This window comes from Pseudorca crassidens, chromosome 2 (assembly GCF_039906515.1).
Source record: "Pseudorca crassidens isolate mPseCra1 chromosome 2, mPseCra1.hap1, whole genome shotgun sequence".
NCBI classification, from domain to species: Eukaryota; Metazoa; Chordata; class Mammalia; order Artiodactyla; family Delphinidae; genus Pseudorca; species Pseudorca crassidens.
Window position 1 is genome coordinate 121,500,785 of NC_090297.1, and position 144,179 is coordinate 121,644,963.

A 144,179-nucleotide genomic window follows, 5' to 3' on the forward strand; every position below is an offset into this window, starting at 1 on the left:
TCTCATAGCACTGAGCCTTTTAGCCTATGGGGTCTGTGCTATATCTGGGTAGTTAGTATCAGAATTCATTTGAATTGTAGGACACCTCATTGGTTTTAGAAAATTGATGTTGGAAAGTGCAACCCTATCCAGATTCACATTAGGGGACATAGACTCCCACCTTTTGATAAGACGAGTATGAATACTCCTCATATGTTTTTCCAGCTTTATTGACAAATTGTATTACAATTTATAAAGTGTACAATGTGATAATTTGATATACGTATATATTGTAAAAGAATTCCTACCATCACATTAATTAACACATCTATCACCTCACATATTTATTCACTTTTTTTTTCTTTTGGTGAGAACACTTAAGTTCCACTCTCTTAGCAAATTTCAGTTATACAACACTGTGTTATCAACTCTAATCACAATGTTATACATTAGGTCCTCAGATCTTATTCATTTTATAACTGAAAGTTTGTACCCTTTTACCACCTATCCCTCTTTCTCCTATTCCCCATCTCCTGGCAACCACCATTCTACTCTCTGTTTTTATGAGTTCAACTTTTTTTTTTCCAGGTTCTACACATACGTGATACCATGCAGTGTTCATTTTTCTGTTATGGGTTATTTCATTTAGCATAATGACCTTCAGATTCATCCAAATGGCAGGATTCCCTTCTTTTTCAAGGCTGAAGAGTATTCCTCTGTGTGTGTGTGTGTGTGTGTGTGTGTGTGTGTGTGTGTGTGTATCAGTCACTTTTTCTGTATCCACTGATCTGCTGACAAACTTATGTTGTTTCCATACCTTGGCTATTGTGAGTAATGCTGCAATGAACATTGGAGTACAACTCTCTCTTCAAGATAGTAATTTTGTTTCCTTTGGATATATATCGGGGAGTGGGATTGCTGGATCATGTGGTAGTTTTATTTTTAATTTGAGGAACCTTTATACTGTTTTCCATAGTGGCTATACCAGTTTATATTTCCATCAACAGTGTACAAGCGTTCCCTTTTCTCTACATTCTCACCATGATTTCTCTCTTGTGTTTTTGATGACAGCCATCCTAAGAGGTATGAGGTGATACCATTTGTGGCTTTGATTTGCATTTCCCTGATATTAGTGATGTTGAGCACCTTTTTGTAGCTGTTGGTCATGTTCATGTCTTCCTTGGAAAAATGTCTATTCAGGTCCTTTGCCCATTTTTAAATTAGGTTATTTGTTTTTTCTTGCTGTCAGTTCCAGGTATATTTTGGATATTAACTGCTTATCAGATATGTGGTTTGCAATTTTTTATCCCATTTCATAGGTTGCTTTTTCATTTTGTTGATAATTTCCTTTGCTGTGCAGAAGCTTTTTAGTTTGTTGTAGTCTCACTTGTTTATTTTTGCTTTTGTTGCCTTTGCTTTTAATGTCAAATCAAAATCATTGCTAAGACTAGTATCAAGGAGTATACCCACATGTTTTCTTCTAGTAGTTTTATGGTTTCAGGTCTTATGTTCAAGTCTAATACATTTTGAGTTGGTTTCTGTATATGGTGTGAGACAGGAGTCCAGTTTCATTCTTTTGTATGTGGCTATCTAGTTTTCTCAACACTGTTTATTGCAGAGACTATCCTTTCCCCATTGTACATTCTTGGCTCCTTTGTTGTAGATTAACTGACCATATGTCCATGGTTTATTTCTGGGCTGTCTATTCTGTTCTATTGATCTATGTGTCTGTTTTAATGCCAATACCATACTGTTTTGATTACTATCGCTCTATAATATAGTTTGAAATCACAAAGCATGATAACCCCAGCTTTGTTCTTCTTTTCAAGGTTGCTTTGGCTATTTGGAGTCTTTTGTGGTTCCATACAAATTTTAGGAATGTTAGCTCTATTTCTGTGAAAAATGTCATTAAGAATTTGTTAGGGATTTCATTGCATCTGTAGATTGTTTTGGGTAGTATGGACATTTTAACAATATTAATTCTTCCAGTCCATGAGCATGGGATATCTTTCTACTTATTTGTGTCTTCTTCAGTTTCTTTCATCAGTGTCTTATAGTTTCCAGTGTACAGATCTTTTACCTCCTTGGTTAAATTTATTCCTAGGTCCTTTATTTATTTGATTGTAAATGTCATTTATTTCTGTAGAATATCTTTTCTATCCTTATTTACCTGGTTAATGGAGGACAAGGACTATGTCATCCCTCTTTATACTCCCAATAAAATTTAATAAGAGGCAAAAGTCAGTCATAATTTAGTTTATATAGTTTGATATTTAGGACTTTGTGATTCAAATGCTGCAAATATCTCTAAGACATGTTAGCCGAGATATCATAACTATATGGTATGCAAGTAACTACTGTCCCCTCCTCTGTCTGTGTAGATATTGTTAACCAATCAGAACACTCTACCCACTTAGGTCCTAACTTGACCTCAGAATATTTTTCAACACAAATTTCAAAAAGATTTTCCCAACTTCTTTCCTCTTTTTAATCAGAAAATAATTTAAATTTTCTTAATGATTTGACTTTTATATCAGTTGATGTACTGCTCTTAAATGTGGTATTGGAGGAAATAGAATTGGTAGGCAAAACAAAGAAGGAAACCATAACTGATTGGATATTAATTACATGCTACACCATTTACCTGCATCATCTTAAATTCTATCAACGGGTTTTTAACGTAAGTTTTGTCCCCATTATACAAATGAGGCGACTGGAATTCAGAGGATCAGAATCATTTGCCCAAAGTCACACAGCTGGCAAATATGATACAGGATTTAAACATGAGCAATTCTGTTTCAAGGGTTCCTCCATTTGTCTTTCTTTGGAACACCACCCTACTCAATCACTGTGCCTCTGAATAAAACAACTATCTCCCCTGCTTCTCACATGACTGCTGGGCACTGGTGCCTTCCTCAGGGTGCATTAGTGACAGTGAGGTTATTAAGAAGCATGTGGTTCCTTTTCTACCCATCTAACTTCCTCCTCTGACTTAGTCCGAGTAAGGACTAATTTTCTAATTTTCACAGAGGCAAAAGTAGAAGTAAGTGGAGCTAAGCTTTAATGCCATCTCCTGTCCTTTTCCTCTTCAGATCTCAATAAGTTAAGAGATGTAGGAATTTAATGGTTACTTTCTCATCCCTTCAGGTAATGGCTAGCAAGGAACTGTCGTATCAGTAGCAGCATTGACCAAGTCCAGGCTCTGTTGCTTTAGGATTCTCCAAAGAGAGAGAAGGTCATTGGGCTTTTGCTTCATGAAGTTCCCTGGATGTTATCCTGACTCTTGTTGGAAGTGCCAGGAAGCAATGACTAAGCTTCCTTACTATATTAAACGTAATTAGAGATTTAGGAGCTGCACCACTCAGGCACAAATCCTTTAAAAATTATGTATTTAAATAAATATGTTTATATATTTTATATTGGCTAAGCTAACCCTCCCATTTCAAAAACAGTACTGTCACCTCAGCTCGCATTGCTCTATTATGATCAGTGGCACTGAGCAGCTTTATATTCAAGGCTCACGAGTTTCAATTACTTCAGGAGACAATGTGGTAACTGAAGATAGAAAGTCTCACTTCAGAGTGGCATTCACTAAGAATTTCATTCCATGGGGGATAGTCCAGAGGAATCTTACCAATATACTTTCCTTCTCCAAAATATGGGGTGCACATATAGTTAGTGTGTGTGCTTGTGTGTCTGTGTGTGTGTTTAGTGACTAAATATTAAAAAGTGCAGGCATTGTACATTTAGACACTCTCTGCTGTGATCATAGAGCATCTTATACAAATATCTATCAGAGCACTTAACTGACTGAGTTGTTACTCCCTATGTATCTAGTCATTTTCTAGATCTTAAGCTTTTAGAGCATTTTTGAAGTAGTAGTATTAGTATTAGTAATAATAAGAACAACAACTTATTGAGAATGGATCATGTGCCAGATACTACCCCATCTATACCTATTCATATATTTTGTCCTTACAACTGACCCTTTGATGTAGATACTATAAGATCCCAGCCATTGAGGAAACTATGAGGATAGTGGTAATTCTAATGGACAGAAACTGGGATGGGCATAGAGGAGTATGCCTATGGGAGATTGATTACCCTCCAGTTAAAAACACTCAGACCTAATTAGCTGTATATATAAGCCAAGGACTCAGGTGGCCAGGTCTAGAGCCGAGGTGTAAATAAAGAAGTAGCGTGTATATCTGAAAGAGTATGATCATTTGGGTCAGGCAAATCTGGTTTTAAGTTTTGTTTTGAAGGCTAGGAATAAAACCAATGTGTAAAAGTGGCAAATATTAGAAGCAACTTGTAGAATTGTTGCAAGAATTAGGATACGTGCCATTACTAGTTGATGCTAATTATTAGCGGAATAAGAATTTTTTAAAGTTTCTAGGAATGAAGGTATAAGGGAACATGAGGCCAAGGACTCAGTTGTGTTATGGGGCTCTCCATGTGTGGAATAGTAGGAAGAAGAAGAGATGCCGATGGGGACAAAAGAGTATAGAGGCAGAAAGAAAAGCAGAACAGGAATTTGTTCTGGGAATCTAATTCTTTGGTCAGGATTATCAAGATTGAGGAATATGCAAACCAAGGTCATTGTGAAGAATGAAGTCACCTCTGAGAGGGAGGACCATTCTGATATAATTGGGACCACAAATACAAACTCAGAAATATTCTGATTTTTCCACAGACCCAATAAAATAAAGACCAGGATTCCTAGGAACCAGGGCTCAGCAAAGTTAACTGAAATATGAAGTTACATAAGGAGTAAATGGCAAAGAGAGAGCTCGGGCCTAGGTTTGTCTGGATTCACGTCCATAAGAATGGGGACTTCCAAAGCAAAAACCCACTAGTGAGAGATGTGAAAATGATGATTTTTTTCCCCCTTTTCTTTAGAAGTCATGCCCAGCCATTGAGGCCAGCAGCTATTATGGAACTAACATTTTGGTAAACCCCTAGTTAGATTCTTCTGCATCTTTAAAAAGCCATAGATTAAACAAGGAAGAGATGCTATAGATCAGTAAATTTACACGTTTTATAATTCCTGGGTCCTGCTCAGCTGCAGTGTTCAGTGAATGCAAGTGCAGTAAATACTTGGTCACAGATCCCATTTACATAACTATAGCCTGACAATGCAGGGAGTAAGAAAGTATCATTTTCTGTATCCTTTAGAATTACATGGAAATCAACAAGATCTTTGTTTCTTTTTTTTATAAATTTGTTTATATATTTATTTATTTATTTTATTTTTGGCTACATTGGGTCTTCATTGCTGTGCGTGGACTCTCTCTAGTTGCATTGAACTGGGGCTTCTCTTGTTGCAGAGCATGGGCTGAAGGCACGTGGTCTTTGGTAGTTGTAGCACGTGGGCTCAGTAGTTGTGGCTCGTGGGTTCTAGAGCACAGGCTCAGTAGTTGTGCCGCACAGGCTTAGTTGCTTCACGGCATGTGGGATCTTCCCAGATGAGGGCTTGAACCCGTGTCCCCTGCATTGGCAGGCAGACTCCTAACCACTGCACCACGAGTGAAGTCCCAGCAAGCTTTTCTTTTTTCCTCAACAGTGGTTATGTAAAACAAATATTTGTGATAATTTTAAAAAGCTTGTTTCAGTGCAAATATAAAGCAATTTATAAGACAAAGGAGACAAATAGCTAAATTAAGACAGTTGAATGATTATTACAATGTACACACACATGAGCTCAAAAAGTGTGGTTAAATTGCACACTGAAATCACAATAAAAGATAATTTTATTGCCAAATAATTAAATCTCTTTTTAAGTGTACTTTTTTTTCTATACAAGCAAATTTAAAATCTTAGTAAATCTTTTTTTTCCTCAGAAAAATATTTGCCAGATTAAGTCTTTATCCTCAGCATGCAGAGTTTTCATAATTGTTTGGCTATTTTTGTTTATAAAAATGTCCAGTAGAGGCCATGCCTAATTTTGCAGATCTATCATTTATATGCTGTGGGCAGGCAGGTAAAAGAGTGAAGTCATGAACTTCTGCCGCTTACTGAGTAAGAGTCATAGTTAACATTTACTGAGCATGTACTAAGTGTCAGGGACTCTGTGAATGCTTTAAGTGGATTGTCTACTTCAGTTAACTCAATGAATTAAATATGAGAGAACTGAAATGTAGAGAGACTAATCTAATTTCCCAGAATCAAATAATAAGGAAGTGGGTAGGCTGAGATTCAAAGCAGCTATAGAGTCTGTACTCCTAATCAAGGGGTTACATTCTTCATTTTCTTATCAAATTGAAGACAAATTGTCAGTCCAGGCCTTCACACCCACTGGTTGCTAGGCTAATGTAAACTTAACATTGAAAAAAATCTGGTAGCTCTTAAATTGACATCTATGACATTTCTCCCTGATATATTTGGTTTTTCTAACAGTGGAAGATATTTGTTAACGAACTTATATTGTCAGTAACTGACAGCTTTGTAACAAGATGGTTTATTATTATTAACCATCATGGCAACAACAACAACATTAAAGAACAAGGTAGTAACACCTAATATGTACTGAGTATTTACAATATGCCAAGAGTGATATTTAAAGAACATCTGTGGTTTCTGCGTTTTCTTTGGGCATTTGCTACTCCAACCAGTCCATATTTAAAATGCCGGGAGGAGCTTCAAGTGGCGGAAGAGTAAGACACAGAGATCACGTGATCTTCCTCCCCACAAATACATCAGAAATACATCTACATGTGGAACAACTCCTACAGAACACCTACTGAGCACTGGCAGAAGACCTCAGACTGTGACCAGTCTGGCATAGAACCTTCTTTTCTTCCTCCTCAACGTCTTCCATTCCATGTCCTCTAACCCACTGAGCAAACGTGGAGCTCTGTGGCTCCTGATGTCACCTCTAGAGGTGGTCAAACAATTCCATTTCGAAAAGTCATTTCCAGAAGACATTTCTTTTCTACGGTTTTTTTAAAGAAACAAATGGGCATTTACAAGACATGTGACTTTAACTATCATATGTCGGTAACCTCTTCACATCTAGAAGGCCTATATGTAGCGAAAAGTTTTCGAAAGGTTGGGGGGAAAGTTGAGAGCAGCTTTTTCATATTATATACACAGGCCTTCTATAAACGGCCAGTAAATCTTCCCAAAGGGTGGCGGGCACTTCCTATTGGCCACATGTGGTACGTGATTCTACCATTTCTATCTTCCAACATCTAGGTCTTGGTAGAACGAAGACCAACCGCCCGATGACCCGCTAATGTTCCACCCGTCGTCGACCGCGGCTCCGCTTACCTTCCGGGCCCGTTAAGGCCTTTGTCTGTCGTTGTCCGGACGAGGTGAGGTCTTGTCCAGCTGGGACAGAGAGGTCACCTCAGGTCCCAGATCGCGAGGGCTCCAAGGCCTAAGGGTGGCTGAGCTGGCGTACACGTAGACCCCCCCTTCCCGGGCCCTCGAGGCTCTAACGTTCCTCCGCAGCGTTCCAGTGGCCGCCATTCTTCTCGCCCTGCCACGCCCGACGCCCAAGAGTGCCACGTTCTCGGTGGCCTGCCGGAGGCTTCGCCTAACCCCTGCAGCGTGAGGTCAAGAGACCCGGCGGTAGGTGGGAACTGGGCTCCGAGGGGCCGCCGCCATTAAGTCGCGGAGGTGGGGGTGGGGGAGCAGTTCGTTCCTGCTTCCGGGCTCGGGCACTGCCAGTGGGCAACTGAGGCGAGGGCTCTGGGGCTCGGCAAGACACAGCCTGAGCCTGTCCCGGGGGCTCCCCAGTCACCCGCCGACCGGAGGCCGGAGGGCCTGGAGGGCCCCGGGCTAGAAGGCAGCGATCCCCTTCTCACCACGTTCTTTGCCAGAACTGTGGCACAACTTTTTTGAGGGCAATTAAAATTTTATATCTAAATAGTCTTCACCCCAACAATCCCATTTCTAAATAACTATTCTATAGAAATTAATGACCAGGCTCACAAAAATGCATGTACAAGGATACTCATTGCAGCAATGCAAGTAACAAGAAAACTGGACATAATCTAAACATCCTTCAATAGGGTCATTATTAAACTGTGATACATTCATACTATGGAATATTATGCAGGAGTTTAAATGAATGGGGTAACCCTCTATGTACTGGGAAGGAAAGAAATCTAAGACATATCATGAAATGAAGGGATCAAGTTGCAAGGATGTTACTTATGTAAAAAGAAGATAGGAAAAAGCACACAAACCTATTTGGCTATCTGTAAATATGTATGTACTCAAACGTATGGAAAAGAATCTGGAAGGATTAATACTAAACTCAAAGTAGTAGGTGGGGGATTAGGGCACAAGGAGGGTTTTCACTATACCTGTAATTTCATTGTTAAATATTGAGAATATAATCATGTATTACTTGTATAATAGAAAATAAGTTTAAATTGTCTCTTACTGGTTTTAAAGAGGTCCTGCCAAACTTGATTTTTAAAATAAACACAGAATTTCAATCATTATCTTGCTTTGGGATATGGAAGGGGAAATACCTTTTCTCACAGGTATTGACCTCAAAATTCTGAACCAAGAAGGATCTTATAATGCAGTTAGCTTTTTTTTTTAACATCTTTATTGGAGTATAATTGCTTTACAATGGTGTGTTAGTTTCTGCTTTATAACAAAGTGAATCAGTTATACATATACATATGTTCCCATATCTTTTCCCTCTTGTGTCTCCCTCCCTCCCACCTTCCCTATCCCACCCCTCTAGGTGGTCACAAACCACGGAGCTGATCTCCCTGTGCTACGTGGCTGCTTCCCGCTAGCTATCTATTTTACATTTGGTAGTGTATATATGTCCATGCCACTCTGTCACTTTGTCACAGCTTACCCTTCCCCCTCCCCATATCCTCAAGTCCATTCTCTAGTAGGTCTGTGCCTTTATTCCCATCTTACCCCTAGGTTCTTCATGACTTTTTTTTTTCTTGGATTCCATATATATGTGTTAGCATACAGTATTTCTTTTTCTCTTTCTGACTTACTTCACTCTGTATGACAGACTCTAGGTCCATCCACCTCACTACAAATAGCTCAATTTCGTTTCTTTTTATGGCTGAGTAATATTCCATTGTATATATTTGCCACATCTTCTTTATCCGTTCATCTGTCAATGGACACTTCGATTGCTTCCATGTCCTGGCTATTGTAAATAGAGCTGCAATGAATATATTGGTACATGACTCTTTATGAATTATGGTTTGCTCAGGTTATATGCCCAGTAGTGGGATTGCTGGGTTGTATCGTAGCTTTATTTGTAGTTTTTTATTTTTTGCGGTACGCGGCCCTCTCACTGTTGTGGCCTCTCCCGTTGCAGAGCACAGGCTCCGGAGGCACAGGCTCAGCGGCCATGGCTCACGGGCCTAGCCGCTCCGTGGCATGTGGGATTTTCCCAGACCGGGGCACGAACCCGTGTCCCCTGCATCAGCAGGCAGACTCTCAACCACCGCGCCACCAGGGAAGCCCCCCTATCTGTAGTTTGTGAAGGAACCTCCATACTGTTCTCCATAGTGGCTGTATCAACTTACATTCACACCAACAATGCAAGAGTGTTCCCTTTTCTCCACACCCTCTCCAGCATTTATTGTTTCTAGATTTTTTGATGATGGCCATTCTGACCGGTGTGAGGTGATATCTCATTGTACTTTTGATTTGCATTTCTCTAATGATTAATGATGTTGAGCATTCTTTCATGTGTTTGTTGGCAATCTGTATATCTTCTTTGGAGAAGTGTCTCTTTAGGTCTTCTGCCCATTTTTGGATTGGGTTGTTTGTTTTTTTGTTATTGAGCTGCATGAACTGCTTGTAAATTTTGGAGATTCATCCTTTGTCAGTTGCTCCATTTGCAAATATTTTCTGCCATTCTGAGGGTTGTCTTTTGGTCTTGTTTATGGTTTCCTTTGCTGTGCAAAAGCGGTTAGTTTCATGAGGTCCCATTTGTTTATTTTTGTTTTTATTTCCATTTCTCTAGGAAGTAGGTCAAAAAGGATCTTGCTGTGATTTATGTCATAGAGTGTTCTGCCTACACATTGCAGTATAAAAACCATGTGATCATCTCAATAGGTGCAGAGAAAACTTTCAACAAAATTCAACACCCATTTATGATAAAAACCCTGCAGAAAGTAGGCATAGAGGGAACTATCCTCAACATAATAAAGGCCATATATGACAAACCCACAGCCAACATTGTCCTCAATGGTGAAAAACTGAAACCATTTCCTCTAAGATAAGGAACAAGACAAGGTTGCCTACTCACACCACTATTACATGCTAGAGTTACAGGCCCAAGAATGAAACAGCACAAGTATCCCAGTTCTCAGGGAATTTACAAATATATGGAAATAAGTATGTAAGTATAATAAATAGATATAATTTCAAGCATTGCTAAGTACTTTGGAGAGAAAGAAAGCAGGGAAAGGAGAGTAAATCAGTCCCAGAAAGGCCTATTGTTTGCATTATATATATAGTTAAATCAATAAAACAAACAAACAAACCAACCCTGAGCCCTCTCAATTTCCTAGAAGTTACAGAGGTTGAGAGAAGGATAATTGTCAATAATACAGAATCAGGAATGAATGTGAAATTCAGAAGATTGCCTTAGACCAGAACCCTGGTCAGAAGTTAGACATGGATCATTCTTAAATGTTCATTCACGCCTGGTTTTGATATTTTCATGGTGTGAGAAAGTTTTAGATCTGGCTTTAACTCTGATTCCCCATATTTTTAAAATTTTTTCTTCAGTCAAAATGGATATTTGGAGTTCTACAGATTAATGTATTTTATTTCAGTTACTCAGTTATTGCTTATTTGAAGCTCCTTTTTGGGTAATTTTCTGGTGACTGACTCATTCTCAGTCTAAACTTTACTTCTAGGCTGAACTTACCGTTGTTATTTTTAACATTTCTACTATCCTGTCATCCAAACAACTTCACAGAAAGAAACCCTATTAATTTGAAATACATACTGTTTGGTTATGCCCTGTCCTAGCATGATATTCAAACTCCAACCAGTCTGATATGGGCATCAGCCAATCAGAGAAGACAGTGCCATATAGAGTTGAGGATCAGCCCCATCTCTTTGCTGTACTTACTGAATCCTTGTCAGCGTTCAAAGTTATAGTTAGTATATGTGAGTTCCACTTTTGTGTAGCTTTTTTCATATACCATCATTTCCTGTGACGTTTGTATATCATTTATGGTATATACATACAGTTTTGTTATGCCATATGGGGAGGTAGAGTTTTTTCCTACCTTGGAAGGTATGAAAAGGATTAGCATACATGTCGTTGGACATATTGATTTGTTTTTTTTCTTTTTGGATCATTTGCATGGAAATATGAAACCAGTACTTAGAGGTGAGAAAACAGTCTTAGCACCATCTGTTGACCATTCCCCCTAACATGTATTCTGACAATCACTGGGATTCCTTCTAAAATGGTGAATTTCAAATTGAGGTCAGGGTCTTTGAAGCATGCTCAGGGCTCCAAGAGTTCTTTGTGGGAATTGAAGTCTTTTGTGTTTTTGTTTTAGTGATCTTATACAAATGTGTGTGACTATATTCTGTATAATATGAACCACCTTAATAACTGAGTTGCAGAGTTTCCAGGTAGTAATATTTTAATTCTCATAAGCTATGAGTAAAGAATTAATTTATGAGCTGGAAATAAGCTATGAGATGGAACTAATATAAATATGTGACCAAGAGACACTGTGAGTGAAAAGCAGAACGTTTAAATGCAGAACTCAGTGGAAATAGCTTCACAAGGCAACATAGCCTGTGCTCAGATCCCCAAGGCTTCTGAAGGATGTACCACTGTTAATATCACGTGCAAGGAAGGGGATACTTCCAGGCAAGAGAAACCAACCTTTGACATCTTATAGAGTTTCTTCTGTACTGGCTCTCTCTACCACTCCCTCACTCCACTCTTGGGTCACTGGCTATGTGCCTTCCTGCTTATCAGATTTAAGAAACTGGTGCAAAACACCACCCCCTCCTCCCTGCAGTATGTTCCTAGTCTTTATTGTGAGACCACTTGAAGCAAAGGGGTTAACATTCCTCGGGCAGACCCAGGGGTCAGGCTTGACTGTGAATCGTTTCTGCTCCCTTCATTCTGCATTCTGGAGAAGTATTTGGCTGGATCTCTCAGTTTCCTAATTTATTCTTTAACTGTCATTTCTGCTGCTCATATACTGAGTTTTTTAAATTATTGCTAACACTTTTCATTCATATATTCTTGATTAATGGATGCACTATCTGCCTACATCTGTCTGAGGGTAATAATTGTGCTATCCTAAGATCCTCTTGTGCTTTGTTAACTCTGATTCATTGGCTATAAGCTCTTATGTTTGTTTTTGATTTCTGTCCTTAATGGAGTTGGCTTTATCACATTGTTTGGTCATTCCTGAGTGTAATTCACCTTTGTAGTTGAGATTCTACTGCGTTTGTTTCCCAGCTTTAGGGGACAAGTGAAATGAGCTGTTGGGGCTTATTACTCCCAATGGGTTCCCCTGAGAATAAGGCAGAGGTGGGAGGTGCCTTCTTGTGGCTAGTCAGGGAGTGCATACCTTTCTTTCAGGGTTCTGGGACCTTGCCCCCTTTCTAACACCAATTGCTCCTGCCTAGAGGAAGACACCTTTTGCTGCCTTGATCAAGGAGGGAAGATGTGGGGTTGATGTGTGCTGTCGGCTGCTCCTACCGAACTATTCCAACTGATCACCCTGTAGGCAGCTCCGGGACGTTTCTGGTAGGGGAGGTGCTCCCACACATTGAGCTAAGGTTGTGATTTTTAAGTTATATCTTTTCTATCATTCTTAGGGATTTTGGTGGAAGTTGAAGGGGTGGAGACTTGACATGTTTCAATCTGCCAACTTGAAATAGCACAACTTCTTAGGAAACAATTTTGTATCCCTATTACATCCTAGACAAACTCAGGCAAATATGTATCAGGATACAAATATAAGAATGTTCAAAGCAGTATTGTTTTTAATAAATGAAAACTAGAAAAAATCTCAGTATACACCAACTGTTGAATAAATAAAGTGTGATATAATCATAATTAGAAGTCATAGACTTCATCAGAAACATAATGCAAGCCACATAAGTAATCTTAAATTTTCTGGTAGCCACTTAAAAATAAAAGTAAAATGAAACAGATGAAATAAATGTTAATATCTTTTACTTAACCCTTATATCCCAAATATCATTTTAACATGTAATCATTATATACATTATTAATAAGATATTCTATGTTTTTTTCATACTAAGGATTTAAAAATATCCGAAGTATTATCATATTTACATTTAATCAATATAAAAATTAATGAGAGAATCTACATTTTTTTTTCCATACTAACTCTTTGAAATCACAATTTGGTTGCTAAATTTTATTACAAATACTTGATCAATATTTAGATTGCATAAAATTTACAGTTGAAAAAGTAGTATCACATATGCAGATTGTTGCTAACATAAACATTTTCCGATAATTACATTGCGTATCTGTTTTTTAAATTTTAAAATAATTGAAATTAATTAAATTAAAAATTCAACTCCTTAGTGTCATTAGCCACTTTCAAATACTCAGAAGCCTCATGTAGTTGGACATGCAACACTACATACTACAGGCAAAACTAAAATAATTTTACAAAATAATGTTGAATGAAAGAAGCAATGTGGAAAACAATACATATAATATGATTCCACTTATATAAAGTTCAAGAAGAAGGAAGACTAAACTATGTTGTTTATGGCTGATAGAGAAAAGGCAAAAGTAAATTTAAAAAGCAAGGCAATTATTCTTAAAGTCAGGATAGTGGTCCCCTCTAGGAAGTCAGAGAGAGGGTTGTGATTGGAAAAGGGCACATGGGGGGCTTCTGGGATGCTGGCAGGATTCTTTCTTGACATGAATGGTGTTACGTGGGGATCTGTATTGTAATTATTAAACAGTTGAACAGTTGTTCAATTTAATTATTGAACAGTTATGTATATTTTATTCGCATTTTAGTTTTCAAAAATTTGTTATGGGGATAAAACCAGATGGCTTCCTTTGCCCTGATACAGTTGTGTGGGGGACTTCCCAATAAGGTTTGGGGAAAGAGAGGAGGGAAGAGCAGCTCTGCAACGTTGGTGCCACCCAGAGCTGGGTTCTAACAGAGACTTCGTGGTCTAGAGAGTAGGCTTTAACTATATGATTTGGTGGGAAGAGTGGGTGGTGTGTGTGTGTGTGTGTGTGTGTGTGTGTGTGTGAGACGTGAAAAGAAGGTTTAAATGGAAACAGAGCAGAAATCACCATCCCTAAATCAAATAAGAATTAGTTTGTTTAGGTGGCACCATTACCCAGCTTTCCTCCACATATAGGAGTTAGTCCTATGTAGTATATAGTTGTAGTTATTTTGCATTTTGATCCAGAAATAACCTTTTCATTTTTCAGAATTCTCAGTGAAAATGATTTGACTGAATTACATAAGGACTCATTTGAAGGCTTGCTATCCCTCCGATATTTGTAAGTTAATCATATTTATTTATGAGTTCTTACCTATAAAGTAGATTATCTATAAAGTAATTAAGGGGTTCAAGTTAGATAATCTCTTCAATTTTTTCTAGCAATACAATTCTACAATCCTGTGAGTCTGTGTAGGGCCCCAGCCCAACACTGGCACTAAATATCTCCTATTCATTTTTAATTTTTTAATTATACAGACAAGGTATAGATAGAAAAATACACTTTAGTTGTAGAGGAAAAGTGGTAATGATGTCTGAGCAATTATAGGCTCCCATATGAACCTTGTTATATAAGTGTTCATATAGTCTCCATCTGTATTTACATTTTGTTTATGACCTGTGGATCAAATCTGGCCCACAGTCTGTTTTTATACAGCCCATATGTTAAAACTGATTTTTAAAGGGCTGTAAATGAGAAAAAAAAAGAAACAAAGAAAAATATGTGACAGAGACTGTATGTGGCCTGCAAAGCCTAAAATATTTACTTATCTGGCCTTTACAGAAAAGGTTTAAAAAGTTGGTTTAGTGAAATGAGAGGAATTAAAGTTAACCTCAAATTGTCACCTACAAGACAAGAAAATATACAACAGTTAGATTAATATGAATGCCATTAACTCCTAACTTTGATAATTTAATCTAAATTAAATTAACATTTAAGTATTAAATATTTAAGCAGATGAATTATGTAAACTGTATTGCCAAGGGACTTTCCTGGTGGTGTAGTGGTTAAGACTTTGCCTTCCAATGCAGGGGGTGTGGGTTCGATCCCTGGTCAGGGAGCTAAGATTCCACATGCCTCATGGCCAAAAATGAAAACATAAAAATAAAGAAGCAATATTGTAATAAATTCAATAAAGACTTTAAAAATGGTCCACATCAAAAAAAAATCTCTTAAAAAAATCAGTATTGTCAAGAACACATTAAGTTACCAAAATAACAAACACTTGTTAAGGATTTTAATGCAGGAAGTGAGATATTAATATTAAGAATGTTTAAGGTGATGGTTAAGTGGTATATTTAGAAATGCTCACACTAAATAAGCATCTCAGAAATGCCCCTAAAAAAACTCTCCAGCCTTTTTATTTCTGTTTTTTGTGTTTGTTTGTTTTGTTTTTTGGGCACGCCACACAACTTGTGGGGTCTCATTTCCCTGACCAGGCATTGAACCCAGATCCCCAGCAGTGGAAGCGCCGAGTCCTAACCTCTGGATCACCAGGGAATTCCCTCTCCAGCTTCCTTATCAAAGAGGAAATGCTTGCCTAGTATTTCTTTTAATTTAGGGATAAACAGATAACTGTGTTTTTTGCTATAAAACCTCAGTTTTTGTCCTTTGTCCATGGCATCCAAAGTTGTGTATGTCATTAATCTTTATTAAGCGAATGAATGATCCTCTTTAGCAAATAGATTCTTCTTGCAAATATAAAAGGCTTAAGGGAAATGGGTATAAAGAGCCCCACATGACCCTAAAAATAGTTCGTTTAATTATCAAGGCTTCCAAGCCTTAAGGGACAATCACCTTTATATTAGTCTCTTCTCTGCCATCTGGGCTCCAAACCTTAGAAACACAGTTTGGAGAAGAACAAATAAAATAACTGCTCAGTGGGCTAAGCCCTTCATTACTTCTACTATGAAATACTTTATAATCTGATTATTTCATGTTAGCATAAGTATTCTCATTCTTAAAAAAAATGCCAATCAATAAAAAAGCGAAGAAAGAATATGCTAATACGCACTATGCCTAGTGTTGTAAACATGAAAATGGGTAAGACAGGATTCCTTTTAGCAACTCATGATCTCACAGGGAAAAAAACATATAATAAGCTCAAACCATAATCACAAAATGCTATGGAGGCACAATGAAGTAATAAAACTACATTTATTTTAAAACAGTCATTTCCTCCTTCTCTCCACTCCCCAGCTATTCGTTGATTTTATAAATATTTGAGTTTGCTTTATGTCCACGTGTTGGCTTTAAATATGATAGACGATGCACATAAGCAGGATCTAGTCCATACTTTGAAGGAGTTTATGCTCAGAGGAAATGGGTTGCAAAAATAGCTATATTTAAAGAAAGAAATGAATATGTGCAATGAGTACTATAAGTTGGTACTGGAGCACAAAATAGGGAAAAAATACTTCAAATTGGATCAGGGAATATATTACTAGAGCAATGCTGTTTAAACGGGACCTCGAAGGGCCATTTGGTATCAATGACAGACATCTTGGGAAGAATAAGCTTGCAAAAGGAAAGTGGGAGAAAGACAAAGCACAGGAGAAATACTCTTGAGTACCTGTAGAGTACAAGTGGGAAGAGTAGAAGATTAGAGCCAGATCATCTAGAGTTTTGGAGGCCAAGCCAAGGATAACATGCCAAGCTAGCATGTTACCACAGCAGTGCTTTAGGACAACCTTTAGCCTGCAACAGAACCAGCCACTTGGAGGGCTTGTGAAAACACAAGCTCCACCCCCGTAGTTACTGATTCAAGAGGTCCAGAGTAGGGCTGAGTATTTGTATCTTCAATAATTCACAAGTGATGCTGGTATTTGAGAACCACTTACAGAGTGTTAATCTGGCGATCACATGTAGGATGGCTTAGAAAGGGAGAGGGTAGAGATGGAAATATCAGTCAGAAGACAGTTATACCCATCCAGGTGAAGTGAGCGACGAAGCTGGAATCAATGGAAATAAGATAGTCAGCTATAGTCAAGAGTAGGTATTTTCGAATAAAAGTCCATATGATAGAAAGTGTAATACGGAATTAAATTTACATATTAATCATAGGAGTAACTTCCTTTCAAGTTGTGTGAAAGGGTATCTTTTATTTCTTTTGGTAATGAATTGGCCTAGAAAAACAGAACTATACTGGGAAGTGTGTAAATATAAGAATATTCCTTTTAATATTAGAAATTATAATGATATATAGAGATAAAATCTTTGAGCTCATAATCTAGAATTTGATCAGACCACAAAAGGTGGAATCTAATCAATGCTTCTGCTCTCAGGAAAGGTTACCTCCAAAATTTATTGATCTATAGTTGTATTTTTAATTTATGAACATCCTGAAGGTGAGACACTTAAGAGAGGTGAAGGCAGGGTTAGGGGCTCTGGAAGATTCAAATAGTAATTCCTAAGGTTTGGAGTTTAGACCAAAGCTTCTTATTTATTATTATCATTCTAACCTCTACTAGTTATTCCTACTAATTAGATATCTAATAGCTAATTGAGGCAATATTTTCCTTTTACATTTCCTAGAAATTTTTCCTGCAATAAAATACCGTCTACTGTACAACGTACATTTGAACCACTACCTTTTTTGCAGTTTATGTAAGTTACAAATATAACTTCATTATATTTGAAATTTTTATAAAGCTTAATTATTTATAAAATTAATTTATTACTCATTTTGATTAAAATTGCTGCTAAAATTTTGTAGCAAATCCTTTTTCTCTCTAGCAAAGATTAATGTGAGAAATATTACACAGGTCAGATGAATAATCATAGAGCAGTGGTTCTCAACCAGGGTGATTTGGCACGTAGGTGACATTTGGTAGTGTCTGGAGACATTTTTGCTTGTCAGAACTGTATATGCTACTGGCATCTAGTGGACAGAGGCCAGAGATACTACAAACATCCAACAGTGTACAGGAAAGCCTCTGACAGCAAAGAATTATCCAGCCCAAAATGTTAATAGTGCTGCCTTTCTAGAGATATAAGGATCACTTAACACAAGTATTTAATGAGCATTTACTAGTTTGTATCTAATGCACCCCATATATAATCATGAAAGTATAAATCATAATATCTTCCACAGTGAGATTACTTTAGTGTATGGAGGGAGTACTGATGTTATGTTTCATCATATATAAATTAGAATATTTGCCAAAGGATAAATGTTCTGAAAGAATACATATTTTTCTTCTTCTTTTGCTGGTGTCTTTTTTGGTAGAAATCTTGGTTGCAATTTACTCACAGAACTTAGATTTGGAAAGTTTCAGGCCTGGCATGGAATACAGGTATTATACAAGTTGTAAGTGAAATAGAAGATGAATGCATGTAAAAAACACTGTAAAAAAATCATGCAGTTATTGGTTAGCTGGTATAAGCTCAGTGTGAATTCTGGAAAATATGTCTTGAGAGCAATTTATTTTCCTTTAAAATTAGGAAACTAAGGTACAAAGAGGCCAAGAGACTTGTTTAACTCATATATATGAAACACCCTGCTTTCCATAGTACTGATCTTTGGTACAGGCAATAAAAGGCACCGAGCAAAAACACTCAAATTAGCATTGTCATGGAATCCAACTGATGCCTCTCCAATATGCGAATGGTCCATGAGGTTCCACTTTTGAATTTAACTTTGATTCCTGCTCATGTGCAAAGTTCCTAACTGCTTAAAATGTATGCAACACAGAGCTGCAAAGAACTAACTATTAGCACCGAATTCTTCAGGGAGCAAAAGATGAGGGTGCTTCTCCAACCATTATTAGCTCTTTTAAATGATAAAGCAGAAAGAATTCCTGAACACCCACCACAGGCTCTCCCCAGCCATCCAGAACATTATTTTTCAAAAAGCATATATCTCTGAAGTGAATTATCTGTGGTCAATAGGAACGTTTGTAGTATGGGAAAAGACATTGTTTGTGTTCAGCTATAGTGTGAAAAATACGAAGAAAATACATTGCTGTAGCCTAATTCAATATACTTTCTTTGCTGACTACTCTTCAATAAGAAGTGTGGGTTTTACACCCCTTCATTTCAAAAATTCTGTGATTTCTCTTGACACAGGGAAATGATAGTGGGTACTTTCAATGGCCTGAAGTTGATTTTAGACTCAAGGAAAAGAGCTCTTCTACACCTGACTTTGGAAAAGACTCTCTTAACCTGTCTTGTGAACAGTTTCACACAGTTCACACATTTTGGGTTAATGAAGGTGTTGAGGCGTGTCTGGAGCTGGATTAGCAATTCCTGCAGATGCCTATCTTTAGCTCCCTCCTTCCTTTCCCTTGTTAGTTTGCTGATGCCTACCTTGGGGAGAGAGTACCAAGGGTCAGTTTTTCTTTTGCCAGCACACAGGGGAGCAGGTTGATGAGGTCCCTTCACCAGGAGGTTTTAGTAGCGTCAATATAACGTCATAACCTCACCACCTTTCCTAAACATCCTATAACATCAAGACTTCCTTATAAGAATCAGAGTTTCACTATAGTTATGTAGGCAACACGGGAAAATACATTGTGGAAATAAAAAAATAATCAATCACAGTTTAAAAATTAATGAATTCATTCAGAAAACATTCACTGAGTGCCATGCCCACTGTGTGTCAGCACTGTCCTAAGTGCTGCGGATACAAACATGCATACGCCAGGGACTTTGTCCCCAAGAAGCTTTCATACTGGGAGGAGAAAGACGGATGTTGATGGGAAGACATATATGAGAGCCATTCTAGCATCTATGCAGCGGGGTAACAAGGTGAGGGAGGGGGTTGATGAAGTAGAAAATGGGTGGTAGGTTAGAAAAGATTTGTAATGGAAGAGGCAGGAACTTGTTCCTTTTGAATTTGTGTTCCTCTTAAATGACAGAAAAAGTTAGTGAAAGAATCAGAACTGTCTGGTGTTGGAAATAAATTAGTACTGTACTCCTAAAACTCGTTCACAGTTACTTTAAAAAGATTGTCACAGTATAGTAGTCTTTGTTTTGGGCTAAGTCTTTCTAATAGACAAAGGTAATTTGCTTCAGGAAATATTTGCCATAGTCATATAAACTTTATTGCATCTCTTTCCAAAGGCAAGCCACCAAAGGAAGATGCCACCCTCGAGTTAAGTCATTTTACTACCTACTATGACATATTACTGGGGTGTTTATAAGTTGCCTGTATTAAATAAGTTTGAAAAAGGGCCCCAGATGAGGTGGATTTATCATGCATACAATGAGGCTTAGGCTTCAGGGCTCCTCACTTGCATAGGTTCCTTCCAAGATATTGAGCGGGGTCCTAGCAATTTTTGTATTCATAACTTTGCATGTTTTTATTAGATAGAATTTCCCGAAGTACATGAGGTACAGGCCCCACAAAACCTTGATTCATCACCAGTTTTCAGGTAATTATAAGTCTGTAGGTTTCTAGAATCAAGCATCTATGATATTGACAAACATCAGGTGAAGTAGTTAGCAGTGTGGTAGTCTATTTTAAATCCGAAATCTACCTCAAAGATGAGCCAAGAGCTTATTAATTAATAAAGTACCACTTTTTGAATGGTGGTAGTAATCATATCTCTTTCCAATAAAATCAGGAATGAAATATATTATGGAAAACCAGCAGTCGTTGATAATCCTAAATGTTAACTTTACTTTTTTTTCTGACTATAAATTGTTTCTCCTTCATTCACCTATGCAGGTCCCGACTGATGACTTATTTTTAAAAATTCTTTTAGTCACTTCATTGGTTCTAACAATACAAGCTCCATGATTTTAGAAACTGAAGGACTCTACAATGTAGAAAGGCTATATAACTTAACCAGACAGAGCACATTCACATGCTTCCTTTTCTGTGGTACATCAATATTGTACCTAGAACATAAGCACTAAGGGAGAATAAGAGGAAGATCAAAGCCTTATCCCTATTAAATTATTTACCCCGTTGTTGAGAATATCAGTGAGGGAGGTGTGGCCACACTATGAAGGCAAATTGAGCTGCGGTCACAGAGCCGCCGTAATGCTCCCCCCGACAACTAGTATTGGTTTCCTTTAGATAGCTATGTACACACAAAAGCTTACACACTTCAGTGTGCTGTCATCACTTTTTGCTATGTACTAGTATCCTGGCAGCTTCTCAGATTTAGAAAGGCATAAACATTAAAAACAAAAATAACTTGGGTCTGCCCTTCGGGGTGATTCAGGGTGGCTGTTTTATTTGTAATAGTTCAAAATTTTGAGATTGTCACACCTAGAAACTACCATACTTTTCTTCTCCCAACTGCATCTTATTCTTCCCACCTGTAGTATTTTCTCCCATTCTATATGTTTATTCACTTTCCTGATAGTGTCCTTTGAAGGACAAACTTTTTAATTTTTATAAAATCCCATTTATCTATATTTCCTTTGGTTGTTTGTGCTTTTGGTATCATATCTAAGAAACTATTGTGTAATGCAAGGTCATAAAGATTTAGCCCTCTGTTTTCTTCTAAGAGTTTTATAGCTTTAGATCTTACATTTGGATATTTGATCCATTTTCAGTTGATTTTCATGTATGGTGTGAAGTGTAGGAATCCAGCTTCATTATTTTGTGTGTGGATGTACTGTTGTCCCAGCATTATTTGAAAAGACTGTTCTTTCCACATTGAACTGTTTCGGCACGCTTGTTGAAAATCAATAGACCATACATATGAGAGTTTATTTCTATACTGCCAATTGTGTTCCATTGATTTACATGTCTGTTCTTATTCCAGTACCACACTGTGATTGCAGTCGTTTTGAACTGAGTTTTGAAACCAGGATGTGTGAGTCCTCCCACTTGTTCTTTACCAACATTGTTTTGGTTATTCTGTTTCCTTGAATTGCCATATGAATTTTAGAATTAGCTTGGCAGTTTCTGTAAAGAAGTCAGCTGGGATTTTGATAGGAATTGCAATGGAACCATAGGTCGATTTGGGAAAGAGTGACATTTTAATAAGATAATCTTCCAGTCCATGAATCCAGTATGCCTTTATATTTATTTAGATCTTCTTCAATTTCTTTCAACAGTTTTGTACATTTCAGAGTGAATCTTGCCCTTACTTGGTTAAATTTTACCCTAAGTATTTTACTTGTTTTGATGCTGTTACACATAGAATTGTTTTCTTAATTTCATTTTTGGATTACTCATTGCTGGTGTGTAGAAATAATATTGATCTTATATCCTACAACCTTGATGAATTCTTTTATTAATGCTAACAGTTATTTTCCTAGTTTCCCAGGAATATGTCTTGTGGTCTTCCAGTTTCCCAGGAATACATTGGAACATTTCAAAGTCTCCATGGACATCTCATTCCTCAGCTTTTCTCTTTAAGCTTCTCGGTTGGGCTGTTTATTGCCCCAAACTGTTATCCATTGCCTCATGCAACCGCCATGTTAAAATATTTGCTTGAAAATGTTTTCCAGAAATGCCACCTGAGGAGCGGCTCTTCTCACCAGACAGCTCTCGGTCAGGTCAAAGGAAAGCCTTGCAAGTGAGGTCTTCCAGGGGACCACCAGACATGTAAAACAATGACAGTTCTTTGGGAATGAGGCTTTGAAGGCCCTCCCAGTCCATGCTGCTCCTTCTGGTACCAGGGATGTGGGCTGTTTTTCCAAGGCTACCACTGGTATGGAGAGCAAAGGTCAAGAACAAGTTAAAGCAACACAAATCTCATTGTTTTTACCGAAATTAATTTGTTTTCCTTGAAGAAATTGCTCCCCCATGTGCTGCAAGCCTGTTGGTTAAATTTCCAGAGTTCAGAAGAAGTTGATTCTGATTTTTGCCAGTTTTGTTGTTGTTTTTGTTGTTATTGGTATTGTGGCTTCTATGGAGGGATGAATTTTCCGATATCTTTCCTCCATCATTTTTACTGATTTTAGTGCAATATTTTTAAAAATCTCTAAAGTCTCAATGACCATAGGCTAATTAAATATTTATGATGGGAGATGATTAAGGAAAAAATAAATTAAAGGAGAAATAATAAATAAAAAGAGAAAATATAATTATCATAGAGGCTTTCCCAGATGGGTAGATGAAGTTTGAAATGGTATTTATATATTTAGTGCTCTCAAAGTTAAGGTTCAAGTAACAGATGTATTAACACCCGCCCCTTTTTTTTTCATTCAGGTTAAACACAGGCTTTAGCGTCAGAACTGAGTTCAAATTCCAGCTCTGCTTCTTACTAGCTTTATGACTTAGGACAAGTTATGTAACTTCGCTGGACCTCAGTTTCCTCATTTGTTCAATGGGGTAATATATCTATCACATAAGGTTACTGTGAGGATTAACTGTTAAATGCTGATCACAGATGCCTGGCAACCCAAAATATATTAGTTTTGATAATTATCTTTATAATATTGTGCACAAATATGCTAATAATTCTTGAGTAGTGTTAACCTAAAGTCAGATATTCTTTTCTTTCTTCCTGTTTCTGTTTTCTTTCCCCCCCGTATTTGTTGTAAAGAACTACGAAGAAAAAAAAAAGAAAGAAAGAACTAAGAAGAAAATGTATTCCAGCATTTTGGAATACAATTTTGTTCCCCACGATTAATTTGTTTATTTTATTGATATATAAACAAAATGTTATTTATTTATTCAGCAAACATTTATTAAATACCTGGTAAATATTAGCCACTATGTCAGGCACAGGAATAATAATGAGAATAATGTGTGGTCCCTGCTTTCAAGTTGCTGACAATCTAGGAGACTGACAAGTAAACAGGTGATTACATACACAGTAATAAAGGGTATGACAAGGATACACGTGGAACTATGTGATGGGAGTATGGCTTTTACCAGTTCCTCTTGGATTTATCTCTGCTTCTTTGGCTCCAGAACCAAGGAATTAGTCCTATTTTTGTCTTTAACTGGGTAGTTTAAATCATGAAATTTTAAAAAATTTGTAGAGATGAAAGAAAAACCCCTTGAATTATGGAGGACACTAGAAATAGTACTTTTTACAGAGCAAGAGCTTCCTACCAGCATAGTCACTTCGAGGGTTTTGAACCTGAAATGTTCTTTGGCATATTTTTTCTTTGCTAGCCATGTTTTTTCTAATTTTTGTTTGTTTGTTTGTTTCTCTTTTCCACTTTATCATCTGGAGACCTGGGTCCTTCCCAATGAAAGAGTGTTTTACAGATTCTAAGGGTGATTTATAGGTAAAGACAGAAAATGATTTTTTTTTTAACCTTCAAGTTCCATACCAAAAAAAATGAATATAAGCTTTCATGGAAGTAAATGAAAATGCAGATCATTTTAATTCCATTCCATTTTTCAGAATTCTCAATTGTAATCCTTTGACAACAGTTGAAGATTCTTATCTTTTTAAATTGCCAGCATTAAAATATTTGTAAGTATTGCAACAGTTTCATGGCTCATGAAATAATTTCTGCTCTTTTTTGCTTTCGTCAAAGACTGAGTACTTTGGCTGAAATGTCATAATTTAGATTTTAACTGGGTTATTGAAAATAAGAGTTATTGGCAAAGAAAAGGATTAAGAAAGACTATATATGAGTAAGACAGCCAGCAGAGAATGAGAACAGTGTTGAAGAACACATATAGTTATGGAAGATGTAGGTGCATGTAGGAATATTATTTATCCCAGAAAGCAAAAAGGAATAAGGGGTACATTATTTTTTAAAAAGAGTGATCAAAGAGGTAGATGCAATTGAAAATGAGAAGTTCGGATAAAAAAAATTATTCTGCTGTTCAGCACCAAGGTCATTAATTTGATGATGCAAATTTAAATTTCTTGAATACGAGCTCTTTGGAATTATCATCTATGGCAAGTCAGAAGCCAGAATTGAAGTAATCACATGTTAAGTATCTTTTTAAGTTTAGAATTTTTGTCTTTGGGTTTTATATCAAGCATGTTTGGGCTTCTCCTTCGGAGACATGGGAACAACACAAGTGTCACTTACAACAATTGAAGGCATCCTCATGATGACCCTTGAATTGGAAAAACTGTAAGTTGATTTTTCTGACATTTATTTTCACTCAATTATTTTTTTTTAGTTTTCTTTTATTATTTTCTTAAGTCAGATTTATTTATAATTTTCATTTAACAAAATTCACTATTTTTAAATGTACAGTGTGATGTGTTTTGACAAACGTATAGTTCTGTAGCCACCACCTCATTTGAGGTAAAGAAAACTTCTGCACTCTCAAAAGACCCCTTATCTCCCTTTCTAGTCAATCCATCCTCCTCCCACTACCACCCCTTGGCAACCACCAATCTGATTTTTGTCTGTATAATGTTGCCTTTTCCAGAATATCTAATAAATGAAATCATGTGGAATGTAGCTTTTTGTTTTTGGCTTTGTTCACTTAGCCAGTCTCTTTGGAAATTCATCTGGTTTGTTGCACCTGTCAGTATTTCATTCCTTTTTATTGCTGAGTAGTATTCTAGTTGTGTGGATACACATTTGTTTATGCATTCATTATTTGATGAACATTTGAGTTGTTTCTAGTTTTTTGGCTATTATAAACAAAGCCTCTGAAAACACTCACATGTGTGTGTGAACATATGTTTTCATTTCTTTGGGGTAAAATACATAAGTGTGGGATTGCTTCACTGTATGCTAAGTGCATATTTAAGTTTTTAAGAAACTGCTAAACTTTTTTCTAAAGTGCCTGTGCCATTTTGCTTTCCCACTAGCAGTCTATGAGAGTTGCAGTTTCTCCACTTTGTCACCTGATCATTATATTTGTTTTTTAAAAAAATTTAGCCTTTCTAGTAGGTTATAGTTCCATCTCGTGGTTTGTGCCACATTTTGCATTTCTGTAATAGCTGATGATGTTGAGTGTCTATTCATGTGCAAACATCTTTTTAAATGAAGTGTCTGTTAAAATACATTTTTTAATTGGATATTTATATTGAGTTTTAAGAGTGCTTTATATAGAAAGGAATGGAAAAAGTCCTTTCTCTCAGATGTGTTTAGTAAATATCTTCTCCCAGATTATGACTTATCTTCATTGTATTAAAATGTTTCTGCAGACTAGAAGTTTTAAATGTTTGATGAATTGTAATTTAGCAATTTTTTTTCATATTTATTTAATTTATTTATTTGGTTGTGCTGGGTCTTAGTTGCAGCAGATGGACTCCTTAGTTGCGGCTCATGGGCTTCTTAGCTGTGGCATGCGAACTCTTAGTTGCAGCATGCATGTGGGATCTAGTTCCCTGACCAGGGATCGAACCCGGGCTCCCTGCTTTGGGAACTTGGAGTCTTAACCACGAGGGAAGTCCCTTAGCAATTTTTCTTGGATGGTTTGTGCTTTTTTGTGTCTTATCTAAGAAATCTTTTTCTGAGACCCCATTGTGTAACCCAAAATCACAAAGATTTTCTCCTATGTTTTCTTCCGGAAGTTGTATAGTTCCATTTAGGTCTATGATTCATTTTGAGTTAATTTTCATATATGTTTTGAGGGAAGGGTCAAGTTTCTTTTTTTTGCCATTTAAAAAAAATTATTTATGTAGAACCATATTGTGATAGTTTATTACACAACTTACTGCACCTTAAATTGTGCCATCCCCCCTCCAATATGGCAAGCTATTAGAAAGTTTCTGTTATGCCAAGGCTAGGTGAGGGGATTGCATGAGATTAGTATGCGGAAAGAACCCTGCATTTAGCAGTCTGTTCCAACCGTCTTTGTCAGGTCAGCTGACAAATGACTGTCTTCACCACGCCATCACACATTGGTCACTGCTCTAGCCTCATCTTCTTCAGCCTCCAACAGCATCTGCCACAACTGTGATCCCTCTCTTGTCACCTGGATGTCCTCCTCTCTGGATATTAAAAATTATTTCCCGGGGCTTCCCTGGTGGCGCAGTGGTTGAGAGTCCACCTGCTGATGCAGGAGACGTGGGTTCGTGCCCCGTTCCGGGAAGATCCCACATGCCGTGGAATGGCTGGGCCCGTGAATCATGGCCGCTGGGCCTGCGCGTCTGGAACCTGTGCTCTGCAACGGGAGAGGCCACAACAGTGAGAGGCCTGTGTACCGCAAAAAAAATAAAAAATAAAAAGATAATTTCCCTATGTAACTACAATACTGTTAACACACAGTATTGAAGAAATTAAATTCCTGCACAATAATATTACCTAATAAAGAGTTGCTGTTCAATTTTCCCCAAGTGTCTCTCTCATATAATATCATGTCTTTTAACAGCTTTTTGAGGTATAATTGACATACAGTAATCTGTGTTCACACACACACATACATACACACCATGAAGACATCACCAAAATCAAAATGTTCATCACCTCAGAAAGTTTCTTAATGTTTCTTTGTAATTATTGCTTCCCATCGTTCCTTGCCCTTTCCAATCGCCATGCAACCATTGATGTGCTTTCTGTTTTAATTTTCTAGAATTTTATGTAAATGAAATCATGCAGTGTATACTTTTTTCTAACTGGCTTCTAACTCAGCATGATTATTTTAATCTTCATCCATATTTTTGTATTTATCAGTAATTCATTTCTGTTTGTTGTTGAATATTATTCCATTATACGGATGTACCCCAATTTATCTATTCACCATTAATGGACATGTGAGTTGTTTCAGTCTTTGTCTATCACAGGTAAAGTTGCTATGAATATTTGTGTACAAGTCTTTGTATGGATGTATACTTCCATTTCTCTTGGGTAAATACTTGCAAGTAGAATGGCTGGATCATTGGTAAGTGTATGTTTAAGTTTTTAAAAAATACCTATTTTCCATAGTGGTTTGATCATTTTACATCTCTTACCAGCAGTGTATGAGAGTTGCATCTCTTCATGTTGCAGCCAACACTTGCTATGCTCAGTATTTTTAATTTTAGATAGTTTAATAGGTTTGTAACTTTTTCTCACTCTAGCATCCCTAATGATTAATCTTGTCAAACATCTTTTCATATGCTTATTTTCCATATGTATATCTTTGAGTCTTTTATCTATATTTTTCTGGAGTTTTGAGAGTTCTTTATATATTCTTGAAATTAGTCCTTTATCCAATGTGTAAGTTGCTAAGTATTTTCTCCCATTCTGGGACTCATCTTTTCATTCTCTCCGTAGTGTCTTTTGCAGGGCAGAAATTCTTAATTTTGATGGTGGCTAATTTATCTATTTTTTTCTTTTATGGATTATGTTTTTGGTGTTGTATCTAAGAAATCATGCGTAAGTCAAGGACATAAAATTTTTCACTTGTTTTGCTCTAGAAGTTTTATGTTTTACATTTAGATCTTTGAACCAATTTCAGTTCATTTCTGTATATGGTTTGGATGGAAGTTCTTTTTTTTTGCACCTGGATATTCAATTGTTCCAGCATCATTTGGTGAAAAGACTATCGTTTCTCCTCTCAAATGCCTTTGAACGTGAAAGTCAGTTGTCCACATCTCTGTACTTCTGAACTTTCTATTCTGTTCCTTTGATTTTTTGTCTATCTTTACGCTACTATCACAATGTCTTGAAAGTGCAGCTTCATAAGCCTTGAAATCAGTTACTGTTAGTTCTTCAACTTTGTTCTTTTTCAGCGTTGTTTTAGTTATTCTAAATTTTATTTCCATATAAAATTTAGAATTAGCTTGTCTATTTCTATAGAAAAGCCTACTGGGATTTTGATCTATAAATCAATTTGGGGAGAATTGATATCGTATCAATATTGAATCTTCAGATCCATGAATACATTATATCTCTCCATTTATTTAGGTCTTCCTTAATTTCCCCCAGCAATATTTTACAGTTTTCACTGTGCAAGTCTTTTACATATTTTATCAGATTTATTTTAAGTATTTTATATGTTTGATTCTATTATAAGTAGTATTTTAAAACTTTGATCTCTGATTGTTTGTTGAGATAAATTAATCTTTTTGAATGTTCGTCTTGTACCCTGCAAACTTGATAAACTCATTTATTAGTTCCAGTAGCAATTTTGTAGATTCTATCAGGTTTTCTACATAATCATGTTATCTGCAATTAAAGATCATTTTACTTCTCCCTTTCCATTCTGAGTATCTCTTTTTTTTTGTTTCCCTATTGCACTGGCTAGAACCTTCAGTGCAATGTCAAATAGAAGTAATGAGAGCAGACATCCTTGCTTTTGTCGTGATTCTGGAGAGAAAGTACTTTGTCCTTCAGCATTAAATATGATGTTAAGTTTTTTGTAAAAATCATTTATCAAGTTGAGGAAGTCTCCTTCCATTCCTAGTGTACTGAGGGCTGTTATTTTCTTTAATCAGGAATGAATGTTAGATTATTTCATTTTTTTCCTGCATCTATTGCAATGATTATGTGATTTTTCCCTTCTTTTTTTTCTTAATTTGTTTATTTATTTTTGGCTGCTTTGGGTCTTCATTGCTGCACGCAGGCTTTCTCTAGTTGTGGTGAGCAGGGACTAAACTTCGTTGCAGTATGCAGGCTTCTCATTGCGGTGGCTTCTCTTGTTGCAGGGCACAGTCTCTAGGTGAATGAGCTTCACTAGTTGTGGCACATGGGCTCAGTAGTTGTGGCTCACAGGCTCTAGAGCGCAGGTTCATTAGTTGTGGTGCACGGGCTTAGTTGCTCCGTGGCATGTGGGATCTTCCTGGACCAGGGCTGAAACCCATGTCCCCTGCACTGGCAGGTGGATTCTTAACCACTGCCCCACCAGAGAAGTCCTGATTTTTCTTTTTTAGTGTACTAAGTTGGGTAAATTGATTTTCAAATATTAAACCAACCTTTCATTCTTGAGATAAACCCAGTTGGTCATGATGTATCATCTTTTTATACAATACTGGATTTGATATGTTAAAACTTTTTGCCTCTGTGTTCATGTGAGATATTGGTCTATAGTTTTCTTGTAATGTTATTGTCTATTTTTGATACGGTGAAAGTTGGCCTTATAAATAAGTTGGGAAATATTCCCTTCTCTTCAACTTTCTGGTAGTGTTTGTGTAGAATTGACATTATTTTATTCCTTAAATGTTCAGTAGAATTTATCAGTTAAGCCACCTGGATTTGAAGCTTTCTTTGTTGGAAGGTTTTAAACTGTACGTCCAATTTCTTTAATAGCTGTATTCTTTTTTTTTTTTTTTTTTTTTTGCGGGCCTCTCACTGTAGTGGCCTCTCCCGTTGCAGAGCACAGGCTCCAGACGCGCAGGCTCATCGGCCATGGCTCACGGGCCTAGCCACTGTGTGGCATGTGGAATCTTCACAGACCGGAGCACGAACCCGTGTCCCCTGCATTGGCAGGTGGACTCTCAAACACTGTGCCACCAGGGAAGCCCTAATATTTATATTCTTGAATAAACTTTAGTAGTGCTTGTCTTTCAAGGAATTTGTCCATTTCATCTTGAATTTATTGGTTTATTCTATATATTCTCTTATTATCCTTTTAATATCTATAGTATTTTTCTGTTATCCATTTTATTTATTTCTACTTTGATCTTTATTGTGTTCTTTCTTCTCTTACTCTGTGTTTAATTTGCTCTCGTTTTCCCAGATTAAGGTGGAAGTTGAGGAAGCTGAGTACAGATTTAGCAATATCCCACATGTTGACATATTATGTTTTCAGTTTCAGTGAGTTCAAAATAGTTTCTGATTTCCCTTTTGATTTCTTCTTTGACCACAATTTACTCAGAAGTGTGTTGTTTAGTTTCCAAATATTTGGAGCTTTTTCAGATTTGTTAATTTCTAGTTTATTTCCATTGTGTTCAGAGACATATATTGAATGACTAAAATCCTTTTAAAAAATTTTTAAGTATTTCTTTAATTTATTTTTTTGCTGCGTTGGGTCTTTTTTGCTTCGCCGGGGCTTTCTCCAGTTGCAGTGAGCAGGGCCTACTCTTCGTTGCAGTGCACTGGCTTCTCACTGGATGTCTTCTCTTGTTGCAGAGCACAGACTCTAGGTGCATGGGCTTCAGTAATTGTGGCACACAGGCTCTAGAGTGCAGGCTCAGTACTTGTGACGTACAGGTTTAGTTGCTCCACCGCATGTGGGATATTCCCGGAACAGGGATTGAACCCTTGACCCCTGCATTGGAAGGCAGATTTTTAAACACTGAACAACCAGGGAAGTCCCTATTCCAGTATTCTTAATCTTTTGTGTAGATCCATATTCCAATCTGGTGTCATTTTCCTTCTGCTTGAAAATACTTCTTTTAACATTTCTTAAAGTGAAAGTCTACTAGTAATGAATTCTTTCAGCTTTTGTATGTCTGAGATAGTCTTTATTTTGCTTTTGTTTTGACAGATTTGGGTATACAATTCTAGCTTGATAGAATTCAATTCACTACTTTAAAGATGTTATTTCACTGTGTTCTCATTTACATTGTTTCCAACAAAAATTCTGCTGTCATTGATATCTTTGTTCCTCTGTATGTAGTGTATAGTTTTTTCCTCTGGCTGCTTTTAAATTTTTCTCTTTATTGTTGGTTTTGAGCAATTTGATTATTTTTTGTGCCTTGGTGTAGTTTTGTCCATGTTTTTTATACTTAAATTTCATTGATCTTCTTGACTTTGAGGCTTTATAGTGTTTACCAATTTGGAAAAATTTTGGCTATTATTTCTTCAAATTTTTGCATTTCTCCTCTCCTTCATGGACTCTAAGTACACATGTACTAGGCCACTTGAAGTTGTTGCACAGCTCACTGATGCTCTATTCAGTTTTGTTGTTGTTTAGTTTTGTTACTCTTTTTGTTTCATTTTGGATAGTTTCTATTACTATGCCTTAATGTTCAGTGACCCTTTCTTCTGCAGTGTCTAATCAGCCATCAACCTCGTTCAATATATTTTTAATTTAGACATTGTTTTTAATCGCTAGAAGCTCAATTTTGGTATCTTTTACCTTTTCCATGCCTGTACTTATTTAACATTTTCAGTTTTTAGTCTACGTTTTTTAACATATGAAATACAGTTATAATAACTTTACTGCAGGTATAATAACATTTTAAATGTTCTTTTCTGCCAGTTCTAACATCTGTATAGATTATGGGTTAGTTTTGATTGATTGCCTTTTCTCCTCACTATGGGGCATATTTTCCTACTTCTTTGCATGGTTGGCAATTTTTCATATGATCCCGGATATTGTGAGTTTTAGTTTATTGTGTGCTATATATATTTACATTCCTGTAAAGTGCTTGGGATTTGTTTTAGGTGAAATTAAGTTACTCAAAACAATTTTATTCTTTTAGGTCTAGCTTTTAAGATTCGTTGGGTAGGAGTCCAAGTACCCTTTAGTCTGGAGCTCATTATTTGCAACTACTGAGACAAGTCCTTTCTGAGTATCATGAGGTTTTCCAGTCTGACTTGTAAGAACAGGTACTATTCCTACAACCCTGTGTGATATCCAGATATTCTTATTGTTAATCCTTTCATGTGGTTCTTTTCCTGGCATCAAGTAATTCCTCACACAAATGTACTGACAAATAATTTGTTGAATTCTCAAGAGATCCCTCTGCATATCTCCAGAGTTCTTTGTCTGTGCACTTCTTTTGTCTCTGATACTCTGCTTTTTGAACTCTAGTTACCTTGGTTTTCCCAGAATCTCAGCTCCATTTCCTCAGTCAGGGTGTCCACCCGTCTCTGCCTGGACTTCTCTTCCCTGTACCGTGACCTGGAAACTCTCTCAGAGAAGTAAATTAGGGCAATTATAGGGATCACTTCATTTATTTCCTATCTCCTGGGGATTACTGAACTTTATTGCCTGAGGTCCAGTTTTTTGAAAACTGTTTTTTCATATGTTCTGTCTTATTTTTTCATTGTTTCAGGTGGGAGGTTAAATTGGTCCTTGTTACTTCTTCTTGGCCAGAATCCAATAACATTCTTTAAGTGTGTTTTGCTTTGATACAGGATCCAAATAAGATTAGGCATTGCATGTCTTGTCTTTGTTTCCTTTAATCTACAATATTTCCCTTCTATTTTTGTTCTTGGTCTTTTATGACATTGGCATTCTTGAAGAGTCTAAGCCAGTTGTCTTGTAAATTGCCCCACAATCTGGATTTGTCCGTTTCCTCATTAGATTCAAAGTAAACTTTGGGGGGAAAAATACTATATAGGTGATGTAGTCTTCATACTTCATCACTTCAGGTGTCCCAGTGCTAAGTTGGATCACTTGATTAAGGTGGTATCTTCCATATCTCTCCATTGTAAAGTTATTTTTCCCCTTGGTAATTGAAAAATAATATGTGGCGTGATACTTTGGGGTCACTGAAGATCCTACTTTCAAACAACTCTTCACCCAGCTGTGCATCAATCATAATCCTTGTCTGAATCGATTATTACATTGTTAGATGCAAAATGACACTTTCAAATTCTGTCATTCCTTTTGCATTTATTAGCTGACATTATTTTATAAAGAAGAGCACTCCCCACTTTCATTTTGAGTATGATTATGAACTCATGTGCTTTTTTTAAATTAACTATATTATACCTTATTATAATGATAATGTTATTCTTTGGAATGTTCCTTTTGTCCCGATTTGGCCGAAGTGACCTCTGTTATTGTTTAACCACACGATGCTGTTTTATTACTAGAATAATTTCTAATATATTACTACTCACAAATAGGAACTGAGAAAGGGATTCCAAAAGGAACAGTCTTATTCAGACTCTTCTTAGAAGTCTGCCTTCTTCCTGTGTACTCTCAACCCAAAGTGAGGCTTTCAGGTTGGAAGGAAATACTTTGGATTTAAACTACAGATCAGTGTCACCCAATTCTAATCCCTATTCCCTTTTTTCTAGGCATACTATATGTACTACCATCTTAGTCCTTCTGTTGGGCACCTCTCTCCTCCTCTATATTTATTTACAACAGTCAAGAGCAGCAATTGGCCAACCGGCCCCTATCCAGTTCTCCAGTCCATATGCCCCAAGAACTCCTTTTTGCACTGGTCTGTGGTCTTGGCCTACCTCTTCTACCTACCCAAGTAACTCTTTTACCACGAATTTAATTACCTGTGTTTCCATTTATAGGTTCTTACCTAGCCGTATGGCCTGCTGCCTCTACTAATTTAAAAATATTATTGAGGTTGTCTGAAAGACAGTCAAGCTGCGTTGTGATAGTGGATGCCTGACAGACGTCACACGTTGTGGTGAGTCTCCATTGCGGGATAATAAATTTTTAATTTAATATTTTAATTTTTAATCAATGATGATAAATTTTAAAATTCATGATGTAATTGCATTATTTTAATTCATACATTCAGAGTTCCAGCTCCCTAAGTTTCTAAGAACTACCCCCTTGCTAAAAATCAGATTCTTGTTTACATTATTAAGCTAATAATAGCTCAGTTACATTGTTAGCTTAATAATGTAACTGACCGCATACATAAAGGAACAAGAGAAACGAATGGATGGGGGAAGGGTGTTGTAGTTTCTTAGGACAGGGCCGAAAGTAAGCTCATCACACGAGATGAATTGTGCCAAAGCACAGCAGGAGGGCTGCTGCTCGCTCAGGCAAAACAGCGCCGTCTGTCTTGCTGTGGTAACTTTTATTAAAGCATTATCTAGATTTACACTTTAAGACTTGTTTTCTTAACATTTCAGAAGTGCCAAAGCAGCAACCTATGTTTTTATTAATTATACAAGCAATAATTGGCTTTCGTGAGCACCTGCCATGCTTCGTCCTTGAGCGCAAGAACAGCACAAAGTTCCCACCATTATTTTGATTATACTGAAGTAGCACAAGGACATTTCCTTGCGTTCCCACCACTGATTATACTGAGGACATCTCATGGATCAGTGCCCAAAGCACTCAATGCTTCTTTTGCAGGCACCCGGTTTGCCGGGGGGGGCGCTCGAAGCATTCAGAACTGTTCACAACTCTGGCTTATTTGCATGCCCCCTGTTTTCCGGGGGGGGGGGTTCAAAGCAATCAGGATTGTTTGCAGTTCTGGCTTATTCGCCAGCCCTCAGTTTGCTTGGGGGGTGGGGCTCATGGGTCACGTCTCCTTTCCATGTCCTCAGTTATCCCGCTACATTTCCCCCTTTTTGTTTTATAGTTTTTGTAGCATCAAGGAGAACACGGCAGCATTACTCTCGGTACTAAACTACATGGAATTATTTGCAGCTTGTGCAGTATCAAGGAAAACACAGCAGCTTGTTGCGATGTTGCATGGCGGGTAGCTTTCACTCGTCGTCGAACTACAATTAAACATATAATTATTATTATAATGAGCATTAGCAATCCTGCAGTAGAAGCTGTCATGGCTATAATACCCATGAGAGCGGCAATCAACATTCCTACAAATCTTTTACTTCTTTTTAATGCATCAACTAAATATTGCAAAACAGCCATAGGAAGAGATTTTTACCATTCCCTTCCAAGACTGACAGGAAGCCAAAGACCTGTCCGAGCTCCTAAGATATACAAACTTTCAGTAGATATGTTAAAAGATATACTAAAGTTAATACAGGTATACAGAGAGCAATTTTTACACATTATAATACCTTGAGTCTCATTCCATACAGCTGGTCCCTTTAACAATATATAAGGTAATTTCACACAAGTACGAGTATACCGAGTAACATCTTTATGAAAAATCAAACTATGATTTTCAGATTTATTAACCATATGTCCTACCCAGGCATTAATCTTTCTCAGAGCTGCCATAAGCTTCCACAAGTCCTTTTGGATAGGATATCCATTTAAATGAGGACCAGGAGGAGAAAACCCTCCAGCATGTCATACTATGGTATCATTAATAGTATCGCTATAAATAGTGTTATCTTCTTTATGCCAGTATAAATCCTTCAAACCCTTTTTTCCTCGGGCGGAGCCAAAAGGGCTCCAATCAGTGACGCTTCCCCAAGAAGTATTAACAAGAACCCGAGCCATTTCTCCTCGGCATTGAGTCCAATGGACCCAATCCGATAATCGATCCACAAGAGGCACCTGGCATGGAGGCAAGTAAGGTGTGGAAACATTCTCATTAAGAGTGGAATTAGAACTTTTAAAACTATAAGCACTCAAAAGATATAACCCATGATATCTGCTTTCATTTTTGACAACACTTAACCATGCCTGATGATTCATTTTGAGACAATGATCTCCCTTTCCCATACAAATAGGAGGTCCATTAACACCCACAGTGTAATTTTCTATTATCCTTCCTTCTTCTTCTGGCTTCAAAGGGCCTCTATCATCAAAAGGACCAGGCAACCATCCAGACTCATTTACATATACAAGAATTAGGGCATCCCACCAGGTAACCCCCATATTAAGAGGAGGGTTAGGAATATAAGTCCAATAAGTGTAGTTAGTACAATTTATCTCATTGGCTGATATGCTTATTATCTGTGCAGACAACATTGCCAATATAGCTACAAAAAGATTGGTGCTAGTGAGGGGTTTACCCTGTGAAATGACAAGATTTTCAGCAGTGTCTGCAAACTTTTTCACTTACCCCCAAGTCAATGGAGACGCCCTCTTTGTTTGATCCAACGGCACACGGAATGCTCTCTTGCTCACATCCATCTCCGCACATCCCTTCATCATTCCCATCACATCAAGGCTATGCTTAGTTGCCATCCCAAAGCTTTATCTTCTTAGCTGGCACCCAATAGGATTCAGCTCCTTTAGAAACAAAAGCATATCCTCGGCCCCAACGAAGAACCTCGCCAGGTTCCCAAGTGTTAGTATTTTCATTTAATATAAAAACAGGCTGTCTAAGTTCTTGTGTACTTGTTTTTGTCCAATGTCTGTCAGCTGCACTAACATCATCTTCTCCATGATTTAAAAAATTAAGAGTAAATAAAGCAAGTCTTTGTACCTCATCTCCCCCTTTTTGTTTTATAAGCATTTTTTTTCAAAGTGTGGTTTTGTCGTTCAATAACCGTTTGTCCCGTACTGTTCCTGGGATACCTGTAACATGTTGTATATTATGTGTGGCAAAAATGTCTGACATTTTTGAGAATGATATGCAGAAGCATTATCAGTTTTTATGCTGTCGGGAATTCCCATAACAGCAAAAGCTTCTAATAAATGAGTTATTACAGCATCAGCTTTCAGAAGATAATGGAGTTGCCCATGAGAAATGAGAGTAGGTATCTACAGAATTATGAATATATTTTAACTTTCTAAAACCACGATATTGAGTTACATCCATTTGTCAGATAGTATTAGCAGATAAGCCTTTAGGGTTAACTCCAATATTCAAATAAGGTTGATTAATAGCAGCACATTGCAGGCATGTACGGAGAATAGTTTTTGTTTGTTTCCATGTAAGATTAAATTTATTTTTTAATCCTCTGGCATTAGTATGATATCTGTGATGTTCTGCTGTAGCTAATTGTATAGTACTCACTAAAGTATCAATAAAATCATTTCCATCTACCAATGGACCGGGTAAATGAGTATGAGCACGAATATGAGTAATATAAAGTGGTGTAGTACGTAGTCTAATTTTATGTTGTATTTGTAAAAATAAAGAATGTAGTTCTGATCCATTATCTGGGATAAAAGCGATTTTAATATTTTTAACTGTAAATTTCATATATTGAGAATCTGTAATTATATTAAGAGCAATTGGATAATCTTGTAACAATAGTATTATAGCAAATAGTTCTGTTTTTTGAATTGAAACATATGGAGATTGTAACACCTTATGATCATGACTGTTAGCATATCCTGTTTTTCCCGTTTTATTGGTATCAGTAAAAAAAGTTGGTCCTATAACAGGATCTAATTGAACTATTTTTTTCAAAATCCAATTAGTCTTTTTCAAAAACTGTAAACGTTTATCAGAAGGATAATGATTATGTATTTTACCTATATAATGAGCACAGGCAATTTGTCAGTTATCCTCTAGTTGAAAGAGTTTGTATTTTTTTGTTTGAAAAAGGGACTATAAGTTTATGTGGGTCCTGACCACATAGTTGCCTTAATCGTAACCTACCTTTAATAATAATATCAGCTATTTTTTGTATATGAGATTGCAATTTCTTTTGAGCTTTATGTGCTAAAAATATCCATTTTATGAGATTATCTTGTTGTTGTAGTAAACCAGTAGGAGAATGAGGAGTATGAAATACAATAAGTCGTAAATGATCCAGAGACTCAATCCGATCCAATTGTGCATCATGTATATGTTTTTCTATCCATTTAAGTTCTTGTTCAGCCTGGGGAGAAAGTTTACGGTAACTATTTAATGTTGGATCGCCCTCTAAGGTGTGAAATAAATTTTGTAACTTATAAGTAGGAATTCCTAGGACGTAACCAATTAATATCTCCTAATAATTTTTGAAAATTATTTAATGTTACAAGAGAATCTCGTCTAATTTGTACTTTTTGAGGAATAATCTGAGTATTGGTTACAATTTGTCCAAGATATTGTCAGGGAGCACATTTTTGAATTTTTTCAGGAGCTATCTGTAAACCCCATTCTTTAAATTTTAACTCTGCTTGATGTAACATCTGCTGTAATGTTTGTTGATGAGGATGAGCAAATAAAATGTCATCCATATAATGAAGAATACATGCCTCAGGATACATGTGACGTAATTCCTCCAGAGGCTGATTAACAAAAAATTGGCATATAGTTGGACTATTTAACATCCCCTGAGGGAGAACTTTCCATTGAAATCTTTGAGCTGGATGTTCTTGATTTAAGGCTGGTACAGTAAATGCAAATCTTTCACAATCTTGAGATTTTAATGGTATAGTAAAAAAACAGTCTTTTAAATCTATAATTATAAGTTCCCAATTGCGAGGGAGCATTGCAGCAGATGGAATTCTAGATTGCAATGCCCTCATAGGTTGAATAATCTCATTAATTTTTTGTAAATCTGTCAACATTCTCCATTTACCTGATTTTTTCTTAATTATAAAAACAGGTGAATTCCAAGGGCTAGTGGATATTTTAATATGTCCTGCTATTAATTGTTTTTGTATTAATTGGTGTAATGCTTGTAATTTTTCTTGAGTTAAGGGCCACTGCTCTGTCCATATAGGGTTATCTTTCAACCATTTTAATGGTAATGCAAATTTTTGAGCAGTGGCCCCTACACTAAATTTGGATATCCAAGCCCAGTGTAATCTTTCCCCATTTTAGTTACATATTGGGGTTCAGTAGCATTTAATTGCAAATAATCATATTCCTTATTTGATATCATTTGCATTGTTTCAGGGGAAATTGTTGGTATGGAGACAGAGGTTCCCCATTGTTGTAGTATATCTCTTCTCCATAAATTAATTCCAATATTGGCCACATATGGTTGCAACACAGCTTTTTGTCCTTCCGGGCCTTTACATCCCAACAATTCCTTACTGCGCCAAATCATATGCAATGTTCCTATTCCTGTAAAAGTAACTTCCACCTTTTCTAAAGGCCAATATGAAGGCCATTCAGACTGTTTTATTATAGACACATCAGCTCCCGTATCAACAAGGCCCGTAAATTTTACATTATTGTTAAAAGTAATCGTTAATTGAGGACGTTGGTCACTGAGAAAGGATTGCCAAAAAACATTTTTTCCCGTGCTGCCGAACCCCCCTGTACGCTTTACGGGGGCGGCTGCTTGTTTTACATATGGTAACAATAACAATTGAGCAATTCTTTGTCCCTTATTAAATTCTATAGATTTTGAAACAGAAATCATAATAGAAATTTCTCCATTATAATCATCAATAACTCCAGTATGAACTGTTACACCCTGCAGAGTCAAACTACTTCGTCCTAATAATAATACCACAGTTCCTGCAGGTATAGGGCCATAAACTCCTGTAGCTAATTTGTGTACTCCTCCTGCTGGCGTAAGGATACAATCTCGAGGAGCAATTAAGTCAACGGCAGCACTGCCGCTGGTAGCATGCATGAGATCAGTAACTAAGAGCCGAGGTTGAGACTGTCCTGTAATGTCTGATAAAAGCTGGCATTGCTTACTGGATACTGTTGAGAGTTTACTGTCACTTTTCCCGTATTGTTGTTGTGGCCCCGGGTTGGGCCTAGCTTCCCGTTTCCCGAGACATTATCTCGTGGAGGCAAAAGATTTCCTAACTTATTCCTTTTTGAACGGCATTTATTAGCCCAGTGTCGTCCTTTACCACATTGGCGACACATACCAGGTAGCTGCTCATTCTTAGCCTGTTTTGATATCTGGCCTTGCCCTTTTCGACAATCTCACATCACATGTCCATACTTTCCACTATTGTAACATTTAATACGATTATCTTTCAACCCTTCATTTATGGCAGCTGCAAGTAAATTGGCCTGATAAGTAGGAGATCCAATATCATGGCAAGCTTTTATATACTCCTCAACTGGAGCGTTTACAGCCCGTAAAGGCCGCAATGCCTTCTGGCATTCAGAATTTGTATTCTCAAAAGCCAAAGATTGTAATAATAAATCTTGCATGTCTATTTGTGCTACAGCTCTTTGAATGGCTGCACGCAGTCTAGACAAGAAATCAGTGTAAGGCTCACCAGGCCCTTGCATTAACTTAGTAAAAGATTGTGCTGTTTTTCCAGGGGGTTCCACTCGTAACCATGCTCGTAAACAACACATACGTATTTGAATGATTCGTAAATCATCAAATTGAGTTTGAGCTTGTAGATTACTAAATGCATCTGCTCCTATTAATTCATCTAAAAGTGGCCCTGGAGGATTGCGGACCGCATTAGTCCTTGCCTTGGTTTCAGTTTCCTCTCTCCACCAAGTTTTAAACTGCATATATTGTCCAGGTTCAAGAACAGTTTTGGCAATCGCTTCCCAATCATGAGGAATTAACATGTTTTCAGTAGCATACCCAGACAAAAGTCCTTGAACATAATTAGAATGCATCCCATATGCATTAATGGCTTATTTTAACATTTTTAAAATTTTTATATCATGATGGTTATAATCAACATTTACATATCCATTCGGAAATTGATCATTAGCAGGCATAGCTTGTCTAACAATAGGGAAAGCAAAAAATGATTTAGAATATTGCTTTTCTTGTTTATTCATCTCTTCTTCCAACAATATTCTATTAGATTCAGGTTTTAGAGGAAAGCGAAACGACGAGAGGCTCCAACAGGATAAGCTGCTAATTCTAAAGGAGGAGCCGAAGGAATAGTAGGACATGGCTCCTGATATGAAGGAGTAGTAGTATTGCTTTTATTTTCTCCCAGTTTAGTCATCAAATTTTTTAACTTTGAAAGTATGTCAGAAATCTCATTCTGTTGAGAAAGTGGCATTTCATTTTGTTTGCTAACCTGCTTCCGATCTTTATTACCATCATAAAAAGCCCCTTCATCACTGGAATCCGAAAAATTCTCTCTTGTCTCAGACACAAGGGGAGGAGGGGGCGGAGGAAGGTCCTCTATAGGAGACTCACGAAACAAAGTACGAAAAGCAGCAGAATGATGGGGAGCAGAATTCGGACGCGCCCCATTGTCACTTTTCGTTTCAGATTGTAATGGTTTCAGGGCAAGGGAAATTAATTTACAAAGAGACCAAACACGGACAGATATAGGGTCTCCATGCTGATGAGCTCTTCTTAAGGCTCGCATAACCTGTTTCCAAACTTTTAAATTTAACTGGTTGTGACCAGTAGGTTGAAACCAGTAACAATGTTTATGTACCAGTGCAAACAATTCATCAAAAGATTCCTGTTTCACTTTTCCTCCTGAAATCCATGATAACTGTTTCAGGAGTTTACTGTATTGGAATTCTACTGAATGGGAATTCCCCATTACAGTTACTCTACTGTTGCCGAAGGTTTCGCTTACTCTGAGCGGACCAATTTCCCCTTCGGTCCCGCGATCACGCGATTACTTACTTACCTTCAGGTCCCTGTTCGGGCGCCAAATGTTGTAGTTTCTTAGGACAGGGCCGAAAGTAAGCTCATCACACGAGATGAATTGTGCCAAAGCACAGCAGGAGAGGGCTGCCGCTCGCTCAGGCAAAACAGCGCCGTCTGTCTTGCTGTGGTAGCTTTTATTAAAGCATTATCTATGTTTACATTTTAAGACTTGTTTTCTTAACATTCCAGAAATGCCAAAGCAGCAACATATGCTTTTATTGATTATACAAGCAATAATTGGCTTTCGTGAGCACCTGCCGTGCTTCGTCCTTGAGCGCAAGAACAGCACAAAGTTCCCACCATTATGTTGATTGTACTGAAGTAGCACAAGGACATTTCCTTGCGTTCCCACCACTCTGATTATACTGAGGACATCTCATGGATCAGTGCCCAAAGCACTCAATGCTTCTTTTGCAGGCACCCGGTTTGCCGGGGGGCGCTCGAAGCATCCAGAACTGTTCACAACTCTGGCTTATTTGCATGCCCCCGGTTTGCCGAGGGGGTGGGGGTGGGGGCTCAAAGCAATCAGGACTGTTTGCAGTTCTGGCTTATTCGCCAGCCCTCAGTTTGCTGGCGGAGGGGCTCATGGGTCACGTCTCCTTTCCATGTCCTCAGTTATCCCACTACAGAAGAGAATTAACATTAATGGCCTCATATCCTATGCTGTGCTCTCTGCAAATGAGAACTTATTGATATAGTGCATCACAGTTTGTAAACTGATTTTATATACATTAGGTCTCAAGTACCCTTTGTCTTATAGGACAGGTGTAAATATAGTTTTATTTTGTTTGTTTCTGCAATTTTATAAAGAGTACAAGTGATGCTGTTTTATGTCCTATTTGGAGCCTGAGAGTTTCTGGTTTCATAACCAGAAGCTGCTACCTAGCCCTTCTAATGGAATGGAGAGCTAATTTATTCTTAGACTGTCAAGCTCTGAACTTGCTCTGAATCTCAAGCTTTTCTATTCACAAAACACTCAGGGGCTTTGAACTATTTTTCTATATATTAGATTTATTGGCACTAAGTATTTAAAAAGCACGGGTGCGCATGCGCAAGCGTAGTCCGCTTGCACCCCGAGCAGCGCACGTGCGGTGACGGTGGGATGGTGCAGTTGGTACCTTTTGCGGTTCCCATCGAGGGTGACAAAACCTTGCTGGTGTGGGAGCTGAGCTCTGGACCCACCCCCGAGGCTTTGCAATTGAGCCGAGCCGGAGGGGAGGGAAGGGTGGAGGAAGACACCCCGTGCCCCAGTAACTGGGCGCCCCGGGGTACTGCTTCAGTACCTCATCTGCCTGTGGTCTCTGCTGAGAGGAATCTTAGTTCTAGAGACGACCTGAGCAGTTAGCTCACCCCCATAGATTTCTGAGAGTTAGTCCCCAACAGAAGGAATTGCCTCCTAATGCTTCTCGAAGCTTAGGATTTCAGAGGGAACCTTGTTCATGAAATGAGAAGTGTTTGGAGTTACAGGCTCACCACAGTTGCCTGCGGTGAAGGGCTGGGGGAATATAAAGGAATGAGCTGTTTGATTTCCTAGGCCTGAAATTTACTGCACTTACTTAGTGTGAGACCACCCTAAAGCATTCTCTGTTTACAGTCTTCTCTCAGTTTGGCCTTCTGTATTCGGTCCGACTCTTCCCAAACGCAGCAGTGGGAGGTCCTGGGTTCTCTGCCATCATCAAGTTTTACTCAGCAAGGGATGCCCACAGAGCCCAAAAGCCATGCGACCAGAAGCAGCTTTTTCACACATCTCCAGTGAAGGTGGGTCCAAATGTGGAATTCTTCGCTCTACTGGGATGAAGTGCTGAATTTAAAACTAATAGGCCATCGGGAATTCCCTGGTGGTCCACTGGTTAGGACTCTGCACTTTCACTGCTGAGGGCCCGGGTTCAACCCCTGGTCTGGGAACTAAGCTACCAGGGAAAAAACAAACAAACCGACAAACAAAAATAATGGCCAGCGTTTGTACAGCACTGTGGTGTACAGAATGCTCTCACATGCACTGCTCCACTGTTCCCCCAGTTCCCCAGTTGTTTCTTTCTTTTTTTTTTAGATGAAGAAACTCGAACTCAGGATGCTTAAGTGACTTACTTAAGGTTCATGACAGTAAACGTGGAAACTAGAGGCCAAACCCAAACTTAACTGATGTTAAACCCCATGTCATTTTCTGCTGCCCCTTAATTTAAGAAATCTTCACAAGAATCTTACTTATATATACATTTATGTGGATTTTAAATATGTGAAGTTGACAAAAATTTTTCTAATTAATTAATGAATTTATTTATTTATTTTTGTCTGTGTTGGGTCTTGTTGCTGCATGCCGGCTTTCTCTATTTGTGGCGAGCGGAGTTTGTTCTTCCTTGCAGTGCATGGGCTTCTCATCGCGACGGCTTCTCTTGTTGTGGAGCACGGGTTCTAGGCACACGGGCTTCAATAGTTGGGCCTCACGGCCTCTAGAGCACAGGCCCAGTAGTTGTGGCACAAGGGCTTAGTTGCTCTGCGGCATGTGAGATTTTTCCGGACAAGGATCGAACCCGTGTCCCCTGCATTGGCACCCAGACTCTTAACCAGTGTGCCAACAGGGAAGTCCCGAGCTTGACAAACTTTTGTCAGATGTAAGATAAAGGAGGCTTCATCATCATCATCACTCTCAAACTGCCTATTAAGAACTCACTTCAGATTCCAGAAAATGGGTAAATATTCTTTAGTGCATTGTAGAAACCTTATTCCATATTAACATGCCGTCCAGTTTTACCTCCCCAGAATTAACATTTCATTATGTTCAGGGCCTTTTCAATTCCTCTGAATAAGAGAGTGAGGCTTAGTCTTCCCAGACCTTTCCCTTTATAATTGTGTGTCTTCTCTGATTGGCTTCTTGTTCTGGCTACTTCCTACTGACCTTGCTGCCTCTTCACACCCATATTTCTTTACTCACTGATTTCACCTTTATTGAATCTGAGAACTCTCCTCAGATGTGACTCCAGGTACACTAACTCTCAGTTCTGTACCCTGTTTAACACCCTCTTCAATCCTGGCTGTACTCCCTGGGATTGAAATGATTTTTGTCAGACATGCTTTTATTTGCGGACCCTGCGACCATTTCACGTACCACTCAGATATGACAGATGGTCCTGGAAAGATTATGAAACAGTTACTTAGTATCAGTTGTGAGTAATGAGTACTTTTCTTATATTGGACATAAAGACCATTCCATAAGCTTAGGTTGTGAGATTTTCACAGCATATAGTCCGTCACTGATAGCGTAATGAAGAAAATGTTCTCCAAGTCACTATAGAGTTGAGAGGAAAGGGCATTCGTATTAGATTTGTATATTTAATGCAGAGCCTTAGTTTACTACCCACAATCCCGAAATTTTTCCCTACTTTACTTATGCGTTCTTTTTCAATTTTATTTATTTATTTGCTTGCACTGGATCTCAGTTGCAGCAGATAGCTCCTTAGGTGCGGCTCAAGGGCTCCCCAGTTGTGGCATGTGGGCTCCCCACTTGCAGTAGGCAGGCTCCTTTTTTTATGGCTTGCAGGCTCCTGAAATTTGGTGTGCAAACTCGTCGTTGCAGCATACATGTGAGACCTGGTTCACGGACCAGGGATCGAACCCAGGCCCCCTGCATTGGGAGCATGGAGTCTTAACCACTGCACCAGCACGGAAGTTCCAATTATGTGTTCTTTTATTCATTGGCAGGTATACATACTTCTTATCTTACTTCCCCTGTGTTTTTTATAAATACAGAAAAGAGAATAACATCTTAAAATAAAACCAAGGAAAGGCCTAATGTATCTGAGCTTTTCTTAGTAGCACGAAGGGAAAGGTTTGCCAGCAAGACCTGTGGCAAGGTTATCCCAGATGTCAGCTGTCTCTACTACCCAGGAGCTCAAGCCCTTCTGAAGCTTCCTAATTGTCCACGACAGCTCCATTATGACTCACCGTACAGGGCCTAGCATCCCATGCGACACTCAATATTTAAAAATTAATCTTCATTTCTCCTTCCCAGCAGGCAGCTTCAGTTGGAGAAAGTAACTTCATTTTCTTATGTACTCATTCATTCACTCAGTCAACAGACCATCACTCCTCTATTATATGCCAATATGTATTCTTCTTTCTGGTAACAAGGAAAGAATAATATATGGTTCCTTCAAGCACTGAAGGAGCTCATAAACTAGTGAAAGAGGAAGATGCACAAACAAATCAACAAAGAATTAACAACGCTTTGATTTTATTTGTATTATTTGAATTTTTATGACTAGATTTATATACTACACCCTGTTCAAATGGAAATAGACGTTTCAGAAAGAAGTAGTGATGTATAAAATCCACAGTAATATGTAAGTTCTTTAGAGAGTTAAGACTGGAAATATTTGCACTCTCAAAGAAGCCTGTTAATGCAGATGTATCTCTAATTCTTTTTGATGCTTTATTTACATTTATAGAGGTATACATATTCCCTCTTCTAACAGGGGTTAGTAACTTGGGGAGGGGGTGCTACAGATTAAGGTCCTAATTCAGTGGCAGGTCCATCTTGTCTCCTCTTCAGGTCATATTCTCAAGCAGGATCTACAGGATGAGATGAGTAAAACAGTCCATTCCTTTGCTTACCCCCAGCCCCATAATAGGCTTCTGCTGGGCTTCCTTGGATGCTTTCATCATCACTTTCACCACCGGATGTCAGGGAACCTTCTGTTAATCAGGGGCCCTGGAAATGATGCAGAAAAGTACTGACTTAAAAATAATAAATAACATTTATTTAGGACTCACTGTGAACTCATTGCTTAAAATGTCCTACTTAATCTTCACAAACACTCTATGAAATTGGAATTAATAAATCTCAGGTATATCCAAAATAAATCTCTATGTAGGGTTGTGATAGTTTTAAGTCTTTTATGTCTTTAGGTTCGTCTTGGCACCAGACATAAGGTGGTTCATCATAATACACTTGCCGTAAACAGCTCCAGATGCCAAGAATTGGCAAATTACATTTTTGTTTTCCATGAGTGGTCAAAAAGGATCATTAAGGTAAACTCTGTAGACTTTCTTTGACTAACCAGACTCTTTTCAACATCGAACTCCTAGACTTTACAGAGCAGAATAGAACATGGCTATGGGGAGGAGATGTGAGAGACTTCCACATGGAAGTATCTGAGCATTGGCCTTCCACCTAGAATTAGTGATAATCTCAATGACTTGGATGGTGGTGTCCATAATTTTCTCCAGTATTTCTATGGTATATCATAAAAAATAGTTGTCCATATCTAGTCATTCATTTGCAAGTCTCAGTTGATTTTGAAGGGATAGCATACCTAAACTATTACCTGGGATTCCTGGAGTTTATCTTTTATTTCTAACAAAGAATATGTTGAAGTCTAGCGTTTAATTCAAAATCCTAACAGCTTCAGGATCTTTCTAACCTTGAAGAAAGGGAAAATGAAGATATTGTGACACAACTTCAGAAGCAAAGCCTGAAGGTCTTCTGTGCTTTACAGGTGGTGTTGCCCTCCCACGAGTGCAGGAGTCCTGGAGTTGGAATGGCTGAGGAACCTTTGGATAAGTTGGAGGAAGGTCTGTTTTCCAGTATGTGTGTGTGTGGGGAGGTGAGGCAGTGGGATTTCTCTTTTTTCCTTTCTTTCTGAAACTCAACTTTTCAGATACATCATCACCTTTTCTAAGCAACTAAAGCCCTGGGCAGAACTTTTCTGCCCGACAATATAGGTTTTTATCTTAGGCAATACCTGACAGCACCTTAAACTTTAGAATTTTAGAACTCACTGCCTGCCAAGAAGCTTAGGAGGGGGGAAAATTAGTTATTATTATTATTTGTTTGGTTAATTGTTTTGTGCTAAAATAATTCTTCAAATACACATGTAATCTGGCCTTCAGTTATCTCAACAAAATCATTGTCTGAAGATTGAAATAAACTCATGTGTAAATGTTCAGTCCTTTGCCTCCTATAAAATGGCCTGAGCGGAAAAAGTAAATGTAGATCCCTAGAAAGGGGATTCCAATTGCTACTGAGTTTTTTCCTAGAATCCATGGCACTTGGGCTTACGGTTTTAAGTCAGAGGCAGGGCTGTTATCGAATGGGGTGGAGGAGGCTCCACCATTCACGTGAGTGGGTGATGGTGAAGGAGAGGCCAGATCATCTGCACTACAACCAAATCTATCTCATTGTATGAATCCAGCCCTTTACGCAGAGGAGAGCAGTGTCTGTAGCAGTGCAGCCTAAGCTTGTCCATTTGAAATCTGTAATATGAGATTTCTGCCACGATTTTAGTTTGCATTTCCCGTCTAGTATTTTAGGAACTTCCAGAATAGATCTGAGCTGTAAAAATATGCCATGCCAGGGTATACCTGCAACGGAGACATTCACCCGTAGCCCAGTGTTGTGCCTGCCCTTAATCACTAAGGTAATGATCTAAGAATCACAGATGCATTTTTAGTTTTAAACATATAATCTAGAAATCAGTTATTCATATAGGCGTTTTAAATTCATCTGTTTTGGTTGGATTTAGGGTCATTATTGTTGTTTATGAGAAGGAAGATAACTCAGAAGCTTGCTATTCAGAAAGCTATGACAGTTGCATTTCAGAGATTACTGATTGTGCTTTTAGGTAAGACTTTTTTGATTGTCGTTGAAGTGCTTCAGTTTCAGTGAGCAAATAAACTTATCTGAAAAGTTAATTCGATGAATATAATGGTTATCTAAAACATTACATATTCTTTCATTCCCCATATGCTTTCACAGCAACAGTCTTAAATTTGTTCTTCGTGGCATTTATGAGAAGAACGACAGCAAATATTATTGTCCCCAGTGTTTAGATGTAGAATGACTTGCCTCAGTTCATACAGAAAGTGTTTGATCCACTTCTTCCTCAATTGCTTGCTTATCATACAGAGTAGTGTAGTGATTATAAGCCTTGGACACCTGTGTTTGAGTCCTAACATTGTCTCTTAGATTTTGTTGTTGTTGTTGTTGTCCCTATTGTAGGTTTTTCTAGCCAGAGATATTTGAAGGTATTTAATATCTCTAAGCTGCAATTTCTTTATCTGCAAATAGGGTTAGTAATTCAGCTTACCACCAAATGGGGGATATTGTAAGAGTAAATGAGATGATGAATGTAAAAAGCTTAGAACTATGCCTGAAACATAGTAAGCAGACAAAGTATATTGACTATTATTATTACCGTTGTTTTCTTGTTGAAGTGTTTATTAGGCTATCTTTTTGGAATCAGTTGAATTTCAGTTTTCATTTCTAATGTATTGGGTGAATGTGATTCTTATATAATAATCGGCTATGTTTTTGCGAGCCTTGAAACTGGTCATGCTATTGAATAGCGTTGATTGTGTTCCCTATCGAGTTATACAGCGGTGAGAATGTCACAGGCTGTGCCCAAAGGAAACTTTATGATTAGTAGATTCCCGGAACAGAATTGCTCCCCTGCTTCACAGCCCTGCAGGCTTAGAGACTGAGAAATCCTAGCTAAGTTGTCAGAGACCTTATTGGCTTGTAAGAGTTGACCCTTGATTGGTCTTGGCCTTCCAGCCTGGGCAGTCCTTCCAGTGAAGTTTGACTTCTCTGGTCGTCAGGCAGAATCTCCATCAGCTGTCAAATCTGGGTAACAACCTTTAAGAACCAAACTAAATTCCTGGGTTGTTTGTGCCTAATATGCCAAGGTACTCCTTATATGTACCCAAAACTCCTTAGACCAAAAAGCCTGGTGGCTCTAGCTTGCCTTGAGGAAAGCTGTATTGTCCAAAGGGTACATGGGCCAGTTTCTACCAGTAGAGTGTTCAAATGCTCCCTCTCTCTGTCTCTGTCTCCAAAGCTTTGTTCATTGTATCTGGTAGAATTTTGGTCCCAAGGAGTAGGCACTTGCCTTGCTTCTAATAGGAAGTATCTGTTATAGTCCAGTGGTATCTCTCCCAGGTTTGAACTCACTTTGACTCCCACCTAATGCCTTCCTATTTATTTGTATTTTGATTGAACATTTTTGTTTCCACAGCTTTTAATTTCTATGTCCTTATTCCTTATTTCTTATTTCTTTTTTTTTTTTTATAAATTTATTATTTGTTTTTGGCTGTGTTGGGTCTTTGTTGCTGCACATGGGCTTTCTCTAGTTGGGGCGAGTGGGGGCTACTCTGCATTGTGGTGTGCGGGCTCCTCATTGCTGTGGCCTCTCTCGTTGCGGAGCACGGGCTCTAGGTGCTGGGGTTTCAGTAGTTGTGGCACGTGGGCTTCAGTAGTTGTGTCTCATTAGCCCTAGAGCACAGGCTCAGTAGTTGTGGCGCACGGGCCTAGTTGCTCCGCGGCCTGTGGGATCTTCCCAGACCAGGGCTCGAACCCATGTCCCCTGCACTGACAGGCGGATTCCCAACCACTGTGCCACCAGGAAATCCCCTTAGTTCTTATTTCTAAGATCATAAAGTTTTTGAAAACTTTATCATAAAGTTGATACTTCTTATATATGTCTTCACAAATAATTATAATAAAAACTGAAGTGTCAGATGAGGGAACTTCTAGGAAAATGGTCTTATTTTCTGTTTTTAGAAGTCAAAAGAATGTCTAATTAGTCGGTGCTACCATTGTATATAGGAAGTTTTAGAACAAGAAAACTTCTGAATTGATCCTTGTTAACTTTATTACAGAAAGTGGTAAAACGGCTGTGGCATATAGACCCTGTGAAGAGGTCACAGATGCTAGAACCGAAGAGGGACTACAGGATTTAATTCAAGTATGTGGAGATAAAAGCTCAAGGGGTACACAGCCAGTGTAGCCATAATTCAAAACACCCAGCAGGATGTGGAAGACTTCAGCATATCTACTCAGTTCTGTCTTACTTAGGAAAAGGTGAAACTGCTTTTGAGGCAGGGAATTTCTAGGACTTTTCCAAGTCCTGGGCCTTGTCTCTGGCCCCTTATTTGAAGTTTGGAGAGCAGGATTGAGGGCCACCAGTGTACGTCTACGTGTGGACACAGGAGAAGACACAGGCCCTTTAGAACTCCCCTCAAATAGAATTGCAGGGACTTGGGAACAAAGTAACTATGGTCTTAAGTGTGATTATGCTACACTGTTTAAAAACAATTCATGCCTTTCAAGTAAGGTGTATTACCCAGATCTCAGCATCTCATATATATCTTGTGTTAAATATTTTGCCAAAGAACCTTCCTGTAAACCAGTTATATGGATGCGTCAAATTAGGGATTAAGTGGTCAACGTAGTTTCTGAAAGAAAACATTAATGTACTGCATATAGGAGTTTTATTAAAAAGGAGCAAAAAATGTGTTTCATGTCACTGAGTGCTTAATTTTTGGCTAGATTTCTGATTATTTAACTCACCCCAATGTTGCAAAGCTTGTTTTGAAGGGAAGAAAGTAGAGAAAGAAAAGGTGGTTATGTTCTGAAAAATGTAAAAATTTTGAAAGTTTTTTCCTGTATAAAATAATTATTTTAATTCAATTTAAATCAGTCAAGGAAACTTGAAACGTATCCATGTTTGTGCTTTAAGAAGTCTAGCTTCCTATGAAATGTGAGAGGAAAGGGTTCTGTATTGATACTAAAGATTCTGCAAACCTGATTATAACAACAGATCCACTCCTAAATGAGGCCAATCTTGGAATCAGTTCCATTTAGAAACCATTATGTGCTAGGCACTGGAAATAAGGTGAAGCTCCTTCTCTCTTGGAGTTTAGGTGTTAAAGGTGTAACAGACAATTAAAAAGGACTAAAATTAAATAGATTATGAAAAGGACTGTGAAGAAATTAAACTGAGTGCTAGTTACAGTATTTCAAGAAAATTACTTAACATGAAAATTACTTAACATGCTGACTTTAATATTCTAAGTGTCTTCTCCATATGTGCACACAGGGTAGACCTCTGAAAAGTGACACTGTAGTTTTTTTCTAGATTAATGGCTCTGTTTTGAAAAGTTGGGATGGGGGATGTTTTCCATAGTAATGTAAAGGGCCGTGGTTTTAGACTCTCTTTCCCAGAATGAATTGCTCACCTGCCCAAACTCCTCCTTCAGATGTTCTGGAGTCATCCCTGATTCAGTGGTGACCCCCTAATAATAGAGTGGTGTATGAATAATGAGACGTGAATACTGAGAGTTTGCAGGAAATGTCAACATTTTAGAATAATTGTAAGGTGTGTTCCCCTCCCGCCACCCTAACTGGTGCTCATTTTGCAGGTCAGCTACTTTTCTTGTCAGCCATGTGGCCAAAGGGAGCAGGAATGTCTCTCAGACTTCAGCTTTGAGGAGGAAGAGTTCAGATTGCCAGAACTGGACTAGCACTTTTGAATTTCCCAGAATGCCAGGTCCTTTGGTTTCCTCGGGAAGCTCTGCATCCTTCCCTCCCCCCTCAACCCCTGGGCTGCTGGAGTTTGGGGCCACTCGGGTCTGCAGCCCACATCCCGCCTCATTGTTTGGGGCCAGGGAGGGCAGGGCGGGGTTGGGAAGAGGGCCCTGCGGAAGGTAATTGTCACCTTTGCAGGGGGAAGGATGGCTTGCGTCCTGGGGACTCTTGGAGAAAGTCCCACTATGTCGGCACGGATTGGATCTCCGCATGAGCCTAATAACGGTGGCGTAACTAAAGACGTCATAAATAACGGGTGGGACGTTAGGCGGGGGTGGGGCGCGCGGTTGCTAACGTGAGCCGTCGCTTTGGCGCTGGCATAGCGGTTCAGCTCGGACGCAGGATTTGGCTCCGGCTCCTCACTGGCCTGGGTCACTGCCCCTGGAGCCGCTGCATGTTATGTCCCGGCTGTGCCATTGGTTGTCACGGCTCTTCCTCACATGGCAAGGACGGTGGCTTCTAGTCCAGGCAGTTCAGCCTCCGGAGTGGGACCTTGGGCCCGTCCAGGTGACCCCCAACCTCCCGCGGCTGACAGAGGCTTGGTCTTCACAGGCCTCAGACCCTCCTCCCAAATTGCCCCATGCCCTTACACCCCTGGCAGAAGCCGGGGGCTTTAATTACTTAACGTCCTTGTCTCCAGTCCAGATGTTGGCCCTGCCTCATCAGAAGTTGACTGAGACTGGGGTTCCATACCCGGACACGGATTCGGTTGGAGAGCTGCCTACAGGGCCAGATCAGTTTGCTGTTCCACATCAGGATCTGAATAACAAGCAAACCCAACATCAAAAGCTCCCAGAGGCAGTTCCAGTGCTAGACTGGAACAGAATCAGCCCTTGGTTCTCCCTTCTCGACACAAAAGTAAGACTAAACACATAGGTCTAGAGGAGGCTGAAGGTCACTAATGATTTGAAATACTTGTTCCACCTCTAGGTAGTAACAGCTCAACACCAATGAAGTTTATTGTTTCACCCCAAAACCTGAAGAAAGATCTAGTTCAGCATCAACGGCTTGACAAAATTATTGTTGGAACTATAGGCCAATTTCAAAAAAACACTCAGGGTCTAGAACGACAGTTGCAGGGTGATTATTTAGATCCCAGTATGGATGCCATTTATCCTGAGGACAGCCTACCTAGGGATTTTTGGGGGTGCCCAGATGAACCTACGGAACCCCCTGAGGAAGCTGAAATTTGTCCATCCCAGCAGGATGGCCCAGTGCTAAGTTTGATCACTTGATTAAGGTGGTTTCTTCCATATCTCTCCATGGTAAAGTTATTTTTCCCCTTGGTAATTGATAAATAATCTGTGGGGTGATACTTTGGGACCAGTGAAGATCCTACTTTCAAACAACTCTTCACCCAACTGTGCATCAATGATAATCTCTGTCTGAATCCATTATTACATTGATAGTTGCAAGATGACAGTTTCCTATTCTATCATCCATTTTGCATTTATTAGCTGACATTATTCTATACAGAAGAGCTCCCCCACTTCATTTTGAGTATCACTATGAACTCATGTGCTTTTTTAAAATTAACTATGTTATACCTTATTATAATGATAATGTTATTCTTTGGAATGTTCCTTTTGTCTGGATTTGGCCAATGCGATCTCTGTTATTGTTTAACCACACGATGCTTTTTTTATTACTAGAATAACTTCTAATATATTACTACTCACAAATGGGAACTGAGAAAGGGATTCCAGAAGGTGCGGTCTTATTCAGACTCTTCTTAGAAGTTTGCCTACTTCCTGTGTACTCTCAACCCAAAGTGAGGCTTTTGGGTTGGAAGGAGATAATTCTGAATTAAACTACAGATCAGTGTCACCCAATTCTAATCCCTATTCCCTTTTTTCTAGGCATACCATACCTACTGCCATCCTAATCCTTCTGTTGGGCACCTCTCTCCTCCTCTATATTTATTTACAACAGTCAAGAGCAGCAATTGGCCAACCGGCCCCTATTCAGTTCTCCAGTCCATATGCCCCAAGAACTCCTTTTTTAACTGGTCTATGGTGGTCTTGGCCTACCTCTTCTACCTACTCAAGTAACTCTTTTTTTTTTTTTTTTTTTTTGTACGCGGGCCACTCACTGTTGTGGCCTCTCCCGTCGCGGAGCACAGACTCCAGACGTGCAGGCTCAGCGGCCATGGCTCACGGCCCCAGCGGCTCCGCGGCATGTGGGATCTTCCCGGACCAGGGCACGAACCCGCATCCCCTGCATCGGCAGGCGGACTCTCAACCACTGCGCCACCAGGGAAGCCCTCAAGTAACTCTTTTACCACGAATTTAATTATCTGTGTTTCCGTTTATAGGATCTTACCTAGCCGTATGGCCTGCTGCCTCTGCCAATTTAAAAATACCATTGAGGTTGTCTGTAAGACAGTCAAGATGCATTGTGACAGTGAATGCCTGACAGAAGTCACACATTGTGGTGAGTCTCAATTGTGGGATAATAAATTTTTAATTTAATTTTATTTGTAATCAGTGATGATAATTTTTTAAATTAATTTAAAATTAAAATTAATGATGTAATTTCATTATTTCAATTCATTCATTCAGAGTTCCAGCTCCCTAAGTTTCTAAGAACTACCTCCTTGGTAAGAATCAGAGTGTTGATTACATTATTAAGCTAATAGTTGCTCAGTTACATTGTTAGCTTAATAATGTTACTGATCCACATACATAAAGGGACAAGAGAAAGGAATGGAAGCGGGAAGGGAATTAACATTAATGGCCACATATCTTATGCTGTGCTCTCTGCAAATGAGAACTTATTCATAGAGTGCATCACAGTTTGTAAACTGATTTTATATACATTAGGTCTCAAGTACCATTTGTGTTATAGGACAGGTGTAAATATGTTTTTGTTTATTTTGTTTGTTTCTGCAATTGTATAAAGAGTACAAGTGATGCTGTTTTATGTCCTATTTGGAGGCTGAGATTTCTGGTTCCATAACGAGAAGCTGCTACCTAGCCCTTCTAATGGAATGGAGAGCTAGTTCATTCTTAGACTGTCCAGCTCTGAACTTGCTCTGAATATCAAGCTTTTCTATCCACAAAACACTTAGGGGCTTTCAACTATTTTTCTATATATTAGATTTATTGGCACTAACTTGGTGACTTCCAAAATGTGCTTTCATGCCCACGTAGCTTGAATACAGGTCTCTATCGCTGATCTAGAGCACATCATAAATAATAACACTTTGCTAGTTATATAAAGACAATATCGCTGATTTTTCAACACAATTTGTTTTTTTCGTCTGTGACACACAGTTGTGGGATCTTAGCTCCACAATCAGGGACTGAACCCAGGCCACAGCAGGGAAAGTGCCGGGTCCTAACCACTTGACCACCAGGGAACTCCCCCAAACAATTTTTTTTTACTAGTTGTATTACTCCCTTCTCCCCCAGAAGTGGGCAGAAAAGGCATTTTTAGTCTCCTTTTACAGGTAAGGAGAAACAAGGTGAGAAGTGTTAAGTGCTATGATCCTAGTGCCCCGGTCTCCTCTCCCCAGTTTGGGGCTCTCTGCAAGCCCATGCTCCTCCTTTCTCATGACACTTCCCTCCTCCTTTGACCCTTAGGAAAAATACTTTTAATCCTTTTGGAAGAGAATCCCAGCTACACAATGGTACACATTACCTTCCCACAGTCAGAAGCTTTGGATGGTTCCCCAAGTAAAGCTGGAAATATTAGAAGTAAAATGAAATGAAAGCAAAGTAGCCATCTGACAGAAGTTGCTTTTTCCCTTCTGCATTTTGGACCTCAAGTATTATTCCATTGATTTGTTGAACATTCCACGTTGGCCTAAAATTGGGCAAATCTCTTATACCCCAGATCCCTGCCCAAATTTTAGCAATGAGCCCAGGCGGACATAGTGTTTTTTTCCTGTATAGATCCATCTGTTATGAGGGCTGGGACATGGAAGCAGGGAGTGAGCAAAGGACTCGGTGGGTGGGTGGAGAAGAAAATGTCCAGATGACGACCTGTTAACAGGGGTCGTTGTCGTGGTCATCTGTGATAGTAGCAAGGACACAAGCACACTAAAGAGGTGGATAGAGGAAGCCTCACACTCCTCTGCCTCTGAGGAAGGACAGGATCGGGTATATAAATTTGAGGAGTCACAGTACATCTGCAGAGAGTCCCGCTGAGTAGGGGAATATTTGTCTTCCAGCCTTGGATTTTCTTCAGTACTGGCCCCTGGGAACCAGTGGAGTAATCCTGAATATAGTTAGTGTATTTTACACTACAGAATTTTCTGAGTAGATAGCCACTTTTTCAAGAGATATCATTTTGCTGTTGCCAGTCATAGACTTAAGTGTGTGTTTCTTTTTCTCCTAAGTGGCACTCAAACGTTGACAGATTCCTAATTTATTTGGCTGTGGACTGACTAAAAGCTGTCCCATCAGTCTTCAATGATCAAAAACAGTTATTTCTGACAGATGAAGAAACATCTATAGGGAATGCAAAAGGATCGTTGATGAAGATGTTGCAAGCCTGGAAGAAGAACAGCAGCGAGCTGAGTATTGAGTCAGAGAGGGCATCCTCAGATAAAGTGCTGTCAGCTTGTCAGGCTTCATGAATGAGCAGCTGGACTTTAATAATAAAAGTGATATTATCAGTGCACTGAATTACATACTGCCTTTTATCTCAGAGTGAAATCTAGGAGATGTGGAATCAACATTATTACCATTCATTCAACTTCTTTTTTCAAATACACAAGATGGAGATATGCCACTGGGCATTCTGAAAATCAGTACAAGGAGCCCTTCTGTTAAAGCTGTACCCAACAATTCAACTAATAAAAATAAATTGAAGAAACTTCACTTTCTGGAAAATTTGTTAGATGCAGAAACCGAAGAAAAATTTGATGAGGTTAAAAAGGAAGATAAACCTGCCACGCATACGCGTTCCAACCATTTAGGTGCCATGTTTAAACTCTACATCTTTCAAAAGAAATTGGAAGCTGCCCAACCAGAGAAAGACAGCCTAGCAAAGATTGAGAGTACAGAGAAAAAGCTGCTGAGAGTGAACAGGGTCCTCAGGGGCCCAAGGGGCATACAGAAAATGCACCTCAAAGCAGTGGGAGATGAGAGCGTCAGGAGGAAACGGAATGCCCAGAAATCTGTGGCGAACACTGCCGAAGAAAGAAGGCTCAGGAGGCCATCCCCAAGAAAGCTGAAACAGCTTCTCATGGTGCAGAGGCCCAGGAAGCTGGTGGGAAAGTCGTCCAATGCAGAGTCTTCATTCATAAAGGAACACAAGGCAGCAGGCTCCTCTTCCCTGAAACAGTACTTCAAGGGCAGGCCTTTTGCCTCCATCCGTCCAAAATCCCCATCTGAGGTTAAAAGCAAATCAAAAGACTTATCCCACACTATTTTTGTTTTAGAAGCTGTAAAGTCTAGAGTTAGAAATATTGAGGCTCCTGAACTAATCTCACCTTCTGGTGAAAAATATATCTTGCATAAAACTCAGTCTCATCGGGTCCACAGAAAACCCAAAGTCAAAAGGAGTCGAAAGTTCAGAAAGAAAAGTTCACTCAGTAGAATGATGCTTGCAAGCTCTCCGTTCTCTGTAGCAAGGAGTCTCATAAATTCCCCTCCACGAGAGGCTGTTTCACCTTCAAGAGAAGTGACTTCTCAGGAAAATCCTTTTCCAGCATTATTTTCTTTTACAGACACTTCTGCAGAAAACACTAGTTCAGAAAACAATACTGCACAAAATGTTTCTGATGAAATTATTTCTAGAGGAAACTCTACTCTGCCAGGAGGAAACGGCCCTGGAAACACTACCCATAGGAACGTCTCCACTGCACATTCTACTGTTGCTGCAGATAACAGTATGCCAACTGTTCAACACACCAACAAACACAATGGGAGTACCACAACATGGGCACTGAATTATCCTCCGAGCCCACAGGCTTCACTTTCCCAGGGCTCACATCCCCAGGTGATGAAGTTGAAACTCAGCTAAACCAGCAGCTCTGGTCCCTCATCCCCAATAATGACATGCGAAGGCTCATTTCTCATGTTATCCAGACTTTGAAAATGGACTGCTCAGAGGCCCACGTGCAGCTGGCCTGTGCCAGCCTCATCTCTAAAACAGGCCTCCTGATGAAACTTCTCAGCAAGCAACAAGAAGTAAATGTTTCCAACGCGGAATGGCATACGGATCAGTGGAAAACTGACAACTATATCAGTGAGAGCACAGAAGCCCAGAGTGAGCAGAAAGAGCAGCAGTCAAGTGAGGTGAGGATAACCCCTGACACACGGGAGCTGGACTTTCACTCAGTTTAGGACATGCCATTAACATGCCCAGGCAGGAATACCACGGGCTCCTAGTCTGTATCTTTTCTTCAGCCATGAAACTGCCTACGACAGTGATCTCCCACTTTGCTCGTTTAGAGTGTGTGCCACTATTCCTAGGGTAGACGAGAAAAGGCATAACACAAGATAAATAATGTGTAGATAAATAAATTTTAGAAGAAAATGCTAATGGTAAGATTAATAACATTCATTTTGGCTTGTTCTTATAGAAGCTACTCACCTGAAAGGATTGGGTTTTATAGTATTTTAAGAATAGTTAACTATCATTTAGAATAGGATTAAAAATAGCTTTCATCCCTTCCATCTCCTTGTGTTTAAAAAATTGTTATTTATTTTTTTTAGCACACAGAAGAAGTTTCAGGATATGGCTATAACAACAAACTCATCTTGGCAATATCTGTAACTGTAGTAATGACGATTTTGGTTACAATTCTCTGTCTCATTGAGGTAAGGACAATAATTAATTCAGATTCAGAACCCACAAACTGAGAATCAAAGCCACCTTTCCTCCTCCTACTACTTGATTCTTCTCTTTAATCAGGAGGACTGAATACACTTTGTTCTTTTACTGAAAAGTATATTCCCAGGATTTTTGTTTGTTTGTTTGTGTTTTTGTTTGTTTTTTCTCTGCGTTGGGTCTTCATGGCGGTGTGCGGGCTTCTCATTGTGGTGGCTACTCTTGTTGTGGAGTACGGGCTCTAGGCACGTGGGCTTAGGAATTGTGGCTCATGGACTTAGTTGCTACGCAGCATGTCGGACCTTCCCAGACCAGGGATCAAACCCGCGTCCCCTTCACTGGCAGGCGAATTCTAACCACTGTGCCACCAGGGAAGTCTCCATAGGATTTTTAAAGGAACTCCACTCCCAGGAGATCTCTATGGAATTGGATCCATGGTGACAAGCCATTGGACTATTTTGACAAGTGAAGTTTATAAGAAGGCCAGAGTTGACATGATAGTAAAATTTCTTCAACACAAAAAACTATGCTGATTTGTTGTACTCACCAGTCACTCTCATTCTACTGTTGATTTCTTTACTTGTTGGCTGAAATGATGAGAGATATAGGATCTCCATACTCATGGAGCGATCAGTCACCCTGGGAGGGCTAAAAGGATGTGCCTAAAAGATAAAAGTGTGATCTCTTCAATTCCTTAGGTTTACTTAGCAGCTTTCTTCTCCGGTGTATTAGGAATTGTGTAGATAGCTTCCATTAAAACACTGCAAATAAAATCCTGCAGCAGGCTACCCTGAAGTTTGTCATATTTATAGTAGCCTATTCCTGGAGCTAGCCTGTTTACCTTTATGTTCAGTTACATAATGGTTTATTACTTTTCCCAACAGGCAGTTGCTAACATTAAAAGAGTGACTTTAATAAGCTGACAGTCTTGATTCTACCCTACCAATCCAACCTACTTTATTGACCTTTTCTCTTGTAATGGCAGCCCCGCATTCCAGCCAAAGCAGCTCCTCACTATACGCTAGTTACACCAAACCCATTCCTACTTTTGTCTGTGCCTTTGACCATCTAAAATTCCTTTATTTTGCTTTGCCTGTGGAAGTCCTATGAATCTCTCACAAACCAACTCAAGTTCAGTTATCTTTCTTCATAAAGCGTTCCCTGAATACTCCAGCCCTCCTGATCCTTGTCCTGTGAGGTTTGTCACCATTTCTTAGGGGCCATAGCAAAGCAGTCCCCTCCCCTCAGAACTGACAACAGTGGTAAACAGTTTTTAAAAGGCAGCCCCCCAAGAGAGAAACACCAATGTTAGCACATCACGGAGCTGAGCAGAGATGTGTAAGGACCAATGGCTTCCTGGCCTATCAGACTTGAATAAAACCTGACATGATGTACTAACTTCTCAATAGAAATGTGTCTATCTGCAGGAGGGTTGGTCAGTAGTGAAAGCATAGAAAAGGTGAGGAGAGACCAAGGTGAGGAGATGAGAGCGTCAGGAGGAAACGGAATGCCCAGCAATCTGTGGCGAACACTGCTGAAGAAAGAAGGCTCAGGAGGCCATCCCCAAGAAAGCTGAAACAGCTTCTCATGGTGCAGAGGCCCAGGAAGCTGGTGGGAAAGTCGTTCAATGCAGAGTCTTTATTCATAAAGGAGGAGAGCAGTGCCCATCCTCACATTGCCCGAGAGTAGAGATGGCACCTTAGGCAGCATAACTGAAGAGTCAGGCCCACTAGCCAGGCTGTGCCTGTTGAGGAGATGGGCCGATCCAGCTACCTCAGGCCTTCCCATTAAATTCTCGATTCAGCTGATGCCTTTTCTAATTCTGTTCTCACCAAGTAGCCTTCGATTTTGTGACTGTGCTTGAGTGTGCCACTGAGGCCTGTATCTACAAAAGGTAATTCTCTGATTGTGCTGCCACGGATGCCTTGTGTGTAGAACAGATTTATTTCTCATTGTTAAGTAATAATTTGGCATTCTGATTTTTGATCAATCCTGTGATATTGATAAAGTGAGACTGCCACAACAGGAAGACATGGGTTCTCTCTTGGTGAGGAAGAGTATGATTTCTGAGCCTAGGAGGCTGGGGACTAGCATGGGGTCAGCTTGCTAGTCATTTGCCATTGCCCAGACTGTACCCTCTACATCTCCAGGTGGCATATGGCTTTTTGCTTTTTGACAATTTCTGTAAAGTCCCCTTTTTATTGTTTTTAACTTCTATGTAGTTTAACCTTGCATTTGTTTCCTTTTGTTTTGATTTCGCCTGCGAGATCTTAGTTCCCCAAGTAGGGATTAAACCTGTAGCCTCTGCAGTGAAACCGAGGAGTCGTAACCATTATTTCCTCTCCCCACTTATATGATAAGCCTTTTGAGGACAGGGACCATGCAGTGCTCTTCCTATGGTAGCCAGTAATGGTGTTCAGCGGAAGGGAGATGAGGCGTTATGTCAATTCCACAGTGAGGAAAAATGCAGCCGAATATTTATCTGAAGTAGCATAGAGTCAAGCAATAGACCCATGTTTTCTTAAGACTTTTGAGATGTCATGTTTTAATATTCGAATCAGTGAAAAAAAATGAATTAATGGTGATAGAATAGCTGCCTAACTCTTTGGGGGGTAAATAATAGCAGATCCCCATTTTTCATCTTAAAGAAACATATTTCCATAAATGTGAAGAAAGACCACATAAAGGTATTAGAAGAAAATAAAAGCAATATTTTTATAATCTTATAGTGGGAAAGAGCCTTCAGAGCCTGATGCCACAAGCAGAGCCTTTGATATATTCCACCATCTTGTCTGTGATACCAGCTTAGCACTGATTCATGCCAAGCGTAGGAGGAAGAGTTTTCCATATATTGTCTGATTTAATGCCCACAGTCCTGTAAGGTTGATATTACTATCCCTCCTTCATAGATGAAGGAGATCAATGTAAGGCCCCAGTGGCCAAACCAAAAGCAGAAGCCAGTTTCACCCGACTGCAAAGCTTGTGCTCCCTACTCCACTCTTTTGTCTTGTCTCCTCAGAGACAAAAAAACTGGAAAGATTCGAAACACTGAAATTCAATGAAAGCCAGTATTTCTTTACTCTAAGGAGTTTGTTGTTTGTTTGTTTGGTTGTTTGGGCGTGGGGGGTTTGGCCATGCTGTGCAGCTTGCGGGATCTTAGTTCCCTGACCAGGGATTGAACCTCGGGCCACAGCAGTGAAAGAGCCAAGGCCTAACCACTGGACCACCAGGGAACTCCCAAGAGTTTCATAAGTCAACAAGAAGAAGACAAACAGTCCAGGGAAAAAGGGGGCAAGGGCTGTGAAGAGTAGGATGTGTGTTGACAGTCAGCCACCATATCTGCCCGACCTCTCCTCATGGCTCGTGTGCGGTGGGTTTTGTTAGCCAGGCCTTTGTCACCTCATGACATAAAAATAATCCAGAATATTTTCTTCAAGTACTTTAATAATCTGTTTAGAATTTGTTGTATTTGTTTTTTTCGTGTGGTTGAGGTAGGGGATCTAACATTTTCCCCCTATATGAACATCTCATTGTTTTCAAACATTTCACTGAATGGTTTAGTCTTTCTTCCCTGGTCTAATATCCTATCTTTATCTGGACTCTATTCTGTGATCCAGTTATCTTGTCCTGTACCAGTACCAATATCACAGTGCTTAATTCCAGTTGCTCTATAACATATGTTATATCTGGTAGGGCAAGGTCCTACTCTTTGACCTTCTTTTTCATACATTTCATAACTATTCTTACATATATTCTCTACCAAATGTCTGCTGGCCAGGTTTCATTTAAAAATTATTTTGGCTATAAATGGATTGCATTGAATTTGGAGGTTAATGTGAGGAGAATTGATGTCTTTTCAACCTTCTAGGAGGATGGTATCTCATGCCATGTAAGTACATCTTCTTAATGTCCTTCAGAAAAGTTTTAATATTTTCATCACATAGGTCTTACAAATTTTTGGTTAAGTTTATCCCTAGGTACTTTATGCATTTCAATTGATATAGTAAATGGGATGTTTCTTCTGTTTCTTCGTTAGTTATTTGTGTTATATGGGAAAGCTATCGAGGCTTATATGTGGATCTCTTGATTTTGTATGGAGCCATCTTACTCATGTTGTTTCCAATAAAATTTCGGTTGATTCTTTTGGTCTTTTTAGGTCCCTCATTTCATGTGGAAATATTTTTGTCTCTTCCTTCCAATACTTCCTTTTTCTTATCGTACTGATTAAGACCTCCTCCACAATGATCAATAGTAGCAGTAATCATGGGCATCCTACTCTTGGTCTTGACTTTAAAACAATGCTTAGGTTTCTGCTAGATACTTTTATTTTCTTTTCCTACTTCTAAGAGATTTACTAGGAATTATCTGTTGAACGTTATCTAAAACAGTCAATAAAATATATCGCCTGCTGCATGCAAGTCCCTATGTTAGGTACTGTGGAAGAGTCAAAGGATTATTAAACAGGGTAGATTTCCTTTCCTTAAAAACGTTATCATCTCACTGGGTAGATAAGATTTAAAGTAAAAAGGAATGAATAAGGATTTGGAAATACTTGTAATGGCTAATCATGATCACGTTTTCTTTCAAAACAGATTTATTCTCATAGAATTGCAAAAGAGGAAGTGAAAAAGAGAAGCAGAAGGTAAATATTGGTTTTGAAAGCAGAATTTTACAACTAGAGGAGAACTTAGAACTCATCTATTTCAATTTCCTGACCAAAGGCAGGAAGAATGTTTAATTACCCTAATGGTTTACCCTAATTTATTTATTAGCAGAATTAGCTCCCCAGCCCAAGCTGACTTAGAACAGGACTGGCACCGATTCATCTCCTTTCACTAGTCCTTTAAGGAAAGAGGGTGGACGGGGAGAGGTTTTGGTTGTACCTGTTCCTGCTGGCCTGATGCCTGGTTCCTAGGCATCAGGCCAGGCCAGAGGCCTTCTAGGAGGCTCCGGGGTAGGGAAGGCCACATGGTTGGGGATGTAGGGGCTGGCCTCACTCAAAGCTGACAAAAGGTAGAACATATGAGTCCCTTTTGTAATTTGGCAAGGAAACTTCGCTTCTCATCCTACTGTTTTTTATGCCCCTACTCTATTCCCTTTATCCAAACCTCATAGAATTTTAACCGGGAGAAAGGTTAGACAGTAGTTTGTCTCTTCCTTTTATAATAAGGAAATGGAGAAGGAGAAAGGGAAAATATCTTGCCCCATGGTCATACTGCTAGTGATTATCAAAAAGAAGGGGGTCCCTTTCCACTGAGGACTTCTCTACTGATCGCACTGTGCTTGGGCTGTGAGCTACGTTTTATGTCACGATTCAGTATACACATACTATATGGACATAAGTAGTTTCTGAAACAACCTTATTTTGCACTCTGATTTTTTTCTCTTCTATTTGTATTCAGAAAGAGTATTTTGTGTTTCCCTGCTGGTCATGGCCTTTAAACTGATCCCACAATTCACTGACACCACAGTGACAGCCTGCAGTATGAAAGTCAGAGAGGTATAGATAACTTTGCTCGTTGGTTTCAGGTGTTTACTTGGTGTGATTCAACTTATAGGATAGAGCAGCCAGGAAAATAAAAGCGCTTTCTGCCCACACCCCAACCCCAGCAAATGTTGCATGTGTGACTAAGTCCGAAAGGGACTGGTGTGAAGCGCATCTAGAGAGTAACGTGTTTCTGCCCTGCACCGTTGTGCAGTGTTTTCTCTGCACGATGGCACTTGGCCAAGGACCAAGAAAGGTGAGTGGGGCTGAAAATCCTGCCTATATTCCATGCTAAGCTACATGTAAAGGTCTCCCCAGAGACACTAGAGGGCCATTTTGGACAGACACAGAGAACTTCTGGAAGGTCAGCATGCATGCAATGATTTTCAGGATCCCGGATCTGTGGTGATTTTGCTCATTGTGATTATGGACTGAGGTACCCATTTAGTCCTAATAAGACCAGAGGTAACACATTGTGAGACAGATGCAAAAAGGACATGTAACACTAACTGTGTGTGTGTGCCTCCAAGGGGCTTTTTTCGATTTCTGCTGAGTAAGAGAAGCTCAGGGCAAAGTGAGAGTCAGGTAAATTTGAGGAGGAGAAAGTACTGTGGCCAGAGAAAGCAGGGGAGATGCAGAATTAATATTTCCCTTTCTGTTCCTAGGAGGACCCTTTCGGGAGAAGGTGGCCACTTTGACATAGGGATACGTATAGGCCTCTCAACGCCACACGCAAGGAAAATATGGCACAAAAGCTACACGACAGGGAGTCTTCTGATGAGGATGAGATATTTCTCCATCCCAGCAGAAGGCCGAACCTCGTAATCCTGAGCTCACTGAGGAGGCTGAATCTTTTCCCCAGGAGGGCCCTGCTCAGCATCCGCAGACCCCTGAGGAGGTTGAATCTTTTTCACCCCAGGCAGAGGCCCAGACTCAGCATCCAGAGCCCACTGAAGAGGTAGAACCACCTCCACTTCAGCAGGAGGCTCCATCTCAGCCTTCAGAGGCCCCTGAGGAACTAGAAACTTCAAGTTCTCAGGAGGCCCTCGCCCAGCCTTTGGAGACACTTAAGGAGCTTGTAGTTCGACCAGTAGCACATCATGGGGTAAATGAAGCTCAGCAGTCAAACTTGTACAATGTCACTGATAAAACTCTGGATCTGGCACTTACCATAACTCCACAGGTCACTAAATAGGTTGATCCTTCTCCAGTCTAGCAGGAGACCCCATCTCAGCTTCCAGAGAGTCCTGAGGAGGTGAACCTTCTCTACTCCATCAAGATGCCCCAACTCAGGCTCCAGGTCACCCTACTGAGTATGTACATGAAATTCCAGTGAGTGAAGAGGTAGCACCTCTACCTGGCATTCAGCGTCACGCTCATTCCAACTTGCCCAGTGTTATACCTCAACCTCTGAATTTGGAACTTAACCATCACTCCAGAGCCCACTACGGAAGCTGAATTTCCTGCAGCTCAGCAGGAGGACCTGACTCCACCGCTTGAGCATCCTGAGGGGACAGAATCTTCTCCAGCCCAACAAGAGACCTCAGCTATGCCTCCAGAGCCTCCTGGAGAGGTTGAGCCTTCAAGGGAGCAGGAGCAACCAGCTCAGCCTTCTGAGCCTCCTGGGGAAGTTGAACCTTCTCCAACCCAGCAGGAGCCCACAGGTCAGCCCCCAGGGCCTCTTGGGGAAGCTGAGCCTTCTCCTAGTGCACAGAAGCAACCGACTCAGCCTTCTGAGCCTACACAGCCTCCCGAGGAGGTGAAACCAGCAACCCAGCAGGACATTCCAGCTCAGCTTTCAGAGTCTTTTGGAGAACCTGAAACCTCTGCAACCAAGGAGGAAGCCTCAGCTCAGTATCCAGAGACCCCTAATGAGGCAGAATCTTCTGCAACCCAGCAGGAGATCCCAGCTCTGTCTCCAGCGGAGCTAGAAACTTCTGCAACCCTGCAGGAGCAACCAGCTCAGCCTTCAGAGCCTCCTTCAGGGGAGGTGGAACCTTCTCCGACTCAACAGGAACAGCCAGCTCAACCTCCAGAGCATCATGAAATGACAGTTTCACCTCCAAGTCACCCTCATGCTCAGCATTCAGACTTATCCAGTGTCATTGTCAAACATGCAGATGTGGAGCTTACCATAACAAAAGAACCCACTCCAGAGGTGGGACCTTCTCCAAATCAGCGCAAGCCTTCAGCTCAGCCTCAGTGCCCCTTACTAATGCAGAATTTTCTACGGTGCAACATGAGGCCCCCACACTGCCTTCACAGCCACCTGAGGAGGTTGAACTTTTGCCAGTTCAGCAGGAGGCTCCAGCCGCACTCTAGAAGACAGTACACATAATAAACCTTCAGTACAAGCGGAGACCCCAGCTCAGTATCCGGAGCATCGTGGAGAAGAGGTTATACCTGCCACAAGCCAGCAATAGACTCCAGATCAGCTTTCACAGGCTCCTGACGTTGTACCTGCTCCACCTCAGCAGGAAGCCACAGCTCAGCATCCAGAGTCCCATGGTGAGGTGGAATCCTCTCCAACTCAGTCTCCAGAGCTCTCTAATGTGACTGTAGTTTTCTCTGCAGAGCATCCTGTGACAACAGTTTCTCCTCTAGGTCAGGATCAAGCTCAGCTTCTGCAGCGGCCCGATGTCACTGTTAAACCTGTGGATCTTGCACTTATCGTAACTCCAGCGTTCACTAATGAGGTTGAAACTTCTCCACCCCAACAAGAAACCTCGGCTCAGTCTACAGTCTTCCCTTAGCAGTTGGAACCATTGTCAGTCCAGCAAGAATTTTCAGATCAGCATCCAACCCCCTCTGAAAATGATGAACCTTCTGCAGTTCAGCAGGGAGCCCCAACTCAACCTGAAGAACTTCCTCAGGAAACTGACCCTTCTCCAATCCAGCAGGAGAGCTCAGCTCAGCATCCAAAGCCCACTGAGTGGGTTGGACCTTCTCCAGTCCAGCATCAGCACCCAACTCAGCCTCCAGGGGCCTCTACAGATGGTGCAGCTCAACCTTCAGTACATAATGAAGTGACATTCTCACCTCTAGGTCCAGGTGAAGTTGAACATCCAGTGTTGCCTAATATCACAGTTAAACCCATGGATCTGGAGGTTGTCTTAACTCTAGAGCCCAGTAAGAGGTTGAACATCCTCCAGTGCAGCAGGAGGACCCTACTCAGACTCCAGAACCCCCTGGAGGGATAGAGCTTTCTTTAATCCAGGAGGAGGCCCCAGCTCAGTCTCCGGTTCCCCAGGGGAGCTCAGCTCTATGCCCGTAGCCCCCTAAGGAGGTGGTACCTTCTCCCACAGAGCAGGAGCTTCAGGCTCAGTCACCAGAACTCCCTGCAAAGGTGGAACCATTTCCAGTCCCTCAAGGGACCCTTCCTCACCTTCTACAGCCCCCTGAGAACATGGAATCTTCTCCAGTCCAACAGGCGTTCCCAGGCCTACCTCTGGAACCCCTTAAAGCGACAGAACCTGCTCCAGCCAAGCAGGAGGCCCCATCTCAGCCTCCGGCGCCACCTAAGGAGGTTGTAGCACAAACTCCAGTGCATTATGAGATGACAATTCCAACACTAGGACAGGATCAAGCTCAGCATTCAAACTTGCCCAGAGTCACAGTTAATCCTTTGGACCAGGGTCTTCCCACAGCTCCAGAACCTACAACGGAGGCTGGATATTCTGCAGCCCTGCAGCAGACTGCATTTCCTCCAACATAGCCCGAGGTGACATTTCCAAATGCAGAGCAAGTTCAGGCTCAGCATCCCACCTTGACAGAGGTCACAATTCAACCTTTGGACCTTGAACTGACCATAAGGCAACAACCCAGTAAGGAGGATGAACCTTCTCCATCCATGTAGGATAACTTAACACAGCCTCCAGAACCACCTAAGGAGGTTTTTGTAGCTCAGCTTCCAGTATATCAGAACCCAATCGTTCCAACACCAGATCGGGATCACACTGAGCGTCCAGCATCACCCAGTGTCACAGTTCAACCTTTAGACCAGGGGCTTACCACAACTCCAGAACCTACTATGGAGGTGAACATTCCACACCCCTGCAGGAGACTATAGTTCTTCCAACATACCACGAGGTGACACTTCCAAACGAGAGCAGGTTCAGGCTCAGCATCCAACCTTAACTGAGGTCACAGTTCAACCTTTGGACCTGGAACTTACGTTAACTCTGGAATCCAGTTTAGAGGTTGAACCTTCTCCAACCGTGCAGCAGACCCAAACTTAGCCTCCAGAGCTCATTAAGGAAGTTGTAGCTCAGTCTCCATTGTATCCCGAGGTGCCAGTTCCAGCCCCAGATCAGGATCATGCTGAGCATCCAGTATCACCCAGTATCATAGTTAAACCTTTGGACCTGGAGCTTAGCAGAACTCCACAATCTACTGAATATTCTGAATATTCTACAGCCCGGCAGCAGACTACAGCTCCCCCTCTAAAACACCCTGAGATGACACTTGCACAGCCAAACCACACTCAACTCACAAGTCAACCTATGGATGTGGAAACTACCATTACTGCAGGATGCAATATGGAGACTGTACCTTATCCAATCATGCAGGACACACCAACACAGCCTCCAGAGGCACCTCAGGACGCTGTATTTCAATCTCCATTCCAGCAGGAGATGACAGTTCCAACTTGAAGTAAGGATCAAGGTCAGTATTCAACATCATCCAGTGTCACAGTTCATCATGTGGACCTAGAGCAAACCACAATTCCAGAACCCACTATGGAGGCTTGTCATTCTACATCCCTACAGCAGACTACAGCTTCCCCTCCGAAACACCCTGAGGTGACACTTGCACAACCAAACCTGACTCAAGTCACAGTTCTACCTGTGGGCCTGGGAGTTAACATATCTCAGCAACCAATGCCATCTGAGACAGTTCTTTTTCCTTCGACTCAGTATTCAGTATCCACAGGTCTTCCTGGTGTAAAATAAACCCCAGAAAAGAAGCAGCCGGAACAGAATGCCACCATAAACTTTAGCATATGTGAGCTCTGTACCTGCAAAAATGAGGCGCTGTCATGTAATGGTCTCAGCCCAAAGCAGAAGCTCCACAGAGTGCCTGAGCCAGAGCCTAACGCCTACAACGGCACCTTCACCATCAGGTAAGGATCGCCTCTCCTCAATTGTTCTGTGCATTGTGCCTGACATGGCAGCCTTTCTTCAGGCCTTCCTGGGTCCTCCTTTTCTCCCCAATCCACATTGACTGAGTTTGTGTTTCCACCTTTTGTTTGTCAATGATTCCTAAGTAGAGATTCTGGAGCCAGACTACCTGGGTTTGAGCCCAGATCTGTCATTTATTAGCTTTATGACTCAATTTCCTCATCTGTAAAATGGGGATTATGGTAGTCATCATCTCATAGGATGACTCCTATGAGTCCTCAATCTCCCAATGACTCCAATCTCATTGGGAGATTTAGATGAGTTAATATAGGTAAAGCTCTTCTGTCAGTGCCTAGCATATATTTTAGTGTAGCTATTATTATTATTCCATCCCTCAGTTATATCTAGAACTCAAGTTTGTCCCCTGGCTTTCTATATGTAGCACTCATTTTGTGCCCAACCCAGGGCTAAGTACTTTGGGAGCCACAGAAGTATATGGCATTGTCTCCAGAAATGACAATGACAAGTTGGAAGAAAGGGGATATGCCTTAAAAGGGAGGTAATATATAATTAAGTATGAAGAGAAATACAGATAGGTGCTGTAATTCACCAGAACCTGCAATCACAGGGGTGTGGAGGTCATGGAAGGCTTCATGGATAAGCTCAATGTTTAGCTGGGACTTAAAGATTGGCTGTGATTTGTCAGAAAAATAATAGGCAGTACAGTCTAGGCAAAGGTGTGACTGCAGGGATGATCAGAATTTAATAGATTAGTCTGGCTGTAAATAATTGGGTTAGGTAACAATGGAAGATAGGATTATGAAAAACCTTGGCTATCGGCAATGCAGGTTTGAAAGTTCCGCTGTAAGATATGGGGAGCCCGTGCAAGGTTTCAAGCAAGAGAGACAAATGATGAAAACAAGAGGTTTATTTTAAACACGAAGATGGGTAAGACAGGATTCCTTTTAGCAACTCATGATCTCATAGGCAAAATAAGCATATAAGCTCAAACCATGATGACAAAGTGCTGTGGAGGCACCATGAAGTAATAAAACTACATTTGTTTTAAAACAGTCATTTCCTCCTTCTATCCATTCCCCAGCTATTTGTTGATTTTATAAATATTTGAGTTTGCTTTATGTCCACGCGTTGGCTTTAAATATGATAGACGATGCACATAAGCAGGACCTAGTCCATAGTTTGAAGGAGTTTATACTCAGAGGAAATGGGTTGCAAAAAGAGCTATATTTAAAGAAAGAAATGAATACGGGCAATGAGAGCTACAAGTTGGTACTGGAGCACAAAAGAAGGAAAAAAGACTTCAAATTGGATCAGGGAAGATGTTACTAGAGCAATGCTGTTTAAACGGGACCTCGAAGGGCCATTGGGTATCAATGACAGACATCTTGGGAAGAATAAGGTTGCAAAAGGAAAGTAGGAGAAAGGCAAAACACAGGAAAAATACTCTGAGTACCTGAGGAGTACAAGTGGGAAGAGTAGGGGATTAGAGCCAGATCATCTAGGGCTTTGGAGGCCAAGCCAAGGATAACATGCCAAGCTAGCATGTTACCACAGCAGTGCTTTAGGACAAGCATTAGCCTGCAACAGAACCAACCACTTGGAGGGCTTGTGAAAACACAAGTTCCACCCCCCACAGTTACTGATTCAAGAGGTCCAGAGTAGGGCTGAGTATTTGTATCTTCATTAATTCACAAGTGATGCTGGTATTTCAGAACCACTTCCGGAGAGTTAATCTGGGGATCGCGTGGAGGATGACTTAGAAAGGGAGAGGGTAGAGATGGAAACACCAGTCAGAAGACAGTTATACCCATCCAGGTGAAATGAGAGACTAAGCTGGAATCAATGGAAATAAGATGGTCAGCTATAGTCAAGAGTAGGTATTTTCAAATAAAAGTCAAAATGATAGAAAGTGTCATCCTGAATTAACATTACATATTAATGATAGGAATAACTTCCTTTCAAGTTGTGTGAAAGGTTATCTTTTATTTCTTCTGGTAATGAATTGGCGTAGAAAAGCAGAACTATACTGGGAAGTGCGTAAATATAAGAATATTCCTTTTAATAGAAGAAATTATAATGATATATAGAGATAAAAACTTTGGGCTTATAATCTAGAATTTGATTAGACCACAAAAGGTGGAATCTAATCAATGCTTCTTCTCTCAGGAAAGATTACCTCCAAAATCTATCAAGATCTATAGTTGTATATTTAAGTTATGAAGATCCTGAAGGTGAGACGTGAAGGCAGGGTTAGGGGCTCTGGAAGGTTCAAATAGTAATTCCTAAGGTTTGGAGTTTAGAACAAAGTGTCTTATTTATTATTATCATTCTAACTTCTACTAGTTATTCCTACTAATTAGATATCTAAAAGCAAATTTAAGCAATATATTCCTTTCAATGTTCCTAGAGATTTTTCCTGCAATAAAATACCATGTATCGAAAGCATTACATTTGAAACACTACCTTTTTTGCAGTTTATGTAAGTTACAAATATAACTTCATTATATTTGGAATTTTTATAAAGCTTAATTTTTTATAAGATGAGTTTTTACTCAATTTGAAGTAAGAATAAATTACTACTAAAATTATGTAGCAAATCCTTTTTGTCTCTAGCAAAGATTAGTGTGAGAATTATTACACAGATCAGAGGAATCTTTATGGAGCAATGGTTCTCAACCAGGGTGATTTTTGCTCGCAGGTGACATTTGGTAGTGTCTGGAGATATTTTTCCTTGTCAGAACTGTATATGCTACTGGCATCTAGTGAACAGAGGTCAGAGATGCTACTAAACACCCAACTGTTCAGGGAAGCCTCCCACAGCAAAGAATTATCCAGCCAAAAATGCCAAGAGTGCTGCCTTTCTAGAGAAATAAAGATCACTTAACACAAGTATTTAATGAACATTTACTATTTTCTATCTAATGCACCACATATATATTCATGAAAGTATAAATCATAATATCTTCCACAGTGAGATTTCTTTAGTGCATGGAGGGAGTAGTGATGTTATGTTTCATCGTATATAAATTAGAATTATTGCCAAAGGATAAATATTCTGAAAGTATATATATTTTTCTTTTTATTTTGCTTGTGTCTTTCTTTGTAGAAATCTTGGTTGCAGTTTACTCACAGAACTGAGCTTTGGAACGTTTCAGGCCTGGCATGGAATGAAGTTTTTACACAAGTAGTAAGTGAAATAGAAGACGAATACATGTAAGAAACTGTGTATAAAAACATCATGCCGTTATTGGTTAGCTGGGTGTAAGCCCAGTATGAATTCTAGTAAGGATGTCTTGAGAGCCATTTATTTTTTATTTTTTTCAAATGAGGAAACTTAGGTACAAAGAGGCCAAGAGACTTGTTTAACTCATATATGAAACCCTCTGCTTTCTATAGTACTGAACTTTGGCTCGGGCAATAAAAGGCACCAAGCCAAAACACTCAAATTAGCATTGTCATGGAATCCCACTGATGCCTCTCCAACATGCGAATGGCCCATGAAGTTCCACTTTTGAATTTAACTTTGATTCCTGCTCATGTGCAAAGTTCCTAACTGCTTAAAATGTATGCAACACAGAGCTGCAAAGAACTAAGTTTAGCAGCGAATTCTTCAGGGAGCAAATGGTGTGGGTGCTTCCCCAACCATTATTAGCTCTTTTAAATGGTAAAGCAGAAAGAATTCCTGAAGGCACACCACAGGGCATTCCCCAGTCACCCAGAACATTATTTTTCAAAAAGCATATATCTCTGAAGTGTAATGTTTGTGGCCAATAGGAACCTTTGAGATACGGAAAAAGACGTTGTTTGTGTTCAGCTGTAGTGTGAAAAATATAAAGAAAATACATTGCTGTAGCCTAATACAATATACGTTCTTTGCTGACTACTCTTCAATAAGAAGTGTGAGTTTTACACCCCTTCAGCTCAAAAATTCTGTGATTTCTCATGACACAAGGAAATGATAGTGGGTACGTTCAATGGACCGAAGGCGATTTTAGACTCAAGGCAAAAAAGAGCTCTTCTACACCTGGCTTTGGAAAAGACTCTCTTACCTGTCTTGTGGGTCATAAATCCAGTTTCACACAGTTCACACATTTTGGGTTAATGAAGGTGTTGAGGCTGTGTCTGGAACTGGATTAGAAATTCCTGCAGATGCCTATCTTTAGTGGCCTCCTTCCTTTCCCTTGTTACTTTGCTGATGCCTACCTTGGGGAGAGAGCACCAAGGGTCAGTTTTTCTTTTGCCAGCACATCGGAGAGCAGGCTGATGAGGTCCCTTCACCAGGAGGTTTTAGTAGCGTCAATACAAGGTCTTAAACTCACCACCTTTCCTAAACATCCTATAACACCAAGAGTTCCTTATAAGAGTCAGAGTTTCACTATAGTTATGTAGGCAACACTGGAAAATATATTGTGAAATCAATCAATCAATCACAGTTTAAAAATTAATGAATTCATTCAAAAACATTCACTGAGTACCATGCCCACTGTGTGTCAGCAGTGTACTACGTGCTGGGGATACAAAGACACATAGGGCAAGGACATTGTCCCCAAGAAGCTTTCATACTGGGAGGAGAAAGATGAAAGTTGATGGGAAAACATAGATGAGAGCCATTTTAGCACCTATGCAGCAGGGTAACAAGATGAGGGAGGGGGGTGATGAAGTAGAAAATGGGTGGTAGGTTAGAAAAGATTTGTAATGGAAGAGGCACCAACTTGTTCCTTTTGAATTTGTTTTCCTCTCTAATGACCGAAAAAGTTAGTGAAAGAATCAGAACTATCTGGAGTTGGAAATAAATTAGTACTGTACTCCTAAAACTCGTTCACAGTTACTTTCAAAAGATTGTCACACTATAGTAAGTCTTTGTCTTGGGCTAAGTCTTTCTAATAGACAAAGCTAATTTGATTCAGGAAACATTTGCCATGGTGAGATAAAAACTTTATTGCATCTCTTTCCAAAGGCAAGCCACCAAGGGAAGATGCCACCCTCGAGTTAAGTCATTTTACTACCTATAATGACGTATTATTGGGGTGTTTATAAGTTGCCTGCATGAAATAAGTTTGGAAAAGGGCCTCAGCTGAGGTGGATTTATCATGAATTCAATGAAGCTTAGGCTTCAGGGCTCCTCACTTGCAGAGGTCCCTTCCAAAGTCTTGAGAGGGGTCCTAGCGATTTTTGTATTCACAACTTTGCATGTTTTTATTAGATAGGATTTCCCAAAGTAGATGAGCTTCAGGCCCCACAAAACCTTGATTCATCACCGGGTTTCAGGTAGTTATAAGTCAGTAGGTTTCTTGAATGAAGCTTCTATGTTATTGACAAACATCAGGTGAAGTAGTTAGCAGTGTGGTAGTCTATTTTAAATCCGAAATCTACCTCAAAGATGAACCAAGAGTTTATTAATTACTAAAGTACCACTTTTTGACTGGTGGTAGTAATATCTCTTTCAGATAAAATCAGGAATGAAATATATTATGGAAAAGGAGCAGTGGTTGATAATCCTAAATGTTAAGTATACTTTTTCTTTCTGATTTTATAGTGTTTCTCCTTTATTCACCTAGGCAGGTCCAGACTGATGGCTTATTTTTAAAAATTCTTTTAGTCACTTCATTGGTTCTAACAATACAAGCTCCATGATTTTAGAAACTGAAGGACTCTACAATGTATACAGGCTATATAACTTAACCAGACAGAGTGCATTCACATGCTGTCTTGTCTGGTACACCAATATTGAACCAAGAACAAGAGAGAATAAGAGGAAAATCAAAGCCTTATCCCTTTTAAATTATTTACCCCATTTTGGAGAATATCAGTGAGGGAGGGGGGCCACACTATGAAGGCAAACTGAGCTGTGGTCACAGAGCTGCCCTAATGCTCCCCCAGTCAACTAGCATTGGTTTCCTTTAGATAGCTATGTACACGCAAAAGCTTACACACGTCAGGGTGTTGTCATCACTTTTTGCTATGTACTAGAATCCTGGCAGCTTCTCAGATTTAGAAAGGCGTAAAACAAAAATAACTTCGGTCTGCCCTTTGCCATGATTTAGGGTGGCTGTTTTATTTGTAATAGTTCAAAATTTTGAGACTGTCACACCTAGCAACTACTATATTTTCTTCTCCCAACTGCATCTTATTCTTCCCACCTGTAGTATTTTCTCCCATTCTATATGTTTTTTTCACTTTTTTGATAGTGTCCTTTGAAGCACAAACTTTTTAATTTTTATAAAATCCCATTCATCTATTTTTCCTTTGGTTGTTTGTGCTTCGGGCATTACATCTAAGAAACTGTTGTCTAATGCAAGGACTACTCCTGTGTTTTCTTTTAAGAGTTTTATAGCCTTTGCTCTTACATTTGGATATTTGATCCATTTGGAGTTAATTTTCATATATGGTGTGAAGTGTAGGAGTGCAGCTTCATTATTTTGTGTGTGGATGTACAGTTGTCCCAGCATCATTTGAAAAGACTCTTCTTACCACATAGAATTGTTTTGGTACGCTTGTTGAAAATCAATAGACCATAAATATGAGGGTTCATTTCTATACTGTCATTTCTGTTCCATTGATTTACATGTCCTGTCTTATTCCAGTACCACACTGTGATTGCAGTAGCTTTGAACTGAGTTTTGAAACCAGGATGTGTGAGTCCCCCACTTTGTTCTTTACGAACATTGTTTTGGTTATTCTGTTTCCTTGAATTGCCATATGAATTTTAGAATTAGCTTGGCAATTTCTGGAAAGAGGCCAGGTGGGATTTTGATAGGAATTGCAATGTAACCATGGGTCGATTTGGGAAGTAGTGACATTTTAATATGACTATCTTCCAGTCCATGAATCCAGCATGTCTTTTTATTTATTTAGATCTTCTTCAATTTCTTTCAGCAGTTTTGTACTTTTCAGTGTGAATCTTGTACTTACTTGGTTAAATTTTTCCCTAAGTATTTTATTTGTTTTGATGCTGTTACACATGGAATTGTTTTCTTAATTTCACTTTTGGATTACTCATTGCTGGTGTGTAGAAATCTTTTTTTTTTTTTTTTTTTTTTTTTGTGGTATGCTGCCTCTCACTGTTGTGGCCTCACCCGTTGCGGAGCACAGGCTCCAGACGTTCAGGGTCAGCGGCCATGGCTAACGGGCCCAGCCGCTCCACGGCACGTGGGATCTTCCCGGACCGGGGCACGAACCTGTGTCCGCTGCATCGGCAGGCGGACTCTCAACCACTGCGCCACCAGGGAAGCCCTCGAAATAATATTGATCTTATATCCTGAAACCTCGCTGAATTCATTTATTAATGCTAACAGTTATTTTCCTACATTCCCAGGAATATGTCTTGTGGTCTTCCAGTTTCCCAGGAATACATTGGAACATTTCAGTCTCTGTGGACATCTCATTCCTCAACTTTTGTTTTTAAGCTTTTCGGTGGGCTGTTTTTTGCCCCAAACTGTTATCCATTGTCTCATGCAAGTGCCATGTTAAAATATTTGCTTGAAAATGTTTTCCGAAATGCCACCTGAGGAGCGGCTTTTCTCACTAGACTGCTGATGGTCAGGTCAAAGACAAGCCTTTCACGTGAGGTCTTCCAGGGGACCACCAGACATGTAAAACAATGACAGTTCTTTGGGAATGAGGCTTTGAAGGACCTCCCAGACTATGCTGCTCCTTCTGATACCAGGGATGTGGGCTGTTTTTCAAGGCTACCACTGGCATGGAGAGCAAAGGTCAAGGACAAGTTCAAGCAACACAGATCTCATTGTTCTTACAGAAATTAATTTGTTTTCCTTGAATAAATTGCTCCCCACTGTGTTGCGAGCCTGTTGGTTAAATTTCCAGAGTTCAGAAGAAGTTGATTCTGACCATTTTTGCCAGTTTTGTTGTTGTTGTTATTGTTATTGTTGCTTCTATGGAGGGATGAATTTTTAGATGTCCTTCCTCCATTATTCTATTACTGATTTTCCTGCAATGTTTTTTAAAATCTCTAAAGTCTCAATGACCATAGGCGAATTAAATATTTATTATGGGAGATGATTAAGGAAAAAATAAAAAGAAAAATAAATAAATAAATAAAAAGAGAAAATATAATTCTCATAGAGGCTTTCCCAGATGGGTAGATGAAGTTTGAAAAGGTATTTCTATATTTAGTGCTCTCCAAATTAAGGTTAAAATGACAGATATTTTTTTAAAAACCCTTTATTTTTTTCATTCATGTTAAACACAGGCTTTAGAGTCAGAACTGAGTTCAAATTCCAGCTCTGCTTCTTACTAGCTTGATGACTTAGGACAAGTTATGTAACTTCTCTGTGCCTCAGTTTCCTCATTTGTACAATGGGGTAATATATCTATCACATAAGGTTACTGTGAGGATTAAATGTTAAATGCTGATCACAGAAGCCTGGCAACCCAAAAGATATTAGTTTTGATGATTATCTTTATCATATTCTGCAAAAGTACACTAATAATTCTTGAGTAGAGTTAACCTAAAGTCATATATTCTCTTCTTTCTTCCTGTTTCTTTTGGGTTTTTTTTCCCTTATTTGTTTTACAGAGCAAAGGAAGAAAAAAAAAAAAAGAAAGAACTAAGAAGAAAATCTATTCCAGCATTTTGGAATAAAATTTTGTTCCCCAAAATTAATTTGTTTATTTTATGATATATAAACAAAATGTTATTTATTTATTCAGCAAAGATTTATTAAATACCTAGTAAATATATAGCCACTATGTCAGGCACAGTAATAATATTGACACTAAAGTGTGGTCCTTGCTCTGAAGTTGCTGACAATCTAGGACACTGACAAGTAAACCAGTGATTACATACACAGTAACAAAGGCTATGATACTAGAATACACATGGGACTGTGTGATGGTAATATGGCTTTCACCAGTTCCTCTTGGATTTATCTCTTCTTTGGCTCCAGAACCAAGGAATTAGACCTATTTTTGTCTTTAATTAGGTAGTTTAAATCATGAAATTTTCAAAAAATTTGTAGAGATGAAAGAAAAACACCTTGAATTATGGAGGACACTAGAAATAGTACTGTTTTACAGAGCAAGGGCTTCCTACCAGTATAGTCACTTCGAGGGTTTTGAACCTGAAAAGTTCTTTGGCATATTTTTTCTATGCTAGCCACTTTTTTTCTATTTTTTTGTTTGTTTCTCTTCTCCACTTTATCATCTAGAGACCTGCCTAGTTCCCAATGAAAGGGTGTTTTACAAATTCTAATGGTGATTTATAGGTAAAGTGAGAAAATGGGGTTTTTTTGACCTTCAAGTTCCATACCAAAAAAATTGAATATAAGCTTTCATGGAAGTAATTGAAAATGCAGATAATTTTAATTCCATTCCATTTTTCAGAATTCTCAATTGTAATCCTTTGACAACAGTTGAAGATTCTTATCTTTTTAAATTGCCAGCATTAAAATATTTGTAAGTATTGCAACAGTTTCATGGCTCATGAGATAATTTCTGCTCCTTCTTTCTTTCGTCAAAGATTGAGTACTTTGGCTAAAAAGTCATAATTTAGATTTTAACTGGGTTATTGAAAATAAGAGTTATTGGCAAAGAAAAGGATTAAGAAAGAATATATATGGGTAAGACAGCCAGCAGAGAATGAGAACAGTGTTGAAGAACACATATAGTTATGGAAGATGTAGATGCATGTAGGAATATTATTTATCCCAGAAAGCAAAAAGGAATAAGGGGTACATTATTTTTTTAAAAAAGAGTGATCAAAGAGGTAGATGCAATTGAAAATGAGAAGCTAGGATAATAAAAAATGATTGTGCTGTTCAGCACCAAGGTCATTCATTTGATGATGCAAATTTAAATTTCTTCAATAAGAGCTCTTTGGAATTATCATCTATGGCAAGTCAGAAGCCAGAATTGAAGTAATCACATGTTAAGTATCTTTTTAAGTGTAGAATTTTTGTCTTTGGGTTTTATATCATGCATGTTTGGGCTTCTCCTTCAGAGACATGGGAACAACACAAGTGTCACAGCAATTGAAAGCATCCTCATGATGACCCTTGAATTGGAAAAACTGTAAGTTGATTTTTCTTACATTTATTTTCACTCATTTGTTTTTTTTATGTTTGTTTTATTATTTTCTTAAGTCAGGTTTACTTATGTACAATTTTCATTTCACAAAATTCACTGTTTTTAAATATACAGTGTGATGTGTTTTGACAAACGTATAGTTAGTTCTGTAGCCACCACCACATTTGAGGTAAAGAACATTTCTGAACTCCCAAAAGACCCCTCATGTCCCTTTGTAGTCAATCCACCCTCCTCCCACTACCAGCCCCTGGCAAAAACCAGTCTGATTTTTGTCCATGTAGTGTTGCCTTTTCCAGAAAGTCTTATAACAAATCATGTGGAATGTAGCCATTTGTTTTTGGCTTCTTTCACTTACCAGTCTCTTTGGAGATTTATCTGTTTTGTTGCACCTGTCAGTATTTCATTCCTTTTTATTGCTGAGCAGTATTCTAGTTGGGTGGATACACAGTTTGTTTACGCATTCAGTGACTGATGAACATTTGAGTTTTTTCTAGTTTTTTGGTAGTTTTGAACAAAGCCTCTGAAAACACACGTGTGTGTGAACATGTGTTTTGTGCGAGCATATGTTTTCATTTCTTTGGGGTAAAATACTTAAGGGTGGGATTGCTTCATCATATGCCAAGCGCATATTTAACTTTTTAAGAAACTGCTAAACTGTTTTCTAAAGTGCCTGTGCCTTTTTGCTTTCCCACTAGCAGTTTATGCGAGCTTCAGTTGCTCCACATCGTCACCTGATCCTTATATTTGTTTTTTAAAAAAATTTAGCCTTTCTCGTAGGTGTGTAGTTGCATCTTGTGGTTTTTGCCACATTTTGCATTTCTGTAATAGCTGATGATGTTGAGTGTCTATTGATGTGAAACATCTTTTTAAATGAAGTGTCTGTTCAAATCCATTTTTAAATTGTATATTTATATTGAGTTTTAAGAGTGCTTTATATAAAAAGCAATGGAAAAAGTCCTTTCTCTCAGATATGTGTTTAGTAAATATCTTCTCCCAGATTGTGACTTATCTTCATTGTATTACAGTGTCTCTGAAGACTAGAAGTTTTAAATTTTTGATGATCTCTAATTTAGCAATTTTTCTTGTTTTTCATATTTGTTTATTTGGCTGTTCTGGGTCTTAGTTGCAGCAGATGGACTCCTTAGTTGCGGCTCATGGGCTTCTTAGTTGTGGCATGCGAACTCTTAGTTGCGGCATGCATGTGGGAACTAGTTCCCTGACCAGGGATCGAACCCGGGTCCCTGCATTGGGAACTCAGAGTCTTAACCACCAGGGAAGTCCCTTAGCAATTTTTCTTAGATGGTTTGTGCTTTTCTGTGTCTTATCTAAGAAATCTTTGTCTGAGACCCCATTGTCTAACCCAAAATCACAAAGATTTTCTCCTATGTTTTCTTCCAGAAGTTGTATAGTTCCATTTAGGGCTATGATTCATTTTGAGTTAATTTTCATATATGTTGTGAGGGAAGGGTCAAGTTTCTTTTCTTTGTCATTTAAAAAAAACTATTTCTGTAGGACCCTATTGTGACAGTTTATTACACAACTTACTGCACCTTAAACTGTACCATCCCCCCTCCAATATGGCAAGCTAATAGAAACTTTCTGTTATGCCAAGGCTAGGTGAGGGGATTGCATGAGATTAGTATGCAGAAAGGGCCCTGCGTTTAGCAGTCTGTTCCAACCGTCTTTGTCAGGTCATTTGACAAATGAGTGTCTTCACCACGCCATCACACATTGTTCACTGCTCTAGCCTCATCTTCCTCAGCCTCCAACAGCATCTGCCACAATTGCGATCCCTCTCTTGTCAGCTAGATGCCTTCCTCTCTGGAGATTAAAAATTATTTCCCTATGTAACTACAATACTGTTAACACACAGTATTGAAGAAATTAAATTCCTACACAATGATATTACCTTATAAAAAGTTGCTATTCAAATTTCCCCAATTGTCTCTCTCATATAACATCGTTTCTTTTAACAGCTTTTTGAGGTATAATTGACATACAATAATCTGTGTTCACACACACGCATATATAAACACCATGAAGACACCACCAAAATCAAAATGTCCATCTCCTCAGAAAGTTTCTTAACATCTCTTTGTAATTCTTCCTTCCCATTGTTCCTGCCCTTCCCAATCACCATGCAACCATTGCTCTGCTTTGTTTGCATTTTCTAGAATTGTATGTAGAGGGAATCATACAGTGTATACTTTCTTCTAACTGGTTTCTAACTCGGCATGATCATTTTAATTTTCATCCATATTGTTGTATATATCAGTAATTCATTTCTGTTTATTGCCGAATAGTATTGCATTATACTGATGAACCAGTATTTATCTATTCACCATTGATGAACATTTGAGTTGTTTCAGACTTTGTCTATTACAGATAAAGTTGCTATGAATATTTGTGTACAAGTCTTTGTATGGATGTATACTTCCATTTCCCTTGGGCAAATACCTGCAAGTAGAATGGCTGGATCATTGGTAAGTGTATGTTTAAGTTTTTAAAAAATACCTATTTTCTACAGTGGTTTGATCATTTTACATCTCTACCAGCAGTGTATGAGAATTGCATTTTCTTCACGTTGCGGCCAGCACTTGCTATGCTCGGTATTTTTAATTTCAGATAGTTTAATAGGTGTGTAGTTTTATCTCACTGTAGCATTCCTAATGATTAATCATGTCAAACGTCTTTTCATATGCTTATTTTCCATCTGTATATCTTTTTATCTTTTATCTATATTTTTCTGGAGTTTTGAGAGTTCTTTACATATTCTGGAAATTACTCCTTTATCCAATATGTAAGTTGCTAAGTATTTTCTCCCATTCTGTGACTCATCTTTCTGTTCTCTCAGTAGTGTCTTTTGCAGGGCACAAATTCTTAATTTAGATAGTGTCTAATTTATCTATTTTTTTCTTTCATGGATTATGCTTTTGGTGTTGTATCTAAGAAATCTTGCCTAACTCAAGGTCATAAAATTTTCACCTGTTTTGTTCTAGAAGTTTTATACTTTTATGTTTTACATTTAGATCTTTGAACCAATTTGAGTTCATTTCCGTATATGGTTTGGATGGAAGTTCTTTTTTTTTGTTTGGTTTTTGCACCTGTATATTCAATTGTTCCAGCATCATTTGGTGAAAAGACTATCATCTCTCCACTTAAATGCCTTTGAACCTGAAAGTCAGTTGTCCACATCTCTCTACTTCTGAACATTCTATTCTCTTCCTTTGATCCTTTTGTGTATCTTTACACTACTATCACAGTGTCTTGAAAGTGTTACTTCATAAGCCTTGAAATCAGTTACTGTTAGTTCTTCAACTTTGTTCTTTTTCAATGTTGTTTTAGTTATCCTAAATTTTATTTCCACATGAATTTTAGAATTAGGTTTTCAATTTCTATAGAAAAGCCTACTGGTATTTTGATCTATAAATCAGTTTGGGGAGAAATGATGTCTTAACAATATTGAATCTTCTGATCCATGAATACATTTTATCTCTTCATTTATTTAGGTCTTCCTTAATTTCCCCCAGCAATATTTTACAGTTTTCACTTTGCAAGTCTTTTACATGTTTTGTCAGATTTATTCTAAGTATTTTATATGTTTGATTCTATTATAAGTAGTATTTTAAAACTTTGATCTCTGATTGTTTGTTGAGATAAATTAATCTTTTTGTATGTTCATCTTGTACCCTGCAAACTTGAGAAACTCATTGATGAGTTCCAGTAGCAATTTTGTAGATTCTATCAGGTTTTCTCTATCATCATGTTATGTGGAAATAAACATAGGTTTAGTTCTTCCTCTCCTTTCTGAATATCTCTTATTTTTGTTGCCCTATTGCACTGGCTAGAACCTTCAGTGCAATGTAAAATAGAAATAATGAGAGTAGACATCCTTGCCTTTGTCCTGATACTGGCGAGCAAGTTCTTTGTCCTTCACCATTAAATATGATGGTAAGTTTTTTGTAGAAGTCATTTATCAAGTTGAGGAAGTGTCCTTCCATTCCTCGTCTGCTGAGGGCTGTTTTTTTTCTTTAATCAGGAATGGATATAGATTTTTTCATTCTTTTCCTGCATCTATTGCAATGATTATGTGATTTTTCCCTTCTTTTCTTAATTTGTTTATTTATTTTTGGGCTGTATTGGGCCTCCATTCCTGCACGCAGGCTTTCTCCAGTTGTGGCGAGCAGGGACTACTCTCATTGCAGTATGCAGGCTTCTCATTGCGGTGGCTTCTCTTGTTGCAGAGAATGGGCTCTAGGAGCACGGGCTTCACTAGTTGTGGCACATCGGCTCAGTAGTTGTGACTCACGGGCTCTAGAGCTCAGGCTCAGTAGTTCTGGTGCACGGGCTTAGTTGCTCCATGGCATGTGGGATCTTCACTGACCAGGGGTCAAAGTCATGTCCCCTGCAGTGGCAGGTGGATTCTTAACCACTGCCCCACCAGAGATGTCCTGATTTTTCTTTTTTAGTGTAGTAAGTTGGTAAATTGATTTTCAAATATTAACCCAACCTTTCATTCTTGAGATAAACCCCACTTGATCATGATGTATCATCTTTTTATATATTATTGGATTTGATATGCTAAAATTTTGTTAAGATTTTTTGCCTCTGTGTTCATGAGAGATATTGGTCTATAGTTTTCTTGTAATGTCATTGTCTAATCTTGATACGGTGAAAGTTGGCCTTATAAATAAGTTGGGAAATATTCCCTTCTCTTCAACTTTCTGGTAGAGTTTGTGTAGACTTGGCATTATTTTATTCCTTAAATGTTCAGTAGAATTTATCAGCTAAGCCACCTGGACTTGAAGCTTTCTTTGTTGGAAGGTTTTAAACTGCACACCCAATTTCTTTAATATCTGTATTCTTGAATAAACTTTGGTAGTGCATGTGTTTCAAGGAATTTGTCCATTTCATCTTGAATTTATTGGTATAAAGTATTCTATATATTCTCTTATTATCCTTTTAATATCAATAGTATTTTTCTGTTTTCCATTTTATTTATTTCTACTTTGATCTTTATTGTGTTCTTTCTTCTCTTACTCTGTGATTAATTTGCTCTTGTTTTTCCAGTTTAAGGTGGAAGTTGAGGAAGCTGAGTACCGCATTAGCAATAACCCACATGTTGACATATTATGTTTTCAGTTTCAGTGAGTTCAAAATAGTTTCTGATTTTCCTTTTGATTTCTTCTTTGACCACAAAGTTACTCAGAAGAGTGTTGTTTAGTTTCCAAATATTTGGAACTTTTTCGGATTTGTTAATTTCTAATTTAATTCCACTGTGGTCAGAGACATATATTGAATGAGTAAAATCCTTTCAAAAATTTTTTTAAGTATTTTTTTTTAATTAATTTTTTCTGCGTTGGGTCTTTATTCCTTCACCTGGGCTTTCTCTAGTTGCGGCAAGCAGGGGCTGCTCTTCGTTGCAGTGCATTGGCTTCTCATTGGATGACTTCTCTTTTTGCAGAGCACAGGCTCTAGGTGCGTGGCCTTCAGTAGTCGTGGCACACAGGCTCTAGAGTAGAGGCTCAGTAGTTGTGCCGTACGGGCTTAGTTGCTCGGCGACATGTGGGATCTTCTCGGACCAGGGATTGAACCCATATCCCCTGCATTGGCAGGCAGGTTGTTAACCACTGAACCACCAGGGAAGTCCCTATTCCTGTATTCTTAATCTTTGTGTAGATCCATATTCCAATCTGGTGTCATTTTCCTTTTGCTTAAAAATACTTCTTTTAACATTTCTTATAGTGAAATGCTACTTGTAAAGAATTCTTGCAGCCTTTGTATGTCTGAGACAGTCTTTATTTTGCTTTCGTTTTGATACATCTGGGTATAGAATTCTAGCTTGATAGAATTCAATTCACTACTTTAAAGATGTTATTCCACTGAGTTCTCATTTACATTGTTTCCAGCAAAAATTCTGCTGTCATTGATATCTTTGTTCCTCTGTATGTAGTGTATAGGTTCTTCCTCTGGCTGCTTTTAAATTTTTCTGTTTATTCCTGGTTCTGGGCAATTTGATAATTTTTTTGCATTGGTGTAGTTTTGTCCATGTTTCTTATGCTTAAAGTTCATTGATCTTCTTGACTTTGTGGCTTTATAGTGTTTACCAGTTTGGAAAAATTTTGGCTATCATTTCTTCAAATGTTTGTATTTCTCTTCTCCTTCATGGACTCTAAGTTCACATGTATTAGGCCACTTGAAGTTGTTGCCCAGCTCACTGATGCTGTATTCTTTTTTGTTGTTGTTTTGTTTTGTTACTCTTTTTGTTTCATTTTGTATAGTTTCTATGACTATACCTTAATGTTCACTGACCCTTTCTTCTGCAGTGTCTAATCTGCAATTAACCTCATTCAATGTCTTTTTCATTTAGCCATTGTTTTTAATTGCTAGAAGCTCAATTTGGGACTGCTTTACATTTTCTGTGCCTGTACTTAACATTTTCAGTGTTTTGTCTGGGTTTTTGAACATATGAAATACAGTTATAATAACTTTTCTTCATGTATAAAAACTTTTAAAATGTCCTTTTTTGCCAATTCTAACATCTGTATAGATTATGGGTTAGTTTTGATCGGTTGCCTTTTCTCCTCACTATGGGGCATATTTTCCTACTTCTTTGCATGCTTGCCAATATTTCATATGATCCCCCATACTGTGCGTTTTTGTTTCTTGTGTACTATATATATTTAAATTCTTGTAAAATGCTTGGGCTTTGTTTTGGGTGGAATTAAGTTACTCAAAACAATTTTATTCTTTTAGGTCTAGCTTTTAAGATTCGTTGGGTAGGAGTCCAAGTAGCCTTTAGTCTGGAGCTCATTATTTGCAACTACTGAGACAAGTCTTTTCTGAGTATCATGAGGTTTTCCAGTTTGACTTGTAGGAACAGGTACTATTCCTACAACCCTGTGTGATATCCAGATATTCTTATTGTTAATCCTTTCATGTGGTTCTTTTCCTGGCATCAAGTAATTCCTCACACAAATGTACTGACAAATACTTTGTTGAATTCTCAAGAGATCCCTCTGCATATCTCCAGAGTTCTTTGTCTGTGCACTTCTTTTCTCTCTGATAGTCTGCTTTGTGAACTCTAGTTACCTTGATTTTCCCAGACTCTCAGCTCCATTTCCTCAGTCAGGGAATCCACCAGTCTCTGCCTGCACTTCTCTTCCCTGTACCATGACCTGGAAACTCTCTCAGAGAAGTAAGTTAGGGCAATTATAGGGATCACTTCATTTATTTCCCATCTCCTGGGGATCACTGAACTTTATTGCCTGAGGTCCAGTTCTTGAAAACTGTTGTTTCATATGTTCTGTCTGATGATTTCATTGTTTCAGGTGGGAGGTTAAATTGGTCCTTGTTACTTCATCTTGGTCAGAAGCCAATAACATTCAAGTCTGTTTTATTTTGATACAGGGTCCAATTAAAGATTAGGCATTGCGTGTCATGTCTTTGTTTCCTTTAATCTACAATATTTCCCTACTATGTTTTTTTTTGGTCTTTTATGACATTGGTATTTTTGAAGACTCTAAGCCAGTTAGCTTGTAAATTGCCTGACAATCTGGATTTGTCTATTTCCTCATTAGATTCAAAATAAATATTTTGGGGAAGAATACTATGTAGGTGATGTATTCTTCATACTTCATCAGTTCAGCTGGCCCAGTGCTAAGTTTGATCACTTGATTAAGGTGGTATCTTCCATATCTCTCCATTGTAAAATTATTTTTCCCCTTGGTAATTGATAAATCATATGTGGGGTGATACTTTGGGATCAGTAAAGATCCTACTTTCAAACAGCTCTTCACCCAGCTGTGCATCAATGATAATCCTTGTCTGAATCGATTATTACATTGATAGATGCAAAATGACACTTTCCTAATTCTATCATTCCTTTTGCATTTATTAGTTGACATTATTTTATAAAGAAGAGCTCCCCCACTTTTCATTTTGAGTATCATTATGAACTCATGTGCTTTTTTTTAAGTTAACTATGTTATACCTTATTATAATGATAATTTTATTGTTTGGGATGTTCCTTTTGTCCAGATTTGGCCAATGCAATCTCTGTTATTGTTTAACCACAGGATGCTTTTTTATTACTAGAATAATTTCTAATATATTACTACTCATAAATAGGACCTGAGAAAGGGACTCCAGAAGGTACAATATTATTCAGACTATTATTACATGTCTGCCTTCTTCCTGTGTACTCTCAACCCAAAGTGAGGCTTTTGGGTTGGAAGGAGATACTTCGGATTTAAACTACAGATCAGTGTCACCCAATTCTAATCCCTATTCCCTTTTTTCTAGGCATACCGTACCTACTGCCATCCTAATCCTTCTGTTGGGCACCTCTCTCCTCCTCTATATTTATTTACAACAGTCAAGAGCAGCAATTGGCCAACCGGCCCCTATCCAGTTCTGCAGTCCATATGCCCCAAGAACTCCTTTTTGCACTGGTCTGTGGTGGCCTTGGCCTACCTCTTCTACCTTCTCAAGTAACTCTTTTACCATGAATTTAATTACCTGTGTTTCCATTTATAGGATCTTACCTAGCCGTATGGCCTGCTGCCTCTGCCAAGTTAAAAATACCATTGAGGTTGTCTGTAAGACATTCAAGGTACGTTGTGACAGGGAATGCCTGACAGACGTAACACATTGTGGTGAGTCTCAATTGCAGGATAATTAATTTTTAATTTAATATTTTAATTTTTATTTTTAATCGATGATGATAAATTTTAAAATTAATGATGTAACTGAGTTTTTTTAATTCATTCATTCAGAGTTCCAGCTCCCTAAGTTTCTAAGAACTACCCCTTTGCTAAAAATCAGATTCTAGGTTACATTATTAAGCTAATAATAGCTCAGTTACATTGTTAGCTTAATAATGTAACGGATCCGCATAGTTAAAGGAACAAGAGAAAGGAATCCAAGGGGGAAGGGAATTAACATTAATGGCCCCATATCCTATGCTGTGCTCTCTGCAAATGAGAACTTATTGATATAGCGCATCACAGTTTGTTAACTGATTTTATATACGTTAGGTCTCAGTTACCCTTTGTCTTATAGGACAGGTGTAAATATGTTTTTGTTTATTTTGTTTGTTTCTGCAATTTTATAAAGAGTACAAGTGATGCTGTTTTATGTCCTATATGGAGCCTGAGAGTTTCTGGTTCCATAACCAGAAGCTGCTACCTAGTCCTTCTAATGGAATGGAGAGCTAGTTTATTCTTAGACTCTCAAGCTCTGAACTTGCTCTGAATCTCATGCTTTTCTATCCACAAAACACTCAGGGGCTTTCAACTATTTTTCTATATATTAGATTTATTGGCACTAACTTTTTAAAAAGCGCGGGTGGCCGTTCGCTGGTGCAGTCCTCTTGCGCCCCGAGCAGCGCATGCGCGGTGATGTTAGGATGCTGCATTTGGTACCTTTTGCAGTTCCCATCGGGGGTGACAAAACCTTGCTGGTGTGGGAGCTGAGCTCTGGATCCACGGCCAAGGCCTTGCAAGTGAGAGGAGCCGGAGTGGAGGGAGGGGTGGAGGAAGCCGCCCCGCACCCCAATAACTGGGCACCCCGGGGTACTGCTTCAGCACCTCATCTGCCTGTGGTCTCTGCTGAGAGGAATCTTAGTTCTAGAGACGACCTGAGCAGTCATCTCGCCCCCATAGATTTTTGAGGCATAGTTCCCAACAGAAGGCATTGCCTCCTAATGCTTCTCGAAGCTTAGGATTTCAGAGGGAACTTGTTCATGAAATGAGAAGTGTTTGGAGTAGCAGACTCACCACAGTTACCTGTGGCGAAGGGCTGGGGGAATATAAGGGAATGGGCGGTTTGGTTTCCTGGGCCTGAAATTTACTGCACTTTCTTAGTGTGAGACCACCCTAGAGCATTCTCTGTTCACAGTCTTCTCCTGATTTGGCCTTCTGTATTCTGTCTGAGTCTTCCCAAACGCAGCAGTGGGTGGTCCTGGGTTCTATGCCATCATCAAGTTTTATTCAGCAAGGGATGCCCATAGAGCCCAAAAGGCATGTGACCAGAAGCAGCTTTTTCACACATCTCCAGTGAAGGTGGGTCCAAATGTGCAGACTGTGCACTTTCACTGCTGAGGGCCCGGGTTGAATCCCTAGTCTGGGAATTAAGATCCCAGGGGTAAAAAAAAAAAAAAAACGGCCAGCGTTTGTACAGCACTGTGGTGTACAGAATGCTCTCAGATGCACTGCTCCACTGATCCCCCAGTTCCCTAGTGGTTTCTTCCTTTTTTTTAGATGAAGAAACACGAACTCAGGATGGTTAAGTGGCTTACTTAAGGTTCATGGCAGTAAATGTGGAAACTAGAGGCCAAACCCAAACTTAACTGATGTTAAACCCCATGTCATTTTATGCTGCCCCTTAATTTAAGAAATCTTCACAAGAGTCTTCCTTATATTTACTTTTATGTGGATTTTAAATGTGTGAGGTTGACAATTTATTTTAATTAATTAATTTATTTATTTTTGGCTGCGTTGGGTCTTGTTGCTGCACGCCGGCTTTCTCTAGATGCATGAGCAGGGGTTGCTCATCGTTGCAGTGTGTGGGCTTCTCATCGCAATGGCTTCTCTTGGTGCGGAGCACGGTTTCTAGGCACGCAGGCTTCAGTAGTTTTGGCTTACAGGCTCTAGAGCACAGGCTCAGTAGATGTGGCACACGGGCTTAGTTGCTCTGCGGCATGTGGGATCTTCCTGGACCAGAGATTGAACCCGTGCCCCCTGCACTGGCAGGCGGACTCTTAACAACTGTGCCACCAGGGAAGTCCCGAGCTTGACAAACTTTTGTCAGGTGTAACATAAAGGAGGCTTCATCATCATCATTACTGTCAAACTGCCTATTCAGAACTCCCTTCAGATTCCAGAAAATGGTTAAAATATTCTTTAATGCATTGTAGAAACCTTATTCCATATCAAAATGCCATCCAATTTTACTTCCCCAGAATTAACATTTCATTATGTACTTCCATTCAGCCACCATTCCTTTTTCAAGGACCTTTTCAATTCCTCTGAATAAGTGAGTGAGGCTTAGATTTCCCAGACCTTTCCCTTTATAATTGTGTGTCTTCTCTGATTGGCTTCTTGCTCTGGCTACTTCCTACTGACCTTGCTGCCTCTTCTCACCCATATTTCTGTACTCACTGATTTCACCTTTATTGAATCTGAGAACTCTCCTCAGATGTGACTCCAGGTACACTACCTCCCACTTCTTTACCCTGTTTAACACCCTCTTCAATCCTGGCAGTACTCCCTGGGATTGAAATGATTTTGTGTCAGACATTCTTTAATTTGCACACCCTGTGACCATTTCACATAACCACTCAGATATTACAGATGGTCCTGGAAAGATTATGAAACAGTTACTTGGTATCAGTTGTGAGTAATGAGTTCTTTTCTTATATTGGACATTAAGACCATTCCATAAGCATAGGTTGTGAGATTTTCACAGCATATAGCCCATCACTGATAGCATAATGAAGAAAATGTTCTCCAAGTCACTATAGAGTTGAGAGGAAAGGGCATTCGTATTAGATTTGTATATTTAATGCAGAGCCTTAGTTTACTACCCACAATCCCGAAATTTTTCCCTACTTTACTTATGCGTTCTTTTTCAATTTTATTTACTTATTTGCTTGCACTGGATCTCAGTTGCAGCAGATAGCTCCTTAGTTGTGGCTCAAGGGCTCCCCAGTTGTGGCATGTGGGCTCCCCATTTGCAGTAGGCAGGCTCCTTTTTTTATGGCTTGCAGGCTCCTGAAATTTGGCGTGCAAACTCTTCGTTGCAGCATACATGTGAGACCTGGTTCACTGACCTGGGATCGAACCCAGGCCCCCTGCATTGGGAGCATGGAGTCTTAACCACTGCACCAGCACGGAAGTTCCAATTATGTGTTCTTTTATTCATTGGCAGGTATACATACTTCTTATCTTACTTCCCCTGTGTTTTTTATAAATACAGAAAAGTGAATAACATCTTAAATTAAAACCAAGGAAAGGCCTAATGTATCTGAGCTTTTCTTAGTAGCACGAAGGGAAAGGTTTGCCAGCAAGAACTGTGGCAAGGTTATCCCAGATGTCAGCTGTCTCTACTACCCAGGAGCTCAAGCCCTTCTGAAGCTTCCTAATTGTCCAGGACAGCTCCATTTTGACTCACCGTACAGGGCCTAGCATCCCATGCGACACTCAATATTTAAAAATTAATCTTCATTTCTCCTTCCCAGCAGGCAGCTTCAGTTGGAGAAAGTAACTTCATTTTCTTATGTACTCATTCATTCACTCAGTCAACAGACCATCACTCCTCTATTATATGCCAATATGTATTCTTCTTTCTGGTAACAAGGAAAGAATAATATATGGTTCCTTCAAGCACTGAAGGAGCTCATAAACTAGTGACAGAGGAAGATGCACAAACAAATCCATAAAGAATTAACAATGCTGTGATTTTATTTGTATTATTTGAATTTTTATGACTATATTTATATACTACACCCTGTTCAAAATGGTAATGGACATCTAAGAAAGAACTAGTGATATAAAAACTCCACAGTAATATGTAAGTTCTTTAGAGAGTTAAGACTGGAAATATTTGCACTCTCAAATAAGCCTGTTAATGCAGATGAACCTCTAATTCTTTTCGTTGCTTTATTTACATTTATAGAGGTATACATATTCCCTCTTCTAACAGGGGTTAGTAACTTGGGGAGGGGGTGCTACAGATTCAGGTCCTAATTCAGTGGCAGGTCCGTCTTATCTCCTCTTCAGGTCATATTCTCAAGCAGGAGATACAGGATGAGGTGAGTAAAACAGTTCACTTCCTTTGCTTACCCCCAGCCCCATAATAGGCTTCTCCTGGGCTTCCTTGGTTCTTTCATCATCACTTTCACCACCAGAGGTCAGGGAACCTTCCAGTTAATCAGGGGTCCTGGAAATGGTGCAGAAAAATACTGACTGAAAAATAATAAATAACCTTTATTTAGGGATCACTGTGAACTCATTGCTTAAAATGTCCTACTTAATCTTCACAACCACTCTATAAAATTGGTATTGATAAATCTCAGGTATATCGAAAATGAGTCGCTATGTAGGGTCGTGATATTTTTAGGTCTTTTATGTCTTTAGGTTCATCTCGGCACCAGACATAAGGCGGTTCAACATAATACGCTTGCCCTAAAGAGCTCCAGATGCCAAGAATTGGCAAATTACTACTTTGGTTTCCGTGGGTGGTCAAAAAGGATCATCAAGGTAAACTCTGTAGATTTTCTTTGACTAACCAGACTCCTTTCAACATTGAACTCCTAGACTTTAGAGAGCAGAATAGAACAGGGGTGTGGGGAGGAGATGTGGGAGGGTTCCACAAGGAAGTATCTGAGCATTGGCCTGCCACCTAGAATTAGTGATAATCTCAATGACTTGGATGGTGGTGTCCATAATTTTCTTCAGTATTTGTATGGTATATCATAAAAAAAATAGTTGTCCATATCTAGTCATTCATTTGCAAGTCTCAGTTGATTTTGAAGGGATAGCATACCTAAACTATTACTTGGGATTGCTGGAGTTTGGTATTTATTTCTAACAACAGAATATGTTGAAGTCTAGCCTTTAATTCAAAATCCTAACAGCTTCAGGATCTTTCTAACTTTGAAGAAAGGGAAAATACAGATATTGTGACACCACTTCAGAAGCAAAGCCTGAAGTTCTTCTGTGCTTTAAAGATGGTTTTGCCCTCCCACGAGTGCAGGAGTCCCTGGGTTGGCATGGCTGAGGAACCTTTGGATAAGTTGGAGGAAGGTCTGTTTTCCAGTATGTGTGTGTGTGGGGAGGTGAGGCAGTGGGATTTCTCTTTTTTCCTTTCTTTCTGAAACTCAACTTTTCAGATACATCATCACCTTCTCTAAGCAACTAAAGCCCTGGGCAGAATTTTTCTGCCCGACACTATAGGTTTTTATCTTAGGGAATACCTGACAGCACCTTATTCTTCAGAAATTTGGAACTCCTGCCTGCCAAGAAGCTTAGGAGGAGGGAAAATTAGGAATTTTTTTTTTTTTGGTTAATAATTATTTTTGGGCTAAAATAGTCCTTCAAATGCATATGTCTTCTGGGCTTCAGTTATCCCAACAAAATCATTGTCTAAAGATTGAAATAAACTCTTGTGTAAATGTTCAGGCCTTTGCCTGCTATAAAAGGGCCTGAGCAGAATAAGTAAATGTAGATCCCTAGAAAGGGGATTCCGATTGGTACTGAGTTTTTTCGTAGAATCCATGGCACTTGGGCTTAGGGTTTTAAGTCAGAGGCAAGGCTGTTAGCGAATGGGGTGGAGGAGGCTCCACCATCCACCTGAGTGGGTGATGGTTGAGGAGAGGCCAGATCATCTGCACTACAACCAAATCTATCTCACTGTATGAGTCCAGCCCTTTACGCAGAGGAGAGCAGTGTCTGTAGCAGTGCAGCCTCAGCTTCTCCATTTGAAATCTGTGAGTAATATGAGATTTGTGCCACGTTCTTGGTTTGCATTTCCCATCTAGTATTTTAGGAACTTCCAGAATAGATCCGAGCAGTAAGCATGTGCCATGCCAGGGTATACCTGCAACGGAGACATTCACCCGTAACCCAGTGTTGTGCCTGCCCTTAATCACTAAGGTAATGATCTAAGAATCACAGATGCATTTTTAGTTTTAAACATATAACCTAGAAATCAGTTATTCATATAGGCATTTTAAATTCATCTGTTTTGGTTGGATTTTGGGTCATTATCATTCCTTATGAGAAGGAAGGTAACCCAGAAGCTTGCTATTCAGAAAGCTATGACAGATGCATTCCAGAAATTGCTGAATGTGGTTTTAGGTAGGACCTTTTTGATTGTCGTTGAAGTACTTCAGTTTCAGTGAGCAAATAAACTTATCTGAAAAGTTAATTGGATGAAAATAATGGTTATCTAAAACATTACATATTCTTTCATTCGCCAGATGCTTTCACAGCAGCAGTCTTACATTTGTGCTTTGTGGCGTTTATGAGAAAAACGACAGCAAATATTATTGTCCCCAGTGTTTAGATGTAGAATGACTTGCCTCAGTTCATACAGAAAGTGTTTGATCCACTTCTTCCTCAATTGCTTGCTTCTCATACAGAATAGTGTAGTGATTATAAGCCTTGGACACCTGTGTTTGAGTCCTAATTTTGTCTCTTAGATTTTCTTGTTCTTGCAATTTTAGATTTTTGTAGCCAGAGACATTTGTAGGTATTTAATATATCTAAGCTGCAATTTCTTTATCTGCAAATAGGGTTAGTAATTAAGCTTACCACCAAATGGGGGATATTGTAAGAGTAAACGGGATGATGAACCTAACAAGCTTAGAGCTATGCCTGAAACATAGTAAGCAGACAAAATATATTGACTATTATTATTACTGCTGTTTTCTTGTTGAAGAGTTTATTAGATTATGTTTTTGGAATCAGTTTAATTTCAGTTTTCATTTCTGATGTAGTGGGTGAATATGATTCTTATATAATAATCGGCTACATTTTTGTAAACCTTGAAAGTGGTCATGCGAATGAATAGCGTTGGTTTTGTTCCCTATCGAGTTATGCAGCGGTGAGAATGGCACAAGCTGTGCCCAAAGGAAACTTTATGATTAGTAGATCCCCGGAACAGAACTGCTCCCCTGCTTCACAGCCCTGCAGGCTTAGAGACTGAGAAATCCTAGCTAAGTTGTCAGAGACCTTATTTGCTTGTGAGAGTTGACCCTGGATTGGTCTTGGCTTTCCACCCTGGGCAATCTTTCCAGTGAAGTTTGATTTTCCTGGTCATCAGGCAGAATCTCCATCAGCTGTCAACTCTGGGTAACAACCTTTAAGAACCAAACTAAATGACTGGGTTGTTTGTGCCTAATATGCCAAGGTACTCCTTATATGTACCCAAAACTTAGACCAAAAAGCCTGGTGGCCCTAACTTGCCTTGAGGAAAGCTGTATTGTGCAAAATGTACATGGGCCAGTTTCTGCCAGTAGAGTGTTCAAATGCTCACTCTCTCTCTCTGTCTCTAAAGCTATGTTCATTGTATCTGGTAGAATTTTGGTCCCAAGGAACAGGCACTTGCCTTGCTTCTAATAGGAAGTATCTATTATAGTCCAGTGGTATCTCTCCCAGGTTTGAACTCACTTTGACTCCCACCTAATGCCTTCCTATTTAATTGTATTGTGATTGAACATGTTTTTTCCACAGCTTTTAATTTCTATGTCCTTATTCCTTATTTCTAAGATCATAAATTTTTGAACCAAAGTTGATACTTCTTATATATGTTTTCACAAATAATTATGATAAAAACTGAAGTGTCAGATGAGGGAACTTCTAGGAAAATGCTCTTATTTTCTGCTTTTAGAAGTCAAAAGAATGTCTAATTATTCGGTGCTACCATTGTATATAGGAAGTTTAAGAACAAGAAAACTTCTGAATTGATCCTTGTTAATTTTATTACAGAAATTGGTAAAACAGCTGTGGCATATAGACCCTGTGAAGAGGTCACAGATGCTAGAACCGAAGAGGGACTACAGGATTTAATTCAAGTATGTGGAGATAAAATCTCAAGGGGTACACAGCCACTGTAGCCATAATTCAAAACACCCAGCAGGATGTGGAAGACTTCAGCATGTCTACTCAGCTCTGTGTTCCTTAGGAAAAGGTGAAACTCTGAAACTGCTTTTGAGGCAGGAAATTTCTGGCCTTTTCCAAGTCCTGGGCCTTGTCTCTGGCCCCTTATTTGAAGTTTGGAGAGCAGGATTGAGGGCCACCAGTGTACGTCTACGTGTGGACACAGGAGAAGACACAGGCCCTTTAGAACTCCCCTCAAATAGAATTGCAGGGATTTGGGAACAAAGTAACTATGGTCTTAAGTGTGATTATGCTACACTGTTTAAAAACTATTCATGCCTTTCAAGTAAGGTGTATTACCCAGATCTCAGCATCTCATATATATCTTGTGTTAAATATTTTGCCAAAGAACCTTCCTGTAAACCAGTTATATGGATGCGTCAAATTAGGGATTAAGTGGTCAACGTAATTTCTAAAAGAAAACATTAATGTACTGCATATAGGATTTTTATTTAAAATGAGCAAAAAATGTATTTCATGCCATTGAGAGCTTAATTTTTGGCTAGATTTCTGATTATTTAACTCACCCCAATGTCGCAAAGTTTGTTTTGAAGGGAAGAAAGTAGAGAAAGAAAAGGTGGTTATGTTGTGAAAAATGTAAAAATTTTGAAAGTTTTTCCCGTACAAAATAATTATTTCAATTCAATTTAAATCAGTCAAGGAAACTTGAAACGTATCCATGTTTGTGCTTTAAGAAGTCTAGCTTCCTATGAAATGTGAGAGGAAAGGATTCCGTATTGATACTAAAGATTTTGGAAACCTGATTATAACAACAGATCCACTCCTAAATGAGGCCAATCTTGGAATCAGTTCCATTTAGAAACCATTATGTGCTAGGCAGTGGAGATAAGATGAAGCTCCTTCTCTCTTGGAATTTAGGTGTTAAAGGTGTAACAGGCAATTAAAAAGGACTAAAATTAAATAGATTATGAAAAGGCCTGTGAAGAAAGTAAACTGGATGCTAGTTACAGTATTTCAAGAAAATTACTTAACATGCTGACTTTAACATTCTAAGTGTCTTCTCCATGTGTGCACACAGGGTAGACCTCTGAAAAGTGGCACTGTAGTTTTTTCTAGATTAATGGCTCTGTTGAGACAAGGTGGGATTTGGGACATTTTCCCATGCTAATGTAAAGGGCCATTCACTTGGTTTTAAACTCTTTCCCAGAATGAATTGCTCACCTGCCCCAGACCCCTCCTACAGAAATTCTGGAGTCATCACTGATTCAGTGGTGACCCCCTAATAATAGAGTGGTGAATGAATCATGAGACGTGAATACTGAGAGTTTGGAGGAAATGGCAACATTTTAGCATAATTGTAAGGAGTGTTCCCATCCCGCCACCCTAACTGATGCTCATTTTGCAGGTCAGCTACTTTTCATGTCAGCCGTTTGGCCAAAGGGAGCAAGAATGTCTCTCAGACTTCAGCTTTGAGGAGGAAGAGTTCAGATTGCCAGAACTGGACTAGCACTTTTGAATTTCCCAGAATGCCAGGTCCTTTGGTTTCCACGGGAAGCTCTGCATCGTTCCCAACCCCCCTCAACCCCAGGGCTGTCAGAGTTTGGGGCCACTCGGGTCTGCAGCCCAAATCCCGCCTCATTGTTTGCGGCCCGGGTGCGCAGGGCGGATTTGGGAAGAGGGCCCAGCAGGAGGTAATTGTCACCTTTGCAAGGGGAAGGATGGCTTGCGCCCTGTGGACTCTGGGAGAAAGTCCCACTCTGGTGGCGCGGACTGGATCTCCGCACGAGCCTAATAAGGGTGGCGTAACTAAAGACGTCATAAATAACGGGTGGGACGTTTTGCGGGGCCGTGCCGCGCGGTTGCTAACGTGAGCCCTCAAGTCGCGGCACTGGCATAGCAGTTCGGTTTGGCTCTGGAGGAAGATGTGGCTCCGGCTCCTCACTGGCCTCGATCACTGTGCCTGGGAGCCGCCGCATGTTATGTCGCGGCTGCGCCTCTGTGTCGTGGCTGCACCCCACGGCTCTTCCTCACATGGCAACAACGGTCGCTTCTAGTCCAGGCAGTTCAGCCTCCGGAGTGGGCCATGGGCCCCGTCCAGGTGATCCCCAACCCCGCACGGCTGACCGAGACTTTGTCTTCACATTCCTAAGAACCCTTCCCAAACTGCCCCATGCCCTTACATCCCTGGCAGAAGCCGGAGGCTTTAACTACTTGACGTCCTAGTCTCCAGTGCAGATGTTGGCCCCACCTCATCAGGATTTGACTGAGTCTGAGGTTCCATACCTGGACATGGATTCGGTTGGAGAGCTGCCTATAGGGCCAGATCAGTTTGCTGTTCCACATCAGGATCTGAATAACAAGCAAACCCAACATCACAAGCTCCCAGAGGCAGTTCCAGTGCAAAACCTCCCAGAGGCAGTTCCAGTGCTAGACTGGGATCAGAATTACCCTTGGTTCTGCCTTCTGGACACAAAAGTAAGACTAAAAACATAGGTCTAGATCACGCTGAAGGTCACCAGTCATTTGAAATACTTGTTCCACCTCTAGGTAGTAAGAGCTCAAAACCAATGAAGTTTACTGTTTCACCCCCAAACCTGAAGAAAGATCTAGTTCAGCATCAACGGCTTGCCAAAGTTGTTGTTGGAACTACAGGCCAATTTCGAAAAAAACACTCGGTCTAGAACGACAGTTGCAGGGTTGTTTGGATACCAGTATGTATGCCATTTAACCTGAGGAGAGGCGACCTAGGGATTTTTTTAGGAGCCCAGATAAAACTATGGAGCCCGCAGAGGAAGCTGAAAATTCTCCATCCCAGTAGGAGGCCCAAGCGCCTCATCCAGAGTTCATTGAGGAGGCTGAAACTTTACCCCAGCAGGAGCCCCCAGCTTAGCATCCACAAAGCCCTGAGGAGGTTGAATCTTTTTTCAATCTTTCAATCTTTTGAAGTTCTGTAGCTTGTCCTGTGCTTTAAAGGAGACTCCAATGTACCTGTTGAAACCTGTTTCTTGCAATTCTGCCTTGATTTCGAATCCTCTTCGTTGCCTTACCTCAATATACTTTTAGAGGAAAGTTGCTCTTCTTAACTCTGCAGGTTTGTGAATTTCAGTGCCCCTGAGCTCCATTTTCAACTCGCTTTTTTGTGAGCTGGCCGCAAAACCACAGGACTGCTTCAGGCCCTGTTCTTTTTCCGGGGCAGCAGGCTGAGCCTTTGGTTAATTCTTCCTCCTGATGGGAAATTAGAGTGGCTTGAGCCTGTCCAAACACCTACAGCTATTCTCTCATTGGTTCCCCCTCATACCTTTCATGCTTCGCACTATCTGCAGACTGTACGAAACAGGAGGTTAAATGCGCTGATTCTCCAAATGGGGAGATTGTTAGTAAAGTGGCTGGAATGGCGAACCCTACCACCAGGAGAGGAAAAATGAGGTGCGTTTTAGAAACCTTTCCTGATCACACGCTGTACCATCCTCTGGGTTTCCTATGCATGTTTTAGCTGTTTTAGCTGTTTCCTATGCATGTTTAGCGTTTTCTAAATGTGTGACTCTGTTCTGTTTTGTAATTCAGCTCATGTGCAGCCATGTTTACATTCCGTCTATAAGTGATATCTTATGATAAGTTTCTTTTTCTGTGTGACTTCTTTCACTTAGAATCATCGTACCTAAATCCACTCATTTTGCTGCTGCTGGCCTTCTGACATTGATTTCATGGCTGAGTGATATAACATTGCACATAAGTACCAGAACTCCTTTATCCATTTTTCTCTTTCCCGGAATATTTAAGGTGTTCCGAAGTCGAGGATTTTGTAAACAGAAGAGCCCTAAACTTTGCGGTGTCTCTGTCGTGTTGATTTTTCATTTTACCAAGATACATGCCCATGAGTGGGAGTGCCCTATGCTCTGTAGCTTTGTTTTTTACATATTTCAGGAGACACCATACACTTCTCCAGGGTGGCTGTTGACAATTTACATCCCACCCATCAGGGTAACAAGGCTCCCTGTTCTCCATGGCCTGTCCTGCCTCTCTGGTTTTTACACTTTTTTCCGATGGCCCTTTGGACCGGTTGGAAGAGAGACTTCCTTGTTCGGATTTGCATTGCCCGCTTGCTTGGTTGGTCAAAAAGAGTGTATGTGTTTTCTCCTGAATATATTGAGAAAAAAACGCATACGCCCTTTTTGGCCAACTGCATGATTGTCGAAGTTCTGCCGCTTTTCATGTGCTTTAAAGAGACTCCAATCTACCTGTTGAAACCTGTTTCCTGCAATTCTGCCTTGGTTTCAAATCCTCGTCGTTGCCTTACCTCAATATATTTTTCGACGAAAGTTGCCCTTTTTAACTCTGCAGGTTTGTAAATTACAGTGCCCGTGAACTCCATTTTTCAACTCGCTTTTTTGAGAACTGGCCGCAAAACCACAGGATTGCTTTAGGCCCTATTCTGCTTCCGGGGCGGCAGGCTGAGCTTTTGGTTAATTCTTCCTCCTGATGGGAAATTAGAGTGGCATGTGCCTGTCCAAACACCTACAGCTATTCTCTCATTGGTTCCCCCTCATACCGGTCATCCTCCGCACTAACTGCCGACTGTGCGAAATAGGAGGTTAAATGCGCTGACTCTCCAAATGTGGAGATTGTTAGTGAAGCGGCTGGAATGGCGAACCCGAGCACCAGGAGAGGAAAAATGAGGTGGGTTTTAAGAAACCTTTCCCGATCACACGTTGTACCATCCTCTTTGTTTCCCATGCATGTTTTAGGCGTAGGAAGATTCCCTTAAACCTGGAGAGTTGGGACCCATGGAATGGGTGGCGCGCAGTATTTCTTTAATGGGTCTGCATTTCCTCACACAACCTCACCAATCTGCTCAGCTCCAAGTGTTCAGCCTTAGGTCTCATCCAGCAGTGTGTGTAGATAAGTTCAATTCACGGTGCATTACAGCGCCTGGACGAATTTTGTAAGAATTTCTCTCTCCATCACTCTGTGTTTTTTTGCTTTTTGAAATTTCTTTTTATAATGGGGTTTAGCTGATTTTCAGTGCAGTGTTTATGCCCGTCTACACACACTTGATTCCCTTACGGAGATATATCAGTACATAGGTTTTAAGCTTCTTACTAGTCACCTATATTCCTCTGCGGTGCATAGGGGGTGTTGAGTCCAGTTCACTGAGCAAAGAGTAGGTCTTGTCTAATACATATTTGGTTTATGGAACGGTATCTGTGGTAATTTCGAACTCTGGTTTTATGCATCACCCCACCTCACCTTTCCCCTTAAGTCGGCATAAGTGCGTTTTCTAAATGTGTGACTCTGTTCTGTTTTGTATTCAGGTCATGTGTAGCCATGTTTACATTCCGTCTATAAGTGATATCTTATGATAAGTTTCTTTTTCTGTGTGACTTCTTTCACTTAGAATCATCGTACCTAAATCCACTCATTTTGCTGCTGCTGGCCTTCTGACATTGATTTCATGGCTGAGTGATATTCCATTGCACATAAGTACCAGAACTCCTTTATGCATTTTTCTCTTTCCCGGGATATTTAAGGTGTACCGAAGTCGAGGATTTTGTAAACAGAAGAGCCCTAAACTTTGGGGTGTCTGTGTCTTGTTGATTTTTCGTTTTCCCAAGATACATGCCCATGAGTGGAAGTGCCCTATGCTCCGTAGCTCTGTTTTTTACATGTTTCAGGAAACACCGTACCCTTCTCCAGAGTGGCTGTTGGCAATTTACATTCCACCCACCAGGGTAACAAGGCTCCCTCTTTTCCATGGCCTGTCCTGCCTCTCTGGTTTTACACTTTTTTCAGATGGCCTTTTGGACCGGTGGGAAGAGAGTCTTCTTTGTTGTGGGGATTTGCATTGCCCGCTTGCTTGGTTGGCCAGAATGGGCGTAAGCGTTTTTTCCTGAATATATTCTGGAAAAAACGCATACGCCCTTTTTGGCCAACTGCATGATTGTCGAAGTTCTGCCGCTTTTCATGTGCTTAATTTAAAGGAGACTCCAATCTACCTGTTGAAACCTGTTTCCTGCAATTCTGCCTTGGTTTCGAATCCTCTTCGTTGCCTTACGTCAATATATTTTTCGACGAAAGTTGCCCTTCTTAACTCTGCAGGTTTGTGAATTACAGTGCCCCTGAGCTCCATTTTCAACTCGCTTTTTTGTGAGCTGGCCGCAAAACCACAGGATTGCTTCAGACCCTATTCTGGTTCCGGAGCGGCAGGCTGAGCCTTTGGATAATTCTTCCTCTGGATGGGAAATTAGAGTGGTATGTGCCCGTCCAATCCCCTACAGCAATTCTCTCATTGGTTCCCCCTCATACCGTTCATCCTCTGCACTAATTGCAGACTGTGCGAAACAGGAAGTTAAATGCGCTGACTCTCCAAATGGGGAGATTGTTAGTAAAGCGGCTGGAATGGCGAACCCGAGCACCAGGAGAGGAAAAATGAGGTGGGTTTTAAGAAACCTTTCCCGATCACACGCTGTACCATCCTCTTTGTTTCCCATGCATGTTTGAGGCGTAGGAAGATTCCCTTAAACCTGGAGAGTTGGGACCCATGGAATGGGTGGCGCGCAGTATTTCTTTAATGGGTCTGCATTTCCTCACACAACCTCACCAATCTGCTCAGCTCCAAGTGTCCAGCCTTAGGTCTCATCCAGCAGTGTTTGTAGATATGTTCAATTCACGGTGCATCACAGCCCCTGGACGAATTTTGTAAGAATTTCACTCTCCATCACAGTGTTTTCTTGTTTTTTGAAATTTCTTTTTATAATGGGGTTTTGCTGATATTCACTGCAGTGTTTATGCCACTCTACACACACTTGATTCCCTTACGGAGACATATCAATACATAGGTTTTAAGCTTCTTTCTAGTCACCTATATTCCTCTGCGGTGCATAGGGGGTGTTGAGTCCAGTTCACTGAGCAAAGAGTAGGTCTTGTCTAATACATATTTGGTTTATGGAAGGGTATCTGTGTTAATTTCCAACTCTGGTTTTATGCATCACCCTACCTCACCTTTCCCCTTAAGTCGGCATAAGTGCGTTTTCTAAATGTGTGATTCTGTTCTGTTTTGTATTCAGGTCATGTGTAGCCATGTTTACGTTCTGTCTATAAGTGATATCTTATGATAAGTTTCTTTTTCTGTGTGACTTCTTTCACTTAGAATCATCGTACCTAAATCTACTCATTTTGCTGCTGCTGGCCTTCTGACATTGATTTCATGGCTGAGTGATATTCCATTGCACATAAGTACCAGAACTCCTTTATCCATTTTTCTCTTTCCAGGGATATTTAAGGTGTACCGAAGTCGAGGATTTTGTAAACAGAAGAGCCCTAAACTTTGGGGTGGCTGTGTCTTGTTGATTTTTAGTTTTCCCAAGATATATGGCTATGAGTGGAAGTGCCCTATGTTCTGTAGCTCTTTTTTTTACATGTTTCAGGAAACACCATTGTAGTGGAATAACTGAGGACATGGAAAGGAGACGTGACCCATGAGCCCCCACCCCCCAGCTAACTGGTGGTTTGCAAATAAGCCAGAACTGCAAACAGTCCCGATTGCTTTGAGCCCCGCTCCCCCGCCCCGGCAAACCGGGGGCCTGCGAATAAGCATTGAGTGCTTTGGGCACTGATCCATGAGATGTCCTCAGTATAATCAGAATGGTGGGAACACAAGGAAATGTCCTTGTGCTACTTCAGTATAATCAAAATAATGGTGGGAACTTTGTGCTGTTCTTGCGCTCAAGGACGAAGCACGGCATGTTTTCATGAAAGCCCATTATTGCTTGTATAATCAATAAAAGCATATGTTGCTGCTTTGGCATTTCTGGAATGTTAAGAAAACAAGTCTTAAAATGTAAACATAGATAATGCTTAAATAAAAGCTACCACAGCAGGACAGACGGCGCTGTTTTGCCTGAGCGAGCGGCAGCCCTCTACTGCTGTGCTTCGACACAATTCATCTCGTGTGATGAGCTTACTTTCGGCCCTGTCCTAAGAAAAACTACATTTGGCGCCCGAACAGGGACCTGAATGTAAGTAATCGCGTGATCGCGGAACCTAAGGGGAATTTGGTACGTTGAAGAGTAAGCCAAACCTTCGGGAGCAGTAGAGTAACTGTAATGGGGAATTCCCATTCAGTAGAATTTCAGTACATTAGACTCCTGAAACAGTTATTACGGAGTTCAGGAGTGAAAGTGAAACCAGAATCTTTTGATGAATTGTTTGCGTTGGTTCGTAAACATTGTTACTGGTTTCAACCTACTGGTCATAACCAGTTGAATTTAAAAGTTCGGAAACTGGTTATGCGAGCCTTAAGAAGAGCACATCAACATGGAGACCCTATATCTGTCCGTGTTTGGTCTCTTTGTAAATTAATTTCCCTTGCCCTGAAACCATTACAATCTGAAACTGAATGTGAAAATGGGGCACGCCCTCAGCGTCCGAATTCTGATCCCTATCATTCTGCTGCTTTTCATACTCTGTTTCGTGAGTCTCCTATAGAGGACCTTCCTCCGCCACCTCCTCCCCTTGTGTCTGAGACGGGAGAGGATTTTTCAGGTTCCAGTGATGAAGGGGCTTTTTCTGATGATGATAAAGATCGGGAGCAGGCTAGCAAACAAAATGAGATGCCACTTTCTCAACAAAATGAGATTTCTGATATACTTTCAAAGTTGAAAAATTTGAGGGTTAAATTGGAAGAAAATAAAAACAATGCTACCACTCCTTTATATCAGGAGCCATGTCCTACTATTCCTTCGGCTCCTCCTTTAGAATTAGCAGCTTATCCTGTTGGAGCCTCTCGTCAGTTTCACTTTCCTCTAAAACCTGAATCTAATAGACTATTGTTGGAAGAAGAGATGAATAAGGAAGAAAAGCAATATTCTGAATCATTTTTTGCTTTCCCTATTGTTAGACAAGCTATGCCTGCTAATGATCAATTTCTGAATGGATATATGAACGTTGAGTATAACCCTCATGATGTAAAAATTTTAAAAATGCTAAAAAAAGCCATTAATGTATATGGGATGCATTCTAATTATGTTCAAGGTGTTTTGTCTAGGTATGCTTCCGAAAACATATTACTTCCTCAGGATTGGGAGGCGCTTGCCAAGACTGTTCTTGAACCTGGACAATATATACAGTTTAAGACTTGGTGGAAAAAAGAAGGCGCCTCCATTGACCTGGGGACAAATGAAAAAGTTTACAGGCACTGCTGAAAATCTTGTTATTTCCCAGGGTAAATCCCTCAATAGCACCAGTCTTTTTGTGGCCATGATGGCAGTGTTGTCTGCACAGGTAATAAGCATATCAGCCAATGAGATAAATTGTACTAACCATACGTATTGGACTTATATTCATAACCCTCCTCTTAATATGGGGGTTACCTGGTGGGATGCCCCGATTCTTGTATATATAAATGAGTGTAGATGGTTGCCTGGTCCTTTTGATGATAGAGGCCCTTTGAAGCCGGAAGAAGAAGGAAGGGTAATAGAAAATTACACGGTGGGTGTTAGGGGACCTCCTATTTGTATGGGAAAGGGAGATCATTGCCTTAAAATGAATTATCAGGCATGGTTAAGTGTTGTCAAAAATGAAAGCAGATATCATGGGTTATATCTTTTGAGTGCTTATAGTTTTAAAAGTTCTAATTCCACTCTTAATGAGAATGTTTCCACACCTTACTTGCCTCCATGCCAGGTGCCTCTTGTGGATCGATTATCGGACTGGGTCCATTGGACTCGATGCCGAGGAGAAGTGGCTCGGGTTCTTGTTAATACTTCTTGGGGAAGCATCATTGATTGGAGCCCTTTTGGCTCCACCCGAGAAAAAAGGGGTCTGAAGAATTTACACTGGCATAGAGAGGATAACACTATAGCAATACTATTAATGATACCATAGTATGACATGCTGGAGGGTTTTCTCCTCCAGATCCTCATTTAAATGGATATCCTATCCAAAAGGACTTGTGGAAGCTTATGGCAGCTTTGAAAAAGATTAATGCTTGGGTAGGACATATGGTTAACAAATCTGGAAATCATAGTTTGACTTTTCATAAAAATGTTACTTGGTATACTCATAGTTGTGTGAAATTACCTTATATATTGTTAAAGGGACCAGATAAATGGAATAAGACTCTAGGTATTATAATGTGTAAAAGTTGCTCTCTGTATACCTGCATTAACTCTAGTATATCTTTTAACATATCTACTGAAAGTTTGTATATCTTACAAGCTCGGACAGGTCTTTGGCTTCCTGTCAATCTTGGAAGGGGATGGCAAAAATCTCTTCCTATGGCTGTTTCACAATATTTAGCTGATGCATTAAAAAAAAAGTAAAAGATTTGTAGGAATGTTGATTGCAGCTGTCATGGGTATTATAGCCATAATAGCTACTGCTGCAGTAGCTGGAGTTGCTTTAGAACAATCTATTCAGACCGTTGATTATATAACTGATCGACATAAAAATTCTGAAATGCTTTGGTCCTCTCAACGACAAATTGATTCGGAAGTACATTCGGAAATAGCAGACTTATAACAAGCTGTGGTTATGTTGGGGGACAAACTTATAAATTTACAAAGACAAATGAAGCTACGTTGTGACTGGAATCAAAGTGCCTTTTGTGGCACTTCGGTTCCATATAATCAGTCTACATTCCGCTGGGCAAAAATAAAAAAGCATTTATTACATCACAAAAATTTGACAGAAGAAATTGTGAATTTACAAGGGAAAATTCAACAAACTTTTCAAAAGAAATTACAACGACTTAATTCACAAGAAATATGGTCTAAAATTATTCAAGGATTTAATAATTTAAATCCCATGTCTAAATTACATGCTTTATTTGGTTCTACTACAGGATTGCTAATGCTCATTATAATAATAATCATATGTTTAACTGTAGTCCGACGACGAGTGAAAGCTACCCGCCATACAACATCTCAACAAGCTGCCGTGTTCTCCTTGATGGTGCACAAGCTGCAAAACAAAAAGGGGGAAATGTAGTGGAATAACTGAGGACATAGAAAGGAGACGTGACCCATGAGCCACCCCCCCAGAAAACCGGGGGCATGCGAATAAGCCAGAACTGTAAACAGTCCTGAGTGTTTTGAGACCCCCCACACACACACACAGCAAACCGGAAGCCTGCGAATAAGCATTGAGTGCTTTGGGCACTGATCCATGAGATGTCCTCAGTATAATCAGAATGGTGGGAACACAAGGCAATGTCCTTGTGCAGCTTTTGCGCTCAAGGTCGAAGCACGGCATGTTTTCATGAAAGCCCATTATTGCTTGTATAATCAATAAAAGTGTATGTTGCTGCTTTGGCATTTCTGGAATGTTAAGAAAACAAGTCTTAAAATGTAAACATAGATAATGCTTAAATAAAAGCTACCACAGCAGGACAGACGGCGCTGTTTTGCCTGAGCGGGTGGCAGCCCTCTACTGCTGAGCTTTGGCACAATTCATCTCCTGTGATGAGCTTACTTTCGGCCCTGTCATAAGAAAAACTACAACACACCATACACTTCTCCAGAGTGACTGTTGGCAATTTACATCCCACCAATCAGGGCAACAAGGCTCCTTGTTCTCCATGGTGTCCTGCCTCTCTGGTTTTTACACTTTTTTCAGATGGCCCTTTGGACCAGTGGGAAGAGAGACTTCTTTGTTGTGCCGATTTGCATTGCCGCTTGCTTGGTTGGGCAGAATGCGGGTATGCGTTTTTTCCTGAATATATTCAGGAAAAAACGCATACGCCCTTTTTGGCCAAGTGCATGATTGTCGAAGTTCTGCCGCTTTTCATGTGCTTTAAAGGAGACTCCAATCTACGTGTTGAAACCTGTTTCCTGCAATTCTGCCTTGGTTTCGAATCCTCTTCGTTGCCTTACCTCAATATATTTTTCGACGAAAGTTGTCCTTTTTAACTCTACAGCTTTGTGAATTGCAGTGCCCCTGAGCTCCATTTTTCAACTCGCTTTTTTGTGAGCTGGCCGCAACACCACAGGATTGCTTCAGACCCTATTCTGGTTCCGGGCCGGCAGGCTAAGCCATTGGTTAATTCTTCCTCCTGATGGGAAATTAGAGTAACATGTGCCCGTCCAAACACCTACAGCTATTCTCTCATTAGTTCCCCCTCATCCCGATCATCCTCTGCAGTAATTGCAGACTGTGCGAAATAGGAGGTTTAAGGCGCTGACTCTTCAAATGGGGAGATTGTTAGTAAAGCGGCTGGAATGGCGAACCCTAGCACCAGGAGAGGAACACTCAGGTGCGTTTTAGAAACCTTTCCCGGTCACACAGTATACCGTCCTCTGGGTTTCCTTTGCATGTTTTAGCTGTAGGAAGATTCCCTTAAACCTGCAGAGTTGGGACCCATGGAATGGGAAGCGTGTAGTATTGCTTTAAAGGGTCTGCATTTGTTCACCCAACCTCACCAATCCGCTCAGCCCCAAGTGTCCAGCCTTATGTCTCATCCAGCTGTGGGTGTAGATAAGGTCAATTCAGGGTGCATCACAGTCCCTGAATGAATTTTGTAAGAATTTCTCTCTCCATCACTCTCTTTGTGTTTTTTTGTTTTTTGAAATTTCTTTTTATAATGGGGTTTAGCTGTTTTCACTGCAGTGTTTCTGCCGCTCTACACACACTTGATTCCCTTACAGAGACATATCAATACATAGGTTTTAAGATTCTTACTAGTCACATATATTCCTCTGCGGTGCGTAGTGGGTGCTGAGTCCAGTTCATTGAGCAAGAGTAGGTCTTGTCTATTACATATTTGGTTTATGGAATGGTATCTGTGCTAATTTCAAACTCCGGTTTTATCCATCACCCCACCTACCTTTCCCTTTAAGCAGGCATAAGTGCGTTTTCTAAATGTATGACTCTGTTCTGTTTTGTAATTCAGCTCATTTGTAGCCATGTTTACATTCCGTGTATTAGTGATATCTTATGATGTTTCTTTTTCTGTGTGACTTCTTTCACCTAGAATCATCGTACCTAAATCCACTCATTATGCTGCTGCTGGCCTTATGACATTGATTTCATGGCTGAGTGATATTCCATTGTACATAAGTACCACAATTTCTTTATCCATCTTTCTCTTTCCTATGATATTTAAGGTGTACTGAAGTCGATGATCTTGTGTGCAGAGCAGCCCTAAACTTTGCAGTGGCTGTGTCTTGTTGATTTTTAGTTTTTCCCAAGATACATGCCCATGAGTGGAAGTCCCCTATGATCTGTAGCTGTTTTTTAGATGTTTTAAGAAACACCATACACTTCTCCTGAGTGGCTGCTCACAATTTACATCCCGTCCGTCAGCGTAACAAGACTCCCTTTTCAACATGGCCTGTCCTGCCTTTCTGGTTTTAACACTTTTTTCGGAATGGCCCTTTTTATCTGTGGAAGTGAGACTTCTTTGTAGTGCGGATTTGCATTGCCCGCTTGCTTGGTTGGCCAAAAAGTGCGTATGCGTTTTTTCCTCAATATATTCAGGAAAAAACGCATACGCCCTTTTTGGCCAAGTGCATCATTGTCGAAGTTCTGCCACTTTTCATATGCTTTAAATGCAATTCCAATCTACCTCCTGAAATCTGTTTCCTGCAATTGTGCCTTGCTTTCAAGTCCTCTTCATAGCATTACCTCAATATATTTTTGGACGATAGTTGTGCTTTGTAAGTCTGCAGGTTTTGTGAATTGCAGTGCCCCTGAGCTCCATTTTTCATTTCGCTTTTTTGTGAGCTGGCCTTAAAACCGCAGGATTGCATCAGGCCCTATTCTGGTTCTGAAGCGGCAGGCTGAGCCTTTCGTTAATTATTCTTCCTGATGGGAAATTATAGTGACATGTGCCCATCTAAACAGCTATAGCTAGTCTCTCATTGATTCCCCCTCTTCCCATTCATCCTCCGGACAAATTGCAAATTGTGGGAAATAGGAGGTTAAAGGCGCTGATTATTCAGGTGAAGAGATTGTTAGTAAAGCAGCTGGAATGGTGAACCCGAGCACCAGGAGATTAAAAAATGAGGTGCGTTTTAGAAATTTTTCTGGATCACCCCGTGTACCATCCTCTGGTTTTCCCACTCATCTTTTCACCGTACGCAGATTCGGTGAACCTGGAGAGTTGGGACCCATGGAATGGGTAGCAGGCAGAATTACTTTAAATGGTATGCCTTTTCTCACCCAACCCTACCAATCCTCTCAGCCACAAGAATGTCCAGGCTTATGTCTCATCCAGCTGTGGTTGTAGATGTGCTCAGTCCGTGTTGCATCACAGCCCATGAACGAATTTTGTAAGAATTTCTCTCTTTCACGGTCTTTGTGTTTGTGTTTGAAATTCATTTTTATAATGGGGTTTAGCTGAGTTTCACTGCTGTGTTTATGCTGCTCTACACACACTTGATTTCCCTACGGTGACATATCAATACATAGGTTTTAAGATTCTTACTAGTCAGATATATTCTTCTTTGGTGAAGAGGGAGTGTTGAGTCTAGTTCATTGAGGAGTAGGTCTTGTCTGTTACATATTTGATGTATATAACGGTATTTGTGCTAATTTCCATCTCTTTTTTTATGCATCACCCCACCTCAACTTTCCCCTTAAGCAGGCATAAGCGTGTTTTCTAAATGTGTGACTCTGTTCTGTTTTGTAATTTAGTTCATGTGTAGCAATGGTTACATTCCTTCTAAAAGTGATATCTTATGATAAGTTTCTTTTTCTGTGTGACTTATTTCACTTAGAGTCATCGGACCTAAATCCACTCATTATGCTGCTGCTGGCCTTATGACACTGATTTCATGGCTGAGTGAAATTCCATTGTACATAAGTACCACAACTGCTTTATCCATTGTTCTCTTTCCTGGGATATTTAAGGTGAACCGAAATCTAGGTTCTTGTAAACAGAGCAGCCCTATACATTGGGGTGTCTGTGTCTTGTTTATTTTTAGTCTTCCCAAGATATTCGCCCGTGACTGGAAGTGCCCTATGCTCTTTCACTCTGTTTTTTAAATGTTTTTGGAAACACCATCCACTTCTCCAGAGTGGCTCTCGGCAATTTATACCGCGCACATCCTCGTAATAAGGCTCCCTCTTCTCCATGGCCTGTCCTGCATTTCTGGTTTTTACATATTTTTCGGATGGCCCTTTTGAGTGGTGGGAAGTGAGACTTCTTTCTTGTGCCGATTTGCATTGCCCACTTGCTTTGGTTGGCCAAAAAGGGCGTATGTGGTTTTTCCTGAATATATTCAGGAAAAAACGCATACGCCCTTTTTGGCCAACTGCATCATTGTCGAAGTTCTGACGCTTTTCATGTGCTTTAAAGGCTAGACTAATCCACCTCTTGAAATCTGTTTCCTGCAATTCTGCCTTGCATTCAGAGGCTCTTCGTTGCCTTACCTCAATATATTATTGGACGTTAGGTGTCATATATAACTCTGCAGCTTTGTGAATTTCACTGCCCCTGAGCTCCATTTTTCAACTCGCTTTTTTGTGTGCTGGTCGCAAAACCTCAGGATTGGTTCAGGCCCTATTCTGGTTTTAGGCCAGTAGGCTGAGCCTTTGGTTAATTCTTCTTCCCGATGGGAAATGAGTCTGACATGTGCCTGTCGAAACACCCACAGCTAGTGTCTCATTGGTTCCCCTTCTTCCCGTTCATCCTCTGCACAAATTTACAGCTGTGCGAAACAGGTTAAAGGCTCTGATTCTCCAAGTGGGGAGATTTTTAGTAAAGTGGCTGGAATGGCGAACCCGAACACCAGGAGGTGAAAAATGAGGTGCATTTTAGCCACCTTTCCCGTTCACACCGTGTACAGTCCTCTGGGTTTCCCATACATGTTTTACCTGTAGGCAGTCCCCTTGAACCTGCAGATTTGGGACCCATGCAATGGGTACCAGGCAGTATTACTTTCAGTTGTCTGCATTTCCTTACCCAACCTCACTAATTCTCTTACCACGAACAGTTTCCAGCCTTATGTCTCATCCTGCTGTGGGTCTGTATATGTTCAATCCATGTTGATTAACAGCCCCTGAGCAAAAGTTGTAAGAATTTTTCTGTCTCACTGTCTTTTTTTTAAATTTATTATATTGGTTACAGCTGATTTTCAATGGTCTTGTTTCTTGCTGCTGTACATCCACTTGATTCACGTATAGAGAGACATCAATAAATTTTTCTTCGGATTCTTACCAGTCGTATATATTCTTTTCCGGTGACTTGAGTGTGCTGAGTGCAGCTCTTTGAGGTACCGTGTAGGTCTTTTCGATTATCAATTTGGTATTTGGAATGGTATCTTTGCTAATTTCAACCTCCTGGATGATGCCTCACCCCTCCCTACCTTTCCCCTTTAGCAGCCTTATACGTGTTTTCTACATATTTGACTGTGTTTTTGTTTTGTAATTTATTTCATGTGTAGCCATTCTGGATTCCACCTTTAAGTGATATCTTATGATATGTGTCTTTTTCTTTTTGAATTATGTCACTTAGAATAATCATACGTAACTTCTCCGGAGTTGTTACAACTGGCCATATTTCATTGATTTCCAGGCTGAGTAATATTCCACTCTACATAAGTACCACATATCTAACCAGTTTTTCCCTCCAGAGACATTTAAGTTATATCCTAGTCGAGGATCTTTTAAACAGAGAGGCGGTAAACGTTGGGGTGCCTGTGTCCTCTCGATTTTTGTTTTTCCCAAGATATACGCCCATGAGTGCAAGTGCCCTATGCTCTGTAGCTCATTTTTTAGATGTTTTAGTAAACACAATACACTTCTGCAGAGTGGCCGTTGGCAATTTACATTTCCACTATCAGCCTCACAGGGCTCCCTTTTCTCCTTGCCCTGTCCTGCTTCTGTGGTGTTTACACTTTATGAGGATGGCTCTTCTGACTGATGTGAAGTGATACCTCTTGTAGTATTGATTTCCAGTGCCCACCTGTTTGGTTGGCTAAAAAGGGCATATGCCCTTTTCTTGAATATATTCAGAAAAAACGCATATGCCCTTTTTGGCCAACTGCATCGTTGGCGATGTTCAGCCCCTTTTCTTGTGCTTTAATGGCGAGTCCTTTCTACCTCTTCAAATCCCTTTCCTGCCATTCTCCCTTGCTTACAAGTCCTTTTCGGTGACTTACCTCAAGACATTTTTCGACGATAGGTATTTTCAGCTCTTCAGTTTCGTGAACTTTAGTGCCCCTGAGTTCCATTTTTCAACTTGTGTTTTTGGGAACTGGCCACAAAACAGCGGGATTTCCTCAAGCCCTATTCTGTTTCCGTGGGTAATCTTAGCCTTTGGTCAATACGTCTTCCTGATTGGAAATTAGAGTGACATGTGCCTTTCCGAACACCTAGGACTTGTCTCTCATTGTTTCTCATCCTTCTGCTTCATCCTCTGGACAAATTCCAAACTGTGTGCAACAGGATGTTGACGGTGCTGACATCTCCAAGTGGGGAGATTGTTAGGAAAGACACTGGAGGGGTGAACCCGAGCACCAAGAGATGAGGAGATGAGATGCCTTTTCCAAACTCTTCCCGATCAGACGGTGTACTATCATCTGGGTGTGACAGGTGTGTTTTAGCAGTAGGAAGGGTCCCGTGCATGTAAGGAGAACACCAGGGATTTTTTCAAATCAGTATCTCCCTGAAATCCAAACTGGGGAATTTTTAAGATACGGCTACACATATGTTCATTAAGGGCCTTGGGAAGTAGGCAGAGTGCGAACTTTAGATGATTGAAGTCTTCAGGGTCAGAAGCGCTCACCATCGGCTTCCCTTAGGTTACATTTTATCTGTCGTTGATAGATGATGTCGATAAAAATATCTGTTCTTTTTCACATTATTTCCCTTTATAGGTTATTGCAAAATATTGAGTGTAGTTCCCTGTGCTATACAGTAGTTCCTTGTTGATGATCTGTTTTATACATAGCAGTGTGTATGTGTTAATCCCAAACTGTTAATTTATCCCTCCTCCCACCTTTCCCCTTTGGTAATAATAAGTTATAAGATTTTATACTTCTCAGAAATGGGGGAGCTGAAAGAGAGGTATCATTTTCAATGGAAAAGCATTTGAAACAAGATTGAAGCTTCAGCCATGATTATTAGAGGTACATCCTTGGAAAGAAATCACTTCATTTCTCTAATGTTGACCTGACAAATAAGACAAACTTCTTCACTGAACTTGCTTATAATAAAGTGATGGAAATATCAAATGGAAGTGTTAGAAACATCTTATTTTACCCGAGCCTTATAAACTGTTCTATGTTAACTACAGTTTGGCTCACACATCTGTTCATTGAAGTTACAATGTTCTCAATTTCTGTTACTGATCCTCCAGAGTGGGCCCCAACAAGGGTCTCCCTGCCCAGTGTCATTGGAGCCAACAGATCGAGACTGTTCAGAAGCAAAGGAAACTTTATATTTTGATGAGAGAATGGAGAGGTGAGAGCGAGCGCTTCCCCACAGGCAGTGGGTGGAGCTGCTGTGTAGGGATCCCAGCAGCGTCAGTGGGAGGAAAGGGGTGGAGCTCTTGAGGGCCGGGTTGGCTGCAGCTCAGGCTCTATGTCGCGGAGTCTGCATGGGGCCCCTTGAGCTGAGGTGCCGACCCAGCCATTCTGCACTAGGAAATCGGGTCTGAAGTGCAGGGTGTGGGACCTTGGCATGCGGGACCCTAGGAGCACGTGAAATTAGACAAAGCACAAAGGAAAAAAGGTTAGACTTTATTTTATTGCCCAGATTCTATTTTTATCTCCCAGGAATTTTTAATGGGCTTTGCCGGTGACAAACCCCTCCTCTGCCTTTTGTCCCGTTCCTCATTCTTGGGGCGCTGAGGGTGCAGACCCCTCTTCTGTAACTGCTTCGTGCTGAGTTGGGAGTCCTCATACCGGGTGGGGAGGGGCAGAACTTCTCCCCAGCAGCCTCCAGGTGAGGTTGATTGTCCCCAGGCCTCCTGCCTCAGTGCTCGTCCGCCTGAGCACCAGCATTGGAACCGTTATAGATTCTAATGACCTTTAAGGCTCCAGGAAAGAGATGCGCAGAGACGCTGGGGGGGCCTGTTTTACCCGGCCCAACATTTGTTCGGCCACCTTAGGCTGACCGTTTCTGCCAGCCTAGATGCTCTGACCAGTAGTCTGCGCTTTCTTCAGTTAGGCCCCTGAATTAACGTAAAAACAGCACCAGGTGTCAGAGCCCTTCCCACTCAACTCCCAGACAGTCCAGGGTCGGTGGTGATCCAGGACCATGACGGCCACTGAGTCAACAGCCTTTTGAAATAGCCAGGCGTCCAGCTGGTCTTATTGGTCACCATCATCACGGTGTCTGTAGGCTTTTCTATGGAGACACCGTGATATACGGTTCCCCCGCCAAGATTATTAGCTCCCCTCTGGGTGCAGTAAGTCCTGCAAGCAGTAGTCTACTCTTTTGGGACACACTCTTGTTGTTTTATGAGAGAAACTCCAGGTCAAGTGATGTTCACACGAGTCGTCATGGTGCCCTGTTGCCCCCGGTTATCTCTCTGGATGTTGGAGTTGGAGGGCCTCCTCACTCGAGGTTGGTGTGCCCACGGAGCGAACCCTGCAACTTCAGGGCATGGTTGGTGGTTAGGATCACCACGTGGGGTCCTTTTCCCTCAGGAGGGAGGTGGCCTTTTGGGCTGCTGATTTCCAGGTGTTTAGATACCGCCAGTGTCTTGACCAGATGTGGCAGTGGGCCAAGCCCCTTGGTGACCGTAGTTTATCCTACCTGGATGGCATTCTTGCATTGTTCCATTTCAAGTGGTCCCAGTTTTTGCACGAATTCTCCAATGGCGATTCACCTTTCACCGGGAATGTAAAGGTCAAAGGGTTTAGCTAAATTAGGGAGTTCCAGGGCAAGGGTCTTAATTGACTGCTCTTTCCATTCTTGAAAAGCCGCTTCTGGATTCTATTCAAAAGGATCATCATCTTTTCCTTTCAGTGTTTCATATAGAGGCCCAGCTAGTAGACTGTAGTTAGGGATCCAGAAGCAGCAAACCCTGGCCTCCCCAGGAACCCCTAAGCTGTCTTCTAGTTTTAGAAAGGGGTAAGGCTGCAAATGGTTTCTTCCCTTTCCTGGGATGGGCTTCTCCGACCTTGTGTGAGAATGAAGCCCAGGCAGGTCACCGCAGTCTGTGATATTTGAGCCTTTTTCTTGGACAACTTCTATCCTTTATTGGCTTGGTAGTTCAGAGGCCTCCTTAGTAGGGCTGGCGATCAGAATGTCGTCTGCATATTGAAGGAGGGTTTCCTTTTCCAGAGGTAGAACTTTTAGGTCTTTAGCTAACGTTTCCCCAAAGATGGTGTGGGAATTTTTGAACCCTTGGGGCAAGACGGCCCGGAAGTATTGTTTCTCTTGTATGTTGAGTCCTGCCACTCACAAGCCAAAATTTCTTGTGACTATGGGACTGATGGAATACAGAAGAAGGCATCATTGAAGTCTAATACAGAATACCATGTCCTGGTGGATGGTAGAATGACCAGCAGTGTGTAGGAATTAGGAACTACTGAATGTATATCCTCGGTGGCTTCACTGACTGTCCTGACATCCATTACCAGGTACCCAGCAGCCACCGGGGCTCTCAAGGTCATGCCCCTCCCAGGATATGGAGCTCACCTGGGCAGGTCCCCAGCAGCCCACGGGGCTTTCATGGTCAGGCCCCTCCCAGGTTATGGAGCTCACCTGGGCAGGTACCCTGGCCAGGCTGGGCACACAGGAACCGTGCACATATCCCTCATTGAAGAGCATCCCCAGCTCACCTGTAGCTCAGAGCTGACACAGAGCACCTCAGAGCAGGACTTGAGCTAACAAACAGCAGCTCCAGCAGGTCTGTGACTCTGGGCATCACTCTGTGCGGCCCTCCTCTGCCTGGTCTTCCAGAGACTTCCACTGCAGCCAGGGCACCAGGTCTCTCTCTCCACCCATCACCCCTCCTCTCCCTGATTCCTGGGTTTCTCTCATTAGGAGAGGGTCTTCTTGAAGTTGTCTCCCACTCATGGGCCAGATAAAATGATTAGAAAACAAGCCAGAGCTGCAGTCCCTTGTCTATCCTGACTCTCAGGAGCCCACACCTGTTCCTTGGACCTGGCCTGTTCAGCAAGGTCCAATTTATGCAATGTGAGCCCCTGAGGGGTGAGAATTGGCTGACCTGGGCAGCCTTACCGTGCCGGCCAGCCCTCTCCAGGTGTGCCTGGGTTGAGATCAATATAAATACCACTCCAGGAAGCAAGAGCCCCTGCAGCTGTGCCTGACGCCATTTTCTCTGCCCTGTCAGCAGTCTCAGGGCTGGGCTGGTGGGAGGGAGTGAAGGGCCACGGCTTTTTGGGTGGCCCGGTGTGAGTGGGGCTCTGCTGGACTTTCTGCAGGAGTTGCCAAGTTGCTACCTGCTAAAGAAGAGGATGTGTCACCCATACCTGCCGCTGGAATTTCTCCCCAGGCAGAGGTGAGGAAAGAAAAAAGCAGTGGGGGCCAGGACAGGAGGGGTATCTCAGGCAGGGAAATGGAAATCTTCCAGAAGAGCACCCAGGGCCAGGACCATCCTGGCTGGCCTGCAGGCACCAAGTCGGCCGGCATGCTGTCACTCGTGTGGCTCCATGGCCCTTCCTCTAGGCTTTCAAGTCCTTGTTCATATTCAGGTGTTTTACCTGGGAAGGGTGGGACCAGTTCAGCAGCAGCTGGCCTGGGTTCAGCTCACGTTTACTCACAGACGCCTCAGCACGGTGCCCCAGCTTTGTAATGAGGACGCTCCTTGCGGGTGGGCTGCTGGCTGCATGGGAGAGGATTCCCCACCACTGACCAACTTCAGAATTGTTTACCACTGTAGTGCCCTGATAGGGTTTTTCTCTGTGTAACTGGTGGGTTCTGGGTTTGTTTGTTTTTTTCTTTTTTGGTTCATGGTAGATTTTATTCCTCTTTTGTGTATTTATCAAGTGCCCTGATACGGTTTTGCTCTGTATAACTGGTGGGTTCTGGGTTTGTTTGTTTTTTTTTTTTTTGGTTCATGGTAGATTTTATTCCTCTTTTGTGTATTTATCAAGTGCCCTGATACGGTTTTGCTCTGTATAACTGGTGGGTTCTGGGTTTGTTTGTTTCTTTCTTTTTTGGTTCATGGTAGATTTTATTCCTCTTTTGTGTATTTGTAGATATAAACATGGAAATAATTCATTCATATAAATACATCTATCGGAAGGGAAGAACTTTTTTTTCTGTTTTTTAAATTTTATTTATTTTTTTAATTTTTAAATTTTATTTAATTTTTTATACAGCAGGTTCTTATTGGTTATCTATTTTATACATATAAATGTATACCAGTAATCCCAATCTCCCAATACATCCCACCACCACCCCCACACAGGTTTCTCCCCTTGGTGTCCATACGTTTGTTCTCTACATCTGTGTCTCCGTTTCTGCCCTGCAATCCAGTTCATCTGTACCATTTTTCTAGGTTCCACATATATGCATTAATATACAATATTTGTTTTTCTCTTTCTGACATACTTCACTCTGTATGACAGTCTCTACATCCATCGACGTCTCTACAAATGACCCAATTTCATTCCTTTATATGGCTGAGTAATATTCCATTTTATATATGTACCACATCTTTATGCATTCGTCTGTCTGTGGACATTTAGGTTGCTTCCATTACCTGGCTAATGTAAATAGTGATGCAATGAACATTGTGGTGAATGTCTCTTTTTTTTAAAAAAAAACATCTTTATTGGGGTATAATTGCTTTACAGTGGTGTGTTAGTTTCTGTTTTATAACAAAGTGAATCAGTTATACATATACATATGTTCCCATATGTCTTCCGTCTTGCGTATCCCTCCCTCCCACCCTCCCTATCCCACCCCTCCAGGCTGTCACAAAGCACCAAGCCAATATCCCTGTGCCATGTGGTTGCTTCCCACTAGCTATGTACCTTACTACGTTTGTTAGTGTGTATATGTCCATGACTCTCTCTCGCCCTGTCACAGCTCACCCTTCCCCCTCCCCATATCCTCAAGTCTGTTCTCCAGTAGGTCTGCGTCTTTATTCCTGTCTTACCCCTAGGTTCTCATGACATTTTTTTTTAATTCCATATATATGTATTAGCATACGGTATTTGTCTTTTTCTTTCTGACTTACTTCACTCTGTATGACAGACTCTAGGTCTATCCACCTCATTACAAATAGCTCAATTTCGTTTCTTTTTATGGCTGAGTAATATTCCATTGTATACATGTGCCACATCTTCTTTATCCATTCATCCGATGATGGGCACTTAGGTTGTTTCCATCTCCAGGCTATTGTAAATAGAGCTGCAATGAACATTTTGGTACATGACTCTTTTTGAATTTTGGTTTCCTCAGGGTATATGCCCAGTAGTGGGATTGCTGGGTCATATGGTAGTTCTATTTGTAGTTTTTTAAGGAACCTCCATACTGTTCTCCATAGTGGCTGTACCAATTCACATTCCCACCAGCAGTGCAGGAGTGTTCCCCTTTCTCCACACCCTCTCCAGCATTTAATGTTTCTAGATTTTTTAATGATGGCCATTTTGACTGGTTTGAGATGATATCTCACTGTAGTTTTGATTTGCATTTCTCTAATGATTAGTGATGTTCAGCATCCTTTCTTGTGTTTGTTGGCAATCTGTATATCTTCTTTGGAAAAATGTCTTTTTAGGTCTTCTGCCCATTTTTGGATGGGGTTGTTTGTTTTTGTGATATAAAGCTAAATGAGCTGCTTGTAAATTTTGGAGATTAATCCTTTGTCATTTGCTTCATTTGAAAATATTTTCTCCCATTCTGAGGGTTGTCTTTTCCTCTTGTTTATGTTTTCCTTTGCTGTGCAAAAGCTTTGAAGTTTCATTAGGTCCCATTTGTTTATTTTTCTTTTTATTTCCATTTATCTAGGAGGTGGGTCAAAAAGGATCTTGCTGTGATTTGTATCATAGAATGATCTGCCTATGTTTTCCTCTAAGAGTTTTATAGTGTCTGGTCTTACATTTAGATCCCTAATCCCTTTTGAGTTTATTTTTGTGTATGGTGTTATGGAGTGTTCTAATTTCATTCTTTTATGTGTAGCTGTCCAGATTTCCCAGCACCACTTACTGAAGAGACTATCTTTTCTCTATTGTATATCCTTGCCTCCTTTGTCATAGATGGGTTAGCCATAGGTACTTAGGTTTATCTCTGGGCTTTCTATCCTCTTCCATTGATCTATATTTCTGTTTTTGTGCCAGTACCATATAGTCTTGATTACTGTAACTTTGTAATATAGTCTGAAGTCAGGAAGTCTGATTCCTCCATCTCTTTTAATTTCCCTCAAGACTGCTTTGGCTATTCGGGGTGTTTTGTGTTTGTATACAAATTTTAAGATTTTTTTTGTTCTAGTTATGTAGAAAATGCCACTGGGAATTTGATAGGGATTGCATTGAATCTGTAGATTGCTTTGGGTAGTATAGTCATTTTAACAATATTGATTCTTCTAATCTGAGAGCATGGTTTATACCTCCATCTGTTTATGTCATCTTTGATTTCTTTCAGCAGTGTCTTATAGTTTTCTGAGTACAGGTCTTTTACCTCCTTAGGTAGGTTCATTCCTACGTATTTTATTCATTTTGTTGCAATGGTGAATGGGATTGTTTACTTAATTTCTCTTTCTGATTTTTCATTGTTAGTGTAGGGGATTGCAAGAGATTTCTCTGCATTAATTTTGTATCCTGCAACTTTACCAAATTCATTGATTAGCTCTAGTAGTTTTCTGGTGGCATCTTTAGGATTCACTATGTGTAGTATCGTGTCATTTGCAAACAGTGACAACTTTACTTCTTCTTTTCCAGTTTGTATTCCTTTTATTTCTTTTTCTTCTCTGATTGATGTGTCTAGGACTTCCAAAATTATGTTGAATAATAGTGGTGAGAGTGGACATCCTTGTCTTGTTCCTGATCTTAGAGGAAATGCTTTTAGTTTTTCACCATTGAGAATGATGTTTGCTGTGGGTTTGTCCTATACGGCCTTTATTATGTTGAGGTAGATTCCCTCTATGCCCACTTTTTGGAGACTTTTTATCATAAATGGGTGTTGAATTTTGTCAAAAGCTTTTCCTGCATCTATTGGGATGATCATATTTTTATTCTACAATTTGTTAATACGGTGTATCACATTGATTCATTTGTGTATATTGAAGAATCCTTGCATCCCTGAGATAAACCCCACCTGATCATGGTGTATGATCCTTTTAATGTGTTGTTCAATCCTGTTTTCTAGTATTTTGTTGAGGATTTTTACATCTATATTCATCAGTGATATTGGTCTCTAATTTTATTTTTCCATAATATCTTTGTCCGGTTTTGGTATCAGGGTGATGGTGGCCTCAGAATGAGTTTGGGGGTGTTCCTTCCCCTGAAAATTTCTGAAGAGTTTGAGAAGGTTGGGTGTTAGCTCTTGTCTAAATGTTTGATAGAATTCACTTCTGATGCCATCTGGTTCTGGACTTTTGTTGGAAGATTTTTAATCACAGTTTCAATTTCATTACCTGTGATTGGTCTGTTCATAGTTTCTGTTTCTTTCTGGTTCAGTCTTGGAAGGTTATACCTTTCTAAGAATTTGTCCATTTCTTCCAGGTTGTCCATTTTATTGTCATAGAGTTGCTTGTAGTAGTCTCTTAGGATGCTTTGTATTTTTTTGGTTTCTGTTACAACTTCTCCTTTTTCATTTCTAATTTTATTGATTTTAGTCCTCTCCCTCTTTTTTCTTGAGTCTGGCTAAAGGTTTATCATTTTTGTTTATCTTCTCAAAGAACCAGCTTTTAGTTTTATTGATCTTTGCTATTGCTTTTATTTCATTTATTTCTGCTCTGATCTTTATGATTTCTTTCCTTCTACTTACTTTGGGTTTTGTTCTTCTTTCTCTAGTTCCTTTAGGTGTAATGTTAGATTGTTTATTTGAGATTTTTCTTTTTTCTTGAGGTAGGCTTGTATTGCTATAAAGTTCCCTCTTAGAACTGCTTTTGCTGCATCCCATAGGGTTTGGATCATCATGTTTTTGTTGTCATTTGTCTTTAGGTAGTTTTTGATTTCCTCTTTGATTTCTTCAGTGATCTTTTGGTTATTTAGTAACGTATTGTTTAACCTCCATGTGTTTGTATTTTTTATGGTTTTTTCCCTGTAATTGATTTCTAATCTCATAGCATTGTGGTCGGAAAAGCTGCTTGATATGATTTCAGTTTTCTTAAATTTACTGAGGCTTTATTTGTGACCCAGGATGTGATCTATCCCGCAGAATGTTCTGTGTGCCATTGAGAAGAAACGTGTAATCTGTTTTTTGGGATGGAATGTCCTGTAAATATCCATTAAATCTATCTGGTCTCTTGTGTCATTTAAAGCTTGTGTTTCCTTATTAATTTTCTGTCTGGATGATCTGCATTGGTGTAAGTGTGGTGTTAAAGTGCCCTGCTATTATTGTGTTACTGTCGATTTCCTCTCTTATAGCTGTTAGCAGTTGCCTTATATATTGAGGTGCTCCTATGTTGTGTACATATATAGTTATGATTGTTATATCTTCTTGGATTGATCCCTTCATAATTATGTAGTGTCCTTCCTTGTCTCTTGTAACATTCTTTATTTTAAAATCTATTTTATCTGATATGAGTATTGCTACTCCAGCTTTCTTTTGATTTTCATTTGCATGGAATATATTTTTCCATTCCCTCACTTTCAGTCTGTATGTGTCCCTAGGTCTGAAATGGGTCTCTTGTAGACAGCATATATATGGGTCTTGTTTTTGTATCCATTCAGTGAGCCTGTGTCATTTGGTTGGAGCATTTGATCCATTCACGTTTAAGGTAATTATCGATATGTCTGTTCCTATTACTATTTTCTTAATTGTTATGGGTTTGTCTTGGTGGGTCCTTTTCTTCTCTGGTGTTTCCCACTTAGAGAAGTTCCTTTAGCATTTGTTGTAGAGCTGGTTTCGTGGTGCTGAATTCTCTTAGCTTTTGCTTGTCTGTAAAGCTTTTGATTTCTCCAACAAATCTGAGTGAGATACTTGCTGGGTGGAGTACTCTTGGTGGTAGGTTCTTCCCTTTCATCACTTTAACTTTATCATGCTACTCCCTTCTGGCTGGTAGATTTTCTGCTGAGAAATCAGCTGTTAGCCTTATGGGAGTTCTGTTGTATGTTATTTGTCATTTTTTCCTTGTTGCTTTCAATAATTTTTCTTTGTCTTTAATTTTTGTTAATTTGATTACTGTGTGTTTCGGCATTTTTCTCCTTTGGTTTATCCTGCCTGGGACTCTCTGTGCTTCGTGGACTTCGGTGGCTATTTCTTTTCCCATGCTAGGGAAGTTTTCGACTATAATCTCTTCAAATATTTGCTCGGGTCCTTTCTCTCTCTCTTCTCTATCTGGGACCCCTATAATGTGAATGTTGTTGCGTTTAATGTTGTCCCAGAGGTCTCTTAGGGTGTCTTCATTTATTTTCATTCTTTTTCTTTATTCTGTTCCACGGGAGTGATTTCCACCTTTCTGTCTTTCAGGTCACTTATCTGTTCTTCTGCCACAGTTATTCTGCTACTGATTCCTTTTAGTGTATTTTTCATTTCAGTTATTGTATTGTTCATCTCTGTTTGTTCTTTAATTCTTCTAGGTGTTTGTTCCTTAATTCTTCTAGGTTTTTGTTAAGAGTTTCTTGCATCTTCTCGACCTTTGCCTCCATTCTTTTCCAAAGGTCTTGGATCATCTTCACTATCATTATTCCGAATTCTTTTACTGGAAGGTTGACTATCCCCACCTCATTTCATTGTTTTTCTGGGGATTTATCTTGTTCCTTGATCTGGTATAAAGTCCTCTGCCTTTTCATTTTCTCTATCTTTCTGTGAATGTGGTTTTCCTTCCACAGGCTGCAGAATTGTAGTTCTTCTTCTGCTGTCTGCTCTCCAGTGTTTGAGTCTATCTTAGAGGCTTATGCAAGATTCCTTATGGGAGGAACTGGTGGTGGGTAGAGCTGGGTGTTGCTCTGGTGGGCAGAGCTTTAATCTGCTTGTCTGTGGATTAAATAAAAGTTTAATAAAAAGTTTAATCTGCTTGTCTGCTGATGCATTGGGCTTGGTTCCCTCCCTGTTGGTTGTTTGGCCTGAGGCGACCCAGCAATGGAGCCTACCTTGCTCTTGGTGGGGCTAATGGTGGACTCTGGGAGGGCTCACACCAAGGAGTATTTCCCAGAACTTCTGCTGCCAGTGTCATTGTCCCCATGGTGATCCACAGCCACTCCCCACCTCTGCAGGAGACCCTCTAACACTAGTAGTTAGGTATGGTCATTCGCCTATGGGGTGACTTCTCCTTCCCCTGGGTCCTGATGTTGACACTACTTTGTGTGTGCCCTCCAACAGTGGAGTCTCTGTTGAGACTCTGAGTCTCTGAATGCAGTTGAGACTCTGAGACTCATAGTGGAGTCACACAGACTCTGGGTCCTGTGAAACTTTAATGCTTTGTGGTTCTAGAAATCCTATAGGAGATGGTCTACAGCAGGTGAAGCTAATGCTGTCAGTAGAGGTGGTGAAGCCAAAGATTTGCAGTTCCGACGAGAGGTGCTGATGTAAATACAGGACAAAATCATCTCGTATGAATGTAGTTCACATTCACAGGCACGTTTAAGATGAATGCAGTCATGTTAATGCCTAATATATTCTATCTTGTGCCTCTCCTCAGGGACCCGCTCCTCAGTTCCTGAGGCTCCTGTAAGTCATGTACAGGGGAATGGAGAGTGGGCTTTGTCCAGTCTGAGCCCTGAGTTACCCTGTGTGTATCTTAGGATACTTTGTATTTCTGTGCTGGCTTTTGTAACATCATCTCTTTCATTTCTGATTTATTTGGGCCCTCTCTTTTTAACAAAACATACTACTGTTGTCTTTTATTCTTTACAGAAGTTTAATAAGTGTTTGATCTACTATCCTTACTCTGTGTATACTTTTTGCAGTGAGGTTTTTACTTTTGTTGGTTTTCTTTTTATTATCAATAATTAGTGAGACTTCTTTTAAGCTACATTCAACATTGCTCATAAAGCTGCTTTATTAGTGATGACACAGCTTTAATGGAAGTCATGTTCCGGTTGTAAATTAGAATGCAATGTGCCAGCAAAAAGCCCCTTAAGTTTATGTCTCATTACTTCTTCTTTTTTAAATTTAATTTTTATTTTTTATCAGAGTAAATTTGATTAAAATGTTTTGTTTGTTCTAGGTGTGCAAGATGTGGTTCTTTTACCCATATACACGTATCTATACTTCTTCAGATTGTTTTGTCATGTAGGTTATGACACAATGTTGAGTAGTCTTATCTTGGTATTCCGTAGGTCTCTGGTGATTATATATTTCACATGTGTTTGTATATCTATGTTAACCCCAAGATCCTAATGTATCCAGTCCTCACACCTTTCCATTTGGTGAACCATAACTTTGTTTAATGAATCTGTGATTGCCTTTCTCTGAGGAAATATCTTCATTGGTGTCAATTTTTAGCTAACACCTATATGTGGTATTATAGGATATGTGCCTTTTGCTGTCTGACTTAGTACAATTTGCCTGATTACCTCTAGAATCATCTACGGTGCTGCAAATGGCCTTGTTTCATTTTTTTCCCTAGCTAATATTCCATCTGTTCATGTACCAGTTCTTCTTTGTCCACTCACCTCTTGATGGACTTTTTGGTTGCCTCCATGTCTTGGCTGTTGTAATACTGCTACAATGCACATTTGCCTGCCTGTGTCTTTCCAGTTCTGTCTTCTTATATTATAGGCCCAGGAGTGGGCCTCCTGTATCATATCGTATCTCGGGGTTTACCTTTTAAAAGCACCACGATTTTATTCTCATTAGTGGCTCTTTCCAGGTTACATCCCACTTAAAGTTGAGGGTATGCATTTCTCCACAACACCTTCAGCATTTATTATTTGTAGTTTTCTTGCTGATGGATATTCTGACTGGTGTGAGCTGATACATCTTTGTGGTTGAATTTGCATGTGACTCATAATCCGTTGAAATTGAGCTTGAAGGCATGTCCTTTTTATTTTTCAAGTTGTGATTACAGCTTAGTTCTTCAAAGTGTTTTCTTAAAGTATGTGTCACATTTTGAAATTTATTGGCCATTACGTCCCTCAAGACATTTTGAGGGAAGGTTTCACTTACAGCCCTGCAGTACTTGTTCACATGAAGTGACCATTAGCACAGGCTTTAAAGCTTCTTTTGCAGGTAACAGCCAGAGTGTGGCAGTCTTTCTTCATTCCCCATGCTCGTACTAGGGAAACAGACCTTCTGGCCAGTGGTCTTCCTCGGTTATATATTAAAGTGGAATGTGCCTGGATAAACCCCGAAAAGCTGATGTCTCTTTAATTTTGCTTGTTTTTTAAATTTAATTTATATTTTTATCGGAGTAATATTCCATTGTGTATATGGACCACTTCTTGTTGCATTCCTCTGTTGATGGACATTTTTGTTGCTTCCACGTGTTGGCTATACTAAATATTGCTGGAGTGCAAGATTGCCAGCCTGTGACTTTTTGATTCTCATTTTCTCAGGTGACAGGCCCAGCAGTGGGTGTGACTGACTGACTAGTAACTCAATGTTTACATTTTCAAAGCACCTCCATTATGTTTTCATTAGTGGCTCTTACCACCTCCCCCTTAGAACCAAGGGTACGAATTTCTCCACAATCCCTTCAGCATTTATTGTTTGCAGCATTTTTACTAATGTCAGTTCTGACTGCTGTGACCTGATAGGTTTTTGTAATTTGGGTTTGCATGTCTTTAAAAATTCCTAAAATTCATGATTTTTCCATGCCTTTTTTTTTCTGTAAAAAAAAAAAGTGTGAGTACAATATATCACTCGAAATTTTCTTCTTGGAAGGTTGCCCTCTTTTGAATTTTTGGTCGATATTCGACCCCAGGATCTTTTTGGAGGGCAGGTGTCATTACAGAACTGCAAGTTTGGTGAATATTTAGTGACCATTAGCACTGGGTTTAAAGCTGCTGTTGTGGGAAATGGCCACAAGGAGGCAGCATTTCTCCATTCGCAAATCTGGGTACTAGGGCAGCAGAGCCTTTCTGGAAGTCGTGTTCCTGGGTTGTAAGTTAGAATGGAATGTGCCAGGAGAAACGCCCATAAGTTTATGTCTCAGTACTTCTTAGTTTTTAAAATGTATTTAATTGGGATAATGATTAGATATTGTTTGTCCAGATGTACAGAATCTGGTTCATTTGTACAATATATATGTCTATTCATGTTCAGATCCTCTTCCCATGTAAAATATTACAGAGTGTTCCATAGACCTCCCTTGCTATATCGTTGGTCTTTTTGATATATGTTTATAATATGTATTTGTATACGTATGGTAACGTTAATCTTAATTTATCCATTCCGCCCACCTTTCCTTTTAGATAAGCATACTTAATTTCTAAGGCTGTGAGTGTCTTTCTCTGTGGAAATATGTACATTTGTGTTAGTTATTAGATAACACCTATAAGTGATATCATAGGATATAGATCTTTTGCTTTCTGACTTACGTCATGTTCTGTGATTATCTCCAAGCTCATCTATGGTGCCTCAAATAGCAGTGTTTCATTGTTTTCCATGGCTAATATTCTATTGTGTACATTGACCACTTCTTCTTTATCCATTCATCTGTTGATGGACATTTTGGTTGCTTCACTGTCTTGGCTATTGTGAATAAGGCTGCAGTGCAGCTTTTGCAGTCCGGGTTTTCTCGATTCTGGTCTTCTCAGGTGAGAGGCCCAGTGGTGTGACTGCTGGATTGAATGGCACCTCAAATTTTACTTTTAATCGCAGCTCCTTTCTGTTCTCATTATTGGCTGTTACCACTTTACATTTCACCAGGAGCTAGAGGGTACACAGTTCTCTAAACCCCTTCAGAATTTATTGTTTGTAGACTTTTTGCTGATGGTCAGTCGATTGGTGTGAGTTGAAATCTTTTTGTAGATTAGATTTGCATGAGTCTAATAATTCCTGAGGCTGAGCATTTTCCCATTTTCTTTTTTTTAAAAAAAGAGTGAGTCAAACTTACCTCTTCATACTAACTTCTTGAAAAATTTGCCAGTTTTGAATTTTATTGTCCATTTCTTACCTCTGCACAATTGTTTAGGGTAGGTGTGCTTTATAGCCCTGAGTCCTTGTGAATGTTAACAGACCATTAGCTGTGGGCTTAACCCCACTCTTGCGGGAAGTGGCCACAAGGTGGCAGAATTTCTACATTTCTAACTGGGTTTTTGGGCAGCAGAGCCTTTCTGGAAATCGTGTTAGTAGGCTTCAAATTAGAGTGGAATGTGCCAGGGCACATCCCCAAGAGATTATATCTCCTTACTTCTTGTTTGCTTTTTAATTTCATTTTTATTAATTATCAGAGCAAATCTGATAAAAATGTAGATTCTCCTAGGTGTACAGAATCTGGTTCATCATATCAATGTATCTGTCTATTCATCTTTGGATCCTTTCCCGTGTAGGTTATTACAGAGTGTTGAGTAGACCTCTCTTGATATTCCATAGGTATTTTGTGATTATATATTTCATATGTATTGGTACATGTCTGTTAACCTCCATATCCTAATTCATACATTCCTTACAATTTTCCATTTGGTTAAACATATTTTTTTTCTTAATCCATGCTTTTCCTTCTCTTTAAGTTCATGAGTATCAATTTTTAGGTAACACCTATAAGTCACGTCATAGGATATCTGTCTTTCACTTTCTTACTTCAAGTTGGGTGATTATCTCTAGGTCTTTATATGGTGGTGCAAACGGCACTGTTTCATTGTTTTCCATAGCTAATATTCCATTTTTTACATGGACCACTTCCTATTTGTGCATTTTTCTGTTGATGGACATTTATCTTCTTCCAAGTCTTGGCTATGTTAAATGATCCTGCAGTGTAGGACTGCCAGCCTGTGTCTTTTCCATTCTGCTCTGCTCAGGTGATAGGAGCATCAAAGGACCTACCAGATCACATGGTAGATCAATATTTACCCTTAATCGCACCTCCATTATGTTCTCACTACTTTCTGTTACCAGTTTACATCCCCCCAGCAGCTAGAGGGTACACAGTTCTCTGAAACCCCATTCAGCATTTATTCTTTGTAGACTTTTTGAGAAGAACATTCTGACGGCTGTGAGGTGAACATTTCTGTAATTGGATTTGCATGGCTTTATTAATTGCTGATGTTGCACATTTTTCAATTCCCTTTTATTTTAAAGAAAGAAAAAGAAAAGACAAAATGTGCGTAAAATATGCCTCTTGAAATTGTCTTCTTGAAATGTTGACGTCTTTTGAATTTTCTGATCGATTTACGACCCCAGGATTTTTTTTGATGCCAGGTGTCATTTACAGGCCTGCAATTATTTTGAATATTAAGTGACCATTAGTGCTGTTGTGCGAAATGACCAGAAGGCAGCAGCACTTCTCCTTACCAAATCTGCTTAATAGGGCAACAGAGCCATAATGGAAGTTGTGGTGTAGGTTGTAAATTAGAACGGAATGTGCCAGGAAAAGCCCCTTAAGATTATGTCTCATTACTTCTTGTTCATTATTTTAATTTTTATTCTTTATCACAGCAAATTATATTACAATGTTTTGTTTGTTCTAGGTGTGCAAGATGTGGTTCTTTTACACGTACACATATATCTATTCTTCGTCAGATCCTTTTCCCATGTAGGTTATGACACAATGTTGAGTAGTCTTTTCTTGGTATGCCATAGGTTTTTGGTGATTATATATTTCACATGTGTTTGTATATCTCTGTTAACCCCAGTATCGTAATATATCCAATCCTCACACCTTTCCATTTGGTGAACCATAAGTTTGTTTAATGAATCTGTCGTTGCCTTTCTCTCTGGAAATATCTTCATAGGTATCAATTTTTAGGTAACACCATAAGTGATATGATAGGATATGTGTCTTTCACTTTCTCACTTACTACTAGTTGCATGATGACCTCTAGACTCCTCTATGGTCCTGCAAATGGCATTGTTTCATTTTTTTCCTTGGCTAATATTCCATCTGTACATGTACCAGTTCTTCTTTGTCCACACATCTCTTGATGGACGTTTTGGTTGCTTCCATGTCTTGGCTATTGTAATACTTCTACAGTGCAGTTTGCCTGCCTGTGTCCTTCCAATTCTGTTTTCTTAGGATATAACCCTAGAAGTGGGCCTGCTGGAATATATAGTAGCTCAAGGTTTACCTTTTAAAGGCACCTCCATTCTGTTCCCATTGGTGGCTCTTAGCAGGTTATGTCCCACTTCAAATTGAGGGTATGCATTTCTCCAAAACCTCTTGAGCATTGATCGTTTGTAGTTTTTTTTTGCTGATGGTTATTCTGAGTGGTGTGATCTGATACCTCTTTGTGGTTGGATTTGCATGTGTCTCATACTCCCTTGAAATTGACCTTTCAGGCATGTCCTTTTATTTCTCATACTTTTATTACAGGTGACTTCCTCAAATTGTTTTCTTGAAGTATGTGCCACATTTTGAAATTTTTTGGCCTTTACCTACATCAAGACATTTTAAGGGCAGGTTTCATTTGCAGCCCTGAAGTATTTGTGCATATGAAGTGCCCATTAGCACAGATTTCAAAGCTGCTGTTGCAGGTATCGGCCAGAGGACGACAGCATTTCTACGTTCTCCACTCTGGTACCTAGAGAAACAGACTTTCCTGCCAGTGGTGTTCCTCAGTTATAAATTAGAGTGCAATGTGCCCTGATATACCCCCAAAAGCTTACGTATCCTTACTTATGTTTGATTTTAAAAGTTAATTTATATTTTTTAGTGGAGTAATATTCCATTCTGTACATGGACCACTTCTTCTTTGTGCATTCCTCTGTTGATAGACATTTTTGTTGCTTCCAAGTGTTGCCTATGATAAATATTGCTGGAGTGCAGTATTGCCAGCCTGTGACTTTTGATTCTCATTTTCTCAGGTGTTAGGCCCAACAGTGGGTATGATTCATTGACTGGTAGCTCAATGTTTACCTTTTCAAAGCACCTGCATTGTGTTTTCGTTAGTGGCTCTCACCACGTCCTAATTAACACCGAGGGTACGCATTTTCCCACAACCCCTTCAGCATTTATTGTTTGCAGAATGTTTGCTCGTTGCCATTCTGACTGGTGTGAGCTGATAGGTTTTTGTAATTTGGATTTGCATGTCTTTAATAATTCCTAATATTCAGCATTTTTCCACACCTTTCTCTTTTATTTAGAAAAAAAATGTGTGAGTACAATATACCTCTTGAAATTGTCTTCTTGGAAGGTTGCCCTCTTTTGAATTTTGTGGTCGATTTTCGACCCCAGGATTTTTTTTGAGAGCAGGTGTCATTTACATGCCTGCAATGATTGTAAATATTTAGTGACCATTAGCACTGGGTTTAAAGCTGGTGTTGTGGGAAACGGCCACAAGACAGCAGCATTTCCATTCGCAAATCTGGTTACTAGGGCAGCAGAGCCTTTCTGGAAGTCCTGTTACTAGGTTGTAAATTAGAATGGAATGTGCCAGGAAAAAGCCCCTGAAGTTTATGTCTCATTACTTCTTGTTCGTTGTTTTAATTGTTTTAATCGGGGTAATTATTAGAATACAGTTTGTCCTGGGTGTACACAATCTGGTTCATTCGTACATCATATATATCTATTCATGTACAGATCCTTTTCCCATGTAAAGGATTACAGAGTGTTCCACCTCCCTTGCTATGTGCTCGGGCTTTTTGATATATGTACTTAATCTGTATTTGTATAGGTATGGTAAACCTAATCTTAATTTATCCATTGCCACCACCTTTCCTTTTAGATAAGCATAGTTTTTTTTCTAAGTCTGTGTGTGTCTTTCTCTGTGGAAATATGTCGATTTTTGTCAGTTGTTATGTAACACCTATAAGTGATATCATAGGATATAAGTCTTTTGCTTTCCAACTTACCTCATGTTCTGTGATTATCTCTAGGCTCATCTATGGTACCTCAAAGAGCAGTGTTTCATTGTTTTCCATGGCTAATATTCCATTGTGTACATGGACCACTTCTTCTTTATCCATTCATCTGTTGATGGACATTTAGGTTGCTTCCATGTCTTGGCTATTGTGAATAAGGCTGCAGTGCCGCTTTTTGCAGCCTCTGTCTTCTGGATTCTGGTCTTCTCAGGTGAGAGGCACAGCGGTGTGCCTGCTGCATCGAATGGTAGCTCAATTTTTACTTTTAAATACAGCTCCTTTCTGTTCTCATCATTGGCTGTTACCACTTTACATCTCACCAGCAGCTAGAGGGTACACAGTTCTCAAAAACCACTTCAACATTTATTATTTGTAGACTTTTTGTTGATGGTCAGTCGACCTGTGTGAGTTGAAACCTTTTTGTAGATTAGATTTGCATAAGTGTAATAATTCCTGAGTTTGAGCTTTTATCCATTTTCCTTTTTTTTTTTTTGATAGACTTCGTACTATCTTCTTGAAAAATGTGCCTGTTTTGAATTTTGTTGACCATTCCCTACCTCAGCACAATTTTTTAGGGCAGGTGTCCTTTACAGACCTGAGTCCTTGTGAATGTTAAGTGTCCATTAGCTGTGGGTTTAAGGCCGCTCTCGCAGGAAACGGCCACAAGGCGGCAGCATTTCTACATTTCCAACTCTGGGTTTTTGGGCAACAGAGCGTTCCTGGAAATCGTGTTAGTAGGCTTCAAATTAGAGTGGAATGTGCCAGCACAAACCCCCAAGAGCTTATATCTCCTTACTTGTTGTTTGTTTTTTAAATTTAATTTTTATTCGGTATCAGAGCAAATTTGATAAAAATGTTGTTTCTCCTAGGTGTACAGAATCTGGTTCATCATATCAATGTATCTGTCTATTCATCTTTGGATCCTTTCCCGTGTAGGTTATTACAGAGTGTTGAGTAGACATCTCTTGGTATTCCATACGTATTTTGTGATTATATATTTCATATGTGTTAGTACATGTCTGTTAACCCCCATATCGTAATTCATTTATTCCTTACACCTTTCCATTTGGTTAAACATAATTTTATTTTCTTAGTCCATGCTTTTCCTTCTCTTGGAAATAATTTCATGGGTATCAATTTCTAGGTAACACCTAGAAGTGATGTCATAGGATATCTGTCTTTCAGTTTCTTTCTTACTTAAATTTGGGTGATTATCTCTAGATCTTTATATGGTGGTGCAAACAGCACTGTTTCATTGTTTTCCATGGCTAATATTCCATTGTGTACATGGACCACTTCCTATTTGTGCATTTTTCTGTTCATGGACATTTTGGTTTATTCCAAGTCTTGGCTATGTTAAATGATCCTGCACTGCAGGATTGCCAGCCTGTGTCTTTTTCATTCTGGTCTGCTCAGGTGATAGGCGCATCAAAGGACCTACCAGATCACATGGTAGCTCAATTTTTACCGTTAAACGCACCTCCATTATGTTCTCACTACTGACAGTTACCAGTTTACATCCCCCCAGCAGCTAGAGGGTACACAGTTCTCTCAAACCACTTCAGCATTTATTGTTTGTAGACTTTTTGCTGATGGTAGTTGACTTGTGTGAGTTGAAACCTTTTTGTAGATTAGATTTGCATGTGTCTAATAATTCCTGAGGCTGAGCTTCTATCCATTTTACTTTTTTTAACAAGAGAGTAAGTCAAACTTACCGCTTCATACTACCTTCTTGAAAATTTTGCCTTTTTTGAAATTTTTTGGCCATTCCTCACCTCAGGACATTTTTTGAGGGCAGGTGTCCTTTACAGCCCTGAGTTCTTGTGAATGTTAAGTGACCATTAGTTGTTAGTTTTAAGCCGCTCTTGTGGGAAACCGGCACAAGGTGGCAGCATTTCTACATTTCCAACTCGGGTTTGGGGCAACAGAACCTTCCTGGAAATCGTGTTAGTAGGCTGCAAATTAGAGTGGAATGTGCCAGGGCACACCCCCAAGAGCTTATATCTCCTTACCTCTTGTTTGTTTTATAAATTTAAGTTTTATTTATTATCTGAGCAAGTTTGATAAAAATGTGTTTGTTCTAGGTGTACAGAATCTGGTTCATTATATCTATGTATCTATCTATTCATCTTTGGTTCCTTTCCCGTGTAGGTTATTACAGAGTGATGAGCTCAATTTTTAACTTTAAACGCACCGCCATTCTCATCTCACTACTGGCTGTTAACAGTTTACGTCCCAGCAGCTGCTTGAGGGTACACAGTTCTCTAAAACCCTTTCAGCGTTCATGTTTTGTAGACTATTTTGCTGATAATCATTCTGACGGTGGTAAGGTGAACGTTTTTGTGGACTGTGTTTGCATGGCTTTATTAGCTTCTGATATTGAGTATTCATGCATTTTTTAAACAAAAAGAAAAAGAAAGAAAAGACAAAATCTGTGCAAAATATGCCTCTTGACATTGTCTTTTTGAAATGTTGACGTCTTTTGAATTTTCTAGTCGATTTACGACCCCAGGAATTTTTTGAGGCCCGGTGTCCTTTACAGTCCTGCACATAATTTGAGTATTAAGTGATCATTAGCACTTGGTTTAAAGCTGCTGTTGTGTGAAACAGCCACAAGGTGGCAGCATTTCTCCTTTACCAAATCTGGTTACCAGGGCAACAGAGCCTTAATGGAAGTCCTGTTCTAGGATGAAAATTAGAATGGAATGTGCCAGGAAAAAGCCCCTTAAGATTATGTCTCACTACTTCTTGTTTGTTTTTTTAATTTCATTTTTATGTTTTGTCACAGCAAATTTGATTACAATGTTTTGTTTGTTCTAGGTGTGCAAGATGTGGTTCTTTCACATATATACATATATCTATTCTTCTTCGGATCCTTTTCCCATGTAGGTTATGACACAATGTTGAGTAGTCTTCTCTTGGTATTCCATAGGTCTTTGGTGATTATATATTTCCTACGTGTTTGTATATCTCTGTTAACCCCAATATCGTAATGTATCCAATCCTCACTCATTTCCATTTGGGGAACCATAAGTTTGTTTAATGAATCTGTGATTGCCTTTCTCTGTGGAAATACCTTCATTGGTATCAATTTTTAGGTAACACCTATAAGTGATATCATACAATAGGTGTCTTTCGCTTTCTCACTTACTACAAGTTGCATGATTACCTCTAGACTCATATATGGTGCTGCAAATGGCATTGTTTCATTTTTTCCTTGGCTAATATTCCATCTCTACATGTAGCAGTTCTTCTTTATCCACCCATCTGTTGATGGACGTTTTGGTTGCTTCCATGTCTTGGCTATTGTAATACTGCTGCAGTGCGGATTTGCCTGCCTGTGCCTTTCCAATTCTGTCTTCTTAGGTTATAGGCCCAGGAGTGGGCATGCTGGATCATATAGTGGCTCTTACCAGGTTACGTCCCACTTCAAATTAAGGGGATGCATTTCTCCACAACCTCTTCAGCATTGATCGTTTGTAATTTCTTTCCTGATGGTTATTCTGAACAGTGTGAGCTGATACCTCTGTGTGGTTGGATTTGCATGTGTCTCATAATCCCTTGAAATTGAGCTTTCAGGCATGTCCTTTTATTTTTCAAACTGTTATTACAGATTAATTCTTCAAATGGTTTTCTTGAAATATGTGCCACATTTTGAAGTATTTTGGCCTTTACTTCCCTCAAGACATGATGAGGGCAGGTTTCCTTTACAGCCCTGCAGTACTTGTTCATATGAAGTGACCATTAGCATAGGTTTTAAAGCTGCTTTTTCAGGTAACGGCCAGAGCGCGGCAGCATTTCATAATTCTATGAAATGTCATTGAACACACAATATATATTTTTTTCTTTTAAATTTCCATTGTTACTCTTTTAAATTATAATTCAAGTTCTTACTAACAAGTGAAATTTAAAAAGATTAAAGGAAAAGATAATATTTTACCACTTGCCATCCTTTCCCATTTACTGAAACGACCAGCATAATGTGTAAATTTTTATCCAGGTGTTCTATACATCTGGAACATCATGTTTCTCACTGTAGAAAAACAGATTTAACTCTCACACTTTTTGTAGGCTACATAACAGTCCATAGAAGAGAAGTAGCAAGTATTTCAGACTTAGCTTTTTGAGGGACACTCAGGATATTTTCTGTTTTATTTTGTTGTTCTGCTAATTTTTTTTAACCACATAAAAATATTTTTTAAATACAAAAAAAAAAGAAATTAAGTTAGGGGTAAGGATTAGGGTTTAGGATACGGGTTAGGTTACAGGTTAGGGTATGGGCTAGGGTACACGTTAGTGTTAGTGTACAGGTTAGGATTAGGGTACGGGTTAGGGTAAGGCTTAGGGTAAGGGTTAGGGTTACGGTTAGAGAACGGGTACGGTTTAGAGTACAGGTTAGGGTACAACAACGGGTTAGTGTTAGGGTACATGTTAGGGTATGGGTTAGTGTTAGTGTATGGGTTAGTATTAGGGTAAGGATTAGCTTAAGGTTTAGGGTTAGGGTCAGTGTTAGTGTACGGGTTAGGTTTAGAGTAAGGGTTAGGGTAAGGGTTAGGGTTAGGGTTGGGGAAAGGGTACGGTTTAGGCTACAGGCTAGGGTATGAAAACGGGTTAGGGTTAGTGTACGTGTTAGGGTATGGGTTAGTGTTAGTGTACGGGTTAGCATTAGGGTACGGATTAGCTTAAGGTTTAGGCTTAGGGTTACGGTTAGCGAACTGGTACAGTTTAGGGTACAAAAACACGTTAAGATTAGGGTACGTGTTACGGTACTGGTTAGTGTTAGTGTATGGGTTAGGATTAGGGTACAGTTAGGATAAGGGTTAGGGTTAGGAAATGGGTATGCTTTAGGGTACAGGTTAGGGTATGACAACGGGTTAGGGTACGTGTTAGTGTTAGCGTATGGGTTAGGATTAGGGTACGGGTTAGGGTAAGGATTAGGGTTACAGTTAGGGTTAGGGTTAGGATTAGGGAACAGGTATGGCTTAGGGTACAGGTTAGGGTACGACAATGGGTTAGGGTTAGGGTATGTGTTAGGGTATGGGGTAGTGTTAGTGTACGGGTTAGGATGAGGGTACTGGTTAGGGTAAGGCTTAGGGTAAGTGTTAGATTTAGGGTTAGGGTTAAGATTAGGGAAGGGGTATGGATTAGGGTACAGGTTAGGGTATGAAAATGGGTTAGGGTTAGGTTACATGTTAGGGTATGGGTTAGTGTTAGTGTACCAGTTAGGATTAGGGTACAGGTTAGTGTAAGAGTTAGGGTAAAGGTTAGGGTTAGGTAACGGTTATGGTTTAGTGTACAGGTTAGGGCAGAGTTTAGGGTACAGGTTAGGGAAAGGGTTAGTGTATGGGTTAGGTTTAGGTTTAGGGAAAGGTTAGGGTTTAGGGTACAGGTTAATGTATGACAATGCGTTAGGGTTTGGGTATGTGTTAGGGCACAGGTTGGTGCTAGTGTATGGGTTAGGATTAAGGGACGGGTTAGGGTAAGTCTTCGGGTAAGGGTTAGGGTTAGGGAACGGGTACGGTTTAGTGTAAAGGTTAGGGTACGACAACGGTTTAGGGTTAGCGTACATGTTAGGGTACAGGTTAGTGTTAGTGTACGGGTTAGGGTTAGGGTATGGGTTAGGGTAAGGCTTAGGATATGGTTTAGGGTTAGGTTTAGGGTTAGGGTTAGGAAACAGGTACGGTTAGGGTACAGGTTAGGGTTAGGGTTAGGGAACTAGTACGGTTTATGGTACAGTTTAGGGTTGGACAACGGGTTAGGGTTCGGGTATGTGTTAGGGTAGGGGTTAGCATTAGTGTACGGGTTAGGATTAGGGTACGGGTTAGGGTAAGGCTTCGGGTAAGGGTTAGGGTTAGGGAATGGGTACGGTTTAGGGTACAGGTTAGGTTACGGCAACGGGTTAGGGTACGTGTTATGGTACGGGTTTGTGTTAGTGTATAGGTTAGGATTACAGTACTGGTTAGGGTAAGTGTTAGGGTTAGGGAACTAGTATTTTTTAGGGTACTGGTTAGGGTATGTCAACGGGTTAGGGTTAGGGTATGTGTTAGGGTATGGGTTAGTTTTAGTGTATGGCTAGGGTTAGGGTTAGGGTTAGTGTTAGGGAACGGGTATTGTGTAGGGTACATGGTAGGGTACGACAATGGGGTAGGGTTATGGTACGTGTTAGGGTATGGGTTAGGGTTACTGTACGTGTTAGGATTAGCATACGAGTTAGGGTAAGGCTTAAGGTAAGTGTTAGGGTTAGGGAATGCGTTCGGATTAGGGTACAGGTTAATGTACAGCAACATGTTAGGGTCAGGGTACGTGTTACCGTACAGGTTATTGTTAATGTAAGGGTTAGGATTAGGGTTAGGGTAAGGTTACCGGTAACGCTTAGGTTTAGGTTTAGAGTTAAGGAACGTGTTCGGTTTAGGGTACAGGTTAGAGTACGACAGCGCCTTAGGGTTAAGGTACATGTTAGGATACGGGTTAGTGTTAGTGTACGAGTTAGGATTAGGGTATGGGTTAGGGTAAGGGTTAGGTTTAGGGTGAGGGAAAGGGTAGGGTTTAGGGTAAATGTTAGGGTATGACAATGGGTTAGTGTTAGGGTATGTGTTAGGGTATCAGTTAGTGTTAGTGTATGGGTTAGGATTAGGGTATGGGTTAGGGTAAGGCTTAGGGTAAGGGTTAGGGTTAGTATTAGGTTTACGGAACAGTATGGTTTAGGGTACAGGTTAGGGTACGACAACGCATTAGGGTTAGGGTATGTGTTAGGGTACAGGTTAGTGTTAGTGTATAGGTTAGGTTTAGGTTACGGGTTAGGGGAAGGCTTAGGTTAAGGGATAGGGTTAGAGTTAGGGTTAGGGTCACAGTACGGTTTAGGGTATAGGTTAGGGTACGACAACATTTTAGAATTAGGGTACATGTTAGGGTAAGGGTTAGTGTTAGTGTACGGGTTAGGATTAGGGTGTGGGGTAGAGTAAGGCTTAGGGTAAGGGTTATGGTTAGGATTAGGTTTAGGGTTAGGGAACGGATACGGTTTAGGGTACAGGTTAGGGAATGACAACAGATTAGGTTTAGGGTATGTATTAGGTTACGGGTTAGTGTTAGTGTACGGGTTAGGATTAGGGTACGGGTTAGGGTATGGTTTAGGGTAAGGCTTAGGGTAATGGTTAGGGTTAGAGTTAGGGAACGGGTTCGGTTTAGTGTACAGGTTAGGGTACGACAACGTGTTAGGCTTAGGTTACGTGTTAGGTTACGCGTTAGAGTTAGTGTATGGGTTAGGAATAGGGTACATGTTAGAGTAAGCATTAGGGGAAGGTTTAGGTTAAGGGTTAGAGTTAGCATTAGGGTTAGGGAACGTGTTTGGTTTAGGGTACAGGTTAGGGTACGACAATGTGTTATGATCAGGGTACGTGTTTTAGTCCAGGTTAATGTATGGGTTAGGATTAGGGTACGGGTTAGGGTAGGTGTTAGCATTAGGGATAGCGTTTGGGAATGGGTACGGTTTAGGGTACAGGTTAGTGTACGAAAATGGGTTAAGGTTAGGGTACATGTTAGGTTATGGCTTAGTGTTAGTGTATGGGTTAGGATTAGGGTACAGGTTAGGGTAAGGCTTAGGTTAAGGTTTAGACTTAGGGTTGGGGTACGGGTATGGTTTAGGGTACAGGTTAGGGAATGACAAGGGGTTGGGGTACGTGTTAGGGTATGGTTTAGTGTTAGTGTACGGGTTTGGATTAAGGTACGGGTTAGGTTAAGTTTGAAGGTAAGTTTTAGGGAACAGGTTCGGTTTAGGGTATAGGTTAGGGTATGACAACGTGTTAGTTTCAGGGTACGTGTTAGGGTACGATTTAGTGTTACTGTACGGGTTAGGATAAGGGTTAGGGTAGGGGTTAGGTTTAGGGTTAGCATTAGGGAATGGGTACGGTTTAGGGTACAAGTTAGGGAATGACAACGGGTTAGGTTACGTACTAGGGTACGTGTTAGTGTACTGATTAGGGTTAGGGTACGTGTTATGGGAAGTGTTAGGATAAGGGTTAGGGTTAGGGTACGTTTTAAAGTACAGGTTAGGGTACGACAATGGGTTAGGGTTAGTGTACGTGTTAAGGTAATGGTTACTCTTAGTGTATGGGTTAGGATTAGGGTAAGGTTTAAGGATAAGGTTTAGGGTTAGGGTTAGTGTTAGGTTTAGGGTTAGGGAATGCGTAGGTTTCAGGGTCAAGGTTAGTATATGACAACAGGTTAGCTTGAGGGTATGTGTTAGGGCATGGGTTAGTGTTAGTGTACGGGTTAGGATTTGGGTACGGGTTAGGGTAAGGCTTAGGGTAAGGGTTATGCATAGGGTTAGGTTTCGTGTTACGGTATGGGTACGGTTTAGGGTAAAGGTTAGGGTACGACAACGTGTTATGGTTTGGGTATGTGTTAGGTTACCAGTTAGTGTCAGTGTACAGGTTAGGATTAGGGTACAGGTTAGGGGAAGACTTAGGGAAAGTGTAAGGGTTAGGGTTAGGGAACGGATACAGTTTAGGGTACAGGTTAGTGTACGACAACGGGTTAGGGTTAGCATATGTGTTAGGTTACCAGTTAGTGTTAGTGTATGGGTTAGGATTAAGGTAAGGTTTAGGGAAAGGTTTAGGGTAAGGGTTAGGGTTAGGTTTAGGGTTAGTGTTAGGTTTAGGGTTAGGGAAAGGGTAGCGTTTAGGGTAAAGGTTAGCATATGACAATGGGTTAGGTTGAGGGTATGTGTTAGGGCATGGGATAGTTTTAGTGCACGGCTTAGGATTTGCGTACAGGTTAGGGCAAGGCTTGGGGTAAGGGTTAGGTTTAGGGTTAGTGTTAGGGTTAGCTTTAGGGAATGGTACGGTTTAGGGTACACATTAGGGTACAACAACATGTTAGGGTACGGGTTAGTGTTAGTGTACAGTTTAGGATTAAGGTACAGGTTAGGAGAAGGCTTAGGTTAAGGGATAGGGTTAGGGTTAGCATCACCATACGGTTTAGGGTACAGGTTAGGGTATGAAAACGTGTTAAAATTTGGGCACATGTTAGGGTATGGGTTACTGTTAGTGTACGGGTTAGGATTAGGGTACAGGGTAGGCTATGGTTTAGGGGTAAGGGTTAGGGTTAGGGAACAGTTTTGGTTTAGTGTACAGGTTAGGGTACGAAAACGTGTTAGGTTCAGTGTATGTGTTAGGGTACGGGTTAGTGTTAGTGTACGGGTTAGGATTAGGGTATGGGTTAGGGTAAGGGTTAGGGTAAGTGTTAGGTTTAGGGTTAGGGAACCATTATGGTTTAGGGTACAGGTTAGGGTACGGCAACAGGTTAGGGTTAGGTTATGTGTTAGGTTACAGGTTAGTGTTAGTGTAGGGTTAGGATTAGGGTAAGGTTTAGGGCAAGACTTAGGGTAAGGCTTAGGGTTAGGTTTAGGGTTCGGGAAAGGGCTCGGTTTAGGGTATAGGTTATGGTACGACAATGTGTTAGGAATAGGGTACGTGTTAGGGTATGGGGTAGTGGTAGTGTACGGGTTACAATTAGGGTAAGGCTTAGGGTAAGGGTTAGGGTTAGGGAACAGGTACAGTTTAGGGTATAGGTTAGGGTACAAGTGGTTAGGGTTAGTGTTAGTGTACGGGTTAGGATTAGGGTATGGGTTAGGGTAAGGGTGACAGTAAGGGTTAGAGTTAGGGAACTGGTATGGTTTTGGGTACATTTTAGGGTATACAGAGGGTTAGGGTTAGGGTACGGGTTAGGGTACGGGTTAGTGTTAGTGTACGGGTTTGGATTAGGGTACAGGTTAGGGTAAGGTTTAGGGTTCAGGTTAGGATTAGGGAACAGGTATGCTTTAGGGTACAGGTTAGGGTATGAAAACCTGTTAGGGTTAGGGTACATGTTAGGGTACAGGTTAGTGTTAGCGTATGGTTTAGGATTAGGGTATGGGTTAGGGTAAGGCTTAGGGAAAGGATTAGGGTTAGGGTTAGCATTAGGGAAGAGGTTCGGTTTAAGGTATAGGTTTCAATATGACAACGTGTTAGGGTTAAGGTACATGTTAGGGTACGGGTGAGTGTTAGTGTACGGGTTAGGATTAGGGTACGTGTTAGCGTAAGGGTGAGGGTTAGGGTTAGGGTTAGGAAATGGGTACGATTTAGGATACAGGTTAGGGTATGACAACAGGTTAGTGTTAGGGTACGTGTTAGGATATGGGTTAGTGTATGGGTTAGAATTAGGGTATGGGTAAGGTAAGGCTTAGGGTAAAGGTTAGGGTTTTCAATAGGATTAGGGAATGAGTACGGTTTAGGGTACAGGTTAGGGAACAACAATGGGTTAGCGTTAGGGTACGTGTTCGCGTACGTGTTAATGTTAGTGTATGGCTGAGGATTAAGGTACGGTTTAGGGTAAGGCTTAGGGTAAAGGTTAGGGTTAGGGTTAAGGTTAGGGTTAGCCTTAGGGTTAGGGAATGGGTACGGTTTAGGATACAGGTTAGAGTACCACAGTGTGTTAGGTTTAGGGTACGTGTTATGTTATGTGTTAGTGTTAGGGTATGGGTGAGGATATCGGTACTGGTTAGGGTAAGTGCTACGGTTAGGGTCAGAGAACTAGTAGGGTTTAGGGTACAGGTTACAGTATGACAATGTGTTAGGGTTAGGGTACAGGTTAGTTTTAATGTATGGGTTAGGATTAGGGTACGTGTTAGGGTAAGGTTAGGGTTAGGGTTAGGGTTAGGTAATGGGTACGGTTTAAGGTACAGGTTAGGGTAAGACAAAGGGTTACAGTTATGGTACGTGTTAGGGTACATGTTAGTGTTAGCGTATGGGTTTTTTTTTTAACATCTTTATTGGGGTATAATTACTTTACAATGGTGTGTTAGTTTCTGCTTTATAACAAAGTGAATCAGTCATACATAAACATATGTTCCTATATGTCTTCCCTCTTGCATCTCCCTCCCTCCCACACTCCCTATCCCACCCCTCCAGGCTGTCACAAAGCACCGAGCCAATATCCCTGTGCCATGCGGTTGCTTCCCACTAGCTATCTACCTTACTACGTTTGTTAGTGTATATATGCCCATGACTCTCTCTCGCCCTGTCACAGCTCACCCTTCCCCCTCCCCATAACCTCAAGTCCGTTCTCTAGGAGGTCTGCGTCTTTATTCCTGCTTTACCCCTAGGTTCTTCATGACATTTTTTTCCTTAAATTCCATATATATGTGTTAGCATACGGTATTTGTCTTTTTCTTTCTGACTTACTTCACTCTGTATGACAGACTCTAGGTCTATCCACCTCATTACAAATAGCTCAATTTCGTTTCTTTTTATGGCTGAGTAATATTCCATTGTATATATGTGCCATATCTTCTTTATCCATTCATCTGATGATGGGCACTTAGGTTGTTTCCATCTCCGGGCTATTGTAAATAGAGCTGCAATGAACATTTTGGTACATGACTCTTTTTGAATTTTGGTTTTCTCGGGGTATATGCCCAGTAGTGGGATTGCTGGGTCATATGGTAGTTCTATTTGTAGTTTTTTAAGGAACCTCCATGCTGTTCTCCATAGTGGCTGAACCAATTCACATTCCCACCAGCAGTGCAAGAGTGTTCCCTTTTCTCCACACCCTCTCCAGCATTTATTGTTTCTAGATTTTTTGATGATGGCCATTCTGACTGGTGTGAGATGATATCTCATTGTAGTTTTGATTTGCATTTCTCTAATGATTAATGATGTTGAGCATTCTTTCATGTGTTTGTTGGCAGTCTGTATATCTTCTTTGGAGAAATGTCTATTTAGGTCTTCTGCCCATTTTTGGATTGGGTTGTTTGTTTTTTTGTGATTGAGCTGCATGAGCTGCTTGTAAATTTTGGAGATTCATCCTTTGTCGGTTGCTTCACTTGCAAATATTTTCTCCCACTCTGAGGGTTGTCTTT

At 40.0% G+C, this 144,179-nt stretch overlaps 3 protein-coding genes and 1 long non-coding RNA gene across 5 annotated transcripts; all 4 read left to right on the top strand.

The window, feature by feature from the left end:
- Positions 1-9,695: 9,695 nt before the first annotated feature.
- On the top strand, positions 9,696-21,354 carry LOC137219630 (uncharacterized). Of its 2 annotated transcripts, XR_010941184.1 has the most exons (4): positions 9,696-14,473; positions 17,726-17,797; positions 18,420-18,486; positions 20,255-21,354. It is a non-coding gene; the product is annotated as an uncharacterized lncRNA (long non-coding RNA). The 2 variants fall into 2 exon arrangements; XR_010941183.1 differs by having other exon boundaries at positions 18,420-21,354.
- Positions 21,355-42,572: 21,218 nt separating this feature from the next.
- LOC137219629 (RAD52 motif-containing protein 1-like) lies at positions 42,573-55,877 on the top strand. The gene is made up of 9 exons (XM_067728511.1): positions 42,573-43,111; positions 43,486-43,672; positions 46,820-46,942; positions 47,317-47,485; positions 48,436-48,534; positions 50,570-50,655; positions 52,112-52,239; positions 54,592-54,710; positions 55,862-55,877. The coding sequence occupies exons 1-7, from the start codon at positions 43,017-43,019 to the stop codon at positions 52,211-52,213; spliced, it is 861 nt and encodes a 286-aa protein (XP_067584612.1). The 5' UTR covers positions 42,573-43,016; the 3' UTR covers positions 52,214-52,239; positions 54,592-54,710; positions 55,862-55,877.
- On the top strand, positions 52,572-88,804 carry LOC137209289 (leucine-rich repeat-containing protein 37A-like). Its single transcript, XM_067710804.1, is given in 16 exon segments — positions 52,572-53,135; positions 54,137-54,324; positions 54,592-54,710; positions 65,334-65,728; positions 65,800-65,967; positions 65,969-66,880; positions 68,402-68,582; positions 68,585-68,647; positions 68,650-69,185; positions 69,498-69,667; positions 72,793-72,873; positions 79,029-79,100; positions 79,645-79,664; positions 79,667-79,715; positions 88,269-88,387; positions 88,794-88,804. Coding segments are annotated over 16 exon segments (3,543 nt in total). The 5' UTR covers positions 52,572-52,676.
- LOC137219628 (leucine-rich repeat-containing protein 37A3-like) lies at positions 56,206-65,440 on the top strand. The gene is given in 5 exon segments (XM_067728510.1): positions 56,206-58,139; positions 58,142-58,525; positions 58,946-59,050; positions 65,076-65,130; positions 65,211-65,440. Coding segments are annotated over 4 exon segments (1,647 nt in total). The 5' UTR covers positions 56,206-57,008; the 3' UTR covers positions 65,103-65,130; positions 65,211-65,440.
- Positions 88,805-144,179: the final 55,375 nt, after the last annotated feature.

What these genes read in the sequence shown, in the direction of transcription:
- LOC137219629 (XM_067728511.1), top strand. Translation starts at nt 43,017, where the DNA reads ATGGTGCAGTTGGTACCTTTTGCGGTTCCCATCGAGGGTGACAAAACC. An exon ending in CCCACCCCCGAGGCTTTGCA is followed by an intron (nt 43,112 to 43,485) that starts ATTGAGCCGAGC and finishes GTGTGAGACCAC; the next exon opens with CCTAAAGCATTCTCTGTTTA. An exon ending in TTCACACATCTCCAGTGAAG is followed by an intron (nt 43,673 to 46,819) that starts GTGGGTCCAAAT and finishes TTATGTCTTTAG; the next exon opens with GTTCGTCTTGGCACCAGACA.